General features: G+C 42.9%; 5 protein-coding genes and 1 pseudogene across 11 annotated transcripts in view; 3 read left to right on the top strand and 3 right to left on the bottom strand.

Moving 5' to 3' along the window:
- The window catches only part of ADCK1 (aarF domain containing kinase 1), a 129728-nt gene extending 121489 nt beyond the window's left edge, over positions 1-8239 (bottom strand). The window contains exon 1 of the mRNA XM_025393027.1: positions 8158-8239. The gene's annotated coding sequence lies outside the window, so the exon portion shown is untranslated. The remainder of the gene's footprint in view (positions 1-8157) is intronic.
- Positions 8240-37863: 29624 nt separating this feature from the next.
- Positions 37864-47235, bottom strand: C7BH14orf178 (chromosome 7b C14orf178 homolog). Its single transcript, XM_025391654.1, has 2 exons — positions 47093-47235; positions 37864-38192 (listed from the first exon to the last, which is right to left on the bottom strand). The coding sequence occupies exon 2, from the start codon at positions 38188-38190 to the stop codon at positions 37864-37866; it is 327 nt and encodes a 108-aa protein (XP_025247439.1). The 5' UTR covers positions 38191-38192; positions 47093-47235.
- Positions 47009-91700, top strand: SNW1 (SNW domain containing 1). 3 transcript variants are annotated; one of them, XM_025391648.1, is made up of 14 exons: positions 47009-47095; positions 52874-53005; positions 57525-57686; positions 69583-69678; positions 69760-69866; positions 71577-71681; positions 72626-72695; positions 73645-73710; positions 76102-76218; positions 77575-77716; positions 85651-85747; positions 88050-88167; positions 90773-90936; positions 91017-91700. In XM_025391648.1, exons 3-14 carry the CDS (start codon positions 57582-57584, stop codon positions 91213-91215), a joined length of 1386 nt encoding a protein of 461 aa, XP_025247433.1. In that variant the 5' UTR covers positions 47009-47095; positions 52874-53005; positions 57525-57581; the 3' UTR covers positions 91216-91700. The 3 variants fall into 3 exon arrangements, with proteins under 3 accessions (XP_025247433.1, XP_025247432.1, XP_025247431.1); XM_025391647.1 differs by having other exon boundaries at positions 47029-47095; positions 52852-53005; XM_025391646.1 differs by having other exon boundaries at positions 47029-47095; positions 52852-53005; positions 90773-91700.
- On the bottom strand, positions 47504-100546 carry SLIRP (SRA stem-loop interacting RNA binding protein). Of its 5 annotated transcripts, XR_003120454.1 has the most exons (5): positions 100403-100528; positions 97705-97763; positions 93021-93128; positions 74631-74738; positions 47504-47523 (listed from the first exon to the last, which is right to left on the bottom strand). XR_003120454.1 is itself a non-coding variant. In XM_025391653.1 (4 exons), the coding sequence occupies exons 1-4, from the start codon at positions 100497-100499 to the stop codon at positions 88333-88335; spliced, it is 297 nt and encodes a 98-aa protein (XP_025247438.1). In that variant the 5' UTR covers positions 100500-100528; the 3' UTR covers positions 87773-88332. The 5 variants fall into 5 exon arrangements, 4 of the variants coding, with proteins under 4 accessions (XP_025247438.1, XP_025247434.1, XP_025247436.1 ...); XM_025391653.1 differs by lacking the exons at positions 47504-47523; positions 74631-74738 and adding an exon at positions 87773-88365; XM_025391649.1 differs by lacking the exons at positions 47504-47523; positions 74631-74738 and adding an exon at positions 91701-91803 and having other exon boundaries at positions 100403-100546.
- Positions 100547-100588: 42 nt separating this feature from the next.
- ALKBH1 (alkB homolog 1, histone H2A dioxygenase) lies at positions 100589-134435 on the top strand. The gene is made up of 6 exons (XM_025392033.1): positions 100589-100789; positions 104134-104242; positions 113645-113807; positions 128923-129013; positions 130736-130929; positions 132619-134435. The coding sequence occupies exons 1-6, from the start codon at positions 100607-100609 to the stop codon at positions 133046-133048; spliced, it is 1170 nt and encodes a 389-aa protein (XP_025247818.1). The 5' UTR covers positions 100589-100606; the 3' UTR covers positions 133049-134435.
- Positions 124866-125663, top strand: LOC112628788 (annotated as a pseudogene).
- Positions 134436-143268: the final 8833 nt, after the last annotated feature.

The following is a 143268-nucleotide window of genomic DNA, read 5'->3' as shown; positions in this document are numbered from 1 at the left end:
ACGCTGTATCTGCTAAAAATGCAAAAATTAGCCGGGTGTGGTGGTGGGCGTCTGTAATCCCAGCTACTTAGGAGGCTGAGGCAAGAGAATCACTCAAACCCAGGAGGCGGTAGTTGCAGTGAGCAGAGATCGCGCCACTGCACTCTAGCCTGGGCAACAAGAGCTAAACTCCATCTCAAAAAAAATCTTTTTAATTAAAAATAAAACATAAACAGGGGAAGTAGGCCATCATATTTTTTAATTAAAAAATAAAACATAAACAGGGGAAGTAGGCCAACTACTCAACCATTCCCCGTTCCAAACTTACTTCCCCACATCCCATCTAATCTTCACTCTGCCACTCAAATTATCATGGTCATCCTCAAGTGTATTTATACCATTACTATCACCTCTCCACCTACCACAAAGCCCAAACTCCTTGCAAGATACTCAAGGCCCACTAAATTCTTATCCCAACTTACCTTTCCAGCCTTTATCTCCCAAAATATACCTCCACACTCAGTCTCTCATTATACTTCCATGAAGTTTTTTGTGAGCCAATCACTCAGAATTCCTCATTCATTCCTCAGTAGTCTAATTATACACTGCATTTATGGATAATGATTGGGTCTTATATCTGCCCTCTCCACTAGATCCAAAAGGAAGAATCTGTTAACAAATAAATGAATAAATAATTGTAGTGGGCTGGGTGCAGTGGCTCATGCCTGTAATCCCAACACTTTGGGAGGCCAAGGCAGGTGGATTACCTGAGGTCAGGAGTTCAAGACAAGCCTGGCCAACATGGTGAAACTCCATCTCTACTAAAAATACAAAAATTAACGGTGGTGGGTGCCTGTAATCCCAGCTACTCAGGAGGCTTAGGCAGGAGAATCGCTTGAACCCGGGAGGCAGAGGTTGTAGTGAGCCAAGATCACACCATTGCACTCCAGCCTGGGCAACAAGAATGAAACCCTGTCTCAAAATAAATTAATAAATAAATGCAGTGAATGTCTATAATTTTATGTTGCCTTGGCATCCATTTGGAACATAGCTTTAACTTTCTAAGGCCAGAGGCATGTCAAACCCTTGACAGTTTCAGTTCTTTACCTCCTTCCAGTTCCTCAACGTGATTGATTCAGAAATCTGCCTTAGACAATGCCTCCTGGTGACCACCCCACTATGGGACAGCTACCTACAACCTACTTTAATCATCCCACTGACCTGCACACCCAGCATGGACTGTGCAGATATACCACAGTGATCACCCCTCAGTCACTGTGTGATTCCACAGAACTCACGCCTGCTTATTGTAAACCCACCAATTAGTATGCCCCATGAGAAATCTGCCTGGCTTAACACTGGATCACAAAAAAGGCTTTGGTGCACAGGTCTCCTCTCTTGATCTCTCTCTCCTCACTCCCACCCACCTGCTGGTTGAACTCCCTGCTGCCTCCAGGCTTCCCATCCGCCCTCGTGGGCACTCATTTCTCCAGTGGATCTGTCAGGGAAGGATTCTGTTATTTCGTGTGTTTTGTTGAGCTGCCTCTGTCTGCGTGTCACTTGACCAACACTCCTGAAGCCAATTTCTGTCTTGGTCAGGTCTCTCTTAGAGAGTGACTATCTTAGGCCAGGAGCAGTGGCTCATGTCTGTAATCCCAGCACTTTGAGAGGTTGAGGCGGGTGGATCACTTGAGGTCAGGAGTTCAAGATCAGCCTGACCAACATGGAGAAATCCCATCTCTACTAAAAATACAAAATTAGCCAGGCGTGGTGGTGCATGCCTGTAATCCCAGTTACTCGGGATGCTGAGGCAGGAGAACTGCCTGAACCCCAGAGGTGGAGGTTGCGGTGAGCCAAGATCACACCATCGCACTCCAGCCTGTGCAACAAGAGTGAAACTCCATCTCAAAAAATAAAAATAAAAATACAAAAATTAGCTGGACATGGTGGCGTATGGCTGTAATCCCAGCTCCTCAGGAGGCTGAGGCAGGAGAATCACTTGAACCCAGGAGGTGGAGGTTGCAGTGAGCCGAGATCACACCATTGTACTCCAACCTGGGGTGACAGAGCAAGACTCTGTCTCAAAAAAAAAAAAGAGAGACAGAGAGAGTGGCTATCTCAGGCTGGGTGCAGTGGCTCACGCCTGTAATCCCAACACTCTGGGAGGCTGAGACGGGTGGATCATTTGAGGTCAGGAGTTCGAGACCAGCCTGGACAACATGGTGAAACACCATCTCTACTAAAAATACAAAAATTAGCTGGGTGTGATGGCATGCACCTGTAGTCCCAGCTACTCAGGAGGCTGAGGCACGAGAATCGCTTGAACCCAGGAGGACGAGGTTGCAGTGACCTGAGACCATGACACTGCACTCCAGCCTGGGTGACAGTGAGACTCTGTCTAAAAAAAAAAAAAAAAAAAAAAAAAAGTGGCTATCTGGGTGGGAATAACCTGGACACAGGTCAGATGAGCCACAGGGCATCTGCCAGTTTAAACAAGTTTACTGTGGGAGAGACACCTAGGCATGAGTCAGACACAGGCATTAGGCTGTCCAGCAGGATAAAGAAGTACTCCACGAAAGGCACACTGTAAAAGTCCACGACCAAAGCCCTTGGATTCCAGGCAGGGCAGAGCTAGATCTCTCCGGAGAGAGACCTCAAGACCAAATTAAAAGCAAATACAACAATACTACCACTGATAATTGAAACCACCTTCACAAAATTATGAGAGTAAGAAAAACCTGCCGTAGTTGACTCCATCTTGCTTCTGACGTCCAACCTGTCCTTGCTCACTCCTGGGTGCAGACCAAGCTAACTTTGGGAGGAATCTAGTTTAGGAGTTAATTTGAAAGCAAGGATGATAACCATCCCTCCCTAAAACTAATCCCTCTTGCTCAGAGACCTAAAGCCACTTTTGTAAACCTCATGCGGCCAGGTGCAGTGAGTGGCTTACACCTGTAATCCCAACACTTTGGGAGGCTGATCACTTGAGCTCAGGACTTGAGACCAGCCTGGGCAACATAGTGAGACCTCATCTCTCAAACTCCTGATCTCAAGCAATCCGCCCACCTCAGCTTCCCAGAGTGCTAGGATTACAGATGTGAGCCACTGCACCCAGCAAAAAGACCTCATCCCTAAAAAAAAAAAAAAAAAAAAAAAAGCCATAGGAATAGGGTTATGGGAGGCACCAGAACTCTGCTTAAAATGTAGCATAGTTTCTATAATCCCTAACTGCTCAGGAGTCATATGATCAGAGGTCACAAGGTTTGTGACTTTCCTAATTGTTCCCATAGAATGTATAGATATCACTATTGTAGAACCTAAGATTGGGAGGTTTTTTGAGATTTTTTTCAGACTGAGCTCCCTGGACAAGGTCTTACATGGTCTAACTCTCAATTTCCTCTAGGGTCTCAGGCCCTGCCACTTTCCCCTTCATTCATTCCACTCCAAACACACTGGCCTCTGTGCCATTCCTCAAACATGCCAGGCGTATTCTGACCTCCCAGAGCTTTTGCACTTGCTGTTCCCTGTCTAGAACAGAGGATGACAAATATTTTTCTATAAAGAGCCATATAAGAATAATTTTGGGGCCAGGCACAGTGGCTCACGCCTGTAATCCCAGCACTTTGGGAGGTCAAGGCAGGTGGATCACTTGAGGTTAGGAGTTTGAGACCAGCCTGGCCAATGCGGTGAAGCTCTGTCTCTACTAAAAATACAAAAATTAGCCAAGCATGGTGGCGTGTGCCTGTAGTCCCAGCTACTCTGGAGGCTGAGGCAGGAGAATCACTTAAACCCAGGAGGCAGAGGTTGCGGTGAGCCGAGATCATGCCACTGCACTCCAGCCTGGGCAACAGGGCAAGACTCTGTCTCAAAAAAAAAAAAAGAGTCATTTTTGCCTTTGCATTTTTTTTTTTCGAGACAGAGTTTCGCTCTTGTTGCCCAGGCTGGAGTGGTGCAATACCCAGTGAGGCCTGAGGCCTGTGCAGAGCAAGGAACAATGCGGGTCCCCAGGTGAAAACCACATACCCTGGGCTGATAATTCACCACCAACACCCCATCCCACCCCAACACCACCTTCCAGCCCCTGCCTCCCCGAACCCCCTCTTCCTGTTACACCAACCTCCACACCTGTCCCCTGCATGCAACGAGGCCACCCCTACCCTTGAGACCACCTCTGGGTGGGAAGTAACAGCGAAGCAGACACAACGCTCAAAACCCTGTTTTTGTGCAAATGGCCTCAGTAATAAAAGAGATGGAAATTGAAATACATAAAATAGATGATACAGGAGCCAAATGGCATCTAAATAGACTGGAGCTTGAGTTTTCCATAAGGTGTCCCTGAGTCTTTAACATGCAAATGAGTTGCTTCCCTTGGGGTATTTTAAAAGACCCTGTCAGGTGTGAAATATGTCTGTCAATGAAAAACACCTTTTATTATTAAACCCTTTGTTAATGAATCACCTGCCCTGCTCTGCTTACTCGCCTTTTTGACTTTCACCTGAGTCACCTCTCCTAACAGTACATACCTTACAGGGGGTCTGAGGTCACCAAAACCCTTAAACCTAATCACTAGATAATAACACTAGCAATAACTAGCCTTTATATTAAAATAGAGCCCTTCACACTCAACTCATTTGATATTCCACACAATCCAGTGAGAAGAGACAAATACTATTACCATCCCCAGGTATAAATGAGGAAACCAAGGAGCAGAGAGGGCGAGTGATTTGTGCCAGGTGGCTCAGCTAGTAAAATGGCTAAGAGCTTAAGCAGAGCCTTCCCACTCATTCCAAGTATTCAGCCCTTCTCTTTATGACAGGTAACCTCTTTGATAGGAACACCTGGACCCCTGTTCACTAACGTTATTACTGCTGTTCTCAAGGAAATGCAATTGTTGCTGTGGGCAGAGACCATGATTTCTGACCCAGTGCCAGGCATGTAGGAGGTACTGTTTGGAGCCCCCAAAATCAAGATCAACCAATGCCTCCCACTAGAAACAAGCCATTTCAGTCTATCAAATGTTTAGGAGAGCTGCAAAGCTGACATGGCTATTTTATTGTCAAATCAATGACAACAATGGAATCCATCTCACTGGACCACAGGAAACACCCCAGTGGGTTATGAAATGAAGCAACAGGAGAGCCCGGGACGTACAAATGGGAAGTTGATGGTCACACGAAATGTTCATCCCCTCGACAGAACTAAATGGGAAACCAAGCACTTACTGTTCATTGGAGTCAATGAGTGGCTAGGCCTTTTCAGTTTCCATCCATTGGCAGCCCTCTCCCTATGCTACATTTCAGGACTAAAGGGCTGGAATCACCTCTCCCTGTTTGGTGCACAAATGAGAATTACCACAGAGAAAAGGCACTTAGGTCTCTAGTTCCATGAAAAGTGACCATGGCCTCCTTCCATTTCCTAGAGAGACTATTAGACCAAGTATTATTTCTTCTAGTCTGCCCCCAAACTGAAAAAAGACCCAAAAATACCCTTGGAGAGAGTGATCGGGTCTTCAGAAGAACCTGGTCCCTGATATGGATAGAAAGCACACAAAGTGGATGATACCATCATGCCTCAAGTCTGGAAAGACACCAAAGACACCAAGTCAATAGCAAGGGACTGTGTGAAGTTGACCTGAGCAGGTTTATAGTCTGCTCTCCCTAAGACAGTAATGTAGTCCAGTGCAGGAAACAAATTTTAATCAAACTCCCTTTCCTAGTATTTGATGCCCAAGCACTCAAGGTCCTTAAATCAATGTTGATTAAATAAAGGAATCCCGGGAGGCTGAGACAGGAGAATTGCTTGAACCCGGGAGGCGGAGGTTGCAGTGAGCCAAGATCATGCCGCTACACTCCAGCCTGGGTGACAGAGCAAGACTCTGTCTCAAAAAATAAAAATAAAATAAAATAAAGGAATCCCTGACTGATGCCAAGGTCCCAGAGTAGACAACGAAAATAAGTCTCACCCAGGCAAGGAATAGAATTTCTCCACTCAGTCCCTCCTAGGGAAGGCAGACTGAGGGAGAACAGAGCAAAGCCAGATGCAAAGAGCAAGCAGTAGGTAAGAGAAGAGAGCGAGCTTCCAACAGGAGAGCTACAGTGCCAAGCACTTATTAGCTCATGCAACTCACACAACTAGATTCCAAGATGCATGCTATTAGAGTTTCAATCTATGGATAAGGAAGTGGTGTTTTAGAAAAGGTAGAAAACTTGGCCAAGGAGCTGGTAAGTGATGGAGCCACAACTTGAATCCTGTATGACTATTCCCACCAAGAGAGCAAAAAGTACACAAGAACAAGCAGCTTGCTGGGCCCTGAAATAGGCCACTGGAGTCCCTGCAACATGGAAACCTTAACCCAGGAGGCGTATTTAGTGAGCTACCCTGGTAAAGAAATGGATGGCTGACCCAACTAATTTTTTTTTTTTGAGACGGAGTCTTGCTCAGTCGCCCAGGCTGGAATGCAGTGATGCGATCTCAGCTCACTGCAGCCTCTGTCTCCCGGGTTCAAGCTATTCTCCCCCTTGGCCTCCCAAATAGCTGGGACTACAGGCACACACCACTACGCCCAGCTAATTTTTTTGTATTTTTGGTAGAGATGGGGTTTCACCATGTTGGCCAGGCTGGTACTGAACTCCTGACCTCAAGTGATTCGCCCACCTCAGCCTCCCAAAATGCTGGGATTACAGGTGTGAGCCACCACGCCCGGCACCAGGCCCGGCCCCAACTAATATTCTTATAGGTCCTTTATCTGACAAGAAAATGACTGCATATCAGAAAGTAAGAATATGCACACTCTCCTAGTACAGATCAAATCGCACATCCCTGAGGCCGGTTGAGAAATGGCCAAGCAAAGAATGACCCAATAAGGTAGAATATGATGTAACCAGGAAAAATGACAAGTATAGACTACATTCAGATCTGTACATAAATTAATATGGAGGGAATTAACAGTGTAAAAGTAATATGCACATATTTACAATCACCAAAAAAGTAAAACTGGCAAATACAGAAAGACCCATAACCAGGTGTGAAGAGATAGTGCTTTAAGTTCACAGGATTTTTTCCCTATAAACCAGTGGTACACAATGTATGGTCCCCAGACCAACAGCAACTGCATCACTTAGGTACATGCTAGAAACACCAATTCTTGGTCCTCATACCAGACTTACAGAATCAGAAACTTTGGGGATGGGGTCCTGTATTGTGTGTTGTTACAAGCTCTCCAGGTGACTCTGGTGCATGTTAAAGTTTGAGAACCACTGTAGTAAGAAAATTATTTTATTTATTTTCCTTTTTTTAAAAAAAAAATACAGACAGGGGTCTCGCTATATTGCCCAGCCTAGTGTTGAACTCCTGGCCTCAAGCAATCCTCCCATCTTGGCCTCCCAAAGTGCTGTGATTACAGGCATCAGCCACCACATCCAGGCCCAATTATTAAATAAAACATATGAAGCCACAGATAAAGTCTAATTCACTTCAACTCTGCAAATATTTCTTGAGCACCCACTAAGTGCCAAGTATCATGGAGGTAGTTAATAAATACTTGTTGAATGACTTTCTTGTTAGGAGAAAGTAAAAGCCACTTAACCCTGGGAGAGGGCTGTTCTAGGTGTCCTATCTAAAGGTTGCTCTCCACACACACCGGCTGCTGTTAGCACATATCTACTGTGTGATCCGGAAGCCCAGGGCCCTGCAAGATGCTGGAGATAAGCAGCGGTCTGGGGCACGTCGCAAGGAGGGGTGGAGGGCCAGGATAAGTGCAATGCCCCCTGCTCTTCCCCAGACCACTCTCCAGCTCCAGCTGCTTCTGCCTCAGAACTCACAGGGCCACCAGGGGGTGAAGGCGTCTGGGTGAGCCACCTCCTGCCCTCCTCCAGCTCTGCCCACTCGGATGCCTGCAAGACTGAAGTGGACAGGCCACATGAAAGCCCACTGGTGTGCCAAGCTGGAGAAGTCACTGCAAGGGGGCGGGGCAGTGCGAGTCACGTGGCCGCGCGCCGGGCCCAGGTGACAAGGTCATGAGGCTGTCCCTCCCGGCGCCCAGGGCGGCTGCACAGCCGGAGCAGAGGCCCGTTCCCGGCGTGTCCACACCGGTTCCCTCGCGCTCCACGCGCGGTGCTGCCCTGCCAGCCTGATAGGCCCGAGCTTTGCGCCGGCCTCCGGCGAGCTGCCCCTACTCACCCCGAGGGAAGCAGAGCCGCGGCGCCCGGCTTCCCGCCGCAACCCGGTAGCTGGGAATTAGCTGGGAACCGTGCCGGGACAGCCACCTGACTGCGCTTGGTGAAGCCGAGGCGCGCGCGGCCTGCCGGGACTTGTAGTTCCTGGTTCCCCACGCCGCGATCCCGCGGCAGCGCTGTGGAGGCAGCCCAGGGGTCTCGGGCCCTTACTCCATCAGGTGGCCTTGTTGCTTTGCCAGGGCGACGGACTTGGAATCTTACTGAAATATTTTCTTCAAGACATTCTAACTAGGTCCTAGGTTCGTGTTTAATAAATGATGGAGTGGATTTGTAGATTTTTTTTTTTTTGAGACCAAGTCTCACTCTGTCGCCCAAGTAGTACAGCTAATTTTTGTATTTTTATTAGAAAGGGGGTTTCGCCATTTTGCCCAGGCTGGTCTTGAACTCCTGAACTCAGGCAATCCACTTGCCTCAGCCTCCCAAAGTGCTGGGATTACAGGCATGAGTCACCGCTCCCAGCCTTGTAGATTTTATTCATTCATTCATTCATTCATTCATTCATTTATTCAGAGACAGAGTCTTATTCTGTCGCCCAAGCTGGAGTGCAGTGGCGCCATCTCGCCTCACTGCAACCTCCGCCTCCCGGGTTCAAGTGATACTCCTGCCTCAGCCTCCTGAGTGGCTGGGATTACAGGCCTGCGCCACCACGCCCTGCTAATTTTTTGTATTTTTAGGAGAGAGGGCGTTTCGCCATTTTGCCCAGGCTGGTCTTGAACTCCTGAACTCAGGCAATCCACCTGCCCCAGCCTCCCAAAGTGCTGGGATTACAAGCCTGAGCCACCGCACCTGGCCGTAGATTTTAAGTAAAATATTTTAACTAGTAGGTGAAGAAGAAATTTACTGACAATTGATGAATGATAAGAATACGCTGGTCAGACGCGGTGGCTGACGCCTGTAATCCCAGCAGGCCAAAGCCAGAAGATCACCTGAGGTCGGGAGTTTGAGACCAACCTGACCAATATGGAGAAACCCCGTCTGTACCAATAATAACAAAAATTAGCCAGGCATAGTGGCACTTGCCTGTAATCACAGCTACTCGGGAGGCTGAGGCATTAGAATCGCTTGAACCGGGAGGCGGAAGTTGCTGTGAGCTGAGATCACGCCATTGCTCTCCAGCCTGGGCAACAGGAGCGAAACTCCGTCTCAAAAAAAATAATAATAATGCTGGCTGGGCACAGTGCGGTAGCTCACACCAGTAATCCCAGCACTTTGGGAGGCTGAGGCGGGCAGATCACTTGAGGTTAGGGGTTGGAGACCAGCCAGGCTAACGTAGTGAAACCCTGTTTCTACTAAAAATAGAAAAAGTAAGCCAGGGGCGGTGACTCATTCCTGTAATTCCAGCACTTTGGGAGGCCAAGGCGGTGGATCACTTGAGGCCGGAAGTTTGAGACCAGCCTGGCCAATGGTGAAACCTGTCTGTACTAAAATACAAAAAAAAAAAAAAAAATTAGCCTGGTGTGGTGGTGTACGTCTGGAATCCCAGCTACTCAGGAAGCTGAGGCAGGAGTATCGCTTGAACCCGGGAGGCGGAGGTTGCAGTGAGCCCAGATCACACCACTGCACTCCAGCCTGGGCAACAGAGTGAGTGTCTGTCTCAAGAAAAAAAAAAAAGAAAAAGAAAAATTAGCCAGGCACAGTGGCAGGCACCTGTTATCCCAACTACTACGCAGGCTGAGGCAGGAGAATTGCTTGAACCCAGGAGGCGGAGATTGCAGTGAGCTGAGTTTGGGCCACTGAACTCCAGCCTGGGTGACAGTGAGACTTCGTCTAAAAACAACAACAACAACAAACAACAACAAAACCCACCACTTTAGGGCAAAGAGTAGCCAAAACACTCTTGAAGAAGAAAAATGTGTTTTAAGGACTCACCCTTCCATATCAACATTTTTATAAAGCTATACAAATTAAGACCATGTGATACTGGAATAGGGAAAAGCAGAGGAGGAAACGGAACCACCTACAGAGCCCACAAACAGATGCAGGCATCTATGAAATAAGGTATGGCTGGAATGGTAGTTCAATGAGGGAAGATAGGGTATTCAGTTCATGATCTAGAACAACCACTTATCTGTTGGATCCCCTATCCAAAAACTAATTCAAGGTAGATTAAAGACTTATAGGGGAAATTAAAGCATTTTAAAATTACAACTTTTTTTCTTCTTACTATCATTCCCCAAAATTACAACTTTTAAAAGAAAACAGCCTTATGATATCAGCGTAGGGTTTATTAAGTGCCATAAGCACGAACTGTAAAGAAAACTTTGATACGTTTAAACTGCATTAAATTTAAGCATTTGTCTTTATTGAAAGGCAGCATAGGCTGAGCACAGTGTCTTATCCCTGTAACCACGACACTTTGGGAGGCCAAGGCAGAAGAATCACTTGAAGCCGGGAGTTAGAGACCAGCCTGAGCAACATAGCCAGACCCTATGAGACTACAAAAAATTTAAAAATTAGCTGGGCATGGTGGCACATGCCTGTAGTCCCAGCTACTCTGGAGACTAAGGGACGGAGGATCTCTTGAGCCCAGGAGTTCGAGGCTGCAGTGAGTTATGATGGATCTTACCACCGCACTCCAACCTGGGCAACAGAGAGAGAGCCAAACCCAGTCACTAAAAAAGAAAAAAAAAAAAAGATAATTGCAGCAGCACAGAGGTAGCAGTAGTATAGAGTTAAATAACAGCCCCCACCATCTAAAGTTTGCAATGTATAGGCATTAAGATAAGAAGATTAATAACTTCCAAATAATGTGAGAAGTGTTAAAATTGAGGTATGAACAAAGTAGCTTAGGAACAGAAAAACAGGGAGCATTAGGCCAAGTGCAGTGGCTCACGCCTGTAATCCCAGTACTCGTGGAGGCCAAGGCAGGCAGATCACCTGAGGTCAGGAATTCTAGCCCAGCCTGGCCAACATGGTGAAATCCCGTCTCTACTAAAAATACAAAACTTAGCTGGGCGTGGTGTCACGCCTATAGTCCCAGATGCTCGGGAGGCTGAGGCAGGATAATCACTTGAACTCAGGAGGCAGAGGTTGCAGTAAGCTGAGATCATGCCACTGCACTCCAGCCTGGGCGACAGAGCAAGACTCCATCTCAAAAAAATAATAATAAATTAAAAATAAAATAATAATAAGGGCCAGGCACAGTGGCTCATGTCTATAATCTCAGCCACTCAGGAGGCTCAGGTGGGAGGATAGCTTGAGCCCAGAAGGTCAAGGGTACAGTGAGCCATGATTGCATTACCACATTCCAGCCTGGGTGACAGAGAAAAACCCAGTCTTAAAAAAAAAATCGCCTGGAGAGCTTTAAAAGTCCTCCTGGGCCATATTGGGCACTGGTACCCCTTCAACTACTGGGAATGGGACTGAGTCATACTTTGTAGAGCTCCCTGTAGGATTTCAATGCGCAGCTGAGGTTAAAAACCCCTGATTTAGAATCAAAGAATCTTATTTGAACTGGGTGACTCACAGCAGGTTTTCTAATTTTGGCAGAGCTTTAGTTTCTGTCTTGATAAAATGGAGTTAATACTATTGTCAGTCCTACATACCTCAAAGGTGCTTGGGAGGATCAAGTGCGATGGTGTGAGTGCTTTGGAAGCTGAATGTTGCTGTTCAGAGGAGTGTCATGACACTGAGAAGAAAATCCAAACTCTTTGCCTGACCCTCCTGGCTCCATTCCCTCTCTCCAGCCTCATTTCCCACCCTTCTCTTCCCTGGCTCACTCCACTCCAACCACATCAGCTTCCTTTCTGTTCTCAGTCTGCCAAGCTGGCTGCTGTGTGGGCATCCATTACACTTGCTATTCCCCCATATCTTCAATGGTCTGCTCCATCCTGGTAGTTTGTTCTCTGTGCTAATGTTACCCTCCAAAGAGGCCATGCCCCATTACCCTTACCCCACCCACCCCCACATTCCCTGAGACACACTCTACCTCCTTACACTGTTTTATTTATTAAATTTACTTAAAATCACTTATTAATACTTGAAGTTTGCGGGGATGGGGCAGTTTGGTACAGATGTTCTTTATTTTGGTGGACCTTATGTCCGAATATAAATGATTAAAGCTCAGATCATTTCTTCTTCATGTCTTCGCATGTTACAACAGTGACACAGGCTCAATGTGAAGAGTCAAACTTGCTTTATTGTTGTTGTTTTTATTGCTTTTTGTTATCGTTGTTGTTGTTGAGACTAAGCCTCACTCTGTCATGCACACTGCAGTTCTATAGTGCCATCTCAGCTCACTGCAACCTCTGCCTCCCCGGTTCAAGCAATTCTCCTGCCTCAGCCGCCCAAGTAGCTGGGATTGCAGACACCTGCCATCATGCCCGGCTAATTTTTTGTATTTTTAGTAGAGACAGGGTTTCCCCATGTTGGCCAGGCTGGTCTCAAACTCCTGGCCTCAAATGATCCACCCTCCTTGGCCTCCCAAAGTGCTGGGATTACAGGCGTGAGCCACCACAGCCGGCTTATGATGTGAAAAGTCAGACTTGTATTTTCTTTTTTTTTTTTGGAGATGGAATCTCACTCTGTTGCCCAGGCTGCTGGAATGCATTGGCACAAACTTGGCTCACTGCAACTTCCGCCTCCCAAGTTCAAGTAATTCCTCTGCCTCAGCCTCCTGAGTAACTGGGATTACAGGCATGCACCACCATAGCTGGCTAATTTTTGTATTTTATTAGAGATGGGGTTTCACCATGTTGGCCAGGCTGGTCTCAAACTCCTGACCTCAGGTGATCCACCAGCCTCGGCCTCCCAAAGTGCTGGGATTACAGGTGTGAGCCACCGCGCCTGACCTGAGAACAAGGATTTATCTGCCTCTGACCGCTGAGGAATCCCAGAAAAGGTACATCACCTGGGCCCTTCAGAGTTCTTATCTGTCATGGGGAAAGGAAAAATTCCATGGGAAAAACAACTGATAAGGCCAGGAGCCATGGCTCATGCCTGTAATCCCAGCACTTTGGGAAGCAGAGGTGGAAGGTTAGCTTGAGCTTAGGAGTTTGAGACCAGCCTGGGCAACATAGGTGAGACCTTGTCTCTACTTAAAAAAAAAATTAAAAGAAAAAAAAGTTTAAAAGAACAGGGGATATATCTCAATAACGGTAAAAGGTATGGTTTGTTTGTTTGTTTGTTTTTTGAGACAGAGTCCTGTTGTATTGCCCAGGCTAAAATGCAGTGGTGCAATCATGTCACGCTCACTACAGCCTTGACCTCCCAGGTTCAAGTAATCCTCCCACCTCAGCCTCCCAAGTAGCTGGGACTACAGGTGTGGTGCATCATGCCCAGATAATTTTTGTATTTTTTGTGGAGACAGCATCTCCCTATGTTGCCTAGACTGATCTCGAACCCCTGAGCTCAAGCCATCCTCCCTACTCAGCCTCCTAAAGTGCAGGCATGAGCCACCACGCCTGACGCCAATCACAACCACGTGAATTCTTTTTTTTTTTTTTTAGATGGAGTCTCACTCTGTCACCCAGGCTGGAGTGCAGTGGCACAATCTCAGTTCACTGCAACCTCCACCTCCTAGGCTCAAGTGATTCTCCCACCTCAGCCTCCCAAGTAACTAGGACCACATACACACACCACAATGCCCAGCTAATTTTTTTATATATATATTTTTTTTGATAGAGATGGGATTTCATCAAGTTTCCCAGGCAGGTCTCAAACTCCTGAGCTGAAGCAATCCACCTGCCTTGGCCTCCCTAAGTGCTGGGATTACAGGCGTAAACCACCTTGCCCAGCCAACCACATGAATTTTTTTTTTTTTTTTTTGATGGAATCTCGCTTTGTCATCCAGGCTGGAGTGCAGTGTGCGATGTCAGCTCACTGCAATCTCCACCTCCCAGGTTCAAGTGTTTCTCCTGCCTCAGCCTCCCAAGTAGCTGGGACTACAGGCACGCACCACCATGCCTGGCTAGTTTTTGTACTTTTAGTGGAGACAGGGTTTCACCACGTTGGCCAGGCTGGTCTCAAACTCCTGACCTCAAGCGATCTGCCCACCTTGGCCTCCCAAAGTGCTGGGATTACAAGCATGAGCCACCACACCCAGCCAAACCACGTGAATTCTTAACCAGAATTCTAATTTGGGAGGGTAGAATATATATATACATACATGCATATATATGTATATATACACACATACATGCATATATAAACATACACACACACACATATTTGTTTACATCATATATATACACACATACCACATGTATACTATTATTTATCAAGCACTCGTTATTGGCAGATGCTAGTCTAAGTGCTTTAAATCTATTTTCTTGTATGATCCTCATGAAATATGAGATAGACATCATTATTATCCTCATTTTACAGTTGAGCAAAATAAGGCGGAGGGTTAAATAACTTGTCCAAGACCATTCTGTAAGGATAGGGCTGGGATTCAGCCCCATGAGCCTGACTCCAGAGCCCACACTGTGAAATTGGCAGCCCACTCTGATCATAGATACACTTAGAGAAAGTATCATTTGAGGCAAATGTCTGGGGCCAAAGTAAGCTATACCCTGAGGTCTTAACAGGAAATACGCCAAGTGGCTCAGCAGCAATCCTTTATTACCAACCATTAATTGACTACAGCTCAAAACTAAGAGGCAGTATGGACTGGAAGTTAGGCAAGCTGGCTTCCAGTCCTGCCCATGCCACGAATTAGCAACTGACCTTGGACCAGTCCTTTCCCCTTCCTGGGCCTCAGGATCCTCTTTATAAAGTAAAGGAATTTTACAGGTAGAGCTTTAAGGGCTCTTCCCACTCTCACATTCCATGATTATTTGAGCCTGTAAACAATGCCCCACTTCCTATAGAGTAAGTCTCTGCTCACCAAAAACATGACACTGGGGCCAGTTGTGGTGACTCAAACCTGTAACCTTAGCGCTTTAGGAGGCCGAGGAGGGTGGATCACTTGAGGCCAGGAGTTTGAGACCAGCCTAGGCAACATAGCAAAACCCCATCTCTACTAAAAATCCAAAAATTATCTGGGTGTGGTGGTGCACATATGTAGTCCCAGCTACTTGGGAGGCTGAGGCAGGAGAATTGCTTGAACCCGGGAGGCGAAGGTTTCAGTGAGCTGAGATTGCATCACTGCACTCCAGCCCAGGCGATAGAGAGAGACTCCATCTAAAAAAAAAAAAAAAAAAAAGACACTGCTGTGGAGGGCACAGGTGAGTCAGCCGCTGTGCTGAACACTCTTTGTGTCTTCCCAGGGGCTCTCTCCACCCTTCCTTCCTGCCCTGTGCCCCAGGAGGCTGACCTGCAAGAGCTGCATCTCTGGGCTCCCTTACTCTCTGTCTTCTAGCTGGGTTTGGCCAGTGGTAGCATGAGCAGGAGATGGGAAGGCAGAAGAGAGAGAGACCTAGATGTCTGTACATATACTCACACACTCACGCACCAGCTGCTGCTGCCCTTCCTGCTGGCGTTGGGGGCTGGGTTCCCCTCCTGTCACAGCTCCTGTCTGGATGCTTCTGCCATACCCCCAGCTCTCACTGGGCTTCAGGAACACCATTGTCACACCATGTCCCTTTAAACCTAGGGGTGGTGATGGCTTCCTGCTGCTGCTAGTCCCCGGTACCTTCCCCATTTCTTGTTGGTTCCCTTAACTGCCCATAACTCTGCTAAGCAGTCCATTCATTGAATGTTCTGTTCTTCATATAAGCCCTTGAATGTGCCATCTGTTTCCCATAGGATCCTTACTGCTACAGCCCCAGGAGGGATGGCTTTCCTCCTTGTCCTTGCTACTGTGACACTGGAAATTCCTTCGCGTGTCATGAGCCAAAACAGGAAACCTAGAGCTCCTTTAAGAGTCCTATAGGCATCCTTGCCAAGCCCTACCACTAGCAGAGGACCTAAAAATAAGCTCTTTTAGGGCAAGAGAGCGGGAGTCTCCAACACCAACGTTGTATCAGCCAGAAGTCTAGAAAAACTTTTGAGAGAGGAAAACATGGAGTCAGTCTGGGCACGGTAGCTGACAATCCCAGCATTTTCAGAGGGGATTACAAGTCTCAGCCACTGTGCCCAGACTGACTCCAGCAGGAGAACTGCTTGAGCCCAGAAGTTCAAGACCAGCCTGGGCAACATGGTGAGAGCCCGTCTCATCGAAAAATAAAACAAGATTAACACAAAGACCTAGGTTTGAATTCTGACTCAGCCACACACTGACTGAGACTTACTTCACCTTAGATTCTTCGTCTGTAAATTGGGAATATTTATATCTGCCTCTCAGGCTTGCTGCAAGGATTGAATAAGACAACCTACGTGAGCATTTAGCACAGTGCCTGGCACATACTAAATAGATGCCCAGTAAGGCCGGGCGCTGTGGCTCACGCCTGTAATCCCAGCACTTTGGGAGGCCGAGGCAGGTGGATTATCTGAGGTCAGGAGTTCAAGATGCCCAGTAAATGTTAATTCCCTTCCTATTAGGCAACTGGAAAGCCATGAGAGCAATTGGATGCGGTTAAGTGGCTTGCCCAGAAATGCCATACCGCCTCCTGCAGTTTTCCACCAGAAGAGCCAGGCACTGGTATGGCAGTGAACCAAGGCGGAAGAAAAGAACAACTCATCAGAAACCAGCCTTTTGTCAGAAAAAAAAAAAAAAAAAATACTCAAACCCAACTGCAGTGAGCAATTAGGGAACAATAGCTAAATGCTTTCTATAATTAGAGAGAGAGGAACCATCACAAGCGATCCAAGTGCCTTTGTCTGCACTGACCCTCTGCACCCAAAGAAGATCTTGGCCCACGTGAGACGGAGTCTGGGGATCTTGGCATCTTTTTTAGGTTTTTTTTTTTTTTTTTTTGAGAAATTAAATCTCACATCACCCTTCTGTTGCCAAGAAAGGAGATCAGGAAGCAGAGAGGACCCTCTCATCAGAAAAGAAAGGCAGTTGAAGATGTGACACGTGCCAAGGGTGAATTCAATCCTGAAAGAGGAGGGGTCTTGCAATCTGCCCCGAGAGCTACTAACATGATGATGGTGCAGGGAATGGGTTGGCATCTCTGTAGGAGGAAGAGGCAAATCGTCTTTGGCATCCACCTTTTTGTCAACATCTGAGGAGAATCAAATCCTTACTTTTTTTTTTTTTTAACTTTTTTTGGAGACAGAGTCTTACTCTGTCACCCAGGCTGAAAGTGCAGTGGCCTGATCTCGGCTCACTGCAACCTCCGCCTCCTGGGCTCAAGCGATTTCCTGCCTCAGCCTTCCAAGCTGGGATTACAGGCGCCCACCACCACATCCAGCTAATTTTTGCATTTTTAGTAGAGATGCGGGGGTTCACCATGTTGGCCAGGCTGGTCTGGAACTCCTGACCTCAAGTGATCTGCCCACCTCGGCTTCCCAAAGTGCTGGAATTACCAGTGTGAGCCACCGCGCCCAGCCAAAATCCTTACTTTTAACAATGGGTTTTCCAGACAAAAGCAAAGGAGAGGAAAGTCCCACAAACATTACTGCCAGAGAATTGCCGTCTTGGTCTTGACACCGGGAGCAAACTAGCTTCTTCGCCCCAAACCTTTATTCCTATCTGGGCTCCAGGTTCCCAAGTGGATCATCTTCTCTTTTCACTCTCCTCAATTCCTCATCACGAACTCAGCCTCTTGACACTTCTTTCCATATACCCTTCTCACCTTTCTTCTCCTCTCGGTTTCTACCATCACAAGCATTGTCAAGCTCCCCACACATTCCCAGCCTAGACTTTTCCGCAGACTTCCATCTGGTGCCCCTTCTTTCAGACTCCTCCCTTTCATAGACATTCCACAAAACACCATCAGACGGGTTTCCCAAAATGCTACATTCACTGTGCCGTTCTCTATACTAGAATTTTCTAAACTATCATACAAGTCCCACTGGTGGTACTCAAGATAATTTTAGGTGGTGTGGTACACACGATTGGTGTCCTGCCCAGGTGTCCGGGCCAATACACCCCATCACTTGGCTGCTGAGTGTTGCCTGCTAATAGCTCACAGCTGCCCCGTTCTCCAAAAAAATTGATGAGGCTGAAGGGAGCTGCCTCACCAGGAAATGCCTAGAAGGTTACACCCTGGCTCCTACAGCCAATGATGGACAAATGCCCCGTCACCTAGAGGTAGGATGCTTTTATGGCACTATTCATGATCAAGCTCCCTGCGGGAAAAGGTTTTCCTGAAACCATAGTGTTGCTTGGTTTCTTCTCTTTCACTGTCCTGTTTCCCCTACTTCCTCCTGCCAGCACCGGTAAGTCACTAGAGCAAGAATCCCTGTTTCAGCTGGGTGCGGTGGCTCATGTCTGTAATCCTAGCACTTTGGGAGGTCAAGGCGGGCAGATCACTTGAACTCAGAAGTTGGAGACCAGGCTGGGCAACATGGCAAAACCCCATCTCTACTAAAAATACAAAAACTGAGGTGGGAGGATCACCTGAGCCTAGGGAGGTCGAGGCTGCAGTGAGCCGTGATGGTGCCACTGCACTCCAGCTGAGGGCAATGGGGTGAGACCCCATCTCAAAAAAAAAAAGAATCCCTATTTCTAACACAGGTGGTAATGGCAAGTGGGTGAACTCTTTTTAATAGGTATTTAAATAAGCACTAGAAAAATTGTAATTAGCACATCTCACTCAAGATATCAGGTATACTATTTATTAGGCTGTGATTAAATTTGCTTAGGTAAAAAACTGAAAAGAAGGTTGGTTTAAAAAAAAATAGGCCAGCGCGGTGGCTGACGCCTATAATCCTAGCACTTTGGGAGGCCAAAGCGGGTGGATTGCTTGAGGCCAGGAGTCCGACACCAGCCTGGACAACATGGCAAAACCCCATCTCTACTAAAAATACAAAAATTAGCTGGGTGTGGTGGCACACACCAGTAATCCCAGCTACTCAGGAGGCTGAGGCAGGTGAATCACTTGAACCTGGGAGGTGGAGGTTGCAGTGAGCCAAGATCATGCCACGCACTCCAGCCTGGGTGACAGGGCAAGAGTCTGTCTCAAATAAATAAATAAATAAATAAATAAATAAATAAATAAATAAATGAAGGAGATAGCCAAGCAGGAGGGACCAAGATCTGGCAAAATTCATGAAGGTGATACCTGAATGACTAAACTTTGGAAAACATTGCCAAACTCAAATATGCTGTGAAGTCATACTCAAATAGGGTATCTTTGTCCCCCATGGGACCTTTGACAATGTCTGGAGACATTTGTGATTGTCATGACTTGGGAGATGCTACTGGTTTCTAGTGGGCAGAGGTCAAGAGTGTTGCTGGACATGTTACAATGCACAGAACTGGCCTTCACAACAAAAAACTGTCCAGCTCCAAATGTCGACAGTGTCACTGTGGAGAAACCCTGGTCAATCTATCAGGTGAATTCCAAACCCAGACTTGCCATGAACATGACTTCCTTCCAGCTGGCCCCTCACCTATTCCATGCTGTCTGCCTCCTTGCTCCTTTGCTGGCCCTCCCCGTCTCCCTTCCGTCTACTGCACACTCCAAATCTTGCCTAGCCTTTAAGGTCAACTTTGTGACTTTCTTCTAGCCACTCTAGCACACACTGATCTTGCATTGGTCAAAGCCTTTTTTTTTTTTTTTTTTGAGATGGAGTCTCGCTGTCTCCCAGGCTGGAATGCAGTGGCACCATTTTGGCCCACTGCAACCTCTGCCTCCCAGGTTCAAGCGATTATCCTGCCTCAGCCTCCCTAAGTGCTGAGATTACAGGTATGAGCCATCGTGCCCAGCCTACACTGCTGCTTTTTTAACTGTAAGTTCTTAGAGAAGGATTCTGTTGGGGTTTTGTTTGTTTATTTTTGGGTTTCTTTTTAGAAACAGAGTCTCACTGTTTCCCTGGCTGGAGTGCAGTGGCACAATCATGACTCACTGCAGCCTTGACCTTTCAGGTTCAAGAGGTCCTCCAGCCTCAGCCTCCCAAGTAACTGGTACTACAGGACAGCATCACCACACCCAGCTAATTTTCTTTGTGTAGAGATGGACTCTCCCAATGTTGTCCAGGCTGGTGTTGAACTCCTAGGCTCCAGCGATCCTCCCACCTCTGGAGTACTGATTATAGGCGTGAGTCACTGCGCCCAGCCAGTTCTGGTTGGTTGACCCCTTGGGGGCTTCCTAGGGATCATGAACTCCTCAGAATTATATTGTTTGTTTAGATGTATCTTTCTAAGCATGGAATCATAGCAGCCAAATAAATGTTCGAAGGGGTCAATGAATAGTAAAAATCAGTCCTGTATGTCAACAACTTTCACATTCATTTATTTTGCAGCTAGTACCTAGCACAGTGCTACCCACACGTGAAGTTGGTTCTACGAAAACAACCCTTTGGAAGAAAACACGCATGCATACGTAAATGAACACATCCAATAAGATGTTTCCTGGGAGAAAAAGAAGACAGTAAAAATCGGGAAATATTTCAGCTCCCCAATTCTCCTTCTGTACAGATTTATTTCCTTAGGAGTTTTCACATTTTTATAACTATGTATTTCATCACACTTTTCACTCTCATAAACCAAAGTAGTTGTATTGAAGCTGAAAAACGTATTTCTTCATTTTGATTGGTATTTACATTCCAAAAGACTGTCAATTAAATCCACCTTTATTCCTCCTGTATGCTTTTGTTTCAAACATTCAGAATCCAAGTAGTAGCTGTTTGTGAGGTTAAGAGAGAAAAGGAGACAGCCAGGCTTTTGTTTCTAAACCTGGTGAGCTTTATTGCAGCACGATGTGCTGGCTTTCCAATCCAAACCTGGAGGCGGGTCATCCCATTTATGTCAGGGGCCCTGTTGCTTAGATAAGGAGGTAAGATGCTGAGAGGTTTTGCTTTCTCCTGCACATTTCCACTAAGGCTTTCAGGAAGACATTCTGTTTCTTCTTTTTTTTCCTTCTTTTTCCAACCTGGATTTTAGTTTTAGGAGGTACATATTGCAGGTTTGTTACCTGGGTATACGGCATGACGCTGAGGTATGGGGTGGAATGATCCCATCACCCAGGTACCCAACAGTTTTTCAACCCTTGCCCCTCCCTCCTCCCCCACTCTAGTAGTCTCCCGTGGCTACCATTGTCATCCTAATGTCCATGAATATCTGATGTTTAGCTCCCACTTCTAAGTGAGAATATGTGGTATTCGGTTTTTTGTTCCTGCCCTAATTCGCTTAGGATATTCTATTTCTTGGACATTGGAGTGCTGCAAACTGTTTGTTGGGGAGAAAACTAGATCAGTTTTGAAGTCTAGGACACCTGCAGTTCAGTCCTGTGAGAGGCAATGGAGACTAGTTATTTTCACTCCATTGCCCCCTGCCCAGAAGGATCATTTATTGCGTATTTACTATGTTCCAGGTATTGAGCCACAGTTAAGCATCAGACTGTGTTTCAAGGATGCCAAATAAGATGATGTTCCTGCCCTACTGAGAAGCCCATAGTTCAGTAGTAGGCACATTAGTTTTTGTTGTAATTGTGAAATTAATTTAACAAGTGATGTGTAGTGTGACGCAAAGTTAATGGGAGGCCATCATTTGGACTAGCCTCCTGCACTGGGCCCCATCAGACCAGACCAAACCAGAATGGAGTCACATGTGCTAAGTGCCACACAAGGAAACTGAAACAGGCCTGTTTTCCTAAAAAACAAAACAAAATAGGAGGGTCCAGCTGGGCACAGTGCTTCACTTCTGTAATCCCAGCATTTTGGAAGGCCAAGGTTGGGGACTTGCTTGAGGTCAGGAGTTCCAGACCAGCCTGGCCAACAAGCAAGACTCCATCTCTCTTTTAAAACAAAACAAAACAAAACAGAAGATTCCAGTCAACCTGAGTCAGCATAATAAAGTAATCACCTCTGTTTTAACTCTTTAAGGAAAGTAACTTGAAAACAACCAATCTACATTTTGTTCTCTGTTTTTGCTTTCTCTTTTTTTTTTTTTTTTTTTTTTTTTTTTTTGTTTGAGACAGGGTCTCACTCTGTCACCCAGCCAGGAGTGCATTGGCACAATGTCAGCTCACTGCAACTTCCATCTCCCAGGTTCAGGCAGTTCTCCTGCCTCAGCCTCCTGAGTAGCTGGGACTACAGGCGTGCACCATCATGCCCAGCTAATTTATGTATTTTTGGTAGAGATGGGGTTTCGCCATGTTGGTCAGGTTGGTCTCGAGCTCCTGAACTCAAGAGATGTGCCCGCCCTGGCCTCCCAGAGTGCTGGGATTACAGGTGTGAGCCACCATGCCCAGCCCGTTTTTGCTTTCTTCAGCCCATTTCTACCTATGAAGCCAGACTCCCCTGCTCAGCTCATCAGAACACTCATTCTATTTTCTAGAATGAGGTATTGGCTGATTCTAGAATTGCAAATAAAAACCAATTAAATCTTTAAACTAAATTTGTTGTAATTTTGTCTTTTAACGGTAGACATGTGTGTAAAGTAATGTTAGGAGTGGGGGTAAGCCCCTCTGTTCCTGTTATAATAAAGCACAATGGAAGGCGGTGGCTCATACCTGTAATACCAGCACTTTGGGAGGCCAAGGTGGGAGGATCACTTGAGCCTGGGAGATGGAGGCTATCGTGAGCTGTGATCATGCCACTGTGCTACACAGTCTGGGCAACAGAGCCTTGTCTCAAAAATAAATAATTAATTTTTAAAATAAAAATGAAAAATACAATGAAGCACAATGAAACTCAGGATTCAGCAGCTGGGTTCCAGTGTGGACTCTCCCACTTGCTAGAGGAGAACCCCAGGCGAGTCCCTGATGGTGTCTGCTGCAAAAGGAGCAATTGCAATTCCTTTTAGAAGTCTAGAAGAATATACACCAACTTAAAATGAACATTGTCTCTGAGTGGTAGGATTACAGATTTTTTTTTTTTATTTTCTTTTGCCTGCTTCTTTTTTTTTTTTTTTTTTTTTTGAGACGGAGTCTCGCTCTGTCGCCCAGGCTGGAGTGCAGTGGCCGGATCTCAGTTCACTTCAAGCTCCGCCCCCCAGGTTTACGCCATTCTCCTGCCTCAGCCTCCCGAGTAGCTGGGACTACAGGCGCCTGCCACCTCGCCCGGCTAGTTTTTTGTATTTTTTAGTAGAGACGGGGTTTCACCGTGTTAGCCAGGATGTTCTCGATCTCCTGACCTCGTGATGCGCCCCTCTCAGCCTCCCAAAGTGCTGGGATTACAGGCTTGAGCCACCGCGCCCGGCCGCCTGCTTCTATTTTTAAAGTTTTCCATGGAAGAACAAAATCCTTTGAAATCAGAAAAAGAGAATGACTAATTTTTTTTTCCTTTGAGACAGAGTATCACTCTGTCGCCCAGGCTGGAGGGCAGTGGCGAGATCTCGGCTCACTGCAACCTGTGCCTCCCGGGTTCAAGCAATTCTCCTGCCTCAACCTCCCAAGTAGCTCAGATTAAAGGCACACGCCACCACACCCAGCTAATTCTTGTATTTTTCATAGAGACAGGGTTTTGCCATGTTGGCCAGGCTGGTCTCAAACTCCTGACCTCAAGTGATCCACCCTCCTGAGCCTCTGAATATGCTGGGATTACAGCCATGAGCTACTGGGACCGGCCGATAATCACTAAATTTTTAAAACATGGCTTAATTCTCAGAAATATGCTGCAAGACATACTCTTTATTTTTCTTTTTTCTTTTTCTTTTTTTTTTTTTTAATATATTTTTAATAGAGATTTCTCCATGTTGGCCAGGCTGGTCTAAACTCCTGGCCTCAAGTGATCCACCCGCCTCAGTCTCCCAAAGAGCCAGGATTACAGGCAGGAGCCACCACGCCCAGCCAAGGATACACTCTTTTAAAGCATTTTCCCTCCTCTTCCCCTATTCATTCTCTCTCTTTCTATCAGTCTATCTGGCAATGTTCTTCAAAGGTTAGTTTTTAGGACTACCTACCTCAATATCATCTGGAAAGCTTACTAAAATTCAAATTCCAAGCCCTACACCCAGATTCAAGTTGTCCGGAGTAGGACCCAGAAATCTGTTGTTTGTTTGTTGGTTGGTTGGTTTGTTTGAGACAGGGTTGCTCTGTCGCCCAGGCTGGAGTGTGGTGGTACCATCACAGCTCACCTAAGCCTGAACCCCCATCCTCAAGTGATCCTCCTACCTCAGTTTCCCAAGTAGCTGGGACCACAGGGGTGTGCCACCTAGCTAATTTTGTTTATTTTTTGTAAAGATGGGGGTCTCCCTGTGTTGTCCAGGCTGGTCTTGAACTCCTGATCTCAGGTGATCCTCCTGCCGTGGCCTCCCAAAGTGCTGGGATTACAGGCATGAGTCACCATTGCCCGGCCCAGAAACCTGTATTTTAATATGCTCCGTAAATGGTTCTTTTCTGCACCATAAGCCCTGAGCAAATGAAGCATTCTATTTACACTAATTTTCCAGAGAGCTAAGTCTTCCACATATGAAACTTCAAAAAATGTTTTACACATACCTCTAAAATAAGTTTGCTAAACAGAGTTTAAGGTTTTCTTGGGGACTAGGGCTCACATCCATGTGATGGTATGCTATGATATTAAGATGCAGTCATTCCTTCAGGGCCTGTTAAGTTGTGAGACTATCTCCCCCTCACTAATGGGGTCCTGGGCTGCAGCACCTTCATAGCTCTATCAGTTTTGTACTGTTATTCATTACCCAGTATCTGTTATTTCTTACTTTTAAAAATCATTCACTTACCACCTTATAGCATGGAAATTGCCCCACTAAAAGAAACCAGGGCCTCTTACAGAAATGAGTCATTCCAGATCTGGGGATGGAAATGTACAACATGATCCTGGAATACCTCTTTTTTTTTTTTTTTTTTTTTTTTTTTTTGAGACAGAGTTTCACTCTTGTTGGCCAGGCTGCAATGCAATGGTGCCATCTCAGCTCACTGCCACCTCCACCTCCTGGGTTCAAGCAATTCTCCTGCCTCAGCCTCCTGAGTAGCTGGGATTACAGCCTCCCACCACCATGCCCAGCTAATTTTTTGTATTTTTAGCAGGGACGGGGGTTTCACCATGTTGGCCGGGCTGGTCTCGAACTCCTGACCTCAGGTGATCCACCAGCCTCAGCCTCCCAAATTGCTGGGATTACAGGCATGAGTCATCGCACCCACCCTGGAATACCTTTTATACCAGAAAGCAGGGAAGCCATCAAAGATTACTGGGGTTGGTTAAAAAAGGACTCAGAAGCTAACATGGAGAACCTCCTACTTGCTAAAAGGAGGATAATTTGAGCATCAATAGGCTAAAAACATCAATGGATGAAAGTATATTAAGTGTATTTAACTCTGTGAGTTTATAATGTTACTAAAAAAAATTTTATCAGTCACCACTGAAGCATGCTAGGAAAGCACCTAATTATTTTTAAAAACTGATCATTAAAGAGAAAGAATCAGGTATTTATTTTCTTTTCCCTTTGTGATCTGTTCCAAAGGTACCTAAATAGTTGAAGGAAAAGTTCTCTTGGACTATGAAGTATTCTAACGACTAAATGGAAAAGAAATGGTAGAATGAGAACATCGCCGATTTGCAATCCATGATGATTTATGGGTGTGGCAATGATCATAAACAGTTGTTAACATCACAAGAAAGACCATCAGACACTGGATCCTTCAGATAGCAGTAAACACCACCCCCGAGAAGTTTCTTCGTCTCTTCTCCCACTGTACTGCACAGACAAAATAAAAAACTCCGAGTCTAATCAAGCCTCTAGGTCCAATGAAGAATTTACAGGAAACAGACGAGGGACGTGCTAAACAACATCATGAGCTGCAATAACAAAACCAAGGCTATGGCAAACTCACAGGCAAATGACCCGATTTCTTCAACAAAATATTACATGAAAAAAAAGAGATGGAGGGAGAGCCTGTAAGTAAAAGAGATAAAATATATAAAACACATAAAAACACAGGGCAATGTGAATATTATTTGGATATTTGATGATATTAAAGAATTAACTATTTTAAATTTAGGTATGATCATGGTACTGTGGTTGTGGTTTTAAAAAAAGGAGTCCTTGGCCAGGTGCAGTGGCTCATGCTTGTAATCCTAACACGGTGGGAGGTCGAGGCAGGAGGACTGCTTGAGCTCAGGAGTTTGAGACCAGCCTGGGCAACATAGCAAGATCCTATCTCAACAAAAAATTAAAAATTAGCCAGACGTAGTGGCATGACCCTGTAGTCCCAGCTACTGGAGAGGCCAAAGCAGGAGGATTACTTGAGCCCAGGAGCTCAAGGCTACGGTGAGCTATGATCACACCACTCCATTCTACCCTAAGCAACAGAGTGAAACCTGTCTCAAAAAAATAAATAAATAAAAAGGAGCCTTTACTGGTTAGAGAAACGTGCCAAAATATTTACAAATGAAATATGATGTTTGATATTTGCTTTAAAATAATGTGAGGGAGAAGGAATATGACAGGCAAGTCTGGCTTTGTGTTGACAATAATTAAAGCTGGGGCAAGTTCATCTCATTTTTCTGTTTTCTCTACCTTTGAAAATGTTTGAATTTTCTTTCCTTCTTTTTATCTTTTTTTTTTTTTTTTTTTTTTTTTTTTGAGAGCGTCTTGCTCTTTTGCCCAGGCTGGAGTGCAGTAGTGCAATCACAGCTCACAGCAGCCTTGACCTCCCAGGCTCAAGTGATCCTCCCACCTCAGCCTCCCAAGTAGCTGGAACTACAAGCATGGGCCACCACATCTGTCTATAACTTTTTTTATTTTTTGTTTTCTTTGTTTTTTAAAATTTCTTTTTCTTTTTTTGTAGAGACAGAGTCTTCCTCTGTTCCTCGGGCTGGTCTTGAACTCCTGGGCTCAAGCAATCCTCCCACCGTGGCCTCTGATATGGTTAGGCTTTGTGTCCCCAGCCAAATCTCACCTTGAATTGTAATCCCCATAATCCCCACACTCTCCATGTGTCAAGGGAGAAACCAGGTGAAAGTATTTGAATCATGGGGCTCAACAGACAAACAAAGAAAAAAATTAGCCAGGCATGGTGGAGTGCACCTGTAGTTCCAGCTACTTAGGAGGCTGAGGTAGGGGGTGGGAGGGTCGCTTGAGCCCAAGAGGTCAAGGCTGCAGTTAGCTGTGATCACACCACTGCACTCTAGCCTGGGTGACAGAGCAAGACCATGCCTCAAAAAAACAAAAACGAAAACAAAAAACAAAAATAAAACTTCCTGAAGAGTAAGGTTTTTGGGAAAAGAGGAATTCCACCTCACTACTGGTAGGAACAGAAGTGGATGTAGCCTTTCTGGAGAGCAGTTTGGTAGTACTAAACACCTGCAAATGTTTATATTCTTTTTAATAAGTAATTCTACTTTTAAAAGATTTTCAAGAATGTGTATAGCAACAAATTTTTAGTGAAAATAGAGCACTGATTAAGTAAATGTTAGAAACTAAAATACCATTGCAAACATTAATAATAATATTTTAGAATGTTTAATGACTAGAAAAAATATTATCTTTTTTTTTTTTTTTTGAGACGTAGTCTCGCTCAGTCTCCCAGGCTGGAGTGCAGTGACCAGATCTCGGCTCACTGCAAGCAAGCTCCGCTTCCCGGGTTTATGCCATTCTCCTGCCTCAGCCTCCGGAGTAGCTGGGACTACAGGCGCCCGCCACCTCGCCCGGCTAGTTTTTTGTATTTTTTTAGTAAAGATGGGGTTTCACCGTGTTAGCCAGGATGGTCTCGATCTCCTGACTTCGTGATCTACCCATCTCGGCCTCCCAAAGTGCTGGGAAAAAAAATATTATCTTAAGAAAGCAGGCCAGGCGCAGTGACTCACACCTGTAATCTCAGCACTTTGGGAGGCCAAAGTCAGCAGATCACTTGAAGTCAGGAGTTCGAGAGCAGCCTGGCCAACATTGTGAAACCTTGTCTCCACCAAAAATACAAACATTAGCCAAGTGTGGTGGTGGGCACCTATAATCCCAGCTTCTTGGGAGGCTGAGGCAGGAGAATCGCTTGAACCTAGGAGGTGGAGGCTGCAGTGAGCCAAGATTGAGCCACTGCACTCCAACCTGGGCAACAGAGAAACTCCATCTCAAAAAAAAAAAAAAAAAGGCAGATTACAAAACAATATTCCCAGCTGGATTTCTATTGTACATATTATTTAAAAGGCTCAAAGGATATACTATAAAATGATAATAGTGATTATCCCTGCAGAGTAGGATTATGGATAATTTAAATTTTCTTCTTGTACTTTTCTGAAAATTCCAACTGTCAGTTGAAAACTTGTAGAGCATTTTATTTATGAAAAAATTCAGACTGCATGTGGTGGCTCATGCCTGTAATCCCAGCACTTTGGGGGGCTGTATTACTCCGATTTCATGCTGCTATCAACAACTGCCTGAGCTGTTATAAATTACTGGGTAATTTATAAAGGAAAGAGGTTACATTGACTCGAAGTTCGGCATGGCGGGGGTGGCCTCAGGAAACTTACAATCATGGCAGAAGGCAAAGGGGAAGCCACGCACCTTCTTCATAAGGTGGCAGGAAGGAGAAGTGCCAAGTGAAGGGGGAAGAGCCCTTTATAAAACCATCAGATCTTGTGAGAACTCACTCACTATCATGAGAACAGCATGGAAGAAACGCTGTTTATAGAGATGGGGTCTCACTATGTTGACTAGGCTAGTCTTGAACTCCTGGGTTCAAACAAACCTCCTGCCTCAGTCTCCCAAAGTGCTGGGATTAAAGGCATGACCCACAATGCCTGTCTTGGAAGTTTTTGTTTTTGTCTTTGTTATTGTTTTTTTGAAACCACTCCCGGGCTGGAGTGCAGTGGCACTATCTCAGCTCATTGCAACCACCGCCTCCTGGGTTCAAGTGATTCTAGTGATTCAGCCTCCCAAGTAGCTGGGATTGCAGGCATGTGCCACCACAACTGGCTAATTTTTTATTTTTAGTACAGAGGGAGTTTCACCATGTTGGCCAGGCTGGTCTCAAACTTCTGACCTCAGGTGATCCACCCGCCTTGGCCTCCTAAGGTGTTGAGATTACAGGCACGAGCCACCACACCCGGCCTCCTGGAAGTTTTATGTTTGCTCTGTTTAATAATAAGGTAAGGCCAGGCACGGTGGCTCACACCTGTAATCCCAGCACTTTGGGAGGCCAAGGCGGGTGGATCACGAGGTCAGGAGATCGAGACCATCTTGGCTAACAGGGTGAAACCCCATCTCTACTAAAAATACAAAAAATTAGCCGGGCGTGGTGGTGGGCACCTGTAGTCCCAGCTACTTGGGAGACTGAGGCAGGAAAAGGTCGTGAACCCAGGAGGCAGAGCTTGCAGTGAGCCAAGATCGTGCCACTGCACTCCAGCTTGGGTGACAGAGCGAGACTCCATCTCAAATAATAATAATAAAAAGAAGAAGAAGAAGAAGTTAAAAGACCAATTGATAAGTGTGCTGGAGCCAGTCAAGGCTACCTTTGAATTCCGTTAACTGTGTGATACTGGGAGAGTTACTTAAGATCTGCGGACCTGTTTCCTCATCTCTAAAAAGAGTAACACTGGGAGATCATGGCCATTGAATAAGATCATTAATATAATGATATATTATCTGTAAATGCCTTAGCACAGGGACTGGCTTTGTAATTGTTATCTATAATTATCAACAACGCCATTATATTATTATATCATCCTGTAGAATAAAATTCATAGTTTTGTGACAGTTATTTTCCTTTTCATGAAGAGGACTTTTTACTTGCTTCTGCAGCCCAGCCAGTATTTAAGATATCTTATGGATAAGTTAGGATGCTTTCAGAGGTCGCAAATAACAGAAACCCGAAGTTAAACTGATATAGCTGCAGCACTTAGGAAGTAAGAGGGACTCAGACATTCTCTGACTCTGTTCTTAGTGATTCTCTTGGCTCTGCCCTTCTGAGTGTTGTTTTCTTTTTCTTTTTCTTTTCTTTCTTTCTTTTTTTTTTTTTTTGAGACGGAATTTCACTCTTGTTGCCCAGGCTGGAGTGCAATGGCACAATCTCAGCTCACTGCAACCTCCACCTCCCAGATTCAAGTGATTCTCCTGCCTTAGCCTCCCGAGTAGCTGGAATTACAGGCACCCACCACCACGCCCAGCTAATTTTTTGTATTTTTAGTAGAGACAGGATTTCACTATGTTGGCGAGGCTGGTCTCGAACTCCTGACCTCGTGATCTGCCCTCCTCGGCCTCCCAAAGTGCTGGGATTACAGGCGTGAGCCACCGCTCCTGGCCTTTATATGTGTGTGTGTGTGTGTGTGTGTGTGTGTGTGTGTGTGTGTGTGTGTGTGAGATGGAGTTTCACTCTTGTCACCCAGGCTGGAGTGCAATGGCCCGATCTCGGCTCACTGCAACCTCTGCCTCCCAGGTTCAAGTAATTCTCCTGCCTCAGCCTCCCAAGTGGCTGGGATTACAGGCGTTAGCCACTATGCCCGGCTAATTTTTGTATTTTTAGTAGAGACAGGGTTTCACCGTGTTTGTCAGGCTGGTCTCGAACTCCTGACCTCAGGCGATCCGCCCGCTTCAGCCTCCCAAAGTGCAGGGATTACAGGCATGAGCCCCTGCACCCAGCCATGAGTGTTGTTTTCAACCCTACACTAATGTGCCTAGAATAAGGCAGCTGTTGACAGCACCTAAATTTACATGCTTTTCATTCATGTCCAGGTGGAAAAAGAAATCTTGAGATTTCTACTGATTGGGAAAATAGTTTTGTTCCGTTTTAGGGTTTTCTTTGTTTCTTTGTTTGTTTCTTCATTTGTTTTTGGTGGAACTTAATTAGCTGATTCTAAAAAGGATCAGGACAAAACACTATTGAATAAGGAGAACAAGGTGGGAGGACTTACTGTAACAGGAACAAAAGAAAGAGCCCTCAAACATACCAATACATGACGTTTGCTGCCTAACACTTGCTACTTGACAGAGGTGGTCTGCAGATGAGTGAGGAAAGAACAGGCTTTTTAATAAATGGTGCTGATAAAATTGAGCATCTATGTAGAAAAAATTGAAATTGCACTCAGTCCTATATCAGATCATGCACAATATTCAATTCCAGGTGGAAATGACCTAAGTGGAAAGGAAAAACTGTAAAGCTTTTACAAGATAAGACCTCAGGACAGGGAAGAATTTCTTAAACAAGACACAAAGAGCACTAACTACATTGGAAAAGATTCATAAATTTGCTTACTTCTGAATTAAATTTTTTTGTTCATCCAAAGATACCACTGGGGCCGGGCACGATGGCTCACACCTGTAATCCCATCACTTTGGGAGGCCAAGATGGGTGGATCGTTTGAGGTCTGGAGTTCGAGACCAGCCTAGCCGACATGGTGAAACCCCATCTCTACTAAAAATACAAAAAATTTGTCAGGCATGGTGGCAGGCACCTGGAATCCCAGTTACTCGAGAGGCTGAGGCAGGAGAATCACTTGAACGTGGGAGGCAGAGGTTGCAGTGAACTGAGATAGCACCATTGCACTCCAGCCTGGACAACAAAAGCAAAACTCCATCTCAAAAATAAACAAAAACAAAAGATACCACTGGTAGAGTAGAAAGTCAAGCAGAGTAGTGAAAGATATTGAAATAGATAAAGAACAACTCAGTACCTAAACAATGTGAAGAATTCTCACAACGCAACAAGAAAAAGACGTATAACTCAGTAGTAAATGGACAAGAGGCTTGAACAGGAATGTCACAAGAAGGAAATCAAAGGTGCTCCTCCTTATCAGTAACCAGAAAAATGCAAATTAAAATTGATGCTGTCATTACATACCAGGGTAAAAGTTTAAAAGATGAGCATATCAAGTATTGGAGAGGTTCTTACTGGAGGTGGGAATGTAAACGGAATCATCCACTTTGGAAAATGGTTTGGCATATCTGTAAATATGCAGGTAAACATACCCTGTGCTTCAGCAATCCACTCCTAAGTGTGTACCCTAGAGAACGTGATGCACACATATTTCAAGCAGCATTATGCATTTGTAACCTCAAATTGGAAACAGCTCAATGTTCATCAAGGGCAGAACAGATAAAGCCTTGGACAGGTTAACCATTCTCAACTCTAATAAAAATAAATGAATAATAATAATATTAATAGCTAACACTTACATAGGGCACTTACTATGGGCTAAATACTATGCTAGGGGTTTAATATATGACTATTAATATGTATAACATATTAATGTATAAATAATTATTACAAATACTAACACAGGATTTACTATGTGCTAGGTACTGTTCTAAACATCGTTCATGTCTGTGGTCATTTTAGCTTTACTCTTAACCTATGAGGAAAGGACTGTTATTATCCCCATTTTTCAACTGAGGAAATTGAGGTCAAGAAATTAACTAGCCGGGCACGGTGGCTTACGCCTGTAATACCAGTACTTTGGGAGGCGGAGGTGGGCAGATCACCTGAGGTCAGGAATTCGAGACCAGCCTGCCCAACCTGGTGAAATCCCATCTCTACTAAAAATACAAAAATGAACCAGGCTCAGTGGCAGGTGCCTGTAATCCCAGCTTACTCTGGAGGCTGAGGCAGGAGAATCGCTTGAACCCAGGAGGCGAAGGTTGCAGTGAGCTGAGTTGTGCCACTGCACTCCAGCCTGGGCAACAGAACAAGACTCTGTCTCGGGGAGAAAAAAAAAAAGAAGTTAACTAGGCCATGAGGCCAGGCGCAATGGTTCACACTTGTAATCCCAGCACTTTAGGAAGCCAAAGTGGGAGAATCGCTTGAGCCCAGGAGTTCAAGACCAGCCTGGGCAACATAGTGAGACTCCATCTCTACTGGAAAAAAAAAAAAAAAACCCTAGTGATATGGTTTGGCTGTGTCCTCACCCAAATCTCATCTTGAATTGTAGCTCCCATAATTCCCACATGTCATGAGAGGGACCAGGTGGGAGGTAATTGAATCATGGGGGCGGGTCTTTCCTGTGCTCTTCTCGTGATGGTAAATAAGTTTCACAAGCACTGATGGTTTTATAAAGGGGAATCCCCCGGACACACTACCTTGCCTGCCGCCATGTAAGACGTGACTTTGTGCCTCATTCGCCTTCCACCATGATTGTGAGGTCTCACCAGCCATGTGGAATTGTGAGTCCATTAAACCACTTTCCTTTATAAATGAACCAGTCTCGGATATGTCTTTATTAGCAGCATGAGAACAGACTAATACACCTAGCTGGGCATGGTGGTACGTGCCTGTGGTCCCAGTTATCTAGAAGGCTGAGGTGGGAGGATCACTTGAGCCCACGAAATCGAGGCTGCAGTGAGTCATGATGGTGTCACTGAACTTTAGCCTGGGTGACACAGTGAGACCCTGTCTCTGAAAAAAAAAAAAAAGAAAAAAAAATTTTTTTTGGCCAGGCACTGTGGCTCATTCCTGTAATCCCAGCCCTTTGGGAGGCTGAGGCAGGCAGATCACTTGAGGACCGGAGTTCGAGACCAGCCTGGCCAACATGGTGAAACCCTGTCTCTATTAAAAACACAAAAATTAGCCGGGCATCAGGGTACACGCCTGTAATCCCAGCTACTCAGGAGGCTAAGGCATGAGAACCTCTTGAACCCAGGAGGCAGAGGTTGCAGTGAGCCAAGATCACACCATGCTGCTCCAGCCTGGCAACAGAGTGAGACTCTGTCTCAAATAATAATAATAATAATAATAATTTTATAAATAAATTAATTAACACACTATTAAACATTTTAAAGAAATTAAGTAAAGAGAGGCTCATGAATTTTTGTTGTTGTTTAGATAGGGTCCCGCTCTGTTGCCTGGGCTGGAGTACAGTGGTGCGATCTCGATTCACTGCAGCCTCTGCCTCCCAGGTTCAAGCAATTCTCCCACCTCAGCCTCCCGAGTACCTGGGATTACAGGCATAACACCACACATGGCTGAATATTTTTTTAAAATAGAGGAGAAAGAGGGAAAAGTCCATGGTGATTCCTGGTTATCTTAGGGGTAGTCGGAGGAAACCTGGAACAGATAGATATATATTTTTTTTTTTTTTTTTTTTTTTTTTTTTGAGACGGAGTCTCACTCTGTCACCCAGGCTGGAGTGCAGTGGCCGGATCTCAGCTCACTGCAAGCTCCGCCTCCCGGGTTTATGCCATTCTCCTGCCTCAGCCTCCCGAGTAGCTGGGACTACAGGCGCCCACCACCTCGCCCGGCTAGTTTTTTGTATTTTTTAGTAGAGACGGGGTTTCACTGTGTTAGCCAGGATGGTCTCGATCTCCTAACCTCGTGATCCGCCCGTCTCGTTCTCCCAAAGTGCTGGGATTACAGGCTTGAGCCACCGCGCCCGGCCCAGATAGATATATTTTTAAAAAACAGATTTTTTTTTTTTTTTTTTTTTTTTGAGACAGAGTTTTGCTCTTGTTGCTCAGGCTGGAGTGCAATGGCACGATATTGGCTCACTGCAACCTCCGCCTCCCGGGTTCAAGCAATTCTCCTGCCTTAGCCTCCCAAGTAGCTGGGATTACAGGCATGTGCCACCACGCCTGGCTAATTTTGCATTTTTAGTAGAGACAGGGTTTCTCCATGTTGATCAGGCTGGTCTCAAACTCCTGACCTCAGGTGATCTGTCTGCCTTGGCCTCCCAAAGTGCTGGGATTACAGGCATGAGCCACTGCGCCTGGCCAAAAAGCAGATGTACTAAGATATAATTCACATACCATAAAATTCACCCTTTCAATGTGTAAAATTCAGTGGTTTTTATGATTATTCACAGAGTTGTACAACCATCACCATTATATAATTTAAGAACCTTTCAATACTCCAAAAAGAAACTCCCATCCACTCACTGTTTGTTCACTTTCTCAGTCCCTGCTTCCTGCCCCACCTCACCGGCCCTATCCCCAGGCAACTGCTAATCTGCATTCTGATGGTTATGCCTATTGTGAACAATTCAAATAATGGAATTATATAATATCTGGTCTTTGTGACTGGCTTCCTTCACTTAGCATTATGTTTTCAAGGTTCATGTAAGCTGTATCCCATATCAGTACTTTATTTCTTCTTATTGCCAAGTAATATTTCAATGTATAGATACACCACCTTTTGTTTATCCATTCATCAATGTGTGGTACATTTGAGTTGCTTCCACATTTCAGCTATTATGAATAATGCTGCTGTGAGTATTTGTGTATAAGTTTTTGTATGAACATATGTTTTCATTTCTCTTGATAATATTAAGAGTAGAGGCTGGGAGCAGTGGCTCACACCTATAATCCCCCTCAGTACTTTGGGAGGCGGAGTTTGAAAGATTGCTTGAGTCCAAGAGTTTGAGACCAGTCCAGGAAACATAGGGAGATCCCATCTTTACCAAAAATTTACCAAAAATAAAAAAAAATAAAAGCCAGGCATGGGGGTGTGGGCCAACTACTCGGAAGGCCGAGGTGGGAGGATGGCTCCAGCCCAGGAGGTTGAGGCAGCAATGAGCTGTGATTGCATCACTGCACTCCAGCCTAGGTGACAAGAGTTAGACCCTGTCTGAAAAAAAAAAAAAAAAAAAGAATGGAATTGCTTGGTCATATGGTATATTAAGAAAAGAGGTTTAACTGATTCACAGTTCCGCAGGTTTAACAGGAAGCATGACTGGGAGGCTTCAGGAAACTTACAATCATGGCAGAAGGCAAAGGGGAAGCAAAGCACCTCTTCACGTGGTGGCAGAAGAAGGAGGGAGCAAAGGCGGAAGTGCCACACACTTTTAAACCATCAGATCTCACTCACTATCACAGGACATCAGAACTCACCATCATAGAACAGCAACGGGGAAATCCACCCCCGTCATCAAATCACCTCCCGCCAGGTCCCTCCCCCAACATTGGGAATTACAATTCAACATGAGATTTGGGTGGGGACACAGAGCCAACCCATATCATATTACGGTAACTCTCTGTTTAAAGTTTCGAGGACCTGTCAAACCGTTTTCCAAAGTGGCTGCACCATTTTACGTTCCCACCTACAATGTACAAGCATTCCAATTTCTCTACATCCTCACTAACTCTTGTTATTGTCTATTTGGTTATAGCTATCCTAGTGGGTAAGAAGTGGTATCTCATGGTTTGGAGCAGAGTTCATGACTGTAGATTGGATTTCTACCTTGAACTCCACAAATAAAGTCCCTTTCATCCTCAACCTTCACCCAGCCTCTGCCAAGTCTCTCAGATCCCGGGTGGGAATGGGCTTCTGTCTGTGAGCAAGGATAGGCTTAAGTCAGTTCCACCTGTCAGACCCAGGCCTGCTCTTTCCCCTGTGGGATATCCTCCAAAAAAAATCAGGGTGGGGGTCTTAGAATCTACCCATTATGAAGGAAATTATTTTTCCTATGAACTCAGCCTGGCCCTGCCCATTTAGATAGGTTTCTATCCTTGTGTTGGGAGGAACTAGATTCATTCTCCCTCAACTTTTCTGGATTCCCTCCAGAGAAACACTCTCACCTATGGCGGCTTCTCTTTATTGCCCTGGGAGGAATTTTTAATTGGTCTTTGTTATAAACAGGCATTTAAGGGTGGTTCATTTTGTACATGGGCTGTAAATTCCACCTGCCACACTGACTCTGACTTCTATTTTAAAACTAACATATTCTCAGCTCTTCATCTGAAGGAATAGCCCTGTGTTATCATTGGTACATAACTGGGTGATGGGTGTAAAAAGTCCTACTTTAGGAGCCTGTGTTGATGGCATTTTGAGGGGTGGTCCCCAAGGTACATGTATGTCTGGTGAGCCAAGAAGAGCCTAGAGATGTGAGTGCCACTAACATATGGAGGCTTGGCCATCAACTGGGTTCAGTTATCTTTCCTCTGCCAGTGATGAGATTGCCAGAGACACCATCCCCCTTGAAAAGGGGCCTGGGTAGGAAGTTCAAGGTCAGGTGAATAGATCAAAATCTCCCAACTTATTTTATATTTTATTTTATTTTTTTGAGACAGAGTCTCACTCTGTCACCCAGGCTGGAGTACAGTGGTACGATCTCAGCTCACTGCAACCTCCACCTCCTGGGTTCAAGCAATTCTCCTGCCTCAGCCTCCCACGTATCTGGGATTACAGGTGCCGCCCCCATGCCCGGCTAATTTTTGTAGTTTTAGTAGAGACGGGGTTTCACCATGTTGCCCACGCTGGTCTCGAACTACTGATCTCAAGTGATCCACTTGCCTTGGCCTCCCAAAGTGCTGGGATTAGAGGTGTGAGCCACCATGCCCGGCCAAAATCTCCCAACTTTTAAATGTCTGGAACTAATTCAAAAGTTTTAAAGCATGTGAAGGACAAACAGAATATGTATGGGGGTCAGATTCAACCCGCAAGCCCCAGCTCTACCAGCCCACTGGTTTTGGTTTTTTGTTTTTGTTTTTTGAGATGGAGAGTTTCACTCTTGTTGCCCAGGCTAGAATGTGATGGCATGATCTCGGCTCACTGCAACCTCTGCCTCCCAGGTTCAAGCGATTCTCCTACCTCAGCCTCAAAAGTAGCTGGGATTACAGGCACCCGCCACCATGCCCAGCTAATTTTTTGTATTTTTAGTAGAGATGGGGTTTCATACGTTGGCCAGCCTGGTCTCGATCTCCTGATCTCATGATCTGCCCACCTTGGCCTCCCAAAGCACTGGGATTACAGGTGTGAGGCACTGCACCCGGCCTAGTCCACTAGTTTTTAGGACAAGACTATACAGTCTTTAACTTTGAATTCCCCCAAATTAGTACAGGGTTTAGTACAGAGAAAGAACTTGATACATTTTTATACACTTTTGAAGAATAAATTGATATTTATTTAGTACTCACTGTCAGCCAAGCACTTAAACACTTTACATTCATTACCCCCATGGCATCCTCATAGCCTTCTGAGGTAGAAAGACTTACTGAAGGTTCAGTAAAGTGGGGAGGAAGGCACGACTTGAACTCAGGTCTGTCTGACTCCAGATTTCTTAGAAAGGTAGAATCTTTCACTTGGGAGACAGTATGGTTAAGATCATGTTCTCTGGGCTGGGCACAGTGGCTCACATCTGTAATCCCAGCACTTTGGGAGGCTGAGGCAGGAGGATTGCTTGAGCCCAGGAGTTCAAGACCAGCCTGGGCAAAATAGTGGGACTCCATCTCTGCAAAACATAAGAAAATTAGCTGGGAGTGGTCGGCCACACCTGTAGTCCCAGCTACTTGAGAGGCTGCGGCAGGAGGATATACTGAGCCCAGCAAGTCAAGGCTGCAAAAGAGTCATTATTGCACCCCTGCACCCCAACCTGGGTGATAGAGTGAGACCCTATCTCAAAAAAAGAAAGAAAGAAAGAAAAGAAAAGAAAAGAAAGAAAAAGAAAGAAAGAAAGAAAGAAAGAAAGAAAGAAAGAAAGAAAGAAAGAAAGAGAGAGAGAAAGAAAGAAAGAGAAAGAAAGAAAGAAAAAGAAAGAAAGAAAAAGAAAGAAAGATCATGTTCTCTGGGTTTAAGTTCCGGATTAGTCACTTTCTATGTGTCATCTTGGGCAACTTACATATCTAAGCCTCCATTTTCTTTTCTGTAAAATGTAGATAAAAAGAGTTAACTACTCACAAGGCTGTTACAAGGGATAAATGGGATAAATTGGCACAGAGGAGCTAATCAATAAATAATAACCATTATTATTATCCCAGTGTTTATCTCCTTAGGGTTATTAAATCACCACCTTAGCCTACAAACAGGCATATTCTAGTGGAATATCTTGTTACTAGAGAAGAGAGGGAAGAAATGTAGGCAGTCACTTCAGCTATCAGATGGCTGCCTTCTGGTCCAACAGCACGTTTGATAGGAACGAAAATGATCAAAACAAATGACAGGGCTCAGGGCAAGGGGCAAACTGTTCCCCTGCCAGGCTGTTTGATAGAAAAAGGAATGGTTATCTTGGTTCTAAAGCTTCAACCACACTGGATCCTTGTGTTTTCACAACCCTTAAGGTTAGAGCCAACTTTCAAAAAGAATAATTAAATCGGGAAAGAAATGGGGTCAGCAGGTTTCGTAGTGCTTTTAAACAGAAAGTCTCAGAACTCATGGAGGGAAGTAGCTGACAGCAAAACTGCTTTCCTACTCATCAACCCAAAGAACTGCTTAATTCCAGAAGACAGAGGAGCACGTCTCACCAAACACAAGTTGACCCTAACTCTTAAGCCATCTACAGCCAAAAAACTGATTCTGTACCTGGTTGATCATGCTTGTAAAAAATAAAAAATAAAAAAATTGATTCTGCCTATAAAATGACTGACATGTTTCAAAACATTTTCGGCTTGCTTAATAAAAATTACTGTTCTATTTAGTAATCACATAAAAACAGAGATTGCATTCATGATTTTAATAATGAAATGCCAAAATTAATATCCTGAAACATGTGTACAATCTACATAAAGACAACTTCAAAATGTTATTAAAAGATATGAAGGAAGATTTTAATAAGTTAAAATCTAAACAGTGTTCCCAGCCAAAAGCGGTGGCTCATGTCTGTAATCCCAACAGTTTGGGAGCCCAAGGCAGGCAGATCACTTGAGTTCAGGGGTTCAAAACCAGCCTGGCCAACATGGTGAAACCCCATGTCTACTAAAAATACAAAAATTAGCCAAGTGTGATGGTGCACGCCTGTTAATTCCAGCTACTTAGGAGGCTGAGGCAGGAGAATCGCTTGAACCCAGGAGGCAGAGGTTGTAGGGAGCCAAGATCATGCAACTGCACTCCAGCCCAGGCAACAGAGCAAGACTCCATTACACAAAAACAAAAACCAGTGTTCTTGAGAAGACATAAAATTGTAAAGATATTGGCTCTCTCAAAATTAATTTATGGACAATTCAATGCCAACCAAAATGCCTATAGATATTTTTCATAGAACGCAACAAAATAATTCTAAATTTCATGTGGAAAAAAAATGAAGAGATACTATATTATACTTTTTATTCACTTATTCATTTTATTACTTTTGCATTTTACTTAACTTTGCTTCTACAGCTTTATTGAAATGTAGTTCACACATCATAAAATCACCTTATTAAAGTATGCAGATTAGTGGTGTTTAGTATATTCAAAGTTGAACAACCATCACCACTAATTTTTCAACCCTCCCCCAAAAGAAACTCATACCCATTAACAATTATTCACCTTTCCTAACACCCCCACACCAGCCCTAGGTAAATACTTTTTGTCTCTATGGATTTGTTTATTCTAAACATTTTATATAAAGGTAATAATACAATATCTGGTCTTTTGTGACAGGCTTCTTTCATTTAGCATAATGTTTTTAAGGCTTCTGTAATAACAAATTTAACCTTGTCCAAAGAGAGATCTGGCTTTTGTTCTTAACTTCTTTTTTTTTTTTTTTTTTTTTTTGAGACGGGGTCTCTTTCTGTCACCCAGGCTGGAGTGCAGTGGCCGGATCTCAGCTCACTGCAAGCTCCGCCTCCTGGGTTCACGCCATTCTCCTGCCTCAGCCTCCCGAGTAGCTGGGACTACAGGCACCCGCCACCTCACCCGGCTAGTTTTTTGTATTTTTTTAGTAGAGACGGGGTTTCACCGGGTTCGCCAGGATGGTCTCGATCTCCTGACCTTGTGATCCGCCCGTCTCGGCCTCCCAAAGTGCTGGGATTACAGGCGTGAGCCACCGCGCCCGGCCGTGTCCTTAACTTCTTGGAAGTAATCTCTAAACTCCTGAAATGTCATGTCTAATAGGAATGTCTTTGTTTCCCTGAAGGTCTTGGGACTTTTCACTTTCTTGATGATGTCCTTTGAAGCACAAAATCTTAACTTTTTATTTAGTCCAATTTCTCTATGTTTTCCTTTGTTGCTCATGCTTTTGGTATCTTACCTAAGAATTCTTTGCCAAATCCAAGATCATGAAGATTGACCCCTGTGTTTTCTTCTAAGAGTTTTACAGTTTTAGTTTTCACATTTAGGTCTTTGAGTTATTTTGAGTTAATTTTTGTATAGGGCGTAAAGCAAGGGTCCAACTGCATTCTTTTGCATTTAGACATACAGTTTCCCAGCACCATTTGTTGAAAAAACAATTTCAATAATAGTTTTAGATGGTCTTGGTACCCTTGTTAAAAATCAGTTCACCATAAACATATGGGTTTATTTCAGGACTCTCAATTTTATTCCATTGATCTATGAGTCTATCCTTATGCCAGTACCACACTTGGATTACTATAGCTTTGTAGTAGGTTTTTGAAATTGAGAAATGTGAGTTCTACAACTTCGCTCTTCTTAAATTTTTATTACAAAAATTTTCAGGGCTGGGTGCAGTGGCTTATGTCACTTTGGGATGCCAGGCAGGAGGATCACTTCGGTCCAGGAGTTCAAGACCAGCCTGGGAAACATAGTGAGACCCTGTCTCTACAAAAAATAAAAAATTAGCCAGGCATGGTGGCACATGCCTATAGTCCTAGCTACTTGGGAGGCTGAGGTAGGAGGATCACTTGAGCCTGGGAGATTCAGGCTGTAGTGAACCGTGATCATACCACTGAACTTCAGCTTGAGCAACAGAGTGAGACCCTGCCTCAAAGAAAAAAAGAGTTAATTTTCATATATACATATAAAAGTTGAAACAATAGTTCAGTAAACACCTATACAGTCCATACTCCCTCATCTAGGCTTAAACAATTGTTAACATTCTGCTTTCCCTTTCATGCTCTCTCACACTCTCTCACTATAAATACACACACACACACACACACACATTTTTTGTTGTTGAGATAAACTATTTGAAAGTAAGTTGAGGCTGGGCATACTGGCTCATGCCTGCAATCCAAGCACTTTGGGAGGTCGGGTGGATGGAAGACCTGAGGTCAGTAGTTCGAGACCAGCCTGGCCAACATGGTAAAACTTTGTCTCTACTAAAAATGCAAAAATTAGCCAGTTATGGTGGCAGGCGCCTGTAATCCCAGCTACTCGGGAGGCTGAGGCAGGAGAATCACTTGAACCTGGGAGGCAGAGGTTGCAGTAAGCCAAGATTGCGCCACTGCACTCCAGCTTGGGTGACAAGAGCAAAATTCTGTCTCCAAACAAAAAACAAACAAAAAAGAAGAAAGTAAGTTGACACATTTCATCCCCAAACTCTCTGGCATGCATCTCCTAAGAATAAGGACGTTCTTCTACTTAACTACGATGTCATTAATACTCCTAAGATATGTAGCAAAAATTCCATAATGTAGTCTATCACCACTCTGTATGCAACTTTCTCCAAATGTTCCACGAATATTTTTTATAGTTTTCCCCAACTGAACCAGAATCCCATCAAGGTTTACTAATTTTATGTGGCATGTCTTTTCAATCTGTTTTCATCTATTCTATTGACATCCATTCCATGACATTGACATTTTGTAGAGTCTCAGCCAGTTGTCTTGTAGAATGTCTCACATTCTGGATTTTTCTGATTGTTTCCTCATGCTTTTAAACTTGTTACTCTATCCCCTGAATTTCTTGTGAACTGGAAGTTAGGTCTGGTTTGGTCAGAAAATTGGGGAACTTCCAGCCAGGGGCAGTGGCTCATGCCTGTAATCCCAGTACTTTGGGAGGCCAAGGTGGGCGATCACTTGAGGCCAGGAGTTCAAGACTAGCCTGGCCAACATGGTGAAACCTCATCTCTACTAAAAATACAAAAATTAGCCGGGCGTGCTTGCTCATGCCTGTAATCCCAGCTACTTGGAAGGCTGAGGCAGGAGAATCACTTGAACCAGGGAGGCAGAGGTTGCAGTAAGACGAAATCACACCACTGTACTCCACCCTGGGCAACAGAGGAAGACTCGGTCTCAAAAAAAAAAGAAAGAAAACTGGGGAACTTCCTATTAGAAGCACCTAGTGTCAGACTGTTCCACTGTTAGTGAAGCAAAAGTGATGGCAGCCAAATCTCTCCATCGTAAAGGTATGTTATTTCTTTCGCAGTTCCTAAGTAATCATTGACTCTAGCCTTTTTAACTATACTTTAATGCAAACCAATATCTTAATTTTAAAAAAGTGATTTTTTTTTTGAGACGGAGTCTGGCTGTGTTGCCCAGGCTGGAGTGCAGTGGCCGGATCTCAGCTCACTGCAAGCTCCGCCTCCTGGGTTTACGCCATTCTCCTGCCTCAGCCTCCCGAGTAGCTAGGACTACAGGCGCCCGCCGTCACGCCTGGCTAGTTTTTTGTATTTTTTTTAGTAAAGACGGGGTTTCACCGTGTTAGCCAGGATGGTCTCGATCTCCTGACTTCGTGATCCGCCCGTCTCGGCCTCCCAAAGTGCTGGGATTATAGGCTTGAGCCACCGCGCCTGGCCAAAAAAAAGTGTTTTAAACATTGAGAGGGCATGCAAAACACATCCAAAAAGTAAGAACAGTGAGGTGGGGCAGCTCTACTTTTTATCAGAGAATGATTATAATAATATAGCCATAATAACTAAAGCATAATGGCATCAGAGCATAAAGTACTGGCATTGAAATACATTTAAACATACATCCTATAGTAGAAAATGTTAGTTGGAGTGTACCCCAGAAATAAAATTGAGTTCAACTGCCTCACTTTGCAGATGCAAAACCTGAACCTTAATAAATTTTATTAAGGCCAATTCATTAAGGTCAGAAAGCATAAGTAATTTTTGAGTGCTTATTCTATGCTGGGCATTGTTCTAAGCACTTCACATGATTAACTCATTTAATCCTCCCAATAGTTTTATTGAGGATAGGTTATACTGATTCCACGCCCCCTTTTTTTTTTTTTTTTTGGCCAGTGAGAAAACTGAGATGGAAAGAAGTTAAGTGACTCATCCAGGATCCACAGCTCATAAATTAGGGAGCTGGGCTCAGAAGTCAGGAAAGCTGACTCTAGAATCTGTGCTTAACTGGTCCTCCCTATCACCTCACAAGCTATATTACTTGTGGCTGCATAGCCACACCTACTTAGGAATCAAATTAGGCCCTAGATTCTCCAAGAACAATTCTACTCTCTGTCCAGAATTCTAAGACTGGAGTGAATTGATTGCTTCTTGCAACCTGGCGCATTACTGATTCCAGCATGCACTGGGCTCTCTATATGAGTAGGCCGCTGCTAATTACCTACGATAATGAGGGATGGATAGGCACTGAAGATTCAGCATAGCTGAACACCAAACCCCCTCCCCCAAAAAAACAAAAAGAAAGCACTTGGCCTTTGGGTATAATATTGTATCACGTTTGTAGTAGATTTGCTTTCTTAATTATGTTTTGATAGGATTGCTATTAAAGTCAGTTTCTATTCTCTACACACCCCCAAAACAGCGAGGGACTATGACCGGTGGAAATGTCTTGCATGATATGCCTCTGTGGAAAATGAGAGTGGATTGCAAAAGCTCTTCTCCACCCTGTTCTTTTCATCCTGCATAGGTCTTGGTCTATGTCTTACTGATTTCCCATGTTAATTATTTTAACCTTGTCCTCAGTAGCCTCCTTTGTCTCTCATTGCCATAGAAACCCATTCTGCCTTAAGAATGTCTTTCTTGCCTATTCCTTTGACCCAGGCCCTCTACTTAAGTCCTTCTTCAGCTGCAAATCACCTGCTGAATTAAATCTAAGCTCCTTGATCTTGGCTTCCAGGACGTTCTATAATTTGCTTCTCTGTTTTTCTCCTTTTACAAATAATACATTCCTGGAGCAGAGGTTAAAGTAGATCACTGTCAACCAAAATATTAACTGTAATAACTAACATATTTACATAGAACTTAAGAATTAAGTAAAAACATATCCACCTACATTACCTCATTTAAGGCTCATACTCTGCTGTATTATATATAATTATTTTACATTTATATAAATATAGATAAAGCAGATAACATGATCAGCATTTTAAGTTCAATAAAACCGGGGCCCAAATAAATTAAATGACTTGCCCTATAAGAATTTATTGGTGCTATGGGTGCTGACGAGTTGGTGGGTGCAGCACACCAACATGGCACAAGTATACATATGTAACAAACCTGCACGTTATGCACATGTACCCTAAAACTTAAAGTATAATAATAATTAAAAAAATTAAAAAAAATTACAGCTACGAAAAAAAAGTATTGGTGCTGAAGCTACATCTTTCTTTCTTTCTTTTTTTTTTTTTTTTTGAGACAGCATTTTGCTCTTGTTGCCAAGGCTGGAGTGCAATGGTGCAATCTCAGCTCACCACAACTTCCGCCTCCTGAGTTCAAGCGATTCTCCTGCCTCTGCCTCCTGAGTACTGGGATTACAGGCATGCACCACTATGCCCGGCTAATTTTGTATTTTTAGTAGAGACAGAGTTTCTCCATGTTGGTCATGCTGGTCTCGAACTCCCGACCTCAGGTGATCTGCCCGCCTCCGCCTCCCAAAGTGCTGGGATTATGGGCACAAGCCACCATAACCGGCCAAAGCTACATCTTAAACTCTAATCTTCGGGCTCCCAGGCCATGCATGTTATATTACACAATGTGATGAATAATCCTGTATTTACCAAAAGTTTTTTTGGTTTACATGCTGTGGCAGGCAGAATTCCAGGATATCCTCCAAGATCTCCTCCTCACCCCACCCCCACAGTACATGACCTACATAACCCCTGGGGCCGTGACTATGAAGAGAGATCACTCCCCTGATTCTGTTATGCGGTGTGGCAGAGTTGATCTTTTTTTTTTTTTTGGAGACAGAATTTTACTGTCATGCAGGCTGGAGTGCAATGATGCCATCTCGGCTCACTGCAACCTCCACCTCCTGGGTTAAAGCAATTCTTGTATCTCAGCCTCCCTAGTAGCTGGGAAAACAGGAGCACACCACCACACCCAGCTTTTTTTTTTTTTTTTTTTTTTTTTTTTTTTTGAGACGGAGTCTCACTCTGTCGCCAGGCTGGAGTGCAGTGGTGTGATCTCGGCTCACTGCAACCTCCGTCTCCCGATTCACACGATTCTCCTGCCTCAGCCTCCCGAGTAGCTGGGACTACAGGAGCACACCACCACACCCAGATAATTTTTGTATTTTTAGTAGAGACAGAGTTTCACCATGTTGCCCAGGCTAGTGTGGAACTCCTGAGCTCAGACAATCCGACCGCCCCGGCTTCCCAAAGTGCTAGGATTACAGGTGTGAGCTACCGCGCCCGGCCAAGAGTTGATCTCAAAACAGGGAGATTATCCAGGTGAGCCTGATCTAATCACATGAGCCCTTTAAAAGCAGAGCATTTTTCTCCAACAGTGGCAGAAGAGGAGACAGAAAGATGTGCTTCAGCTGGCCCGGGAGCAAGCAAACATCCATGTTGTGAACTACCAATAAATAGGGTTCATGTGGGAAGGAGTTGAGAGTGACCCCTAGGAGCTGAGGGTGGCCACCACTAGCAGCACACAACAAAACAGGGAAGTCGATCCCACAACCGCCAGGAACTGATTTCTGCAAACAAGAATGAGTGAGGAGATGGATTTTTCTCCAGAGCCTCCTATGAGATTTCAGCCTTGTCATACCCTGGGCAGGGAACCCAGACGCTCGGTAAATTACCAAGGATTACAATATATCTCCCCAGGAGATTGTTTTGGGTGGTAGGAGGATACGGTTTAAAGAAAAGTTTTGAGTATGAATGTTTTCAGAGTCCAAGAACTCTCCATTAGCCAGTCTCACTATTATCTATCGTTTTAAACTCCCTATCACCCTTTCACTTACAGTAGCTGTCCCGGGGAAGCTTTTGTATTTTGTACCCTTTCTGGGGGAATGGGACTGAGTAAGGAACGTAATAAAGCGGCCTAAACAGCATCTCCCTCTATCTTTGATATTTTGCCTAGAGAACGCCCTATCATGTCGCATATAAGCGATCGAGTTATGTATTTGTTGCTAGCTGAAGAAATTATTCCTTGATAACCGCTTGGTCCGGTCAGAATAGAAACGAATGGTACTCCCGTTCAAAGAACTACAAATCCCAGAAGGCCTTTCGGCCAGAGCGCCTGCGCATCGCGCGCTCCTTCCTTTCCGCTCCTCATCATCTGGAAAGACCCGCCCCGCGGTGCTGTCGCTCGCGCCGGAAGAAGCGGAAGAAGATGGCGCTCACCAGGTGGGTTGTTGATTGGGGTCCTCGATACGGAAGGGTCTGGGAGTACCAATCTTTTTCATTTCTCTTCCCATACTCTTGGGGCGGTGACCTGACCCGGGGCACAGAATGACGTGGGCCAAAACTACGGCTACGTCCTCCCGCTGGCCGCCGCTACGACTAGGCCTAGTCGAAGCTGGGGTCTTTCAGCGGTTTCCCGGGTTTAGTTCACCCCTCACCAAGGCCGAAAGCCGCGGCGTGGCCTCAGATACTGAAGACTGCATTTTTCGCTTAAGCATCTTGAGGGGAGCGAACAACGCTCCCTCAGGTCCGCGGCTCGGGCGAACAAGAAGGGGTTGGGGACGGTAGTGGCTTATTTGGGCGGAGTGAAGCGCACGGGCTGCGACTGCGCGGCTTTCCGGCCGTTTGCCTGTGTCCCGAAACAAGGATTCCTGAAAAAAGGGACTCAGAGCTTGACAGAGATTTAAATGAGCCACAGTAGTGGCAGCTGTCTGCTGATATGCGCCACTGCTCCGCACTTTAACTTTGGAGCTTAGAATTTCTTCCGTAGATAGAACCACCTCAGAGTTTTGCTGTTTCCGGTTACCTTAGTAACTGTCTGTAAAGTGCTCCTTGCCTTTAAGAAAAAGATGCTTTTCAGTGGGAGAGTCCGAGAAGTTACGCTACCCCTGCTGGTCCCCAACCTTGCTGCCCCACCTTAAGTGGGAAAACTTTCCATGCGAACTGAACAGGAAAAGTCTAGTGTTCAGGAAGGTTGTAGAGAAAGTAGTCCTTTTAGGACATAAACTTGAGCCCTCCTAACACCCTTCATTCTCCTCACGCATGTTTTTTTTTTTGTTTGTTTGTTTTTTTCTGGGCGATGACAGTATGAATCCAAAAAATTACTTTGGGAATTACTGTTGGTGCTTTGCTCTGTCCTGGGGATTGTGTACACAGAAGAAAATCTGTCTTTGGCAACAGGGAAGATGGGGTACAAGGTATACAGACATAAAACAATCACAGAACACAAAATGCACATTTGTGTTATACTAACCTTAGTGCAAAAAGAATTAGATGGAATAAGTTGTGTGGGCTGCAGAGTTTTCTTTCCCCTCTCCTTTCTAAAAATTTTTTTGCCTTTTTTTTAAAAAACTATTTTTTTGAGATGGAGTCTCGCTGTGTTGGCCAGGTTGGTCTTTAACTCTTGGCCTCAAGCAGTCCTCCTGTTTCGGCCTCCAAAAGTGCCAGGCGTGAGCCACCATGCCCGGCATCTGAATTTTTTTTTTAATAAAAAGCTAGAAATGGGGTGTCACTGCGTTGGCCAGGGTGGTCTTCAACTCCTGGCCTCCATCAGTCTTCTCACCTAGGCTTCCCAAACTGCTGGGATTGCAGGCATGAGCTACCATGCCCAGCCAAGAGTTTTTTCTTTAGTAAATGTTACAGGCAGCAAACATTTGAGTACCCTCCAGGTGTGAGACACTGTGTCATAGACTAGTAAAATTATGAGGGGAGACTTCGTGGAAAAGGTGGAATTTGAAATGGACACACAGGAAAAATTTCTAGAGATGTGATGGGTATTTTTTTATTTTATTTTATTTTTTGATGCAGGGTCTCACTCTTGCCCAGGCTGAAGTGCAGTGACCCAATCACAGCCCACTGCATCTTCAACCTCCCAAGGCTCAGGTGATCCTCCTGCCTCAGAGTAACTGGGACTATAGACGCTTGCCTTGATGCCCAGTTAATTTTTGGTTTTTTAGTAGAGGTGGGGTTTTGCCATGTTGCCCAGCCTGTTCTTGAACTGGGCTTAACTGATCCACCCATCTCAGCCACCACATCGTGTGGCCTGTCATGGGTATTGTGTGCTTAAAATTGCAATGGCAGAATGCAGTATTCAAATGACCAGTCTTGGGGACTCCAGAGCTTTCCATACCTACCATCTGGGGTTCCTCAGTATTCTTTGTAACATCCTTTAAACCAGTAAACGCATTTCCCTGAGTTCTGTGAGCTACCCTAGCAAATTAGTTGAACCTGAGGATGAGGTCATGGGAACCCTGGTTTGTAGTCAGTTGGCCGGTGACCTGGACCTACTATTGGCATCTGAAGTAAGGGCAGTCTTGAGGGACTGAGCCCTCAACCTGTGACATCTGACACTATCTCCAGGTAGATAACATCAAAAATGAATTGAATTAGAGGACACTTGATTGGTGTCCAGTAAACAATTGATAGCTTGCTTGATACGTGGGGAAAAACCATCATGTATCTGGTATCAGAAGTGTTGTGTGTTGTTGATTGTTGAGTGAAATAATAGGAGAAACTGTTTTAATTTTATACTCTATCCACATGGAGCTTACATTCTACTGGGATAGAAAGACTATGAGTAAAATCATAATGCAATTTCAGGTAATACACGCTAGGAATAAAAGAGGGTTAGAGGGTGACTCAGAGTTTGGGGTGAAGTGGCTATTTTGGGTAAGATGGTCAGAAAACAGCTCTAGAGAGAGGTAACTGAGCAGAGACATGAGTGCTAAGATGCAAGCTGTTGAAAGATCTGGGGCTACTCTAGGCATACTGCCTATGGGATAGCCCTGCTCCTCAAGGAGCAGTCAAAAAAGAAGAGATCTGGAGAAGAGTTTTCTATAAAAGCATACGAAAGTTTGTTCTGTGTTTTCGTTTTTGTTTTTTTGGTTATGTTATGTTTGTTTTGTTTTTTGAGGCAGAGTCTCACTCTCACCCAGGCTGGAGTGCAGTGGAGCAATCTCAGCTCACTGCAAACTCCACCTCCCAGGTTCAAGTGATTTTCCTGCCTCAGCTGGGATTACAGGCATCCACCACCATGCCTGGCTAATTTTTGTATTTTTAGTAGAGACAGGGCTTCACTATGTTGGCATGGCTGGTCTTGAACTCCTGGCCTCAAGTAATCCACCTGCTTTGACCTCCCAAAGTGTTGGGATTACAGGTGTGAGCCACCTCGCCCAGCTGGAAAAATTGTAATTGATTGAGACAGACAGACAGATTTTATGGCAGAAGGAATAGCCAGTGTAAAGATCCTGAGATGGCTTAAGGAAAGATAAGAAGGCTATAGCGAAATGAAGATGGTGAGTGCCGGGGAAGACTGTATTTATTTCTCCTACAGCATTTAAGGAGCTCCAGCTGTGAGGTTAAAAGTCTTGGAGCATTAGGGATGAAAGAAGTATAAGGTGTGATTCCCGCAGAGCTGCTCACAGTCTTGTGAAAACAGAGTAGATAAATGAGTAGATGATTGCAGTACAGTAAGATAATGTTGTAGTAGTGGTATATAGAGGGTTGTCCCTACAAGAGACGGGCATGTAACCCAAACTGGAAGAGTCATGGTACAGCCCTAAAACTATCAAACATACGGAACCTGTATTGAAAGTGCCTAGATACTATGCCAACAGGTTCATGGATTTCTCTCATTTAATATTTATAAGAACCTTATGAAGTAGATACTCTTATGAACTATTATTACAGATGAGAAAACAGATTCAGAGAGGTAAGTAGCTTATCCAGGTTAGTAAGTGGCGTAGGTCAGATCTGAATTCTAAGCCTAGCCATCACTTACCGCCCCGGACTGGATTAGATCCCTATCATGTAGACTCATAGCATCTGTATCTTAACATCATAACTTAACATGTGTAATTATAGATTTGTGTGATTTTTTTTTTTGGTCTCTGTCTCTGCAAGACTAAGCTGTCTTTCTCCGTTTATAGTCTCATGCCTAGCATAGTGCTTGAACCCAAATAATAAATATTTTTGAATAATTAATAAGCTCTGCTACTTAGATATGCTTACTATCCAAGAATCACAAAGGAACTAAGGTTGTTTTCTCCATATTCAGCCATCAGGATCCTTTTGTAGTACTTTAGAGTATCACTATAATACTTTAACACTTAAAAGTTGTTAAGAACAGTTTAGTAGAAAGGTTACCTTGACTAAAGAATAAGCTGCATCTTCAGGGCTTCTGCTTTGATTCTTTGGTCTCTAAGTTTTTTTGTTGTTGTTTGTTTGTTTTAGAAGGAGTTTTGCTGTTGTTGCGCAGGCTAGAGTGCAATGACGCAATCTTGGCTCACTGTACCCTCCACCTACTGGGTTCAAGTGATTCTCCTGCCTCAGCCTCCCAAGTGGCTGGGATTACAGGCACGCACCATCACGCCCGGCTAATTTTGTATTTTTAGTAGAGACAGGGTTTCACCATGTTGGTCAGGCTGGTCTTGAACTCCTGACCTCAGGTGATCCACCCACCTTGGCCTCCCAAAGTGCTGGGATTACAGGTGTGAGCCACCATGGCTGGCCTGGCCTCTAAGTTTTAAATTTCATTCTAGATTCCCTTGGCACTTAAATATACAACTTGTGTTTATTTTATCTACCTCTTTGTTCTAATCCTAGTTCTTTTGTATTTACACTGAAGTAGTTTAAGGAGCATAAGGGTAAAAATGTTAAAAATAAGGAGTAGCCAGGCATGGTGGCTCATGCCAGTAATCCTAGTACTTTGGGAGGGTGAGGCTGATGGATCACTTGAGGTCAGGAGTTTGAGACCAGCCTGACCAACATGGGCCAACATGACAAAAACCTGTCTCTACTAAAAATACAAAAATTAGGGGTGTGGTGGCACGCACCTGTAATCCCAGCTCCTTGGGAGACTGAGGCATGAGAATCACATGAATCCAGAAGGCAGAGGTTTCAGTGAGCCGAGTTTGCTCCACTGCACTCGAGGCTGGGCAACAGCACGAGACTCTGTCTCAAAAAAAATAAAAGGAGTATAAGAATAGCAAGTATATACTGGACAGTTTATCCCTGGATTTTTAGGAATGTTTACTTGCTTGTTATAAGAAATATGGAAACAGGCTGAGTGTGGTGGCTCACACCTGTAATCCTAGCACTTTGGGAGGCCAAGGCAGGTAGGTCATCTGCGGTCAGGAGTTCGAGACCAACCTGGCCAACATGGTGAAACCCTGTCTCTACTGAAAATACAAAAATTAGCCGGGTGTGATGCCGCACATCTGTAATCCCAGCTACTTGGGAGGGTGAGGCAGGAAAATTACTTGAACCCGGGAGGTGGGGACTGCAGTGAGCCGAGATGGTGCCACTGCACTCCAGCCTGGGTGACACGGAGAGACTCTGTCTCAAAAAGAAAAAAAAAAAAGACAAATATGGAAGCGTGGCCAAATGTGGTGGCTCACGGCTGTAATTCCAGCACTTTGAGAGGCCGAAGTCAGCGGATTACTTGAGGTCAAGTTCAAGACCAGCCTGGCCAACATGGTGAAACCCCATCTCTACTAAAATTGCAAAAATTAGCGTGGTGTGGTGACACATCCCTGTCATCCCAGCTACTTGGGAGGCTGAGGCAGGAGAATCACTTGAACCCAGGAGGCAGAGGTTGCACAGAGTGGAGATGGTACCACTGTATTCCAGCCTGGGCAACAGAGTGAGACTCTTTCTCAAAAAAAAAAAAAATGGGAAATACGGAAGCATAAATGCTTAAGAGTTTGTCTATTATATGAAATATATGTTAATTTTTTATTCTGGACATCATTTGCTATTGTCCTAGTCAGATGTTTTTACTGTGTGTCTTTGAGTACTTCTGTTTTCCACATGTTATAAAATGACTAATATTGAGTACTACCATAAATCATTGAAAAATCGGCTGTTTCGCTGAAAAGTAAAAGCATTGTAGGAAAATTTGTCTCTGTGGCCAAGTTGCAGTGGTCAAATTAAACATAAGCGTTTTTTAAATTTCTGACTTTTATTATCTTTGCTTATAGCTTTTTACCTGCACCTACTCAGCTATCTCAGGACCAGCTTGAGGCTGAAGAAAAGGCAAGATCCCAAAGATCGCGGCAGACCTCACTGGTCTCCTCCCGAAGAGAGCCTCCCCCGTACGGATACCGGAAAGGCTGGATACCTCGGTTATTAGAGGTACATATGGATCTTAAGTTTAAATTTATTAAGTTGTACTGAAATTTATAGCACACTATAACATAAATTTAAATGTTAGGACCTCTGATTATGAATGTCAGTGTGATAGAAATTCTGGTTATGCGCTCTCAAGATGTATATTTTGCTCAGAAGATGTATCATTTTCTTTTTGCTTATTATCTGTCACTGCTTTGTGGTCACTAGAGAATTGTACTATTTGTCTATTCCTATATCAAACTATTAAATATTTACAAGAAAACTAACATTTTGTAAATCCAGGAATTACAGCATATGGAAAATAATGGGAAGGTTTTAAAAAGATAAGAGAGATGAAAGTGGATTTCATGTTTGGGCTCCTCCTCCTCCCGTCCAGTAATATCACATAACCCTGAAGAGAGAACTTTCCTTCAGGGAAAACTCCAGTAGCACTTCCTTTGCTAATTTCTTTCTCTTCACTTGTTTTCTTATCTTTAATTTGAGAATGTTAATATATATATGATATATAGGTTAAATATGTTTTTGTGGGTATAAGAGACAAAATTTGGTTGATTTGAAGGCAATGAGGGAGAAGGAACCATCTGGAATAGCCCTTTCTATTGCTAGCTTGTTGCCAAAGAACAAGCCTCCGGTCGGGCACAGTGGCTCACACCTGTAATCCCAGCACTTTGGGGGGCCGAGGCGGGCGGATCACCTGAGGTCAGGAGTTTGAGATCAGCCTGACCAATATGGAGCAACCCCATCTCTACTAAAAATACAAAATTAGCCAGGCGTGGTGGCTCGTGCCTGTAATCCCAGCTATTCCGGAAGCTGAGGCAGGAGAATTGCTTGAACCTGGGAGGCGGAGGTTACAGTGAGCCGAGATCGCACTGTTGCACTCCAGCCTGGACAACAACAGCAAAACTCTGTCTCAATAAAAAATAAAAATAAAAAGAGCAAGCTTCCTTGGCAGCACCTATTCTAATTACTCAGGATCCTTTACATTAATTAATTAGTTTTATTTTTGGGATGGAATCTCACTGCATTTCCCAGGCTGGGGTGCAGTGGTGTGATCTCAGCTCACTGCAACCTCCGCCTCCCAGGTTCAAGTGATTCTCCTGCCTCAGCCTCCCAAGTAGCCAGGATTTTACAGGCACAGGCCACCATGCCTAGCTAATTTTCTGTATTTTTAGTAAAGACAGGGTTTCACCATGTTGGCTAGGCTGGTTTTGAACTCCTGACTTCAGATGATCCACCTGCCTCGGCTTCCCGAAGTGCTGGGATTACAGGCCTGAGCCACCGCACCTGGCCTACATTAATTTAATACATATTCCTTTCCCTGATTCTAGGGCAGCCTTCCCATGCTTGACCACTGTCTTCACTAGGGAGAAAAGCAAACATTTGAGACACGTATTTCCTCCTCAGGACTCCCTCCACTTTAATCAAGCCTTTTCCTTCTCTCTCAGTATTCCTTCTGATTCCTGCATATTTTGCTTCTTCATGTCCCAACAAATATATCTGCCCTATTAAAAATCTGAAGTGCCTATATCATTCCCAGTTATTTTCGTTTTATCGCTTTTCTTTTTTTTTTTTTTTTTTTTTTTTATTTTAAAGACAAAAATCTCGCCCTGTCACCCAGGCTAGAGTATAGGGGTGCGATCTCAGCTCACTGCAACCTCTGCCTCAGCCTCCCAAGTAGCTGGGATTATAGGCGCGCATCACTATACCTGGCTAATTTTTGTGTTTTTAGTAGAGGCAGAGTTTTGCCATGTTGGCCAGGCTGGTCTTGAGCTCCTGACCTCAAGCAATCCACCTGCCTTGGCCTCCCAACGTGCTGAGATTACAGGTGTGAGCCACTAAGCCCAGCCATCACCCCATCACTTTTCTTTGTTCTGTCCTTACTGGTTATGATTTTTACTTCGCAAGTATGAAGGGCTCATGCCTTTTTTCACATGCCTTCAAGTAGTGATCGTAGTATCCACTGAATTGATAGTTGTAGCTTAGAGTCCTACCAGAAGCCATCTGTATTCTCAATCTCTTCCATATCTCAGTCCCCTGGCTACCAGACTTTTTTTTTTTTTTTTTTTTTTTTTTTTTTTGAGACGGAGTCTTGCTCTGTCACCAGACTGGAGTACAGTGGCACAATCTCAGCTCACTGCAACCTCGCCTCCCGGGTTCAAGCAGTTCTCTGCCTCAGCCTCCTGAATAGCTGGGATTACAGGCGTCCGCCACCTCGCCCGGCTAATTTTTTTGTATTTTTAGTAGAAACGGGATTTCACCATCTTTGCCAGGCTGGTCTTGAACTCCTGACCTCGCGATCCACCTGCCTCGGCCTCCCAAAGTGCTGGGATTACAGCTGTGAGCCACCGCACCCGGCCCATACTCTTTATTAGAGTTTATAAGAGGAACACCCAACTAGATCATATCTTGTCCTATGTATTCCAAAAAACCCACATGTAGGTTTTTTTGTTGTTTTTTTGTCAGCTTTCCTCTGGTCCTTATGAATGCTGGTGTCTGAAGGCCAGTCATATTGCAATTATTAAGGGATTTTTGTTGCTTTTGTTTTCTCTGATAGTGTAATTTGCGGGAGGCAGAGCAAGATGAAAGATTATCAAGGAGTCTTACCTGGGGAAAAAAAGTAGTGATTGGCGGTGTCATCTAATAGAGGAGTTGAGTGTCTCTGTTGAGGCATTATAAATATTGTTTGGTCTGTCAATAGGTTGCACCATGAGGGTGACAGGCATCACCTTACATAGAATGGAAATCTCATCCATGCATTTCAGCATTACGATACTTGGTTGCTATTAGGTTTTTAGATTCCTACTTGACTATTAGTGGTTTCATATATCCTGGTGGAACAGAACAGTTTATTTGAAAATCAAGTTGAAATGGCCAGCTAATCTGGAAATGCTATAGATGCTGCTTGAGGGGAGTGAATGTTCTGTGGAAGAAGGCATTTTATTCTAGTTTTCAAAATAAAAGCTATGATTTTCTGGCAATCTTAATGACCACATAATGCTACATCTACAGTTCTGAAGTGCTTATTATAGTTGAAAAACTCTAGCAAATCCAAGCATGTGTCAGATTGATGGCCTGGGTACGGGAAGCACTTTTCTTAGGAATGCTTTAACTCTTTCTCATTTACAAGAAAATGTCTCTCAGCGTTATTCTCTTGGTTTTCAAAAACTTCAAACATCTCTTTAGCAAATAAGCATATTGTACTTAGGAACTCATATATCTTAGATCTAATGGAGTATTACTTAAAGAGGTCTTGTAAAAGTGAATATTTTTTTTTTCTGTCAAACCCCCTCTAAATGATTAAATTTAATTTGTGTTTTCTATCATTTCTTAATAGTACTGGTTTGGCTGTTTTGAGCTAAAAGGTATTTCATAGTAGTAGAAAATACAAAGCTTTTCGGAGTTTCAAACGATCTGGTTCAGGTGCTGCATATAATACCTGCGAGATCTCAGGAAAACCGCTTAATTTTTCTAAACCTGAATGTTTCCATTAAAATACAATGATGTTAAAGAGTTACAAGGATTAAATGAGATAATACAAGTGTGAATCATGTTTAAAGTGTACTAAGCAAATACTGCTAAATTTTTTAACACTACTTAAAAATTATACTTGATCCTCATGTTTGCTTGATAAACCTTTTCAAAATACTACATTTCATCAGCAAACTTTATTTAGCTTGTTCTACTTTAGCAGTCTCAGTTCTCTCTCCTAAATAATTATGTATAATCACTAGTAGAAATGTAGTAAACTCATTTCTGGATCCTTCCTGTTGTATTCATTTGCTTCTCACATAACAATGAATAAATAATATGTTAATAAAATCTGATTCCAAGAAAAAATCTTTTATATTTCTGCCCCAAATGTAGCTTTACCTGTTCCTCACTAAAATATGTATATATATGCTAAAATATATGCACATATATTTTGCCTTGTCCTAGCCATTTTGCTTAGTTTTGTCCTGCATATATGAAATCCACATTGTCTTGCTATATTCTGTAAGTCCCTTCATGATCTGGTGTTTTTTACTCATATAACTTGTGCCTCAAGCTCTGCTGTCCTTATTAAGCTGTTAGCCCCACTGAATTCTCATTTCCTAAAATATGCCAAGCTCATTCTTGCAGCAGGGCCTTCACATTGGCTATTTGATCCGTCTAGAAAATGCTTCGTGTGTGTGTGTGTGTGTGTGTTTACACACACATCTTCCCATGACTGCTTTCTAATCATTCAGGCTTTAGCTCACATGTTACTTCTTCACAAAGGCTGTCCCCAACCACCCTATCAAAAGTAGCCCCTTTTCCCAGTCTTGATCTTTATGTTACCTTCTTGGTACTTATCACAAGCCAAAGAATGTTTTTTTTTCTATCTTTGCCTACTAGAATGTAAACTCCGCAAGAGACAGGGACCTCTGCTGTATCTCTAGCATCTAACATACTAAGGACTCAACAATTACTTGTTGAATGAATGAATATATCTTGAATGTCAAATGATGATTAACTATTTTATTTAACTACTTCTAATGTGTAGGATTTTGGAGATGGAGGTGCCTTCCCAGAGATCCATGTGGCCCAGTATCCTCTGGATATGGGACGAAAGAAAAAAATGTCGAATGCACTGGCCATTCAGGTGGATTCTGAAGGAAAAATTAAATATGATGCAATCGCTCGACAAGGACAGTCAAAAGACAAGGTAATCCTCTCATGTTTTCCCTCAATGATATTTTAGGAAACATTTTAAATTTTGTGGACATGATGAATCTCTTGCTGTTTGAATTATGTTAAAAGTAGCAATGGCTGGACCTGGTGGTTTGTACCTATATTCCCAGCTACTTGGGCGGCAGAGGTAGGAGGTTTGATTGAGCCCAAGAGTTTGAGGATACAGCGAGCCACTGCACTCTTGCTTGGGTGGCAATACCTTGTTTTAAAAGGGGGAAAAAAGTACATTTTAAAACAGTTACTTTATATTACTAGCATTCTAAAACTGCCAGTAAATTTTTTAAAATCTGCAATCCCAGAGCCTTACCATCAACTTTTAATTTCTCCTGTAGTTTCTTCTAGTTTTTTCCTGTAGTCTTTACTGATTTCCTCCATGTACTTAGAGTACTTAGGTATTTAATAGTTCATTTGAGTATAATAAATTACACAAACTTCCTTTGCCCTAAATTAAATACAAAACTAGCATTTGCTATCCAGATTTAGGATGGCCCTGCTACGAAGTAATCCATAGGCCAAAAATAAAATTTGCTTAAAATAATCTCATCACAGAACAGCTACACTCAGGGCCAAGGAACTATTTTTAAGAAGACCTAGTTGTTTTTTTTTTTCCTTGTAAATAAATACTCAAGATAGAAGTGAAAGATTTCTTTAGAACTGATGATGTTTGGAAAAATACTTGAGAGCTTTCAGTACCTATCATTTGCCTCTCTGTCCCCCGCAAACTTTTTCAATTTACCCTCTAAAATAACACTAACAACCCATCCTTTTCTTCTGCATCATGGCTGCTGAGCTTTGGGGGAAGACAATTATGCAGTCATGCAGATTTATATCTCCTGTTTCAGCTCAGCTCCCTTGGTACTCCTGCCAAACTTTAATTCCTACTCCTCTCATCCCATCTCATTCTTAGCAGGTGACTCCCCCATCTATTTGGATATAAAGACTATTGGAAGAAAATTGTCAATTTTCTTCATCCTGCACTGTGTTTTTTCTTTGACTTTTACTTTTGTTTTTGCATGAAATGCCTTCTTCTGTCTAAGCCTAATCTTTTTTTTATTTTTATTTTTTGTTTTTTTGAGACAGGGTCTTCTTCAGTTGCCCAGGCTGGAGTGCAGTGATCATGATCATGGCTCACTGAAGCCTCAACTTCCTGGGCTCAAGCAGTCCTCCCACCTCAGCCTCTCAAGTGGCTGAGACCCCAGGTGTGCACCACCATGCCCGGCTAATTTATTATTTTTTTGTAGAGGTGGGATATCCCTATGTTGCTCAAGCTGGTGTTGAAGTTTTGGGCTCAAGCAATCCTCCTGCCTCCACCACCCAAAGTGCTGGGATCACAGGCGTGAGCCACTGCACCTGGATCTACACCTAATCTTGCCATATGTGTTCTGGATCTCAATCCCTTCCCTCTTTCTTTAGGAACCTTACCTAGTAGTTAATCTCAACAGTTCTTCACCTCTCCTCTTCTAATGGCTCTTTCCTGTTAGCATTTGAATGTGCTTGTTTTTCTTGTCATTTGTTTGTTTATTCTTTTTTAGATTGTAGTACCATGGCACCCTCATAGCTCATTGCAACCTTGAACTCTTGGGCTCAGGCGATCATCCTACCTCAGCCTCCTGAGTAGCTGGGACTACAGGCACACACCACCATGCCCAGCTAATTTTTTTATTTTTAATGGAGAAGAGGGCTCACTATTTTGCCCAGGCTGGTCGTGAACTCCTGGGCTGAAACAATCCTCCCTCCTTAGCCTCCCAAAGCACTGGGATTATAGGTGTGAGCCACCATACCTGGCCTTTGTTTTCTGCTTTATTTTTGCTTCATAACAACCACCTCAGTAAAGCCATAACTTTGCTAAACAAATGATCATGGCTTTAATTTAATTTTATTTTTTTGAGATTGGATCTTCCTCTGTCTCCCAAGCTAGAGTACAGTGGTGTGATCATGGCTCACTGCAGCCTTGACTTCCAGGGCTCAAGTGATCCTCTCACCTCTGCCTCCCAAGTAACCGGGACTACAAGCACACACCACCACACCTGGCTACTTTTTTTTTTGTTTTGGAGACAGAGTCTTGCTCTGTATCCCAAGTAGCTGGTACTATAGGCGCCCACCACCATGCCCAGCTAATTTTTTGTATTTTTAGTAGAGATGGGGTTTCACTGTTAGCCAGGATGGTCTCAATCTCCTGACCTTGTGATCCGCCCACCTTGGCCTCCCAAAGTGCTGAGATTATAGGCGTGAGGCTGCCTGGCCTTTCTTACCTTTTGAAAGATAGGCTTTTGGCCGGGCGCGGTGGCTCAAGCCTGTAATCCCAGCACTTTGGGAGGCCAAGACGGGCGGATCACGAGGTCAGGAGATCGAGACCATCCTGGCTGACACGGTGAAACCCCGTCTCTACTAAAAAATACGAAAACTTAGCCGGGCGAGGTGGCGGGCGCCTGTAGTCCCAGCTACTCGGGAGGCTGAGGCAGGAGAATGGCGTAAACCCGGGAGGTGGAGCTTGCAGTGAGCTGAGATCCGGCCACTGCACTCCAGGCTGGGTGACAGAGCGAGACTCCGTCTCAAAAAAAAAAAAAAAAAAAAAAAAAGAAAGATAGGCTTTTCCCTGAGTACCTACTCTCAGTGTTCCCTCTAGCTACCACCTAATTTTCTTCACTTTTTTCAGACTTCTTTCAGGAGTTGTTTTTGCCCTATTCTTCACTTTCCTTTCACTCTTCAATTCACTACAAAATGGCCTCACCTAAACCAGTTTGATGAGGTGCTCCCTGGCAAAGGTCTCTTAACACATTTTTTTACAGCCCATTCTCTTTATATATATATTTTTTCTTTTAATCATTCTGTGACTCTAACCAAAAAACACAGCACATTCTCTTTAACTAATGTAATTTGTTTGCCACTCATATGCTGATAGACTGTTCAATACTGTCCAGCCCAGTATTCTCTGCTGGGCTGTAGGTCCTTATATCTTACTGTCTACAAGGGCAAGTGTATCTGCATTTCCCTAAAGTGCTACTTAATCAAATCCAAACTTAAATACATAATTTTCCATTTAATCTACCTGCTATTTCTCTAACTCAGTAAATGATAGTGGTATTTTCGTAATTGTTTATGCTGAAAGCCCGGGAGTCATTTTTTCTTACTATCATATTGATTTAAAAAAATTATACAAATAGGCCAGATGCAGTGACTCACGCCTATAACCCCAGCACTTTGGGAGGCTGAGGCGGGTGGATCACCAGGTCAGGAGATCGAGACCATCCTGGCTAACACGGCGAAACCCAGTCTCTACTAAAAATACAAAAAATTAGCCAGGCGTGGTGGCAGGCACCTGTAGTCCCAGGTACTTGGGAGGCTGAGGCAGGAGAATGGCATGAACCCAGGAGGCAGAGCTTGCAGTGAGCTGAGATGGAACAACTGCACTCCAGCCTGGGTGACAGAGCGAGACTCTGTCTCAAAAAAAAAAAATTATGCAAATAATATATTATGATAAAAGATACCATAAGTATATGTCACAAGTATATGCAGTCCTGCCCACTTTTCTCCTATTTTACTTCCCAGAGGTAACTGCTGTTAACTACAGTGATGCATATAAGTCCACATTTTTGTTATGGATTTAGATATTTATATCCTCATTTTACATATACATACACACTTAGAAACTTTTGTTTACATGAATGGGATTCTAATGCCCATAACTTTCTTTGACTTGGTTTGTTTTGTTTTGTTTTGTTTTGTTTTTTTGCTTAACATATTTGACAATTTTTATTAGTACATATAGGTCTACTTCATTTTTTTTTTTTTTATTAATCTGTATAGGATTCCATCATGTGGTTATCTGCTAGTTTTGTTAAGCATTGGTGGTTTTTAGTTTTACAGACAAATATATTCAAGATCCACATACATCTTGTCGAACATGATTATTTGTTTAAAATAAATTCTTAGATGTGGACTTACTGGCTCAAAGGCTATTCAGATTTCACATGTGACACATACTGCCCATATGTTCTCTCTGCTTAGCAATCATTCTGGTTCTTGTTTCCCTCAGACCTTCCATCTATTTAGTCTCTGTAAACTATCGTATTTTCTTAACACTTCTCAAGTATATTCCCCCCTCTACTACTTAGTTCAGGCCGTTTTCATTTCTTGCTTGATTTACTGCAGCCTGGAACCATCTCGTTGCCATTTGTCTTGCTGGCGTGAACAAACAAATTCATCCATGTCTGTTTCTTTCTCTCTCATCATGTATATACACATACACGCAAGTGTGCACAATTAAAATCTTTCTATGGCTTCCATGGGTAAGGACTAAGCTGCTGTGGCATGCTTGACCCCTTACTCACTTTTCTGGCCTAGCTTCAACTCTCATCAGAATACTGAAATCCAGAAATAAACAGTTCAGTTTTAGCCATTCTGTTTGTTTTCACTATAAAATAAATACTATTATACGTGTTCTTGTTTGTTTTCGAGACACAGTCTTGCTCTGTCACCCAGGCTGGAGTGCAGTGGCGCAATAACGGCTCACTGCAGCCTTGAACTCCTGAGCTCAAGTGATCCTTCCACCCAAGCCTTCTGAGTAGTTGGAACTACAGGTGCACACCACCACACCTGGCTAATTTTTGTATTTTTTGTAGTGACAGGGTTTCACCTTGTTGCCCAGGCTGGTCTCAAACTCCTGAGCTCAAATGATCTGCCTGCTTTGGCCTCCCACAGTGTTGGGATTACAGTTGTGCACCACTGCACCCAGCCAAGGTGGTTAAGAAGAAAAAAACTTTTTTTCTGAGACCGAATCTCGCTTTGTCACCCAGACTGGCGTACAGTAGGGCAATCTCAGCCCACTGCGACCTCAGCCTGTCCGGCTCAAGCAGTTCTTCTGCCTCAGCCTTCTGAGTAGCTGGGATTACAGGCACTTGCCACCAGGCCCAGCTCATTTTTGTATTTTTAGTAGAGATGGGTTTCGCCATGTTGGTTAGGCTGGTCTTGAACTCCTGACCTCAAGCAATCCACCTGCCTCAGCCTCCCAAAGTGCTGGGATTACAGGCGTGAGACACTATGCCCAACCAAGAAGAAAAAATGTTCAGGCATTCCCTGTAAATATTTGCCATGAGGAACTACTTGTAGCTCCCATAATATGACACATTCTCTCTTGAGACTTCCCATGGATATTCTTTTTCCTAGAAAATTCTACCCTTATTCATTCTCTGACTTAATTCTATTGCTTTCCCTTCTCAACTCATTCTTCAGTATTCCAGGGTGTTGTCTTGGACTTTCCCTGGCTAGACTGAGTGTCCCTCTTCTCTACTCCCAATGTTTATCATAGCAGTCATCACCTTTTGTTGTAATTGTATGTTCACTCATAATCTATATCATTTGACTATAATGGTTTTAAGGGTAGGGATTATATATTTATATTTCCCTCTTTGGTGCCTTACTGCCTGAAAGTTTGACACGTAAGGCATCCACCAGTGTTGGTTCAGCGAATAATAGTGGTTTTCATTGTATAACACAAAACCATTTCTCCTGAAGCCAGTGAGGAAGTGTAGTCCACTCCTGCAAAAGGAAAATTAGGCCCCTATACGTGGAGAACATATACTGGAAATGTACCCTATATCATGGAGGCCTTCACTTCACTTCAGTTGCCTTTGTTTTGGTGCATCTCTCCTTGGGGGTAATCACTCTTCTTTATTGGTATGTGCTACCTCTCCAGTCCCATTTGGTAGCAAAAAGCAACATCTAAGGGCAACAATTTGGCATTGGCAGGTTGTGTTATTTTCAGTGAAATACAGCTTTGGTCCATTTTGCATTATATTTCAAGGCTAGAAACCAAGAGTTTTATCTGATTTCTAGGGAATGATGTTTAAATCACTGTCTGTATTGGTGATTATTTTGTATTCGAAATAGAGTAGAACTGTTCAGACTGAACTGTTTATTTTTGGAGTTTAGTGTCTTGGCCAAATAAGGTCTCCAAAGCATTGTTCCTTTTTTTTTTTTTTTCTTTCTTTTTTTTTTTTTAATTTATTTGTTTGTTTGTTTGTTTGTTTGTTTTGAGATGGAGTCTTGCTGTGTTGCCCAGGCTGGAGTGCAATGGTGCAATCTTGGCTCACTGCAACCTCTGCCTCCCAGGTTTAAGTGATTCTCCTGCCTCACCATCCCACATAGCTGGGATTACAGGCGCATACCACCACGCCCAGCAAATTTTTTTGTATTTTTAGTAGAGACAGGGTTTCACCATGTTGGCTGGGCTGGTCTTGAACTCTTAACCTCAGGTGATCCACTCACCTTGGCCTCCCAAAATGTTGGAATTACAGGCATGAGCCACTGTGCCCGGCCAGATCATTCCTTTTGTCTATAATGCAGCCACTAGAACGCCAAACTGGGACCACTTTCAGGTTTATATCTTTTTGTTTGTTTGTTTTCTAGAAGTGGATAGATTCATGCATGAAGTTTGGAATGCATTGAATAATTCAACATTAATTGAGTAATTATTACATGCCATTGGCATTGGGGGAGCACTTCTTTTTTTTTTTTTTTCTTTTTTTTGAGGCGGGGTCTCGCGCTGTGTCACCCAGGCTGGAGTGCAGTGGCGCGATCTCGGCTCACTGCAAGCTCCGCCTCCCAGGTTCACGCCATTCTCCTGCCTCAGCCTCCGAGTAGCTGGGACTACAGGTGCCCGCCACCACGCCTGGCTAGTTTTTTGTATTTTTAGTAGAGACGGGGTTTCACCATGTTAGCCAGGATGGTCTCGATCTCCTGACCTCGTGATCCACCCGCCTCGGCCTCCCAAAGTGCTGGGATTACAGGCTTGAGCCACCGCGCCCGGCCTAGGGGGAGCACTTCTTGATTGTTTGGGACTGTCTTTAGCATTGTACAGTGTTTAGCATAAGTGGCACTACCTATAAATCCTAGTGGTGTCCCCATCCTACCCCCATTGTCTTAACTAGAAACACCTCACACATTTACAAAGGCACTGGGAGAGAGGAGTTAGAGGTGGCAGTGATGCCCTGTTTGACAATCACTGATTTTCCTGTTTTAGAAGAAATAGAAATGGGCTGCATAATATATAAAATAGGATTTTAAAAATTTGTTATTCCTGAGACTGAACAGATTATTGGATTTCTGAATTTGGACCAAGATTTCTGATTTACTTCCAAGAGGTCTGCTATTCTTTAGAAACCAGGGAGTTCTCACTGAAATATTAACAGTGAATGAGAAAGAATGGAAAATGCTAGGTGGTAGGTATACGAGGTGAGAAGAATCAGTGAGGATTCTAAGACATAATATTCTAGGACAAGTCTAAGGCAATTGATCTCTCTACATGGGAAATGAGTACTGTGTATACGACTTATTAGTAATGCAAAATTGGGAATGAAAAAGTTTTTTTAGTGTAAAGCTTGATACAACCAAATGTTTTTTTTCCTAATTATGATTTGAGTGATAAATCTTTTTTTTTTTTGAAATGGAGTTTTGCTCTTGTTGCCCAGGCTGGGGTGCAATGGCCTGATCTCGGCTCACCACAACCTCCACCTCCTGGGTTCAAGCGATTCTCCTGCCTCAGCCTCCCGAGTAGCTGGGATTACAGGCTTGCACCACTACGCCTGACTAATTTTGTATTTTTGGTAGAGACAGGGTTTCTCCATGTTGGTCAGGCTGGTCTCCAATTCCCGACCTCAGGTGATCCGCCCACCTTGGCCTCCCAGAGTGCTGGGATTACAGGTGTGAGCCACCGCACCCGGCCAAGTGATAAATCTTGAAATAAAGGGCTTGGTGTATGTATTTTTCCTTCTGAAATAGTTATGTAAGAAATATTACATACGGGACAAGTGCATTGGCTCATGCCTGTAATCCCTGGACTTTGGGAAGCTCGAGGTGGGAGGATCATTTGAGGCCAGGAGTTTGAGACTAGCCTGGGCAATATAATGAAACCTTGTCTCTTAAAGAAAAGAAATGTTACATACTATACCCAAAAGAATGCCTTCAACGTATTACCCCTAAAAAACTAACAACTTTAAACTGACCACATGATAAATTACATGTTGTTTGTATGATTTCACACAGTAGCTAAGCTAGATAGCGTTTTCTTTCTACCTCACATAGTGAATGTTTTGACAGGCTTATCCTTTTAGTCTAGTTATTTGCCTGTTTTCTGTAATATCTGTTTTACAGATGAGTTACTACTTTATCTTGTTCACAAAGCTTATTTGTGCTTCTGATACCTTCAAGAGTATATTGAATTTTTCAGATAATGCTCCCCAGCCCATTTGCCTCCTGGAATGTACTCAGTTTCCTCAGCACATTTAATTCTCAGACTATAAAATTTGGGGTTTCGGCCAGGTGCCGTGGCTCACGCCTGTAATCCCAGCACTTTGGGAGGCTGAGGCCGGTGGATCGCCTGAGGTCAGGAGTTCGAGACCAGCCTGGCCAATATGGCGAAACCCCATCTCTACTAAAAATACAAAAATTAGCCGGACATGGTGGCATGCGCCTGTAATCCCAGCAACTTGGTAGGCTGAAGCAAGAGAATGGCTTTAATCCGGGAGGCGGAGGTTGCAGTGAGCCGAGGTCACGCCATTGCACTCCAGCCTGGGCAACAAAAGCAAGACTTTGTCTCAAAAGAAAAAAAAAATTGAGGCCGGGCGCAGTGGCTCAAGCCTGTAATCCCAGCACTTTGAGAGGCCGAGACGGACAGATCACGAGGTCAGGAGATCGAGACCATCCTGGCTAACCCGGTGAAACCCTGTCTCTACTAAAAAATACAAAAAATTAGCTGGGCAAGGTGGTGGGCGCCTGTAGTCCCAGCTAGTCGGGAGGCTGAGGCAGGAGAATGGCGTAAACTCGGGAGGCAGAGCTTGCAGCGAGCTGAGATCCAGCCACTGCACTCCAGGCTGGGCTGAACAAGACTCTGTCTCAAAAAAAAAACAAAAGAAAAAAATTGGGGGTGGGTTTTATAATTAATTACTATGGAGGAACCTTGCTCTTCAGATGTCCTTCACTGAGCCTTGTGAGATGCTAGAATCTTACTGCTGTTCATTTGAAGGGTTATTAACTTTGGAATGCCCAAATAAGGAGCAGCAAATGACTCTTGTATGCTAAATTAGTATTGACACTTTATGTTGAACACACATGACTAGCAGGGAGCCATTTACTTAGAATCCTTTGCTTATAACGATTGCTGTGGAGAAGTGATAAACTCTTCATGATTAACTCTTCATAGAATTGGTATTTTTTTCTAGTATTGTTATGTAATTTTCAGCTTATGGTTGTATAGGTTTTTCCATGCTGAGAGGAAATAAGACTTTTCAGGCAGTTAGTAGCTGTATGATCTTAATGTACTGAACCTCACTGTTTTCAGTAGAGTGAGCTTTTATGGTCCCTTCCAAAATCAACACTCTTAGAGTATGGTGACACTAATAACTCACGTATCAGTAGTACATGTTTTTTGCTAAATCATCTTAGGCTTTCTTACCTGATCCCTCTTCTCATTCCTGAGAAAAACAAGCTGGAGATTTTAGTGTATAGCCATGAGATAGTTTTTTCTGGGAAATCAGTAGCTTATAGAAAGTTCTGTAGGGCCTAAAATATAAACTTATTTATTTATTCATTCATCTATCCATTCTTTAAAATAGAGTTGGATCTTGCCGTGTTGCCCTGGCTGGTCTCAAATTCCTGGGCTCAAGCTATCCTCCAACCTTGGCCTTCCAAAATGCTGTGATTCACTGTTCCCGGGCGTGAGTCACTGTTCCCAGCCTATAAACACCTTTAGCGTGTAACAGAATATCTCTAAAATTCATTTATTTATTCACTTGTACAAAAAATATTGATCAAATATCTCCTGTGGACCAGTCATTATTATAAGCACAGGAGAGACTTTTTTTTTTTTTTGAGACAGAGTTTTGCTCTTGTTGCTCAGGCTGGAGTGCAATGGCATGATCTCGGCTCACCGCAACCTCCGCCTCCTGGGTTCAAGCGATTCTCCTGCCTCAGCCTCCCATGTAACTGGGATTACAGGCACCCACCACCATGCCCAGCTAATTTTGCCATTTTTAGGAGAGACAGAGTTTCACCATGTTGTTCAGGCTGGTCTTGAAATCCTGACCTCAGGTAATCCACCCGCTTTGGCTTCCCAAAGTGCTGGGATTACAGGCGTGAGCCCCCGCTCCCAGCCCTGTTTTTATTGTTTCAATAGGGTAATAAACAAGTAGATAATTTCATGCTGTGAACGGTCTTGATCACAGTAAACAGTGCTATGGAGCAAATGGTTGGGTCGGGAGGGATTGCTACCAAGGCAATCAGAAGAAGCCTCGGTAAAGGGGGACCTTCTTTGATCTGAGACGGACAGATTGAGAGCTTACTTGAAGAATGATAAACAGAACTCTGTAAAGGCCTGGAATTGGGGAAAAGTATGTTATATTCAAGAAACAGAAGGTGAGCTAGTGTGACTGAAGCATAATTAGTGAGAAAGTGAGAGTTGTAAGGGGAGATTGAAGGCATAGGCAAAGTCAGGTCAAGTTGCATAAACCATAAAGTGGCTCACACTTTTTTGCTCTGTTGTTTGGAGTAGAAAATTAGAAATAGCATGCATTTCCTTTAAATTGTTTTAAAGAATGATGTATGATAGACTTATTAATGTAAGACTTTGGCAGTGGTAAACAATTCTACAAAAAATAATTTGTTGAAAATCTCAAGTGCCTATTAATTTCATTTTCTTTGATATTCATAAGTTGTCCTTTCTTTTTATGTACCTCAAAGAATTTCTGATGAAAGCATTAAAGGTAGAATGCCTATTATTTATTGAATTTTCTGTATCTCTCTTTTTTTTTTTTTTTTTTTTTTTTTGAGGCGGTTTCTTCCCCTGTCACCTAGGCTGGAGTGCAGTGGTACACTCTTGGCTTACTGCAAGCTCCACCTCCCGGGTTAAAGCCATTCTCCTGCCTCAGCCTCCCGAGTAGCTGGGACTACAGGCACCCGCCACCACGCCTGGCTAATTTTTTGTATTTTTAGTAGAGACCCGGCTTCACCATGTTAGCTAGGATGGTTTCGATCTCCTGACCTCATGATCCACCTGCCTCAGCCTCCCAAAGTGTTGGGATTACAGGCATGAGCCACCGCATCGGCTCCTCTGTATCTCTTTTTTACTTTAAAATATGCCATGTAACTTTTTATGAAAATGTTTAAGAAGTATAGATGGACCTGAAAGTAACCAATATTCTATTTGTTAAGAGCCTGCCACATCAGTGTCAGCCTAATAGAAACAATGTTGGGCCTAGTAGAAGTCATGTAACAGGCCTCAATTTGGATAATGGATATAAAATAAGTTGTATATATAGAATATATTTTTCTTTTACTTTTTTTTTCTTTTTTCATGGAAGAAAGCGTTCTGGGTTTTTTAACTATGGCACTTGTTTATTTTCTTAGTCTATAAATAGAGTTGATGGCAAAAAAGAGAAGCATTATAAGTAGGATGAGGTCAATAAAATTTTCCAGGCCCAGTGAATTTGGAAATTATTTGGTAACCTGACTTAAATTCTGATGAGTGTGTAATCCAAGATAATGGTGCTATAGGTAATTTATATTATCATTAATTTCAAGTTCTAGTGATCATCGATGCACGATTTTGTTGGCATGGTTTATTTGGATACTGACTTGATTAGAAGATCTCAAATAATTTAAATGGATGAGGTCAAGGGAAAATTATTGACTTACAGCCAAGGTAGCAATTTGTGTATATATTTTAAACTTCCTTGGTTTTAAAATCTAAAAGATAATATCTGAGTGTCCTAAATTTTTAAGTGTGCTGAGAGAACATGTTGACATCTGAAATGGCTAATGAGGTTTCTTTTCATTGTTTTGCTTTTCTTAAGCCTGCTTGTGTTTGAACATTTTAGGTCATTTATAGCAAATATACTGACCTGGTTCCAAAGGAGGTTATGAATGCAGATGATCCAGACCTGCAAAGGCCCGATGAAGAAGCTATTAAAGAGGTAACTGGGAATTGATATATTCGATGACTGTTTACATCCTGATTAACTTCCAGACTCTCAATGTGACATTTCCTATTTCAGATAACAGAAAAGACAAGAGTAGCCTTAGAAAAATCTGTATCACAGAAGGTCGCCGCAGCCATGCCAGTTCGGGCAGCTGACAAACTGGCTCCTGCTCAGTATATCCGGTATGAATCATGCCTAGAAGACTTAGTTTCATTTTGAACTTGATTCAGCTTGGGGGTTCATGGTATTCTTTCACTAACCCACTTAGCAACCATTATGAATGCATTGTTTTGAATAATGACTTGAAGCCTGTGTACTCTCTTTGCAGACAGTTGAAAGCAGAATTTTTTAAGGTGTCCACTTTGGTTTTTGTTTGTTTTCTGAGATAAGGTCTCTCCGTTGCCCAGGCTGGAGTACAGTGACACCAACATGGCTCACTGCAGCCCCCACCTCCTGGGCTCAAGTGATCCTCCTGCCTTGATGCCACCATGCCTGGCTAATATTTTAATTTTTTGTGGAGACAGGGTCTTGCTGTGATGCTCAGACTGTTCTTGAACTCCTGGGCTCAAGCAGTCCTCCTGCCTTATCATCCCAAAGGGCTGAGATTACAGACTTGAGCCACTACACTTGGCCTCTTTCTATGCTTTTTTTTTTTTTTTGAGACAGAGTCTTGCTCTGTTGCCCCAGCTGGAGTGCAGTGGTGTGATCTTGGCTCACTGTAACCTCTGCTTCCCAAGAGAGTCTTCTGCCTCAGCCTCCCGAGTAGCTGAGATTACAGGTGCCCACCACCATACCTGGCTAATTTTTGTATTTTTTTTAGTAGAGACAGGGTTTCACCACGTTGGCCAGGCTGGTCTCGAACTTCTGACCTCAAATAATCCATCCTCCTCAACCTCCCAAAGTGCCGAGATTATAGGCGTGAGCCACTGTGCCCAGCCTATGCTCTTTTCTTTCTTTCTTTCTTTTTTTTTTTTTTTTGAGATGGAGTTTCGCTCTGTCACGCAGTCTCACTCTTTCATGCAGGCTAGAATGCAATGGCACGATCTTGGTTCACTGCAACCTCTGCTTCCTGGGTTCAAGCGATTCTCCTGCCTCAGCCTCCTGAGTAGCTGGGATTACAGGCTTGCACCACCATGCTCAGCTAATTTTTGTATTTTTAGTAGAGACAGGGTTTCACCACGTTGGCCAGGCTGGTCTCAAACTCCTGACCTCAGATGATCTGCCCACCTCACCCTCGCAAAGTGCTGGGATTGCAGGCATGAGCCACCCGGCCTGGCCCTATGCTATTTTCAAATTATATTTTTTATTTTTAGAAATTAACAATTACTTGTGGTATATGACCTAAATCACAAATTATTATTTATAGGTAATAGATATCTTTATAATACTTCTAAATTTTGAGACGTTTCACTTGACTAAATCTGCATAGAGAGATGAATTACATACAGATATTAAGGGAAAATTCAGAGTTGGTAGGGCTTCTGTCATTGTTTTTTCTCTGTTTTATAACCTATGATTAATCAAAAACTACTAACTGTAAGTTGCCTACTGGGATTATTATGAGTATTTTTTCCTCAGATGCAGGCATACCAAATAGGTACTATTTTCTAGACTGCTTGTCTGTGAAACTGAACTCTGCACCTTCCATGTTGGAAAACATATGAGGATGGGTTATTTGCAAACTAATACCACTCAAGTTTTTTACTGTAACTCGTAATTTATGTTCTTTTATCCCTCTTGCTGTCTGCTTTGTCTAAATATTGTGTTAATTTTCTATTAATACTTTGCTAAAGGAATTGAAAATGTAGTCTAGCTTAAGATTGTAATAGAAGGAAAATACCTACTGAAAGCTTGAACTAATTACACCTTTAGTTTTTATCTGCTTTCTTCAGATATACACCATCTCAGCAAGGAGTGGCATTCAACTCTGGAGCTAAACAGAGGGTTATTCGGATGGTAGAAATGCAGAAAGATCCAATGGAGCCTCCAAGGTTCAAGTAAGTAAAAAGAAATAGGCTACTAATACACACAATAACATGGATGAATCTCAAAACGATTATGCTGAGTGAAAGAAGCCAGACGAAAACAAGTACATACAGTATGATTCCATTTATATAAAACTCCAGGAAATGCAAACTAACCTGTAGTTACAGAAGGATCAGTGGTTGCCTCTGGGGAAGGAGGTAGGGACAGAGAGGAGATGAGAGGGACAAGAGGAATAGGCAAGGGGCAAGCAGAAACTTTTGGGGATGATAGACATGTTCACTATCTTGCTTGTGATGATGATTTCACAGGTGCATATTTGTGTCAAAATTTAATCAAATTATATACTTTAAATATGTATAGCTAATAAATGTCAATTATCTCAATAAACCTGCCTTTTTTTTTTTTTTTGAGACAGAGTCTTACTCTGTCACCCAGGCTAGAGTGCAGTGGCGCCATGTCAGCTCACTGCAAGCTCCGCCTCCTGGGTTCATGCCATTCTCCTGCCTTGGCCTCCCAAATAGCTGGGACTACAGGCGCCTGTCACCACGCCCTGCTAATTTTTTGTATTTTTAGTAGAGATGGGGTTTCACCGTGTTAGCCAGGATGGTCTTGATCTCCTGACCTCAGGCGATCTGCCCACCTCGGCCTCCCTAAGTGCTGTAATTACAGGTGTGAGCCACCGCACCCAGCCTCAAGCTGCTTTTTAAAATGGAAAAAAGGTATATTACTCTGCAAAATGACAGTAATGTTGTGGAGGTGGGGTGAGTAACGATTTCAAAGTTGGCCAAGTTTTATTCATTGTAGAAGTGGAGTGGTAAGTGTATATCATTATACAATCTCTGTTTTTGTCTATGTTTGAAACTTTTATGCAAGAAAAAGGAGGGGAGACTTGGTATGATGACTAAAAGGGAGGAAACTATATCACTGTGTGGTTGTGTTTTGATTTATACTTCAGGATTAATAAGAAAATTCCCCGGGGACCACCTTCTCCTCCTGCACCTGTCATGCATTCTCCTAGCCGAAAGGTATTCTTTGCTGTAGTCCAAAATCTTTTTTTCTACTTATGGTTATTAATTTTATAGATAACTTCCCTATGCCTGTACAGGTGCATGTCACCACATTGACTTGTAGTTTCTTTTTTTATTTTTCAAGATGAAGTTTCAAGAATGCTTATGAGAATGTATATAACATGTTAGCTGTACGTTTTGTTATTAGTAACCCAAACCCTACTTTTAATGGAATGGACAGGGTCTGCTGTTTCAGTTAAAGGATGTTATTGGAAATGAATATATGGGTTTATTAGGTCCCTGATAATTTGAGTGACTTTTTAAGATATATTTTGTTAATCAAAAGAACAATTTTTCATCCAAAAGAAGTCACATTGGCCAGGCATGGTGGCTCACGCCTGTAATCCCAGCACTTTGGGAGGCCGAGGCGGACGGATCACCTGAGGTCAGGAGCTCAAGACCAGCCTGACCAACATGGAGAAACCCCGTCTCTACTTAAAAAAAAAAAAAAAAAGTTAGCCGGGCGTGGTGGCGCATGCCTATAATCCCAGCTACTTGGGAGGCTGAGGCAGGAGAATCACTTGAACCCAGGAGGTGGAGGTTGTGGTGAGCTGAGATCGCACCATTGCACTCCAGCCTGGGCAACAAAAGCGAAACTCCGTCTCAATAAAATAAAAAAAAAAAAAAGAAAAAAGTCGCATCGCTTTAAATATGGAAAAATACTAGCCAACATTTGTAACTATCAAGAATAATTTCTAGATTATTTTCCATTTTTCCCAGTAGTTCAAAGTTATTACTAGAATTATATGGTAAACTAGTGCTAGCAAACAAATGGACTGTTGGCCTTTTACTATGTCTGTGCATATATCAGTGTATATGGAGCTATCTTTGAAGATAAAGATTATACTTAAGATTTACTTTGTAGGCTATAAATCTAAACCTGTCTCTTCTTTCACTCTTCTCTCAGATGACTGTAAAGGAACAACAAGAGTGGAAGATTCCTCCTTGTATTTCTAACTGGAAAAATGCAAAGGTAATTAAGTTGTCAAATCAGTCTCTGTTAGTATTATAACCTACTGGAAAATACCAATAAAACAACTACAGCCTGCGTAACTGTAGTTGAAACAACACATGGCCTAACTGAGTATTTTCAAAAAGGAATGCCCAATTTGGTGACTTTTTTAATGTAATAGAAATGTTAGTATGCCAGGCACATGAATACCGTGTCAGTTCTTTTTTTTTTTTTTTTTTTTTTTTTTTTTTTTTGAGATGGAGTCTCACTTTGTCACTAGGCTGGAGTACAGTGGCATGATCTCAGCTCACTGCAACCTCCGCCTCCCAGGTTGCAGCGATTGCCTTGCCCCAGCCTCCTGAGTAACTGGGACTACAGGCGCATGCCACCACGCCCGGCTAATTTTTTGTATTTTAGTAGAAATAGAGTTTCACCCTGTTGGCCAGATGGTCTTGATCTCCTGACCTTGTGATCCACTGGCCTTGGCCAACCAAAGGGCTGGGATTGCAGGTGTGAGCCACCGCATCTGGCCCCATATCAGTTCTTTTAGTGAATTGTAGCTAGCAGAAACACATAGAGAAGGAATAAGTATAATAAAGTGCCATATAAATACAAGATGGTATTTAGAAAACTCAAATTTATGTCTAAAAATGGTTTCCAAAAGAAAGTAAACTGGTGTAAAAGATTATATGACAAGAACAGAGTAAATGTTTGGATACTTTAAGTGCTTTTATATTCAACTACTTGGCTCTGTAGTAGTGAAGGCTTAAGCTATATGTCTCTAATAATCGCCAAAGTTTCTAGGAGTTGTTAAGAATCTGTTGATTGTGGGATAGATTCCCTAATTACTCTTTCCTCTTCCCTGAATCATAGTTCATGGTTTTACTTCTGATGGATAAAGAAGGCCATTTCAGGTTTCTTAAGAGAATTTATGTACTCACCCTAAACAAAGAGGTTGTTGACTGGTCTGATTCGAGTTCATGAATATTATGTAACTGGATGGTATCTTGAGCTGGTTCTGTAACGCTTCATTTTTATGAAACCATGGACTTAAAGGTCAACATTTGAGAGACTAGTTAGGTATCTGGAAAATAAAACTAAGCCTGAAAATTACATAGATATTCAAGTATAGTTCTTGAGTTATTGAAATGGGATGCAAAGTTTTAGAATGTAGAATGTCAGTGGTTTAGCAAACGGTTTTTTTCTTTTTTCTTTTTCTTTTCTTTTCTTTTTTTTTTTTTTTTTTTTTTTTTTTGAGACAGGGTCTCGTTCTACTGCCCAGGCTGGAGTACAGTGGTATGATCATGGCTCACTGCAGCCTAAACCTCCCACGCTCAGGCATTCCTCCCACCTCAGCCTCCCAAGTAGTTGGGACCACAAGTGTGCCCCACCGTACCTGGCTACTTTTTTGTATTTTTGGTAGAGACAGGGTTTCACCATGTTGCCAGGCTGGTCTTGAACTCCTGGGCTAAAGCAGTCTACCTGCCTTGGCCTCCCAAAATGTTGGGATTACAGGCTTGAGCTACTGCACCCAGCCTTTTTTTTTCTATTTACTAAAACTTCAGGGTTTTAAGAATATAACAGATCATTAAGAGGGTACAGCAGATTTAACTTCCTATAGATGCTAAGATTATAGTGATTTATTCTGCCTTTGTTTGACTGTTACATTTATTTGAGGAGCAACTGTTGAACTGTTTGACACTGATTTCCTTTTATTAAAATCCACAATTATCAGCACAAGTATCTATTTTTCCAGAGGTTGGGTTCTGAAATCCTACTGTCTGAGTTTAAATCCTAGTCGTCCACTTATTTTAACGGTATGACCTTGGGGATGTTACCAAAGCATCAGTGAAATGGACACAATAATGTTAGAAGCTTTATAGAGTTATTATGAAGGTTAAATGAGACCATAGATGTGTTTGATCTTCTGCATAAAGCACTCATTGATAGCTGCTGTTATTTTGCGTCGTTGTGAACAAAGATATAAGGAAAAAGAACCCCAGTTAAGTTTAAGTGGGTCTTAAAATGTGGGCATATTTTAATTTAATTTTAGCCAGGCTTGATGGCTCGTGCCTGTAATCCCAGCACTTTGGGAGACCGAGGGTGGATCACCTGAGGTCAGGAATTCAAAACCACCCTGGCCAACATGGTGAAACTCCGTCTCTACTAAAAATACAAAAACTAGCTGAGTGTAGTGGCGCACGCCTATAGTCCCAGCTAGTTGGGAGGCTGAGGTAGGAGACTCACTTGAACCCAGGAGACAGAAGTTGCAGTGAGCCAAGATGGCACCCCTGCACTCCAGCCAGGGTGACAGAGCCAAGACTCCAGCTCGAAAAAAATTAAATTAATTTAACTTCAAATAATTAATTGAAGCACTTCTGTGACTGGGTTTTCTGTCTGCTTTCATCCTAGGGTTATACAATTCCATTAGACAAACGTCTGGCTGCTGATGGAAGAGGACTACAGACAGTACACATAAATGAAAATTTCGCCAAACTGGCAGAAGCCCTCTACATTGCTGATCGGAAGGTTGGTTGGTTATAATTTGTTTAATGCTCTTGTTACTTTTAAAATCCATTCTTGGTTACCTAAGGTACTGATAATTTAACTATAGTACCAAGCACCCAGAGAGAGTCTCACCCATGGTACGTGTGTCAGAAATGGCAGCTGCTAGTTGGCAGCTCTCTGCATGCTCCTAGCCTTTGTAGATGTGTACATACACCCCACAATGGTGATCCGGCTCCCTCACAACATGCCAGAATAATGATTTGCTGGGGATGATCCCATTTTGTGAAGAGTGCTAGGTTTCGTAATTCTTGATTTCAAATTTTCCTGTATTTTAGATGTAGCTGTCCCACAAAAAGGCAGTTGCAGGCAAAGACAGATAAACATTCTGATGAATTGAATGCTACATAAAATGGCGTTCATAGCATTGGCCATCTATTAATATTGCATAATGTATTAAATATTATGAAATTAGGCCAGGCACAATGGCTTATCCGTATAATCCCAGCACTTTGGGAGGCCAAGGCTGGTGGATTCCTTGAGATCGAGAGTTCAAGACCAGCCTGGCCAATGTGGTGACACTCCATCTCTACTAAAAATATAAACATTAGCTGGCGGGCACCTGTAATCCCAGCTACTTGGGAGGCTGAGGCAGGAAAATCTCTTGAACCCAGGAGGCGGAAGTTGCAGTAAGCCAAGATCGCACCACTGCACTCCAGGCTGGGCAGCAGAGTAAGACATTTCATCTCAAAAAATATATATAAATATAAATATTATGGAATTAATAAATGATATTGAAGTTCACATGCATCATAGCATGTGTTTAGAACATAAAAAAAAGTCTTCTGTATCACAGTGAGTACCCTTATAAAAATTATCTAGCAGATGTAAGTTAAGATTTTATCTTGAGTTGACTTGATTCATTTTGAAAATGTAACCAGTCCCTTTTTTTTTATTGATTTATTTTGAGATGTATCTCACTATGTTGCCTAGGCTGGTCCCAAGCTCCGGAGCTCAAGCAGTCCTTCCACCCTGGCTTCCCATAGTGCTAGGATTACAGGAGAGAGCCACTATGCCTGGCTTTACTTTTGTTTTTTAGATTGTTTCTGAGAAAGCATTAGTGAAACACTTGATTTACAAGAAATTAATTGGGGTCACTATAGTTTCAATCACTAAAATATTCCCAGAGAAGAAAGCTGACCTTGCAGTGTCTTCCAGGCAGGATATCTTTTAGTGGACAAGATTCTTTGTTTTAATTAGCAGTAACAAATCTGAATTCTGTATGATTGCTCTTACCAGCCAGATTTTAGGGAGCTGGATGACAGCCATAAATATTTATCCCATGATAGTGTCTTGTTTAACATGTGACTTTACTAACAGGCTCGTGAAGCTGTGGAAATGCGTGCCCAAGTAGAGAGAAAAATGGCTCAGAAAGAAAAGGAAAAACACGAAGAGAAACTTAGGGAAATGGCTCAGAAAGCCAGGGAGAGAAGAGCTGGGATCAAAACTCATGTGGAAAAAGGTATGACATTCTCATTACTGAATTGAATTTTACTTGGTGAACAAAATACATCTATTTTAGAAAATCTTTTTTTTCCTACTGCATATAAAGTTAGGTACATCTAAACAAAATTTAGATACTTCAGATATAGTGTAGAAATGGAGACTAATCTCTGCCTTAGTAAACTGAAGCAACAGGAGATAATAAAAAAGTGGGTCTTCAGTTTGGGACTGTACCAGAAGTTTTTAAACTTCTGAGCAATGTACTTTTAAAAATTGCATTATTACTCAAATGATAGTCTTGATTTTCTCTTATTTTAATCTCAAAACTTAAGAGAAGTTAGGTATCTAACTGAATAATTCCACTCCCTCATATGGTGAAATAATCCGGAGTTTTTCTACCTTGTAGGCTCTAATGCATTTCTCATCATTAAATCTGCCAGTATTTTCTCTCTGACTTTACTTAGTGGTCTACATTGGTGTATTAATTCAATTAGAGTGGGAAGTCGAGTCCTAATTATAATTCAAGAAATTCTGTGAGGGTGGTTTTTTTCATTACTGAATTCTTACCTGGTACATTTATTCATTCTTTCATCTATTTAGTTCATATTGAGCATCTGCTGTGTGCAAGGTTCTCTTTTAGACACAAGGTGTTTTTGCTAGACAGTGGGTAGGGGGATGGGATATAACAGTCAACATTCTAGTGAGTGTAGACAGACAAAAGTTAATGATGTAGTATAGTAAAAGGTAATAATTGATATGGAAGAAAAATAATACAGGGAAGGAGGATATAAAATTGCCGGAAGGTGAGAGTGGTCAAATAGCCCTCACTTCTGAGATGGTACTGTTAGCAGAAATACTTGAAGGAAGTAAGGAAGCAAACCATGTGGATTTCTGGGGGAAGAGCATCCCACACAGAAGGGCCAGCAGGTACACGACTGAGATGGAAGTATGCCTAGTGTGGCTCAAGGAAGAGCAGGCAGGCCAATGTGACTGGATTGTATGAGAAAGAAGGGGATAAGCAGGAGATGAGGTGTCAGAATATTTAGGGCAGATGGGAAGAGTAGTGGCCAGATCATGTATGGCCTTTTAACCTAAAGATAAAGCTTTTACGACAAGTGAAAAGGGAAGCAATTGCAGGGTTTTGAGCATAGTGATGTGACCTGACATATTGTTTTCCAGCCTTATTGTGGTATAATTGACAAAAATTGTATAAAATATACAACATGATGTTTTAATATACACTGTGAAATATTCACCACTGTCAAGCTAATTAACTTATCAGTCATCTCTTATAGTTACTTTTTAAATGTTTTGGTGAGAACATTTAAGATCTACTCTCTTAGCAAATTTCAAATATACAATGCAGTACTGTTAACTGTAGTTACCATACAGCATTTTAGATCTCCAGAAGTTACTCATCCTGCGTAAATGAGATTTCGTACCATGTGACCATTTCCCCAACATATATTTTTAAAAGACCTCCCTGGCTGCTGTGTTAAAAACAGAATACTGTGGAGTGGGCATGGGCTAATGCCTTCCAAATAAACTGTAAGAGAGATGATAACAAGAGGTAGCAAAAACATGGTCCCATATTGGACGTATTTCGGTGGTAGAGTTGACAAAATTTGCTTGTGGATTAGGTGGAGATACAAAAAAGAAGTAGGAGTTAAGGATGACTCCAGAACTTTTATCCTAAGCAGTTGGGAGGGATTAAATTGCCAACTTCTCAGGATAAAAGTAAATATTACTTTTATTTACTAATATTGGGAAGACTGCAGGAGGAACATGTTTGGGAGGGAAAGATGAAGAATTTAATACAGTTAAGGATATGTTAAGTTTAAGATGGAGGTGCCAGATAATTGGTTACAGGAGTCTAGAGTTCAACCATAGGGAAATAACCAGAGTTTTAAGTAGTGAGCTACTTCCCTCAGTTATATATGAATGACTTAATAAGGTGAGATATAAATACCTGCCTGGTTGTATACCTAACCATAGAATATAATTAGAAGTAAAACTTACTGCATCTGAGTTCTCTAATAAGAAAACAACAACAGAATGGTTCTCAAGAAATTAAAAATTTTAATGAATCTCTTGCCAGATAGTAGTAAAAACTAACATTTATCAGGTGCTTATTATGGTGGGCACCACTCTGAGTACTTTATTTGTATTATCTCTTAATCCCTGGGGTGACCCTATGTAGCGGTACTATTATTGTGACTGTTTTACAGAGCAGGAAACTGCAGGAAACTAAGGCTCATAGTGATTAAGTAATCTGCCCAGGTCACATGGTTAATTGGCTATAGAACCAGGATTTGAATCTAGACAGGCTTGCTCCAAATCTTATGCTGTTAACTGTACTCCATTCCCTCAGACAGACGAGGGTAGAAAAAAATGAAGATAGATATAAACGCAGTGGAAATCAAGATCCAGCCAGCCCCTAAGGGAAATAAGCAGACAGTTCTTTATTCAATAGAATCTTTGAAAATATAAGGGAAACATTATGCATAATTCTTTTTTTCTGATTTTTAAAGTATTATTATTATTATTTTGAGACAGAGTTTCGCTCATGTTGCCCAGGCTGAAGTGCAATGATGCAACCTCAGCTCACTGCAACCTCCGCTTCCCGGGTTCAAGCGATTCTCCTGCCTAAGCCTTCCAAGTAGCTGGGATTAAAGGTGCCCATCACCATGCCCAGCTAATTTTTTCTGTTATTAGTAGAGATGGGGTTTCACCATATTGGCCAGGCTGGTCTCAAACTCCTGACCTCAGGTGATCCACCTGCCTCAGTCTCTCAAAGTGCTGGGATTATAGGCATGAGCCACCGTACCCAGCCTTTCCTGACATTTTATTATGAAAATTTTCAAACATACAGAAAAGCTGAAAGAATTATATGATGAACACCCATATCTCCTGCCATCTAGATTATACACTTAATTTTTTTTTTTAAACAATTAACATTGCTCCCATGAAAGAAAAGCTTTAGGACTTGACAACTTCACTGCTGAATTCTTCCAAACATTTAGAGAACTAAATACCAGTTCTACTCAAGCTATTCCAAAAAATTGAAGAGAAGGGAATGCTTCCAAATCCATTCTACAAGGTCATTATTATCCTGACACCAAAACTAGACAAATATACAACAAAAAAGAAAACCACAGGCTAACATCCCTGATAGTCATAGATGCAAAAATCCTTAACAAAATTCTAACAAATAGAACACATTTAAAAAGATTTAACAACACATTAAAAAAGATCATTCTTCATAATCAGCTGAACTATCCTTCATCCCAAGGATGCAAGGATGGTTCAGTATATGCAAATCAGTAAGTGTGATACATCACAATAATAGAACCAAAAATAAGAACCATAGCATCATTTCAATAGAAACTGAAAAAGCATTTGAAAAAAGTCCACATCCCTTCACGATAAAAACTCTCAACAAAGTGAGCTTAGAAGGAACATAACTAAAAATATTTAAGGCTATATATGACAAACCCACAGCTGACATTATACTGAATGGAGAAACATTGAAAGTCTTTACTCGGAGATCTGGAACAAGGCAAGGATGCCCGTTTTCACCACTGTAATTCAACATGGGACTGGAAGTCCTTGCTGGAGGAATTTAGGCAAGAGAAAGAAATAAAGGGCATCCAGATTGGAAAGGAAGGTTGGGCACAGTGGCTCACACCTGTAATCCCAGCACTTTGGGAGGCTGAGATGGGCAAATCACTTGAGGTCAGGAGTTCCAGACCAGCCTGGGCAACATGGTAAAACCCTGTCTCTACTAAAAATACAAAAATTAGCTGGGTATGGTAGCGTTCACCTGTAATCCCAGCTACTCTGGACGCTGAGTCACAAGAATTGCTTGAGCCCGGGAGGCAGAGGTTACAGCGAGCTGAGATCACGCCACTGTACTCCAGCCTGGGCAACAAAGCAAGACTCCATCTCAAACCAAAAAAAAAAAAAAACAAAACAAGGAAGACATCAAATTATACTTGATCAGAGACAGTATGAATCCTATATTTAGAAAAACCTAATGACACCACCAGAAAACTTAAAACCAATAAACGAATTCAGTAACATTACAAGATACAAAAGCAACATACAAAAATCTGTAGCATTTCTATATACAAATAGCATACCCAAGCTGAAAAACAAGAAGACAGTCCCATTTATAGTAGCTACAAAAAAACTACCTAGGAATAAATTTTTTGTTTGTTTGTTTTTTTGAGATGGAGTCTCACTCTGTCGCCCAGGCTGGAATGCAGTGGCGTGATCTCAGCACATTGCAACCTCCGCTCCCCGGGCCTAACCAATCCTTGTATTTCTGCCTCCCGAGTAGTTGGGACAACAGGCGCACACCACCACGCCTGGCTAATATTTTTCTTATTTTTAGTAGAGATGGGGTTTCACCATGTTGGCCAGGCTGGTCTCAGACCTCAGGTGGTCTGCCTGCCTCGGCCTCCCAAAGTGCTGGTATTACAGGCCTGAGTCACTGCATGTGGCCTCCTAGGAATAAACTTAACCAAAGAAGTGAAAGATCACCACAAAGAAAATTATAAAAGACTGATGAAAGTAACTGAAGAGGAGGCTGAGCATGGTGGCTCACACCTGTAATCCCAACACTTTGGGAGGCCAAGGCAGAAGGATTACTTGAGGTCAGGGGTTCAAGACCACCCTGGGCAACATAGTGAGATCCTATCTCTTTTTTAGAAAAATAAAATTAAATGTTAAGAACAGAAATTGTAGAAGACACACAAAAAATGGAAAGATAGCCCATGCTCATGAATTGGAAAAATTAGTATTGTTAAAGTGTTCATACTACCCAAAGCTAGCTATAGACACAATGCAATCCCTGTCAAAATACCAATGACATTCTTCACAGAAATAGAAAAAACAATACTAAAATTTGTATGGAACCACAAAAAAACCCAAATAACCAAAGAAAACTGGAGGCATCACACTGCCTGGCTTCAAAGTGTACTACAAGGTTATAGTAACCAAAGCAGCATGGTACTGCCATAAAAACAGACACATAGACCAGTGGAACAGAATAGAGAACCCAGAAATAAATGGATTGGCTGTAAATGCATAGAATTTTTGATTGTTTGGAGACAAGGTCTCACTCTGACATCCAGCCTGGAGTGCAGTGGTGTAATCTTAGCTCACTGCAACCTCTGCCTCTCAGGCTCAAGCTATCCTCCCGCCTTGGCCTCCCAAGTAACTGGGTCTAAGGCATGCACCACCACGCCTGGCTAATTTTTGTATTATTTGTAGAGACAGGGTTTTGCCATTACACCCAGGGTGGTCTCAACCTCCTGGCCTCAAGTGATCCACTCGTCTCGGCCTCCCAAAGTGCATTACAGGCATGAACCACCACCATGCCCAGCCAATGCGTGGATTTTTAATACTGATGCCCAAAGCGTACATTGGGGAAAGGATAGTCTCTTCAATAAATAGTGCTGTAAAAACCGAATAGTCACATGCAAAAGAATGAAAATAGACCTCTATTTCTTACCACATACAAGAATCAAATCAAAATGCATTAAAGACTTAAATATAAGGCCTGAACTATGAAACTACTAGATGAAAACATTGGGGACATGCTTCAGGACATTGGTCTGGGCAAAGATTTTTTGGGTAAAATCTCAAAAGCATAGACAGCAAAAGCAAATATAGACAAATGGGATTGCGTCAAGCTGAAAAGCTTCTGCACAGCAAACAGTCAGAAGAGGCCACCTACAGAATGGGAGAAAATGGTTGCAAACTATGCATTTTAGAAAGAATTAATAACCAGAATGTACAAGAACTCAATAGCAAAGAAACCAGATAATCTGATTTTAAAATGGGCAAATGATCTGAATAGACAGTCTCAAAAGAAGACATACTTATGGCCAACAGGTGTATGAAAAAATGTTCAGCATCACCAATCATCAGGGAACTTCAAGTCAAAACCACGGTGAGATACTATGTCACCCCAGTTAAAATGGCTATCACCAAAAAGACAATAACAGATGCTGGTGAGGATACAGAAGCGGGGGGAACTTCCACTAGTACATTGTTAGTAAGAATGTAAATTAGTACAGCCACTGTGGAAAACAATATGGCAGTTCTTCAAAAAACTGAAAATAGAACCACTACACAATCCAACAATCCACTGCTGGGTATATATCCAAAAGAAAATCAGTATATCAAATCAAAAAGGGATATCTGCACTCCATGTTCATTGCAGTGCTCTTTACAATAACCAAGATACACAGAATATGTCCAGTGGGTGAGTGGATGAAGAAAATGTGGTCTATATACACAATGGGATGTTACTCTGCCTTAAAAAAGAATGAAATGTAATTTGCAACAATATGGATGGAACTGAAGGTTATTAAGTGAATAAGCCTGGCACAGAAAGACAAATACTGAATCTTCCCACTTGTATGTGGGAGCTAAAAAAGTTGGTCTCAGGAAGGTAGAGAGTAGAATGGTGGTTACCAGTGGTTGGGAAGGATGTTAGGGATAGGGAGTGAAGAGAGATTGGTTGATGGTACAAAAACACAGAAAGAGTAAGTTCTAATGTTCCTAGTACAATGGGGAGAATAGTTAATGATAATTTATTGTATATTGCAAAATAGCTAGAAGATTTATGTTTCCAACTCAAATAAATGTTTGAGGTGATGGATATCCTAATTACCCTGATTTGATTATTACACATTTTATTGATGTATCAAATATATATACCCCATAAATATGTATAATTATATATCAAATAAAAATAAATTTTAAAAGCAATTAACGTTGATAAATTTGCTTTATCACATATTTGCCCATCTGTCCGTCTATCCATCTGATTTACTGCATTGCATTTCAAAGTAAGTTGAAGATGGCAGTACGTTTTGCCTTAAGTATTTTAGCTGCATGCTTGATTCTAGAATTCACATTCAAAAATTAATATTATTTATTAGACTTAAATTAATTGCAAGTAAGGTTTAAAAGGCTGAATGTGACTACAAAGAAGTTTGGAATATTCTCTTTTTCAAAATATTGGCTGGGCGCGGCGGATCACTTGAGGTCAGGAGTTCGAGACTACCTTGGTGAAACTCCATCTCTACTAAAAATAAAAAATTAGCCTGCATGGTGGTGCGCGCATATAATCCCAGCTACTTGGGAGGTTGAGGCAGCTGAGAAGCAGAGGTTGCAGTGAGCTGAGATCACTCCACTGCACTCCAGCCTGGGCAACAGAGTGAGACTCCTTCTCACAAAAAAAAAAAAAAAAAAAAACCAAACAGGCTGGGCGCAGTGGCTCACGCTTGTAATCCTAGCACTTTGGGAGGCTGAGGCGGGCACATCACCTGAGGTTGGGAGTTTGAGACCAGCCTGACCAACATGGAGAAACCCCGTCTCTACTAAAAATACAAAATTAGCTGGGCGTGGTGGCGCATGCCTGTAATCCCAGCTACTTGGGAGGCTGAGGCAGGAGAATCACTTGAACCCAGGAGGCAGAGGTTGCAGTGAGCTGAGACCGCACCATTGCGCTCCAGCCTGGGCAACAAGAGCGAAAGTCCGTCTCAAAAAGAAAAAAAAAAATTAATGGGGCTGAGTGCAGTGGCTCACACCTGTGACTCCAGCACTTTGGGAGGCCTAGGTGGGAAGTTCACTAGAGCCTGGAGTTTGAGACCAGCATCGACAACATAGAGGGACCTCATCTTTACAAAACATTAAAAAATTAGCCAGGCATGGTGGCACACACCTGTGGTCCCAGGTACTTGGGAGGATGAGGCAGGAGGATCACTTGAATCCAGGAGGTAGAGGCTGCAGTGAACCATGTTCATGCTACTGCACTCCAGCCTGGGTGACAGAGTGAGACCCTGTCTGTTTTTAAAAAATTATATACACACATGTACACATATGCACACATATAATAGATATTACAGTGAAGTACTTTTCAACTGTTCACAACAGAGGATGGGGAGGCACGTGAGAGGGATGAAATCCGGCATGACAGGCGAAAAGAGAGACAGCATGACCGGAATCTTTCCAGGGCAGCTCCTGATAAGAGGTAGGTGTTATTTAAGATACGTACCAATCATGGAGGCTGGGCGCGGTGGCTCACCCCTGTAATCCCAGCACTTTGGGAGGCCGATGTGGGCAGGAGATCGAGACCATCCAGGCTAACATGGTGAAACCCCGTGTCTACTAAAAGTACAAAAAATTAGCCGGGCGTGGTCATGGTGGGTGCCTGTAGTCCCAGCTGCTCGGGAGACTGAGGCAGAAGAATGGTGTGAACCTGGGAGGCGGAGCTTGCAGTGAGCTGAGATGGCGCCACTGCACTCCAGCCTGGGCAGAGTGAGACTCCGTCTCACACAAAAAAAGATAGGTACCAATCATGAAGAGTGGCCTTTTTGTACCTTTTAGAGCAGAGTTTCTAGTCCACTAAGATCAGTTTTGCTTCTCTCCCTTTCTTCTTCAGTTTGATAACTTAATACATTAGCACTTAATTTTCTTATACTTAACTTTGTCTTAGCTCTAGTTGACTGTCTTTGGAATTAATCTTTTCTTCCATCACTTAAGTCAGAATTGAGAATGATGGGAATATGGAAAATAGAATTGAGATCAGATTTTTGAAAAGGATGTAGTAGTAAATTTGGACTGTTATAGTCGGTTCTTTTCCTACCTTAAATGGTGAGACAAATGGATTATGTGCCTCTTTAGACAGGAAATAAGCTGTCATGCTTTTACTGAGATCATTTTATATGCATAGTACTTTATATGCATCTAGTGCAATTGAGAAGAGCAGTTTTGAAAGAAGTGAAAATCAGCTCATTCTTAACAGAAGTTTAACTTACAGTTCAGAAAGACAGAGCTATCCATAAAATAATTTGAGAAAATTTGCAAAGCACTTTTAGTAAATATAAATGTGTGGAACAAACTAAATACATATACGAGGGCATAAAGTACAGATTGGGGAAGTTTATGGCTCACCAAAGGCTGAGGACTTAAAGTTCTGAAAAGTAGAGGAAATGCTGCAATACAAAGGTAGAATTCTGAGTGAGGGTTAAATGCAAATATAAAATATTTTCTTCCCAAAGGAACAGTTTTCTATGCTCTGATCATCCCATGAGCCTAATACATTTTTCAAGTCATATTTTAAACACAAAAAAGAGGCTGGGCACGGTGGCTCACACCTATAATCCCAGCACTTTGGCAAGCCAAGACGGGCGAATCACTTGAGGTCAGGAGTTCATCCAGCCTGGCCAACATGGTGAAACCCCCATCTCTACTAAAAATACAAAAATTAGCTGGGTGTGGTGGCACATGCCTGTAGTCCCAGCTACTCGAGAGGCTGAAGTGGGAGAATCATTTGAACCCTGGAGGCGGAGGATTCAGTGAGCCAAGATCGTGCCACTATACTCCAGCCTGGGTGAGAGCGAGACTGTATCTCAAAAATAAAAATAAATAAGCATTAAAAAGATTCCTGCTGGTGTTAATTGGCATATTTCATCTCCCTGGATAAATGACGTCATAGAGAAGCAGAGACTCTTACTCTTGAGTTGAGGGTAACGTACATGTAGAAGGAGGAGCAAAGTGTGAAAGTGTTTAATTAATGACAGTCTTGGTTAGTAATTCCTAAGTTGTAAAAGTTACAATGGCTCTGTGGATAAATTGGGCCCTCAAAACCAGTAAAGTGGCTATCAGAATTGACAACATAGAAAAGCTGTAAAATTGTAACTGGATGAAAATCAAATAGCCTGTAGAAATCATTTTGTGACCTGAGTTTTTAGTAAAATAAGTAATGACAGTTACCATGGTTTCATTGGGATATAGATTGCATGTATAATGAAACAGCCAGGAAACCAAATTAATTTGAATGTCAAAAATCATACTAACTATTTCAGTCATTGACATGTTTTCCTCAAAATTCTAATGAGATAAAATTACTAAATGTAGTTAGATAAAAGAGCTGTTTCTAGCTTATTTAAAATGATTCCTGTGCTACATCTAAATTGTATCCACTTCCCCAACCCCCAAACCATCATATGATAGTAAATATAGACCATAGCAATTTTATATCTCAGTATGGTTGTAAGGTGATTGCTTATATTAAAGAATTCCACGTCAACGAATCTGTTAGATGTTCTTTTGAGCTAACAGGATGTCCTAATTGTAAAACTCTTCCCTCTAATCTGAAATGCTTTATAAGGGCTGCCAACTTGATTATGTATTATCAAGGAATATACGTTCACAAGATGTGAATGTGACATATTCATGTCCTTTGCTTCTGAGATTGGTTGTATTTCTATTGAACATACTCAGTTTGTCTATAAAGAGTTTTCAGTTAGTGATGTCGTATTTCAAAATAGGTCGAAACTTCAGAGAAATGAAAATCGGGATATCAGTGAAGTCATTGCTCTCGGTGTTCCTAATCCTCGGACTTCCAATGAAGTTCAGTATGACCAAAGGCTCTTCAACCAATCCAAGGTACAAGTTTAGGAACAGCATATTGTTGTGTTGATGTGAATACCTATCCTCAGGGAAATGAAAATTACCATACTTCATATTTGGATGTAAATGCCAGCATGATGACAAAAAAATTGGAAGTTGTATGTTGAAACTTGAGACAAGAAAGATGAAACAGTTCTGATTTTAACTTCTTACAGTGGACTGAAATTTGAGACACTAGGAGAAGAAAGAAATTAGGTGATTAAAAACTTGGTGCTGTACTCGGGAGGCTGAGGCAGGAGAATGGCGTGAACCCGGGGGGCGGAGCTTGCAGTGAGCCGAGATTGAGCCACTGCGCTCCAGCCTGGGCAACAGAGCGAGACTCTGTGTCTCAAAAAAAAAAAAAAAAAAAAAAAACTTGGTGCTGTGGTATGTCAATCTTTTGTTTTTAAAATAGAACCAGGGAGGCCAGGCACGGTGGCTTTTGCCTATAATCCCAACACATTTGGAGGCCGAAGCAGGCAGATCACCTGAGGTCAGGAGTTTGAGACCAACCTGGCCAATGTGGTGAAACCCCAGCTCTACTAAAAATACGAAAATTAGCCAGGTGTGGTGGTGCATGCCTGTAATCCTTACTACTTGGGAGGCTGAGGCACGAGAATTGCTTCAGCTTGTGGTGAGCCAAGATTGTGCCACTGTACTCTAGCCTGGGTGACTGAGACTCTATCTCAAAAAAATAAAACAGAGCCAGTGTCCTACAAAAGTGCCTCTTGGGTTTTTTGTTGTTGTTGATTTTTGGGTTTTTTTTTTTTAATGCTATAGAAATATGTCAATTTGGGAATCTTTTAAAAATGAAGCTGTAAAACTGGATTAAAGTACTAGGCTGGCTGTCAGGAAATCTGATTTCTAGTACCAATTGCCATTAGCTAACTAGGACACTTTAAGCCTGGGAAAACACAAGGCGGGTGCGTGCGCGCACACACACACACACGGTAAGAATACAAAGGTGTAAGTTCTACTGGAAAGTGGAGTGGGAAACTTTATGACTTGGAGGTTTTAAGTAAGCTCTTCTAAGTGAAAATTTATTAGGTGCATTTTATATTCTTGGCATTGTTCTAAGTCTTGTTATTATCTCAATTCTTACAAAAATCCTTTGAAATAATACTATTCTCTCTTATGTTATAGATGAGGAAATTGAAACACAGGTTTACCTTGTGACTGATGGAATTAAGATTCAAGTCTTGATTTCAAAGCTTTATTTATTTATTTTTTTTGAGATGGAGTCTCACTCTGTCACCCAGGCTGGAGTACTGTGGCGCCATCTTGGTTCACTGCAACCTCCACCTCCCAGGTTCAAGAGATTCTCCTGCCTCAGCCTCCTGAGTTGCTGGGATTATCACAGGCACATGCCACCACGCCCGGCTATCTTTAGTAGAGAGAGGGTTTCATCATGTTGGGTCAGGCTGGTCTCAAACTCCTGATCTTGTGATCCTCCTGCCTTGGCCTCCCGAAGTGCTGGGATTACAGGTGTGGGCCACTGCGCCCAGCGCATTTCAAAGCTTTCTTAACCACTATACAATGGCAGCTTACCAGCTGAGCAAAGGGATCTAGGGGTGAAATTTCACGTAAGTAAAATATTTTCAAGGTAATCACCCGTTAGAAGCTTAAGCTTAAAACATTTAAAAATTGTGATGAAAATATTTCTGGCTGGGCACTGTGGCTCACACCTGTAATCCTAGCACTTTGTGAGACCTAGGCAGGCAGATTGCTTGAACCCAGTTTAAGACCAGCCTGGGCAATATGGCAAAACCCTGTGTACAAAAAATTAGCTGGACATGTTGGCACACACCTGTACTCCTAGCTACTTGGGAGGCTGAGGTGGGAGGAACACTTGAGCACAGGGAGGTTGCAGCTCCAGTGAGCTTATATAGTGTTTTGTGAGACCAAGGCAGGCAACCACCTGAGGTCAGGAGTTCAGGACCATCCTGGCCAACATGGTAAAACCTTGTCTCTCCTAAAAATACCCCAGCACTTTGGGAGGCCGAGGCGGGTGGATCACGAGGTCAGGAGATCGAGACTATCCTGGCTAACATGGTGAAACCCCGTCTCTACTAAAAATACAAAAAAAAACTAGCCGGGCGTGGTGGCGGGCGCCTGTAGTCTCAGCTACTTGGGAGGCTGAGGCGGGAGAATGGCGTGAACCCGGGAGGCGGAGCTTGCAGTGAGCCGAGATCACGCCACTGCACTCCAGCCTGGGAGCACAGCAAGACTCCGTTTCAAAAAAAAAAAAAAAATACAAAAATTAGCCGGGTGTGGTGGCACGTGCCTGGAATCCCAGCCACCTGGGAGGCTGAGGCAGGAGAATCGTTGGAACTGGGAGGCAGTGGCTGCAGTGAGCCAAGATCACGCTACCGCAGTCCAACCTGGGTGACAAAGCAAGACTCCGTCTGAAGAAAAAAAAAAAAAAGAATCCAAAGTTATGAAGTTTATGTGCTAGCAGTTTTTTAATGAAGACCTTTAATTTGCAGTTCAGATTGTTGAAAATGTGAGCTACAAATTAGCAAGGGTTTACTGTAAACATGTTATGATTCAGCTTTTGATAAAGTGTTTACACTTTTATTTAATGTCATGCATTTTTCCACAGGGTATGGACAGTGGATTTGCAGGTGGAGAAGATGAAATTTATAATGTTTATGATCAAGCCTGGAGAGGTGGTAAAGATATGGCCCAGAGTATTTATAGGCCCAGTAAAAATCTGGACAAGGACATGTATGGTGATGATCTAGAAGCCAGAATAAAGACCAACAGGTACCAATCCATACAACTCAATTTCAGTGTTTACACTGGTGAAAGCAAAGTAGTTCATAGTCTTTTCTCTTTTTCCCTAGATTTGTTCCCGACAAGGAGTTTTCTGGTTCAGACCGTAGACAGAGAGGCCGAGAAGGACCAGTTCAGTTTGAAGAAGATCCTTTTGGTTTGGACAAGTTTTTGGAAGAAGCCAAACAGCATGGTGGCTCTAAAAGACCCTCAGATAGCAGCCGCCCCAAGGAACATGAGCATGAAGGCAAGAAGAGGAGGAAGGAGTAGACACAGGTCTCTTCATAGTGAATGAACTATTACCCATTACCCTAATGATGCAAGTCACATGGGGGAACACTTTGTAAATGGTCAGGATAAAAAACAAATCTGGGTGTCGGATCCCAGCACTACTTTTTATTACTGGAGAATGGCGGGGGATAGAAAATTCTACTTTGAATTATTTAGTTTTTTTAAAGAGTGGGTTGTGTTTGTGCTTTTCCCACCTTTCAGCATTTATAGAACATGCTGCCCCACATACAAAGTCAAGACCACTTCCTTTTGTGTGACACTAGTAGTTTGGGGTTAATATTTTGTGTAAGAACAGCTGCATATGAGTAAAGTTACCCCAACCACAGTGAGGAGGATGTTCACATACTGGAACTGTCCTGCCAAATAAATTTTGCCCCTGTTGTGCTCTGTTTTAATTTGGAGTGGGCAAAGTAACCTCTTGCTTGGTGCAACTATTTGTTTCAAATAAAAACATTTAGACAAAATTCTCAGTTATGTTAACTTTATTAATAGGCTGCGGTCTCAAAGATCTTTCTCTTCATCATCAGATGTCAGCAGAACTTTCGGCTTTTGAGCTTGAACCTGGACCTGAAAAAAATAAGCACTGTAAGGAAGGAAAGGCAATGTTTGCAAAAACATTCAAACTGAAAATCACTTTTTTATTAGGGAATCAGTATGAATAACTCAGGCAGTTTTTATTTGTACCTTGTTCTTTTGTTTTCTCCTCAAATTCCTTTTACCATCTTTCTTGATACTATGACTCCCTAACCCTCAATTAAAAATTGTAAATCAGGCCAGGAGCAGTGGCTCAGGCCTGTAATCCCAGCATTTTGGCAGGCTGAGGCAAGAGGATTGCTTGAGGCCAGGAGTTCAAGACCACCCTGCAACATAGCAAGGCCCTGTCTCATTAAAAATAAATTTAAAAATAAAATAGTAGATCAATTTGGCCCAAGATCACATGGTGGGAAAGCCAAGATTTCAGCCCCAGCTTGCCTGACTTGAAAGGTAGACTGCTGGCTGGGTGCGGTGGCTCATTCCTGTAATCCCAGTGCTTTGGGAGGCCGAGGCGGGTGGATCGCCTGAGGTCACGAATTCGAGACCAGCCTGACCAACATGGTGAAACCCAATCTCTACTAAAAATACAAAAAAAATTAGCTGTGCGTGGTGGCACATGCCTATAATCCCAGCTACTCAGGAGGCTGAGGCAGGAGAATCACTTGAACCCAGGAGGCGGAGGTTGCAGTGAGCCGAGATCACACCACTGCACTCTAGCCTGGGCAACAAGAGCGAGACTGTCTCAAACAAACAAAAAGAAAAAAGTAGACTGCTATGTCCACTGTGTTATATAAACTGGTTACTCTACCACCCCCCATTCTTTTTCTTTTTTTTTTTTTTTTGAGATGGATTTCGCTCATTGCCCAAGCTGGAGTGCAATGGCGCGATCTGTCTCCCGGGTTCTTCTGCCTCAGCGTCCTGAGGAGCTGGGACTACAAGCATGTGCTGCCACCATGCCCGGCTAATTTTTTTTGTATTTTTAGTAGAGACGGGGTTTCTCCATGTTGGTCAGGCTGGTGTCAAACTCCTGACCTCTAGTGATCCCCCCACCTCAGCCTCCCAAAGTGCTGGGATTACAGGCGTGAACTACCGCACCTGGCCTACCACCCCATCATTCTAACAAGCATTAAGGTAGCTTCAGTTACAAATATCTCAAAGTCCCCATCATTCCACATTTATGATCTATTTGATACATAATTAAATAGTACCTACATGTATATCATACATATGTCTGGTATAGAAAAATTTACCTTCACTCCATCTATAATATGATATTCCTGTTGTAGTGCATTCTGAAGTTCTTCTTCTGAAGAAAACTGAACCCAACCCAAACCTCTGTGAAAGCCAGTCCCCTTGTCCTAAAAATTCAAAATATAGGAAAAGATTAATCATGAACTTGAGAAAGTTTCCATGAGCTCCAAATCAAACTACCAACTTTTTCATCTGCCAAAAATCAGATTTTTTTTTTTTTTGAGGCAGGGTCTTGCTCTGTCACCCAGGCTGGAGTGCAGTGGTATGAGCCGGACTCACTGCAGCCTCAACTTCCTGGGTTCAAGCAATCCTCCCACCTCAGCCTCTTCAGTAGCTGGGATCACAGGTACATACCACCATGTCTGGCTCATTTTTTATATTTTTTGTAGAGACAAGGTCTTGCCATCTTACCCAGGCCGGTCTCAAACTCCTGGGCTCAAGCAGTCTTCCCATCTGGGCCTCCCAAAGTGCTGGAATTACAGGCATAAGCCAGCATGCTCAGCCAAAAATCGATCAGACATAGGTGTCAGTAACCTTGCTTTACACCCTTCCTGATTACCCAAAGCTAAATCCTTGTTGTTAAACTTCCTGTTTTCCTTGCTGCCATTAGAGAAGATATGGGTCATGAGCTTTCTGTATCATTCTAGATGCAAACCATACTAACAGTAATAGCTAAGGGAAATTTTGATCAGTACTTTTGTTCTAAGCCTCGTTTCTGGAAACTAGAAAATTAAGCCTCAAAGGCTTGTTGCACTTATTTCTGAATCCAGTCACCCTCATCACCACCATGACTATCATATGTTCCTAATGAAAAACAAGAAAAGATAATATTTAGCCCTTACTTAACCTAGTTATAGACTTCGGGTTAATTTAAACAATTTTGCTACTTTCCCTTGTGCAAAAGTTTAAACCTATACATCACATACGGAAAACAGATTCTAGAGTGCTTGGATGTACCCTGCCCCTCCAGCCCTTCAACAGAAAACAAGTATTAAGATGTCTAGTCCCGTAGATGACAAACTGGTCCTCGTTAGTCTCATTCAAGTTATGCTGTGCTTTGCCAAAGAAAATCAAAATCTTACAATTGCTCCTATACTTCAAGGATAACTTTATAAGGAATAACCTAGAATACAAGAGAAGTTTCTGGTGATGTCCCAATGATCCATTCATTGTAGATAAGACAATTTCTAAAGCATTCCTTTACTGTCATGTGACCACTTCCACAGTCAAAGGCATTAAGAAATTTGTTTATATTAAAACAGGCCAGGTGCAGTGGCTCAATCCCAACACTTTGGGAGGCTGGGGTGGGTGGATGGCTTGAAGTCAGGAGTTCGACACCAGCCTGGCCAACATGGTGCAACTCCCATCTCTACTAAAAATACAGAAATTAGCCAGGTGTGGTGGCACATGCCTGTAGTCCCAGCTACCTGGGTGACTGAGGAAGGAGGATCACTTGAACCCGGGAGGCAGAGATTGCAGTGAGCTGAAATAGCACCTCTGCACTCCAGCCTGGGCGACAGAGCAAGGCTGTCTCAAAAAAAAAAAAAAAAAAAAAAAAAAACTCAGTCCAGGTGCAGTGGCTCATGCCTCTAATTACAGCACTTTCGGAGCTAAGGTGGGTAGACTGCCTGAGTCCAGGAGTTGCAATATGGTGAAGCCCAATTTCTACAAGGAATACAAAAAACTAGCCGGGTGTGGTGGCACATGACTGTAAGTCCCAGCTACTCAGGAGGCAGAGGCAGGAAGGATCCCTTGAACCCAGGAGGTCAAGGCTGCAGTGAACGTGATTGTGCCACTGCACTCCAGCCTGATGACAGAGTGAGACCCTGTCTCAAAATAAGGAACCAGGATTTCCAACTTGAGTACAATGAATTTAACAAAAAATTATTTTTTTGTCATATTTTATTTTGTTTTATCAACATCAAAGCTGCCTTTTATTTAAATCTAAGATCTATTCTTTCCAGGTCCTATTTTATTTATGGACCAAGAAAAACCTATTAATTTTTTTTGCAAGGAACTTTTAAATGCTCTTGAAAAAACTGAAGTTTTCATGCTTATAGAAAACATTTCATGTCCATAATACATGTGCCCAACTTTTCTATTCAACTATATAAAATTCCATTGCATCAGTGACTTAATATCTAATCAATCCCAGTGATGAACGTTTAGGTTTTTTCTTCTTACTTGACATTAAGCAATGCTGCTTTGGAATATTCTTGACCACACATTTCTGTAGGATAAATTCTTAGACAAGTAACTGCTAGATCAAAGCAAATATAAATTCTTAACTTTGGTATTTTGTCAACTACACATCAGAACTGAAGGTACCAGCTGAACTTCTCAACAACTTGAGTGCCAGATTCCCTACACCTTCACTGGTACTATATATAATTAATCTGTTAGTCTTTGGGAGTCAAGTAACATTAAACCAAGAATTAAGAATTTAAGTTCCTTTATGTTTTTATTTTACTACAGCCCTTATAGTGCTACAAGGAAAAAAAGGTTTCAGTCAAGTGTGTGTAAACTATATACTCACATCACACCCTAAAAAAGCCCACAGAAAAATACAGTCTAGGATAAATTTATAGGCTGATTTCTAGACCCTCCCAAGAAAGCAAAGGAAATGTAATTAATATAAAAATACTGTTTTATTAGTTATAAATCTAAAAAAGAAAATGGTACTCAATGAAGATAAAACTTAAAATATCCTCTGCCAATTATTAGAAATCTCAAATCCTTATTAGAATACTGTAGTAGGCAGAATTCTAAGATAGGCCCTATGATCTCCATGCATTCCCCATGTCACACCCTATATAATTCCCTCCCCTTGAGTGTAGGCAAGACCTGACTTGCTTCTAACCAAAAGAACACAGCGAAAGTAATGGGATGTCACTCCTGTGATTACGTTCAATGTAAGATGCCATCTTAGCATACTGGAGAAGCCCTTCTGACTTTAAAGAAGCAAGCTGCAATGTTGTAAGACAGCCTACAGATAAACCAGGTAACAAGGAACTGCAGGGAGTTCCTAGGTGAGAGCAGCTCCCAACTCAGAGCCAAAGGTCAGCAAGAAAACAGACCTCAGTCCTACAGTTAAAGATGAATACTGGCCGGGGGCAATGGCTCACACCTGTAATGCCAGCATTTTGGGAAGCCCAGTGGGCGGGTCACTTGAGGTCAGGAGTTCAAGACCAGCCTGGCCAACAGAGGGAAACTCCATCTCTACTAAAAATACAAAAATTAGCTGGGTGTGGTAGCGCGTGCCTGTAGTCCCAGCTACTCAGGAGGCTGAGGCAGGAGAATGGCTTGAACCCAGGCAGCAGAGGTTGCAGTAAGCCGAGATTGCACTACTGCACTCCAGCTTGGGCAACAGAGCAAGACTCCATCTCAAAAAAAAAAAAAAAAAAATTTGTCAACCACATGAGGGAGCTTGGAAGTCAGTCTTTTTCCCCAGTAGACCCTTTGATGAGATGCACTACAGCCCCAGCTGACACGTGGAATATATAGCTATGTAAGACCCTAAGTAGAGGACCCAGCTAAACTGTGCTCAGCTGTGAGATATGTGCTGTTTTGAGCCATTATGCTTGTGGTATTTTGTTACACAACAATAAAAAAACACAAATACCTATGATAAAGCCTTTTCACTTTTTAATCGGTATCACTCAAAATGTTATCAATGGACTGTAGGCCAGGCATAGGCCTGTAATCCCAGCACTTTGGGAGGCCAACGCAGAAGGATTGCCTGAAGCCAGGAGTTCAAGATCAGCCTGGGCAACATGGCAAGACCCCCATCTCCATAAAAATAAGCCAGTACAGTGGCTCGCACCTGTAATCTGAACACTTCGGGAGGCCGAGGTGGGCAGATAGCTTGAGCCCAGGAGTTTGACGAGACCAGCATAAGCAACAAGGCCAAACCCCATCTCTACAAAAAATACAAAAATTACCCAGGTGTGGTGGCACATGCCTGTAGTCCCAGCTACTCAGGAGGCTGAGGTGGGAGGATCACCTGAGCCTGGAAGGCAGCGGTTGCAGTGAGCCATGATCGCATCACTGCACTCCACCTGGGGTGATAGAGCAAGACCCTGTCTCTTAAAAAAAAGAAAATGAAAAAATTTTCCAGCCTGGGCAGTATGGCAAAACCCTGTCTCCATTAATACCAAAAAAGTTAACTGGGCATGGTGGCACATGTCTGTAGTCCCAGCTACTCAGGGGGCTGAGGTGGGAGGATCACTTAAGCCTGGGAGGCAGAGGCTGCAGTGAGATCAGGCCACTGCACTCCTGCAGGGGTACAGAGCAAGACCCTGTCACAAGATAGATAAATAAGAGTTTTTTAAAACACTTTAAGCTTTTTTTTTTTAACAATTTTTGTGAGTGTATAGTAGGTGTATATATTTACAGAGCACATGAGATATTTTGATATAGGCATGCAATATAAAATAAGCACATCATGGAGAATGTGGTATCTATCCCCTCAAGCATTTACCATTTGACTTATGGGGTATCCAAACCCTCAGGCATTTATCCTGAGTTACAAATAATCCAATTACACTCTTTGAATTATTTTAAAATGTAAAATTATTATTGACTATAGTCACCCTGTTCTGCTATCAAACAGGTCTTATTCATTCTATTTTCTTGGTACCCATTAGCCATTCCCACCTCCCCCTACTTTTTCTTAATACTTACAAAAGGTACAATACACCTTTTTACATGGCCAAACTGTGCAAAGTATTCTTTCAGCTGACCTGTGTGGCAGAAGAAAACGTATTAAAAGCAGTTACTATATTTTGGATTCTCTTAGATTGTAGAAAGAAACTAAAAGTGATCCCACGGTCACCAGACTTCTTGTGGACAGGAACTACTTTGCATTTCCCTAAAGGCTTAAGATTTAGGAAGCAGCTATGGTACTGACTATAAAGTCACAATGTACCAGACTTGGTGGTGAGGAGGGGAGATGGACAGACAAGTTGTTGAATTGGCTGCAGTCTCCATCCTCAGCAAACATCAAGTGTTTTCATCATATCAGTTACTGTGCTATGTGGACTATGATCCCTGTGAGCAGATCACAAAGAAGAAAAAGACCAATTACAGTCCAGTGTGTTTCCAGGTATACTGAAGATTTCCAAATAAAATCCCAACTTACTGGTCCTTCACAATTTAGTAAAATGAGTTGACCTCACCTACTCTTCCTGCCTTATTTCCCACTGCTGGTCCCTAGTTACTCTCTAGTACAACAAATTGAATTATCTGTATCTGTCCTGCGGATTACCCTCTGCATATGTTGTTCTCTCCCCTCTGTATGCTGGTAATCCTATCTCCCCCTGCCTAACTTACAACTATAACTATTCTTCAAGACCCAAACCAAATACATCCACTGAGTTTTATTTTATTGGGCTCCTATCACAATACAAGACAATGTACTAGCCCTGTAGGACTTCAAAGATTTGGAGTATATAAAGACTAAAAACTACACGATCTGTTTCTCTTGTGAACTACAGTGCCTGTACTTCACTGAATTACTTTTTATAATATCTATTTAGTTCTCCTAGTTCACCAAAACCTCACTGGTTCAACAACTGCCTATATTTGTTCTAAGTCTCTTCATCCCCACCACTACTACACTGTAAGCTCCCTCAGCATATAAACCACCATGTTTACCGTGACCAATAAACAGTAGGGCCTCAATATTGGCTAAATGAGTAAGTAAATGTCCACTAATCCTTCCAACAATCCACAGAGACTAAATTTTTAAGGGATCTAATGTTTAAGTCAAACCAACTGGCAAGATCAAGGTCTCACAGAATATGATACTGGAGAACAAAATAATGTTAAACATATGTTTTACACCAGATAATTAAAGTCCTAGAAGACACTGATTTCAAAACAAACCAGCTCTGGAAGGTAACCCTCTTCCTAAATTGCCTAAAATGTTGAAGGAAAAACAGCTGTAAGCACCAATAAGAATGCCTACCACAGAATAGATACTCAAATAAGTATTTGCTGAATCAATGTAACAACCAAGAGAAACTGTTTCGAGGTTGTACATAATGCTCACTCTTTTTAAGGGTTTTAAACTCGCCCTTTATTGTCTGGAAACTTGCATCCTCAAGATGCTAATGAAACTCCTCAGCCTTTCCATAAAGTTTCACAGGGCCTACGGGAGACTTTACTGGGCTTGGTCTTCACCAACCACATGTTTAAAAGATGGGGCACAAACCAACCTATTTCCCATTCTACTACTTACATCTGAGCCACAAAAACTAAAAAGAAACTAAATCTTGCTCCATTTTGTTTAAAGGGGCTGACCTGAAACATGAATATCTACAAAAAAAGTGACCACGAATGTTTATATGTTGGTAAGCAAATATAAAAACCTCATCTCAAAACTGCAACTGACAAAAATTGAAGGTGGTGAAAGATTTCAGAACTAATTATTCCAACCTTTATCTCAAGACTAGGCCTCTCCTCTAAGTTTCAATTTTAGCTATCGTGAAAATAACTATCATTTGCTGAGTACTTACACTGTATCTAACGCAAGTCTAAGAAGTTTGCATATAAACTCAATCCTCTCAACAATCCTATGAGCTGGGTATTATTGACTACATTTTATCAATGAGTAAACTGAGGCCCAGTTGTGAGTCATTTTCCCATACTAACTTCAGTTATTCAGGTGATACAACGATTAAATGGCCAAGCTGGAATTCTAACCTCAACAGTCTAGTTTCGGAGTCCACTTCTCAGCCACAATGATACACAACCTCTGTTCAATTGCCTGACAGAAACTTCACAAGTTTCTCAAACTCAACACATTCAAACTTTACTCACCTTCTCTTGGCCTGCTCCTAGCTTCTAAACGATCAATTCACCAATGCTAAAAACCCAGAAATCATTCCTCCCTTTCCTTTATTCCGTACACTTTCCCATTTAAGCCATCACGAAACGGCATCTAATTTGCTTTTAAAACATGAATGGATCTGACCACCATCCTTCTACCATCGCCCTAATTCAGGTCCTCACCTTTTAAGTAAATTAATGATACTGCTTTTTAGCTCCTCTCCAAGCCTACAATCTTGCCACCTTGAATCCATCCTCCACACTACAGTCAAAATTATCCCTTCTAAATTGTAAATCTTGGTTACCAAGTAATAAGTCTTTACACCAAATCACTCCTAAAGGCAAGAGCTGGTGCATTCGTGACCCCAAAAGCTCAAGGGACATCCCTAAACGGTTAACTGCAAACAAAATTTCTTTCTGCTCACTTGCATGCTCAGGAGCAGTCTCCTAATTCAGCCACCACGCTGACTTAAGTACCCTGCAAAAAGCAGAAGCTTTGAGGATCGCTTGGACCTAAAAATTCCGCTACTCCCACATCTCCCTCACTCACTCGACGCCGCAGTCCAAGGAATTTTTCTCACAAAAGCAACCGGCCGATCGATATTTCTACGCAGCGCCACAGCACCTCTCGCTACTGAGGCCGCCATCTTTAGACTAAAGGACCTCCTTGAAGCGAGGCCGCGGCCCCGGAAAAATTTTCCGGATCCGGAACACGAGAGAATCTGCTTCCGGATCAGAGGGTACAGACCGCGAAATGGGGAAGATGGCAGCGGCCGTGGGATCTGTAGCGACTCTGGCGACTGAGCCCGGGGAGGATGCCTTTCGGAAACTTTTCCGCTTCTACCGTCAGAGCCGGCCCGGGACCGCAGACCTGGAAGGGGTCATCGACTTCTCGGTGGCCCATGCAGCCCGTGGCACGGGTCCTGGTGCCCAAAAGGTACAGAGAGAGGAGCGGCACGCGTCTCTCCATCGCTTTGCGCCGCTTCTTGGAGGGACTTCCGTGTCTTCCTCGCTTCTTTTCACCTCCAGACCGGTTGTTGTTGAACGATTCCTGTCCTCCTTTGGCGGCAGAGTCGAACTCCCCGCTGTCACACTAGCAGTAACGCGTTGAGATGCTCGTTTCTTTAGGCGGCCATTCCTGGCAGGGGGGCTCGGTCAGAAGAGCCTGGGAATCCGTGTTTATTTCTTACTGTAACTGTCTCCTCACATTTCTGTTTGGGTTTTTGTAAAACCCCATAGAAAGTCTTCGTAGACGGTAGGGTAGCGTTCTGCTGCTTGAAAAAATGACTCCCGAGGAATCCCAGAACTGACAGATGTGGCGCTGTTTGTTAAGCCGCTGTGGGTAAAACTAGTCCCTGTCTTCTCCCCTGGGCCTTTTAGAAGGAGGTCATTGAAGGATTCTGATAATCCCTCCGTGTTGAAAATAAATGGCAAACAAGTATATATGGAATACAGGCATCGTTATTTCTCTCTACTTTTCCCCCATGGAGATTAAGAAAGGGAACACAGGCCGGGAGCGGTGTCTCATGCCTGTAATCCCAGCACTTTGGAGGCCATGGCGGGTGGATCGCTTGAACCCAGGGGTTCGAGACCAGCCTGGGCAACATGGCAAAACCCCGGCTCCACCAAAAATACAAAAAATTAACCAGTCTCATAACCTGGTCTCAAGTAAATAGATTTTTTAAAAAAATTTTTTTTAAGGGAACATAATAGACAAGAGGGAAAACTGGGAACCAAAACTGTAGTTCAGTATACATTTTCTTTCTTTACAATCCACTTTAACGTTGAGGATATGCAGCCCCTTAATTTGCTCTTGGTGTTGTCCACAGATGTCTAGATGAGGCATCCTTTCCAAGCTTCCTAACAGCTCTGATAAAATTGGGATGCTACAGTATTAAGTATTAATGATTGCATACTTGAGCTCAGCTTTTCAGCACCTTCATTTGTTAGGAAAACAATGGTCTTAGAGTTGTCAAAATACAGAAAGTCCACACCCCAAGAATAATATACTTTTTCTTTCCAGAGCCCTTCAGACTCTCATTCAGCTCCTTTTACTCGCATTTTACCATAATATGTACATGCTTTTTAGAATGTCAGCCATCAGAGAATGAGCCATTATGTGTCTAGTACAGGACCTAAAACAGTACTGAGTAAGTACAGTATGTGTTGAGTACATGAAAGCTTGGGTGTTTTGTTCCCCAGCTCAAAGCACATTAAAGTAGTAATTAAGAGAAGTTAACTATTACAAGCCAGCTGATGAGACTAGTGGGAAAGTGGTGGTTAACAGTCTGGCAAGGGAGGAAGCAGAAAACTTTTTATGAAAACCTTATATAAAAAGCGATGTGATTCAGTTTAGCGTATGATAGAATAGGTCCACTAACATCACCTCCAAGAGTGTGTTAAATTATAGTGCAGTATTAAGTATGGCCTATTTAAGAAATCAAGACAAAATGCTTGAAAGTGTTTTATCAGCCCCTAGGTACCTGGAAAACTCAGCTGATCAGTACTCTCAGAGGGTTTGAGATAGCCCTTTTATTATAGAGACATGAGCCAACTTTTGGTATTTTGTCCAGGAATCTCCACACTTGGAGAAGTTGATAAAATATCATTCTCTTTGAAAGAGAATGTTTCATATTCTATATATATATATATATATGTGTGTGTGTGTGTATATGAGATATATACATTTTTTTTTTTTGAGACAGTGTTTCACTGTGTCATCCAGGCTGAAGTGCAGTGGCACGATCTCGGCTCACTGCGACCTCCGTCTCCTAGGTTCAAGCAATTCTTCTGCCTCAGCCTCCCAAGTAGCTGGGACTACAGGCACGCGCCACCATGCCTGGCTAATTTTTGTATTTTTAGTAGAGATGGGGTTTCGCCGTGTTGGCCAGACTGGCCCCAAACTCCTGACCTCAGGTGATCTACCTGCTTTGGTCTCCCAAAGTGTTGGAATTACAGGCTTGAGCCACCGCACCCAGCCTGTTTCATGTTTTAAGGCAAGGCAGATCCTAGGTTTATTATTGAGGGAAGAATAAAGGTTTTTTCCGTTAATGTTTTGACGTCAGTGACTGCATAGTGGGTCTCTTAACCAATGTAATGAGCCATCCATTAGCCACTCATGTACAAAGAGAACTTCAGCCCCTGAAATACTAAATTCATTTCTAAGTAATTTACAGAAGCAGAAGTTGTAGTGTCAGTTGGACATTTCATCTAGAAGAGGGCAAACAGGATTTTTTAGCTTTTACTTTTAGCAAACAGGATTCCCAGTGTCTCATTGAAACATTTTTTCTTTCTGTTTACAGCACTCTTATTCTCTCTCTCTTTTTTTTTTTTTTTTTTGAGACAGAGTCTTGCTCTGTTCCCAGCCTGGAGTGCAGTGGCGCAATCTCAGCTCACTGCAACCTCCACCTCCTGGATTCAAACAATTCTGGTGCCCTAGCCTCTCAAGTAACTGGAATTTCAGGCACCCGCCACCACACCCAGCTGATTTTTGTATTTTTAGTAGAGACGGAGTTTCACCATGTTGGCCAGGCTGGTCTCAAACTCCTGACCTCATGATCCGCCTGCCTTAGCTTCCCAAAATGCTGGGATTACAGGCATGAGCCACTGCGACTGGCCTTCTCTTTTCATTCTCTCACCCTGCCCAGCTTGGTGTTCCTTATAGCTCCGTTTAAATACCAGCTCTATACAAGTGTCTCAGAAGCATTACTGTTAGCCCTAACTGAAGTAAATAGCTTTGTGACTCAGGATATTTCAGTACACCAAGCACCTTTCATGATGCAGTCCCATAAGAAGTTGCAAAGGTATGATATCATAGGAAAAAGTAGTTCTGAAAGCCAAAATTAGCCTGCTTAAATTTTCTTATTACCATTTTGCCTCAATTTTGGGTAACTCTACTATTACTATATAGATGAGAAACTGAGGCTCTAAGACATTAAGTTACTCATCTAAAATGCCTAGATCAAGTAAGCAGTACAACTAAGATTAACCCCAGACTTAATACTCTTTGCTTTGGCCAGGCACAGTGGCTTATACCTATAATCCCATTGCTTTGGGAGGCCAACACAGGAGGATCACTTGAGCTCAGGAGCTTGAGGCTGCAGTGAACTATGATCATGCCACTGCACTCTAGCCTGAGCAATAGAGCAAGGTTCTGTATCTTTAAAAAACGCAAGAATCCTAACTTTGCCTTATACAAGAAATATCTTTGGAGGTTTGAGGTTCCCAGAGTTGACCTGCAAAATAGATTTAGCCCTTTAACTTCTGTTTCCTTCCTTTCAGGTGGTCAAATCTCAGCTAAATGTGTCTTCTGTCAGTGAGCACAATGCATATAGAGCAGGCCTTCAGCCTGTCAGCAAGTGGCAAGCCTATGGACTCAAAGGCTATCCTGGTGAGTGTAACTGACCTCAGAGAAGGCAATATCACTCAATCATTTGTGTTTTCATATCTTCAAAGAAGGTACTGTGAGCAAGTAAATAGACAAAGGATACACATAATAAACAGATAAGTGTTTCATTTCCAAACCGATTCTATACTGTACCTTGTCTAAGATGTCCGTTTCCAAAGGATAGAACAGGAGTCAGCAGTGCCTGCAGATGTGGCTGAAAGTGGCATGACCATTGAAAAAATAAGGACATTGCCTCTGGGCTCCCTGCCACAACTCTGAACATCTGATTTGGCAGAAATGCTGTAAAGAATAATTTATCATTATCATTGTAATAAATGTCATATAATAGTTATGAATAATTCATAGTTGTCCCTCTAGTCACATTCTCAAATGGCATAACAACTTAAAACTTGTTGCTATCAAGGCTGAACATATTTAATAAAGAATTACAATTAATGACATCAGAAGTCCTCGCTGAGTACGGTGGCTCACACCTGTAATCCCAGCACTTTGGGATGCTAAGGTGAGTGGATCACCTGAGGTCAGGAGGTCAAGACCAGCCTGACCAACATGTTGAAATCCCATCTCTACTAAAAATACAAAAAATTGGCCGGGCGTGGTGGCTCAAGTCTGTAATCCCAGCACTTTGGGAGGCCGAGACGGGTGGATCACGAGGTCAGGAGATCGAGACCATCCTGGCTAACACGGTGAAACCCCGTCTCTACTAAGAAATACAAAAAAACTAGCCGGGCGAGGTGGCGGGCGCCTGTAGTCCCAGCTACTCGGGAGGCTGAGGCCGGAGAATGGCGTGAACCCGGGAGGCGGAGCTTGCAGTGAGCTGAGATCCGGCCACTGCACTCCAGCCTGGGCGACAGAGCGAGACTCCGTCTCAAAAAAAAAAAAAAAAAAAAAAATACAAAAATTAGCCAGGCGTGGTGATGCATGCCTGTAATCTCAGCTACTTGGGAGACTGAGACAGGAGAATCGCTTGAACTGGGGAGGCGGAGGTTGCAGTAAGCCGAGATCGCGCCATTGCACTCCAGCCTAGGCAATAAGAGGGAAACTCTATCTCAAAAAGAAAAAAAGGCTGGGCGCAGTGGCTCACACCTGTAATCCCAACACTTTGGGAGGCCTAGGCGGGCGGATCACAAGGTCAGGAGATTGAGACCATCCTAGCTAACAAGGTGAAACCCCGTCTCTACTGAAAATACAAAAACAAAATTAGCCAGGCATGGTGGTGGGCCCCTGTAGTCCCAGCTACTCAGTAGGCTGAGGCGGGAGAATGGCATGAACCTGGGAGGCAGAGCTTGTTGAGCCGAGATGGTGCCACTGTACTCCAGCCTGGGCGACAGAGTGAGACTCCGTCTCAAAAAAAAAAAAAAAGAAAGTCCTAATAGGGGACAGGTGAGGTGGCTCACACCTATAATCCCAACACTTTAGAAGGCCAAGGTGGGAGGATCACTTGAGCCCAGGAATTTGTGACCAGCCTGGGTAACATAGTAAGACCCTGTCTCTACCAAAAAAAAAAAAAAATTTTCCCAGACAGAGTCTCACTCTGTCACCCAGGCTGGAGTACAGTGGCACAATCTCAGCTCACTGCAACCTCCACCTCCCAGGTTCAAGTGATTCTCCTGCCTCCCAAGTAGCTGAGACTACAGGTGTACACCACCACACCCAGCTAATTTTTGTATTTTTAGTAGAGACACGGTTTCATGCTGGCCAACCTGGTTTCGAATTGCTGACATCATGTGATCCGCCCGCCTTAGTCTCCCAAAGTGCTGGGATTACAGGCGTGAGACACCTCACCTGGCCAAAAAAAATGTTTTTAATTAGCCAAGTGTGGTGGCATGCCTCTGTAGTCTCAGCTACTCAGGAGACTGAGGTAGGAGGATTGCTTGGGGTGCAGTGAGCCGAGATCATGCCACTGCACCCCAGCCTGGGTGACAAAATGAGACCCGTCTCAAGCAATTCTAATAGACTTGTCTGCAATTTTTAATTTAGTAATGTTGGATAGCTGGTTTTACAGAGAATGAAATTCAGAAAATAATGAAGAATATTTTCTAGGCTCCTGGGGCCATTGTAAAAGTTAACATTGCACTTGTGATTTCAAATATGGGTTAAAAGTAAGAGAAATCTTTAAAAAGAAATGTTAGTTTTCATTGTGCCAATGGCCAGGACTCTATGGCTCTGTGGTACAGCTCTGAAGATATAACAGCCTGGCTCCTCTTGAGCTTGGGTAAATGTAGAGCATGCGTCACCAATAGTCTTGTTCTTGGAGGCCACTCTTCACCTTTCAGCTCTAGCACCTTTTTTTTTTTTTTTTTTTTTGAGACAGTCTTGCTCTGTCGCCTAGGCTGGAGTACAGTGGTGCGATCTCTGCTCACTGCGGCCTCCGTATCCCAGGTTCAAACAATTCTTCTGTCTCAGCCTCCCACGTAGCTGGGACTACAGCTGCCTGCCTGTGTTTTTAGAGACAGTGTTTCACCATGTTGGTCAGCCTGGTCTCAAACTCCTAACCTCAGGTGATCCACCTGCCTTGACCTCCCAGAGTACTGGGATTACAGGCATGAGCCACCATGCCCAGCCTCTAGTACCTATTTTTAAGGCCATGATTCTCTGTTACTCTAGGCTTTCTCCCCTTAACAGATTGTTCATGCCACAAACTTAACCCCACTTGAGTTTTAAATTGTCTAAAGTGCTGTACTTACTGTCTGAGGCTTTCTAGGATTTACTGCTTAATTAAGCCACATCTTTTGGGTGGATGTCTCATATCCTTGGAGAGTTTATTCTGTCTCTTCTGCCATTATAAGCTGTGTTTGTTTATTCATTTATTTATTTATTTTTTACTTACTTTCTCCCATAAGCTGTATTTAATAGAAATATAATGTCCAAAATATGGGAGAGAACAGTCTCTTCTTACTCTGAGTTGATCAAAAGGATTTTGTTTATTTCTGGATCTGACTTAATCTGAAGGAAGCTGAGTATACTACAACCTGTCCTCACACTCTGGTGTGAGGACACATGATCCTCTTGAACAAGAGAATAATAGGCCTGGAAACCAGAAGCAGAATCTAGGGAAGAAAAGACTTATGGGGGAACATCACAGCATTAAACATTGAAAAATTATCCTGCACAAGAAGTGGTGGGAAGCAGTGCACACGAGTGGTTAAGGCATAGGTTCTGGTGCCAGGCTACCTGGGTTGATATCCTGGCTCTGCCATCTACTAACTGTAAGACTTTGGGCAAGTTTTTTAATTCTTTTGCCCTCAGTTTCATCATATGTAAAATGTATATAAAAATAGTACCTACTTCATAAGGTTCTTATGAGGATTAAATGTTAATGTATATGTTAACTGCTTAGGTCAGTGCATTTATCAAGCACTTAAAAATGATTTGGGGTTGCTCTAGTTGTCAGAACCCAAGACCAGTGACTGAAAATTACGGAGAGGCAGGGTTTTTTTGGGTTTTTTTTGTTTGTTTTTTGTTTTTTGTTTTTTTTTAAACCTGGAAAACATGCAGATGCAAGATAGGCAGATTTTGGTTTTGTTTGTTTTCTTGAGACAGGGTCTCATTCTGTCACCCAGTGGGGTGCAGTAGCACAATCACAGTTCACTGCAGCCTTGGCCTCCCAAGCTCAAACGTTCCTCCCACCTCAGCCTGCCTCGTAGCTGGGACCATTGGCTTGCACCACCGTGCCCAGGTAATTTTTTTTTTTTAATTTTTTGTAGAGATGGGGGTCTCACTATGTTGCTCAGGCTAGTCGGGAACTCCTGGACTCAAGTGATCCCCCTGCCTCGGCCTCCCAAAGTGCTGGAATGACAGACCTGACCCACTGTGCCTGGCTGGGAGGCAGATTTTAACCCAATAAAAAGAAGACAACCGTTGTCTGAAATGGACTGCCTAAAGAGATACTAAATTTCCTGTCACCATTCAAGCTTGGACTACACCAGAAGTATTATTCCTTTAGTCTGATATGTTTGGGAGTATTATAATACTATTTATTTCATGAAATTGTGATGATAGCAGATGGTAGGTTGTGGAGGGGAGGGTTCCTATCTTTTTCCAAAATGTTGATGATCCTATCATTCTCCCAAATTATTTGGAGAATTATACAGATAAATGAAACACAAAATCCAAATGTATTTTGGAGCTACTTTAGAGGACATGAAAAATCAGATTACTGGTAAAAATCTTTGTCTGTATGAGGTTTCCTTGATGCCAAAAGCCCATTGACTTTGATCATTAGGTTTAGTTTTGAGTATATGCTATTGATAATATTAAATGGTGGAACAGGATTAATCAACAATAATGAGGAACCTGTCCACATTGAATATCTCTAAGCTGTCTAGTTTTTTTTCTATATCTGCAAGAATCTAGACAGAATTTTAAGTGCTTTTAGTAAGATTTAGTATGGTAGAGGAATCTTCAGGTTATTTTCTATGTATTTCTATGACGGCATAACCTCCTTTCAACTGAACCACATGTGGTTTTAAATCTCTTTGAAATTCTGATAGTGGACCATTGATGATATTGTTCAGGGATTCATTGGTTAGAGCCTAGTATTTATAATGCAAAGAGCATAGGTTTGTTGCTTGGATGGGCTTACTGGTTTTGCTTGTTCCATGGCCACAAATCCAGCTTTGTTTGTTGTACCCCAGATTGTTCGTTTGTCTTATCCCAAATGTGTGCTAGCCTTGTGATGAGCCAGGAGAGAGGGATGAATCAGTGAAGTCATGTTACCCCTCTGAACTTCTGTTCTCTGACCTGCAAAACTGGATTATTAATTTCCTTATGGAGTTACTGAAGATTAATGAGATGGCATAAGGTTGCTAGCACAGTGTCTGACACTTGTAGGCATCTAGCTGTTTTTAGCAGCTACTATAATTAATGACTTAGGAATAAACTTATTTATTGTTAATTGCTGTTATTAAACTTTATCATTATTCTATGTCTAAATTATATGCCAAAGAGAAAAGAGGAAGACTAGTTAAGTAATAACAAAGTTGTTTCTGTTTTAGGCTCTCAGCCCAGTGTCTTTACTGTCTGCTTTCATAGTAATTCTCCCTAAGGATATTTTCATAAAATGTGTCGTTATTGTTAATAGTCCACACCAGGAATTGGCAAACTAGTTTTATTATAAACACAGTTTATTGGAATACAGCCACACCTTTTCCTTTACTTACTGTGTATGGCTACTTTCTGGCTACAGTGACAGAATTGAGTGCTAAAGAGACCAAATAAGGGCTCACGCCTGTAATCCCAGCACTTTGGGAGGCCAAGGCAGGCAGATCACTTGAGGCCAGGAGTTCAAGAGCAGCCTGGCCAACATGGCGAAACGGTGTCTCTACTAAAAAATAAAAAATAAATTAAAATACAAAAATTAGCCAGGTGTTGTAGTCCAAGCCTGTAATCTCAGCTACTCAGGAGGCTGAGGCAGAAGAATCACTTGAACCTGGGAGGTGGAGGTTGCAGTGAGCCTAGATTGTGCTTGGGAGACAGTGAGACTCTGTCCCAAAAAAATAAAAAATAAAATAAATAAAGAGACCAAATAATCGTCATAGCCTAAAGTCTTTACTGTCTAGTTCTTGACAGAAAACGTTTGCTGACCTATGATATAGACTAGATCTGGAGTTCAACCAGGAACTGAAGACCTTCAAATTATTGCCAGCATTTAATTCAGAAGTCCTTAAGTTTTAGTCTGTTCATCTGTTTTTAAAATCCTTTTGCAAGGGGAAGATTACACTAATATATGATGCTTGGCTTTTATATCATTGCTTGGATTCCTTCTTGTTCCTCAGGACTTGTCCAACCATGCTTACTCTTGCTGAGATGACCTTGCTATTTATGTTATTGGGAAAACAGCCCTTCAGGCACAAACCCTTTCAGCCTTCAATGGCCCCCACACTTATAAGCAAATATTCTCATTTCTACCATCCAGTCGTAGAGAAGGAGGAGTACTTTTAGTTCAAAGCCAGTCTCTACCTTCTTGATCCATCTCACCTTCTTAAACCTCTTCCAGCTTTCAAGACCTTGCTCTATTTCTTTCCTCTCTTTTGTTTCCAACTGGCTCTTCCCTGTTGACTCTTTCTTCACAATCTGTAAGCATACTTAGGTCTTGCCAGTCCTTAAAAACCAAAAACTGCCCTCTTAACTCTTTGTTTTTCTATGACTGTGCCTAAGCTTTTATTTTCTTTCATAGCTGGTCTTACAAAAAGGAGTTTAACTTGTCTTTATTGCCCCCTCTCCAGACAAGGTTTTTTATCTCTTTATCTCTAATTCTTTTTTTTTTTTCTTTTGAGACAGTCTGTTTTTGTCACCCAGGCTGGAGTATAGTGGTGCAACCTCAGCTCACTGCAACCTATGCCTCCTGGGTTCAAGCGATTCTCCCACCTTAGCCTCCCAAGTAGCTGGACTACCTGTGTGTGCCACCACGCCTGGCTAATTTTTGTATTTTTTCTAGAGACAGGGTTTTGTTGTGCTGCCCAGGCTGGTCTCAAACTCCTGAGCTCAAGTGATCTGCCTGCCTCAGCCTTTCAAGTGCTAGGATTACAGGCGTCAGCCAAGCTACTATGCCCGGGTTCTAATTCTTTTTTTTTTTTTTTTTTATTACAGCAAATGATTTTATTTGTAATTTCTACCCCTCTCAGTGCCTCCTCCCAAAAAACCTGCACATGAATTTACAAACATATTAACATATAAATAATGAGAAACATCCTAACCAGGGTCTCCTGGTTGTCTCTGCTGGAGATTAAGACTGGAGAGGGCGCTATCTTCACACAGACTTCCAGTGACATTGAGAGTCTCTTGGTGGCTGTTTTGGGCCCACAGCTGGCTTTTTCAACACCTCCAGGTTCAACCACCAGTCTGTGTGCTGTGCCCAAGGTAGAGCCCAGGGACTGCGAGCATGTGCAGCTCCATTGCCCATCATTGTTCCAGCTGAGCTCATGCTAGAAGGGATGCTTCCTCTCCTGACAGAGCTTCATGGTGGCCAGCCCGCTCCTGCTGGCACTCAGAGCCTCAGTACCGGGCCACCTGGCAGCACCCACAGATGTTGAACTCCTGGAGCTACTTCTCAATCACTGTGCAGGAAGGGTAATGCTACTATAGTAGGTGTAAGAATTCAACTCTTCCCCACATCTCCATTGGTGTTATAGTACCAGGTCACAGTTAGGACAGGTCACTGCTCTTCTTTGGGGTCCATGGTAAGCTGCTGAATTGCAAGCCAGTGCAAGCTTTGCTCTCTCTTCTGGAGGTTTCTTTGGCTTTGGACCACCAGCCCTACAGCACCAGCTACAGGTTGTCTGGGTAATTGTCCTCAGTGAGGGCATTGAGATGTACCACCTGGATCCCAGGGGTCATGCTGCTTCTGTGCTACCACAGCAACTCATGAAGAAGTCTTCCCAATCCTCTTCCTCAGTGCTTGTCAAAAGCATTCCTGAATATCTTAGTACCATTTCCATCTGCATCTACTTCCATTTGGGCCTCAGAGGAGTACCTCTCCACCAGCAGGATATCTTTGCGCATCTGTCAGTGTATTCAGTCTTTATCTGACTGCATACTGCCTCCACTACTCTCTCCTACCAGAAGCTACAGCCACTGGTGACAGGAACAGAGCTCTCATCGAGGGTAAGGTCCCTGGCTGCTGCAGCTACACAAGGGGCTCCCTCCCAGCCACTGAGCTGAGCTGTGTGATGTCCAATTTGAAGTCAGTCATGGCCAGGCCTATGCTCTCAGCCAGCAGTGCCACTCCCATGGGAGACGGGTGCTGGGGAAAGGCCAGGGCTAGGGTCAGGCCAGGCAGGCCCTCGGTAGGACAAGACTGGGCCCAGCTTACCTTGTGTCTGCCAGACCTGCCATGCACTGACCTCTAATTCTCAAGAAAGTGCCTGGTACAGACCAGCCTGGCCAAAATGGTGAAACCACGTCTCTACTGAAAATTTTAAAATTAGCTGGGTACAGTGGCAGGCACCTGTAATCACAGCTACTTGGGAGACTGAGGCAGGAGAATCCCTTGAACCCGGGAGGCAGAGGTTGCAGAGAACCAAGATCACACTACTGTTCTCCAGCCTGAGCAACAGGGTGAGACCCCCATCTCAAAAAGAAAAAAACAGGAAAGAAAGTGCCAGGTACATATTGTGTGTTTGATGAATGAATGAATCTTTGCCATGAATAGGATTCCGGTTAAATATTATTATTAATCTTTTGTTTTTGAGATGGAGCCTGGCTCTGTCGCCGAGGCTGGAGTGCAGTGGCGTGATCTTGGCTCACTGCAACCTCCGTCTCCTAGGTTCAAGTGATTCTCCAGCCTAAGCCTCCTAAGTAGCTGGGATTACAGGTGCCTGCCACCGTGCCTGGCTAATTTTTGTATTTTAGTAGAGATGGTTTCACCATGTTGGCCAGACTGGTCTCAAACTCCTGACCTTATGTGATTCTCCTGCCTCGGCCTCCCAAAGTGCTGGGATTACAGGTGTGAGCCACCACGCCTGGCCTGTTATTAATCTTTTACCGAGAAAAATGAAGTTAGATTGCTGTCAAGGTCACAAAGATCTTTAACACACATGCTGTAGTTGTTTACAAACACAGATATTACAGAGACACTAACTGCAGGAATTTGCAAACACTGAGATATTACAGAGATAGTAACTGCAGGAAGCAACTATCACCCCTACAGCTGGGAGGAAGAACAAAAGAGCTTGGGATTACTATGTTGAGAAGCTTGGAAAAGGGACTACATGGAACCTGGCGCTTAGACTTCTGAGGAGAGGACATAATGAGGCTGATTCTAGTGATGTGGAAAAACTACATTAGAACCAACTTCTGCCCTCCAGTCTTCCATTAGTGACCCTTATAGGCACAGGTTAGCAGAGAGGCAGCTGGCAAATAAGAAATGTAGTTGGCAGGGTCTCAGCCCCATATTATGAAGCTAAGTATAGAAGAGTGGATTTGAAACTGAGAGAAAATAGACCAATAATCAGCACGCCATTCATTAGATGATGACTTTCAAATCTATGTTTTAGCTAAAATTCATTATAAGATTTCATATAATCATGCCTGTAATAAAGGAAATAGGGAGGTAAAGAAGTCTTGGATGACTCTAAGTAACAAGAGCTGATAAGAATTAGAGGTGTACTTTTGCCACTTTCAATTCTAAAGTTTGCTTTGGGATAACACAGTTAACCTTGTGGAATATGTGTTTCTCTTGAGAATACCCAGAAAACCAGACGCATTTGCATAGTGGTAGATGTCAAATGTTCATCAAAACCTACCTGTTCGTTAACTTGAAGCATGACCAAAAACATAAGGGGAGTAAGTAACAAAATAGTGAGTATAAAGATGTCAAAATTATTTGAATAACTGATGGAGAATTTCCCCCTCTTCTTTTTTTCCCACCCATCTTTTGTATAGGGTTTATTTTTATCCCAAACCCCTTCCTCCCAGGTTACCAGTGGCACTGGGTGAAACAGTGCCTTAAGTTATATTCCCAGAAACCTAATGTATGTAACCTGGACAAACACATGACTAAAGAAGAAACCCAAGATCTGTGGGAACAGAGCAAAGAGTTCCTGAGGTAAGTCTTGTCAATCAGAATGAAGTGTTAATACTTAGCTCAGATCATCACAAGTCTTTGCAGGAACTGTTCTGTAACAACGCAGTAAAAGTGACTGGCTGGGTTTTTTTTCCCCCTCATTGTTTCCAAGCAAAAACAGCACAATTGTATTCTTTCCCCAGGAACATTTGGACAGATGCTTTGACAGTTACAGTAAATTGAGATCCATTTTAAAGACTTGCTTATCATAGCTTAGATAATTGAGTTCATCCTCATTAATCATCGCATGATCCATTTCCATTAGCTTCAGCCATTGTTTTCTACTTAAAGTGAGTTCCCTTGAAGGCTTGTGGTATCCTAGGAAAAGTTAACATTGAAAGCTCTTTGCTTCTACCCTCCTAGATGGGTTCAGTGGTGCTAGCCGTTTTGTGATAGGTCAGTTGTTCCTCATGAGAAGAACTAATATTTTCACCTTCATGCTTCAACATTCATTCATTCATTCCACAAATATTTAGTGAGGGTCAGTAGTGTGTCAGGCATGATGCTAGGCATTGGACATACAAAGATAAAGGCACCCTCCCTGCACTCAACAGTACATAGTCTCTGGCAAGAATGTGTTACCTGTGGGAATAATTATTGTAGAGCTCAGAAAGTGTTATGATGGGGTTTGGAAAAATACTGTGGGAGCATAGAGGAGGAAATAATTATTCCAGACATGGTAGAAGTGTGAAAGAAGAAAGAATGATTTTTTATTTGTTTGTTTTTGTTCTTTGAGACAGTCTCACTCTGTCGCCCAGGCTGGAGTGCAGTGGCGTGATCTCAGTTCACTGCAACCTCTGCCTCCTGGATTAAAACGATTCTCCTGCCTCAGTCTCCCAAGTAGCTGGGATTACAGGCACCCGCCCCACCACTTTTTGTATTTTTAGTAGAGATGGGGTTTCGCCATGTTGGCCAAGCTGGTCTCAAACTCCTGACCTCAAGTGATCCCCCAGCCTCGGACTCCCAGAGTGCTGGACTACAGGCGTGACCCACCAAGCCCAGCCTGAAAAAGTGATTTTGTAATGGGTTATCCTCTTTTCACTGTCCATTTGAACTGATCTTCAAAAATGAGTAGGGGTTTACCAGTCAGAAAAGTAAGAAGTCTCTACTGAGTAGAGAAAGCAGCCTGAGGAAAGATACAATATTTAAGACAGAATAAATTGTCCTGTGAGACAAGAGCATAGGATGCGTACTTTCTTATGTTTATTCAATAGGTATCTATTGAGTTTCTGCTATGTGTCAGACACTGTGCTTGAGTGTTAAGAGATTCAAAGGCAGATTAAAAAACAGTTCCTGTCTTCAAGAAATTTGTACTTTAGTTATGGACAAAAACATAGAAACAGATAATTAGATACAATTTGGGTCTGGGCTTGTTGGCTCATGCCTGTAATCTCAACACTTTGGGAGGACAAGGTGAGAAGATCACTTGAGGCCTGGAGTTACCAGCCTGGGCAACATAGCAAGACCCCACCTCTATGGGAAAAAAAATTTTTTTTTTTTGAGACGGAGTTTCACTCTTGTTGCCCAGGCTGGAGTGCAATGGCATGATCTTGGCTCACTGCAACCTCCACCTCCCAGGTTCAAGCGATTCTCCTGCCTCAGCCTCCAGAGTAGCTGGGATTACAGGTATGCACCACCACACCCGGCTAATTTTGTATTTTTAGTAGAGGTAGGGGTTTCTCCATGTTGGTCAAACTGGTCTCAAACTCCCGACCTCAGGTGATCTGCCCGCCTCAGCATACCAAAGTGCTGGGATTACAGGTGTGAGGCACTGCGCCTGGCCCAAAAAAATTTTTTTTAATTAGCTGGGCATAGTGGTGTGCACCTGTAGTCCTAGCTACCCTGCCGGCTGAGGAGCGACTGTCTCTAAAATACATACATACATACATACATACATACATACATACAATTTGGTAGATGCGGGGATAGACATTTTAGGATGTAATGGGAATGGTCACTTAAGTAGCTAGGTTGGAGGTAGATTATAGAAAATGCTTCCTGGAAGCCATGGGTAGACAGAATTGGTAAAATATGAAGGAGGAGAGGTGGATTTGGGCCAGATGGTAAAGGGTTTAGTGATGTAGAGCAGGGGCCAACAGACCCAACCACGTGACCCAACAGTGCCCAACCACAAGGCCGCAGACCTAGACAGCCGAGCATTACTGCCTGAGCTTCGCCTCCTGTCAGATCAGCAGCAGCATTAGATTCTCATAGGAGCGCGAACCCTGTTGTGAATTGTACATGCAAGGGGTCTAGGTTGCACACTCCTTACTGAGAATCTAATGCCTGATGATCTGAGATGGAACAGTTTCATCGCCAAACCACCCCCCATCCCCACTCCATCCGTGGACAAATTGTCTTCCATGAAACTGGTCCCTGGTGCCAAAAAGGTTGGGAACCACTAATGTAGAGCACCAGTTCTGGAGTCAGACTGTGTTCAGATCCCAACTCTACCACTTAATAGCTGTGTAACCTTGAGCAAGTTCCTTCACCTTTCTGTGTCTCATGACAGTCCTTATTGAATAGTATGAGAATTAAACAAGATAATACGTGAGAAGTCCTTTAAAGTGCCTGTTAAAACCATTTTACCAACTTTATGTCCTGTTTGATGTTATGTGGCCTCATGTTGTAGTTTTCAGAAACTGTCATGCCGATTCTAACAGAGTAAAGAGAAGATTTTCTTAAGGGGAAAGAAGTAAAATTCTGTGGTTTTTCTTTAAACCTTGGTCTGTAGGTTATGGTATTGACAGGAGCAGTGAGGAAAACTCTGTCCATAAGCTTTTAGTAGTGTCTTCTTCACAACTGAGAGCAAGGGAAAGGAAGATCATGGTTGAGTGAAATTAGTCCAAGAGAACCTACTGCTATTAAACCAGCCTGTGTTTTCAAGTAATTGATTTTTTTCTTTCTGATATATGACTCTGCAGAAATCACAGCTGTCTTTTAAGATAGCTCAGATGAATCTCCGTAATAAATCATCCTGTAAACAATGGTGAGATACCTTTTTTTGTCTAATAAATTAGCAAAAATAAAATATTTGATGGTCATACCTTATGTTGTCAAGGGTTGGAAGAAATTGATATGCTCAGACATTGTACTGGCAGTATTGAAAATCGATTAAGGCTAAGTTTTCATTGTGTCACTATGTGATATGTGCTTCAGTTTCCTCATGTGAGAAATGAAGGTATTGGACTGGATAAGCCATTCAAGGTAATTGAATCATGGGCAGTCAGGGTCATGTGGACAGTACATGGCAGCTCTCCCAAATTTGCCAGTCTCTCAGAATGGGAGAGAGTCTGTTATTCAAAAGAGATCCCCTGGAGGTTTTGATTAGGTTTCATAACATCCTCTGACATTGAGAACCACTGAAGTAAAGGACCTCTAAGATCCTTTTGGTTTTAATTTTCCAGAATTCTGTGGTCAGGGAAGAAAAAACTTTAAATAGAAAATGAAGAAGAAATACTTGAACTTAAGCAAAAGCAAAAATTATTTTAAAAAATACTTGAACTTAAGAACTGTTCAAAAACTTAGGGTACCTCAATTCTATGGTTTTTTCTTTTTTTTTTTTTTTGAGACGGAGTCTTGCTCTGTGGCCCAGGCTGGAGTGAGCGGCGCCATCTTGGCTCACTGCAAGCTCCGCCCCCCGGGTTCCCGCCATTCTCCTGCCTCAGCCTCCCGAGTAGCTGGGGTTACAGGCGCCGCCACCTCGCCCGGCTAATTTTTGTATTTTTAGTAGAGACGGGGTTTCACCATGTTAGCCAGGATGGTCTCGATCTTCTGACCTCGTGATCCGCCCGTCTCGGCCTCCCAAAGTGCTGGGATTACAGGCTTGAGCCACCGCGCCCGGCCGAATTCTATGGTTTTTTCAAAGTGAATAGTGTAGCTAGAGATTGTTGTACAAGTGTACAAGAGTTATGTGCAGGCTGGGCATGGTGGCTCATGCCTGTAATCCCAGCACTTTGGGAGGCCGAATCGGGCAGATCACCTGAGGTCAGGAGTTCGAGACCAGCCTGACCAACATGGTGAAACCCCATCTCTACTAAAAATACAAAATTAGCTGGGCATGGTGGTGCATGCCTATAATCCCAGCTACTCAGTAGACTGAGGCTGGAGAATCACTTGAACCCAGGAGGCGGAGGTTGCGGTGAGCCGAGATCACACCATTGCACTCCAGCCTGGGCAACAAGAGTGAAACTCGGTCTCAAAAAAAAAAAGTTATGTGTAAACATCTTCCTTGTGACATTGTTTATAACAGAAAAAAAAATTGTGAAGCAGCCTAAGAGTTCATCAGCAGGAGACCAGATAAATCTAACGTGACATAAGTCTAACATGACATATCCCAGACATAGAATGCAGCCACTGTGCAAGGATTAAAAAAACTTTAAATGCAACCCTCTAGTATATATCCCAGACTTCAAAGCCAGAATAAATTCAGTCATTTCTCACCATCTCCATCACAAGTGCCTTGGTCTAAGCTGCCATCATCTCTTATCTAGAGCACTGCAGTAGCCTAACTAGCCTCCCTTCTTAGCACAAACTCAAGTGTGGTTCCAAGGGCCCACCTTGATTAACAGTGACACTTTTATCACTCAGGAAATTTCAAGGATTTAGAATCTCCCTAGCAGGAGCCAGGGACAAAAACCAGTCAAATTCTTTGTTACATAACATCATCACATTTAGAAAAAATCCAGAATTCTTAACCATGGCTGTAAGGCCGAGAAGACCTGGCCCCCAGCTACCTCTCTACTCTCATTTCCTACCATTCCTACCTCATTTCCTTTTCATTTGTTCTTTCCCACCATGTTGACTTCCATTGCTACCCTTAAACACATTAGGCATGCTCAGATTTTTTTTTTGTACAGGCTGTTCTACCTAGGAAGCGCTTCCTTTAGATCAACAGTGTCTTGCTTCCTTTAAGTCTTTGTTCTAATATCATCTTAGAAGAAAGTCTTCCCTTATTATTCAGTCAACAAGAATCTCCTACTTCCCATCATTCTTTATCCTCTTGCTTTGGTTTGTTTGTTTGTTTATTGCTACTTTTTTTAGAGATGGCATCTTGCTATGTTGCCCAGGCTGCCTTGAACTTCTGGGCTCAAGCAGTTCTCCCACCTCAATTTTCTGTCTTATTTTTTGTTTTCTAAATTATTTTGCTTGATTTTTTTTTTAATTCAGTGCAACATAGTTGCCAAATAACAACTTAGCTTTATTTGTTCTGTAAATTAGCTTATGAAATACTCTATTTTTATGTATATGAAAGGTTTTTTCCCACTGATAACCTCATTGTGGAAGCAGAATTAATCCTCTCCTCTTTCTACTTCTTTAAGACTGTTTATAATGCTAGTATAGCATTTATTCTAGTGAATTGAGTCATCTATCCCTCTCTCCTTCCATTGCCTTCCTCTCCCATCTTGAAAATTTTGTAGCCTTTATTCTTACCACAGTTCTTTGTATATATTAGAAGGTGCTCAGTAAATATTATTTCAATTAAATTCATATTCCCTCTTTATTAGTCTAGTAAGAACAATGCTAAATTTGAGAAGGATCATTTAAAGACTATATAGTTTTCTTATTTTCACTAATTTATTAAATAATGTACATTTGTGGCTTAGAAAATATGTGATGCTAGGATAGCTATGAAGAAGAATAAAAGCCAGTGAGGGAGGGACTGTTAAAGGAGGAACCCAGGTACTTAAATAAGGAATTTACAATACCAAAGCATGTATACTTGAATAGAAGTTGCAGGGTGCTTTGGGGGAACAATATAGGAACTGGCTAGGAGAAAGACTTCCGAGAAGAAGTGAGTGTAAACTGTGTATGAAAAAACAAATTGGAAAAATCTGCTAGGCTGAGAGTGGAGTAGAGCATTTCAGTAGAAAAAACTGTATAGTCAGAGGCACGGCCATGAAAAACGGGGAGAATAGCATACCTTATGGGAAATGCTTGGAGATGAGACTAGAAAGGTTAGTTAGAGCCAGAATATAAATGGCTCTGCATGCCATATAAGAGTGTGGACTTTGTCCTATTAACAGTGGGTATTTATCAGGATTAATAACAGATTATTCACTTCAGAAAAATAACTCTGTGGTAGTGGAGGAAATGGACTGAAAATACAGTGGTTGCAAAAAGCACAATTAAGAATTTAGGCCAGGTGCGGTGGTTCACGCCTGTAATTCCAGCACTTTGGGAGGTCGAGGCGGGGGGGATCACCTGAGGTCAGGAGTTCAAGACCAGCCTAGCCAACATGGTGAAACCCCATCTCTACTAAAAATATAAAAAATAGCCAGGCATGGTGGCAGACGCCTGTAATCCCAGCTACTAGGGAAGCTGAGGTGAGAGAATCGCTTGAACCCGGCAGGTGGAGGTTGCAGTGAGCCAAGATCGTACCGCTGCACTCCAGCCTGGGCAACAGAATGAGACTCCGTCTCCAAAAAAAAGAATTAGGCTGGGTGCTGTGGCTCACACCTGTAATCCCAGCACTCTGGAAGGCTGAGGTGGACGGATCACGAGGTCAAGAGATCAAGACCATCCTGGCCAACATGGTGAAACTCTGTCTCTACTAAAACTACAAAAATTATCCAGACATGGCGGCATGCACCTGTAGTCCTAGCTACTCAGGAGGCTGAGGCAGGAGAATCCCTTGAACCTGGGAGGCAGAGGTTGCAATGAACTGAGATCACGCCACTGCACTCTAGTCTGGCGACAGGGCAAGACTCTGTCTCAAAAAGGAAAAAAAAAAATTTAATCCATGCAAAAGATGGTAAAGGCCTCAAAAAGATGTTGTCTACAGAGCTTAGTTACCAAGCAATTATAAAAAGTGAGAGAAAAGAAAAAGTTAAAAATTATCTACAGATTTCTACATGGCAGTGAGGGTAATACTAAGGCTTGTAATGGAAATAAGTATTGAAAGAAGAGAAGAATGAGCAGAGACTATCCTTAGTGTAGTTGGGGCCATACTGTTTTTGAAATGCCTATAGGGTATCCAGGTGGAGATGTCCAGCATGATTTTGGAAATACAGAACTGAGCTTAGGAGTAACGTAAGGGTGAGAGGGATGCGGAGAGAAAGAGATGAGATGAGGGAGTTACACATGAAGGCCATAGTGAAGCGCTGAAAATAGATGTGATTTTCTTTCTTCCTTTCTTTTCACTTTTCTTTCTCATCTATAGAAAAGACGGCTGTTGGCCCCAGGAAGCATCAGCACAGGGTGAAGAAAATAGAGCAGGAAAAGACACCAAGCAGCCAGAAGGATATGAGGAAAAACAGAAGAAATGCTGTTAGAGGCTAAGACAGGAAAATGTTTCAGGAAGAGAAGGGCCAGCCATGTCAAATAGGTCTAGGATTTGACAGTTAATTGGTGTAATGAAACTGAAAAACTAGATTCAGTAGTGGTATAAACAAAATTCAGATTACGGTGAGGGGGGAGAGTGAGGAAGGCAAATGTTCAATTATTTAAAAGTTTAATTATAAAGGGAAGGAAAGATGGATAAGGGGTAGAAGGAGATGAGGTATAAGCAAGGTAGCTTGCATAAATGACAGAGAAAATGTTTTTGTTGTTTGTTCTATAAGTATGTAGGAATATTAAACATGTTTGAAGGCCAAGAGGAAAAAAACAAGTTCGGAAGAGGACTTGAAAGTATGAGAAGAAACATTCTATTAATGGAGAAAGGCCTTAGAAGCTGTATCAGGGAAATAGGATATAGTATAGGTAGAGAATTAGCTTTGGAAGAAAGAAGTAGGACCACTTCTGAAACCAGGAGGAAGGATCAGGTGAAAATTTAGAGAAGTTTAGTGGTGTGGGAGAGGAAAGTTGAAATTGTTCACTGGATCATTTGAGCAGGCTTCTGTTTTCTCACTGACGTAGAAGGAAATAAAAACAAAACTAAGGACTTGAGATGAATGGTGAAGGTTTAGAACAGAAGATGGTTAGATAAGACAGTTTAGAGGGTTAGAGAATACTGAATATTTGCAAGATAGCAAAAGGATGTTAGCAGTTATGGTGGCGTTGGATGTCCATTTGCAATGAGTGACTGGGAGTGTCAGGTTGAGAAGGGAGAGAAAACTGAAAGCACTCAAACCCTGAAAGAGTGGAGTGGCAGGGCATAGTGGCTTACGCCTGTAATCCCACCACTTTGGGAGGCCAAGGCAGGTGGATCACAAGGTCAAGAAATCGAGACCGTCCTGGCCAACATGATGAAACCCCATCTCTACTAAAAACACAAAAATTAGCTGGGCGTGGAAGCACGCACTTGTAGTCCCAGCTACTAGAGAGGCCCAGGCAGGAGAATCACCTGAACCCAGGAGGTGGAGGTTGCAGTGAGCCAAGATCACAAACACTGCACTCCAACCTGGCGATAAAACGAGACTCCGTCTCAAAAAAGAAAAAACGATTGCTAAGAAAAGTGCCAACACTTACACAAGGCGCTTACCCGTGACAGAAACCAAGCAAACTGCTGTATGAGCACATTCACCAGGGGAGAAGGTGGCCAGCCCACCCATCCATCATCCTTCTGCTAGTGCCTGGAGAAGGCAGCAGGGAGCATAGCATGTTTCTTTTTTAGTGAGACCCAATAATTAGGGTAATGGTTGCTTGAAAACATTCTTTTGGATAATTGGATAAAGATGTATTAGGTGCCAGCATATTTCCGGCATTCTTCAAGGTGAGAGTTGTATTGGTACTGATCCTTCTTGACCTCCTTTTGGATAAGTCAGGTTTAAAAAGAGAACAATCCACTCCCTTCAGTGATTCTCTCAGTATTTTATGCTTAAAAATGATCCGGAAGCATGTTAAATGGTGTTGGCCTTACTGTTCACAGTGTTCAAGAACAAATCTTTGAATTTTCATTACCCAAGAGGCCCATGGTTAACCAGAGAGGTCCCTAAATAGTACTAAGACAAGAAATGTTTAGTGCTGGCCAGTCCTGCTCTCACGTATTGAAGGCAGATATTAACAGTTGTTGCTACTTTCCTTTCAGAAAATACAAAGGCAAGAATTGAAACCAAGTTTTCAAAAGAGGATATAAAATGAGGGTCTAATGCACTTACATGGGTCTAATACTTTACAAAAATATTTATGTCATTCCCCCCAAAATGGCATAGACACTCAAAGATCAGAATTTTTCTTGCAGTAAGCAAGTTTTTAAGCTATTCTTTTTTTCTTTTTGTTATGAGGACTGAACTTAATGCTTTTCAAGGTAAGACTCAACTCTGCCTTATTTTACATCCTTGAACCAGTCCTCCTCTATAATATAACTCAAAAACTTAAAGCCCTTTTTTTTTTTTCTTCTGAGACAGGGTCTCACTCTATGCCCAGGCTGGAGTGCAGTGGCACAATCTTGGCCTACTGCAACCTTCTCTTCCCAGGCTGCTGCCTCAGCCTCCCAAGTAGCTGGGACTATAGGCGTGCACCACCATGCCTGGCTAATTTTTTGTGTTTTTAGTAGAGATGAGGTTTCACCATATTGCCCAGGCTGGTCTCCAACTCCTGAGCTCAGGCAGTTCACCCACTTCAGCCTCCCAAAGTGCTAGTGTTACAAGCGTGAGCCACCATCCCCAGCCCAAAGCCTTTCTTGTAATCACACAGTTAGAGTCCTTTGGTTTTTTTAAGATGGAGTCTCACTCTGTCACCCAGGCCGGAGTACAGTGGCATGATCTTGGCCCACTGCAACCTCCTGGGTTCAAGCAATTCTCATACCTCAGCTTCCTGAGTAGCTGGGATTACAGGCACCCACCACCATACCTGGCTAGTTTTTGGTTTTTTAGTAGATACAGGGTGTCACCATGTTGGCCAGGCTGGTATTGAACTCCTAACCTTAAGTGATCCGCCCACCTCAGCCTCCCAAAGTGCTGGGATTACAGGCGTGAGCCACCGTGCCCAGTGAGAGATGTTATTTTGGCTTCTTAGAAAAGGAACTAAATTAGAAAAGGTGTATTACAGGATGATTCTGTTCATGCTGTCACTATAATTTTGATAATTTTTATTGTTAATAACATAAACCTGTGTTAATTATAATAATTATTATATTACTCTGTTCTTGAATATTAGACTAAATCTTTTGGTGGAAAAGCAGTTTGCTGCGGCCATATCAGATGTCTAAAATACTGTCACCTTTTGAATTATTTCCAAAGCTGCGTTATTGTTACGTTTATTGTTTCAGATCAGTCTGACATTGATATGATAATATGGATTCTTCATAAAATGAGGCTGGGCACGGTGGCTCATGTCTGTAATCCCGATACTTTGGGAGGCCAACGCCAAAGGACTGATTGAAACTAGAAGTTCAAGACCAGCCTGGGCAACATAGAGAGACCCCGTCTCTACAAAAAAATTAAAAATTAGCTGGGCATGGTAGCACACACCTGTAGTTCTAGCTACTTAGTAGGCTGAGGTGGGGAGGATTGCATGAGCCTGCAGCAAGCTATGACTGTTAGGAGGCCGAGGTGAGTGGATCACCTGAGGTCAAGGGTTCAAAACCAACCTGGCCAATATGGTGAAACCCCATCTCTACTAAAAATACAGGTGGTGCATGCCTGTATTCCCAGCTCCTTGGGAGGCTGAGGCAGAAGAATCACATGAACCTGGGAGGCGGAGGTTGCAGTGAGCTGAGATCGCGCCATTGCACTCCAGCTTGGGCAACAAAAGCAAAACTCCGTCTCAAAAAAAAAAAAAAAGAAAAAGAATAAAACAATCTGTTATTGAGCTAGAAAGAAATGGAAGGTATTGTGTTTTGTTTTTTAGTTTGGGCTAGAATAGTGTTTTTCAAAGTGTAGTTCCTGGACCAGCAGCATAAGTATCATTTGGGAACTTATTAGAAATGCAGTTCTCAGGCCCCACCCCAGACCTGCTGAATAAGAATTTGTAGGCCTGGACCCAGCCATGTGAGTTTCAACAAGCCTTCTAGATGATTCTGATGTACATTAAAGTTTGAAAAACACTGGGCAAAAATTAAGTGGGATACAGACAGTTTCTGTCAAAGGCTTTCTGTAGAGCTCTTAAGACTCTTTGCGCCTTTCAGCTGGAACTGCCATCTTCCAGTCATTTGCCAAAATGACAAACACAAAGGGAAAGAAGAAAGGTACCTGACTGATGTTTTCTAGGCCTTTTAGAAAACAGAGTTGTTCTTTTGGCCATGTATATGCATATCTATAAGAAAGATGATATTGTCGGCTGGGCGCAGTGGCTCATGCCTATAATCCCAGCACTTTGGGAGGCTGAGGCGGTTGGATCACCTGAGGTCAGGAGTTCAAGACCAGCCTGGGCAACATGGTGAAACCCTGTCTCTACTAAAAATACAAAAATTAGCTGGGTGTGATGGTGCATACCTGTAATCTCAGCTACTCGGGAGGCTGAGGCAGGAAAATCGCTGGAACTTGGGAGGTGGAGGCTGCGGTGAGCCGAGATTGCACCACTGCACTCCAGCCTAGGCAACAGAGCAAGACTCCATCTCAAAGAAAAAAAAAAAGAGGAGGATGATATTGTCGACATTAAGGGAATGGAAATGGGTACTGTTCAAAAAGGAATGCCCCGCAAGTGTTGCCATGGCAAAACTGGAAGAGTCTACGGTGTTCCCCAGCATGCTGTTTGCATTGTTGTGAACAAGTAAGTTGAGGGCAAGATTCTTGCCAAGAGAATTAATGTGCGTATTGAGCACATTAAGCACTCTAAGAGCTGAGATAGCTTCCTGAAGCATGTGAAGGAAAATGATAAGAAAAGGAAGCCAAAGAGAAAGGTACCTGGGTTCAACTGAAGTGCCAGCCTGCTCCACCCAGAGAAGCACACTTTGTGAGAACCAATGGGAAGGAGCCTGAGCTGCTGGAACCTAGTTTCTATGGATTCATAGCATAATAGGTGTTAAAATAAAATACCCCTGGACTGTTTTTTTTTTTTTTTTAAAAAAAAAAAAAAAAAGACTGCAGCTTGGTGTGGTGGCTCACTTGGCACCCTGGGAGGTCAGGGCAGAAGGATTGCTTGAGGTAAGGAGTTCAAGATCATCCTGGATAACATAGTGAGACCACATCTCTCTATTTTTCTTTTTTGTTTTAATTAAACAATAAAAATAGGCCAGGCGCAGTGGCTCACACCTGGAATCCCAGCACTTTGGGAGGCTGAGGCGGGTGAATCACCTGAGGTCAGGAGTTCGAGACGAGTCTGGCCAACAAGGTGAAACCCCGTCTCTACTAAAAATACAAAAATTAGCTAGGTGTGGTAGTGCATGCCTGTAATCACAGCTACTTGGGTGGCTTAGGTAGGAGAATCACTTCAATCTGGGAGGTGGAGGTTGCAGTGAGCCAAGATCATGCCACTGCCCTTCAACCTGGGTAACAAAGCAAGAAGCTGTCTCCAAAAAATAAAATTTTTGAAAAGACTCTTTGCCATTTAGATACTCAGGGTGCCATCTATTTTGAGTTCTGGATTCCAGTCTCAGATGACCAACTTCTTTCATCTTTTTCTACCACTTCTACCATCTATCTCTCTTTTTCCCCTTCCTCAAAAACACATAGATTCAATATTCATATGATCATCATCATCCTTTTCTTCAACATCATTTTCTTGTATCCTAGAGATTACCTTAAAATAAGGAATTGGCTACAAAGTAATATATTTGAAAGAGAAATAGAATGGATCACCTCTGTAGGGTGCTTATGTAACTCTGGAACTACATCTATATTGCCATTAACCACAAAGTCCACATGAGTCATACTTATTTTTCTGTCTCAGGCTACTAAAATAGAACATGTTCTCTAGAGGAGAACATCAGGAAATTCTTTGATTTGTACCTTTAGCTGAATAAACATTGGTAGACCTCAAGTTGTGTTAATAACTACATTACATTTTTTCATTTTTCAGTTTTTATGCACAAATATTAAATAATATGTGATTGTTATCCATATTGTAATTGTTCAAATCAGCTAGTTGCCGTCAGTGGCCAAGCCTTGTGTTTTTCCCTAAATTATTAGTTGTCTGTCTCCTGTTGTGTCAGGGAGTCCCCAAAACCACACCCAAATCTGATGGTTTGTCAGGAGGACTCAAACAGGACTCAGCATACGGTCATACTCACAGATGAGATTCATCACAGTGAAAGCATACAAAGCAAGATCAGCAAAGGGAAAGGGGCCTAGAGCAAAGTCCAGGAAAAGCCAGGTGTGTGCATCCAAAAGTCCTCTCCCAAGGAAGTCACACAGGATATGACAATGGATTGTAACAAAATCTGTGAAATGTCTACCAAAGAAGCTCAGTGCCTAGGTTTTTACTAGGAGCTTGTCATGTAGGCAGCCTCTGCCTGACACATGCCAAAGTCACAAACTCCCAGAAGCAAAGCAGGTGTTGACCATGAGCCATATTGTTTGCACAGGTTAGGTGCAATAAGCCACTCTTAACAGTTCCAGAGAATTGTGTGAACCTTGCCAAGGACCATCTTTGTAAGCAGACCATCAGTCAAGTCTGCTATGTCTCTTTTCTGCACACCTGTCCTAAATAAATCAGTGTTCGTCCATTCCTTTTTATCTGCTGGTCTTGATGTATGTATGTGTCATGATGTCCTTCTTAGAATGTAAACTCTGTGAGGACAGATAGCTTCTATTACTCTTTGTCAAACATCAAGATGAGTGCCACTTAACAGTGTGGGCCTCAGTAAATCCTTTGCTTTTGCTTGTGCTGTGTGCCTATATTGCCTATTGCATCACTCCCTGTTTAAATGCTGCCCGTTCTTCAGTGCCGTGCTCAACTCCCCTCTGCCAAGAAGCTGCAACTGATTTGACAGCTGACTTTGAGCTCTCCTCTGTCTTAATTTCGTGCCCCTCAAAGTCTGCTATTTACTTTAGTACTAGATTTTATACTGCATTCAGTTTCCCTCTAATTTCTCCTTAGACTTTCTATTCTTATATTTGTCATTTCCTGTCACAATCAGATTCCTTTAAGAAATATGATATTTTCCTTTTCTAAACAGCCATAGTTTTTGGACAAAAAAAAATTTGATTGATCAATGATCTAAATAACAGAGAAAAATTAAATCATTAGACCTACCATTCTCATATTTTTAGATATTTGGAGGTGAGCCAAACAAGCTTCCTCTTTAGAAAAGGAGTAGTGGGCCGAGCACAGTGGCTTACACCTGTAATCCCAGCACTTTGGGAGGCCAAGGCAGGCGGATCACCTGAGGTCAGGAGTTTGAGACCAGCCTCACATGGAGAAACCCCGTCTCTACTAAAAATACAAAATTAGCCGGGTGTGGTGGTGCATGCCTGTAATCCCAGCTACTCAGGAGGCTGAGGCAGGAGAATTGCTTGAACCTGGGAGGCAGAGGTTGTGGTGAGCCGAGATCGCACCATTGCACTCCAACCTGGGCAACAAGAGCGAAATTCCATCTCTAAAAAAAAAAAAAGAAGAAGAAGAAAAAAAGAGTAGTTAATCACATAGATTCGATCAGACAAGATGTAATTGCAGAAAGAGCACCTCTCATTTTTACAGAAACCTCCTGTGGTTTGAACAAGGGTATGTCAGAAACCCAATCAGTTACAGTGTTGCCTTAATTGTTAGCTAAGCCTCGGTTATCTAAGCTATGTTACACAGAGTTAAAGAAGTCATGTTAAACCAGTTATTTTTTATTGTACTATACACTATATTTTGCTAAACTTTTTTTTCCCAACCTGCAATTCTGGGACGCCACCATCATTATAGAAACATAGAAATCATTGTGATTAACCATACCCTACTTTTAGCAAACCAAACTGAAAATGTTCTGTAAGTCATATTTTTGGTTGCCCATAGTGCTCTTGGTACCATTTCGCATGGACTGGTAAAGACATTTCTCTTGTCATTGTTGTCATTCTTTCTTTATCGTTACCGAGATGCTGGAGACTTGTGATTTAAAGTTGACCCCATTCAGCAGCGGATTTAGAACGAAGAAGTATAAATTGGAAGTGCTAACATGTTTTTCTCTGTTAATGTATTTGTGGTCTACTGATTTATCTCTTCTAAATTCTCCTACTGAGTCTTGGCTAACAGCTTATACCATGTAATACTAAATTTAACTCCAGAGTCTATACAAACGGCTATTGCTGCAATTTTACATGAATAAATGCTCTTCTGTCACCAATCTTTGCAGGTATAAAGAAGTGACCAAACGGAGACCCCGAAGTTTACTGGAGAAACTGCGTTGGGTGACCCTAGGCTACCATTATAACTGGGACAGTAAGGTATTCAGGTTTTCTTAAATCTTTTGTTTTCTGTTTATAGGCTTCTTTAGCCCACATAGTTGTATTTCTTCCTGGCCACGCTTAAGATATCAAGATTAGGCCGGGCGCGGTGGCTCAAGCCTGTAATCCCAGCACTTTGGGAGGCCGAGACCGGCGGATCACGAGGTCAGGAGATCGAGACCATCCTGGCTAACACGGTGAAACCCCGTCTCTACTAAAAAATACAAAAAACTAGCCGGGCGAAGTGGCGGGCGCCTGTGGTCCCAGCTACTCGGGAGGCTGAGGCAGGAGAATGGCGTGAACCCGGGAGGCGGAGCTTGCAGTGAGCTGAGATCCGGCCACCGCACTCCAGCCTGGGCGACAGAGCCAGACTCAGTCTCAAAAAAAAAAAAAAAAAGATATCAAGATTATACATTTGTGGGAGGATCTCTTTCTTTTATTTCCTTAAAAAAAGTCTCAACTGGGCCAGGTGCCATGGCTCACATCTGTAATGCCAGCACTTTGGGAAGCTGAGGTGGGCGGATCACTTAAGGTCAGGAGTTTGCTGCCAGCCTGGGCAACGTGGCACAACCCTGTCTCTGCAAAAAATACAAAAGTTTGCCGGGCCTAGTGGCACACACCTACAGTCCCAGCTACTTAAGAGGCTGAAGTGGGAGGATTACTTGGTCCCAGGAGGTGGAGGTTGCAATGAGCCAAGATCACACCACTGCACTCCAGCCTGGGCAACAGAGCAAGACTCTGTCTCAAAAAAGAAAAAAAAATCTCTCTTTAAGTATCTCAAGAGGAATGAATTTTATTATCCCATCAGATTGACCAGTCAAATTGCCACTAAGCCATGTTGCAAGCTGAGAGGTCCAAAACCAAACTGCCTATAGTATTTGAGTTGCCTTTTTATAAATTAACTTTTTAGTTTAGGATAGTTTTAGATTTTACCTTTGTCTCAAATAGTTAACCAATAGTAATACATTACTGTAATAGCAGCATTTGTACTTCATTTAGATTTCCTTAGTTTTTAGCTAATATCTTTGTTCTTATATCTAATTTTCTAATATCCAGGATCTTACCCAGGATACTACATTATATTTAGTCATTGTGTTTCCATGGGCACCTCTTGGCAGTGACAGTTTTGAGTTGCCTTTTTACCCTAACAGAACTATCTCATTTACAGATAGAGTATACTATACTAACTAGAGGGTGGTAGAGTAATTGCTTCATGTATAGACTCAATGCCGTATATAGCACAGTGCCTGTTATATAACAGTGCTTGGGTTTTTGGATGATTCATTATTAGATCATTGGATACCTCAAGAATGGATGGTGGCTTATGTCTGTAATCACAATGCTTTGGGAGACTGAGGCAGGAGGATCGTTTGAGACCAGTCTAGGCAACATAGGGAGACCCCGCCTCTGCCAAAAAAAAAAAAAATTAGCCAGGCATGGTGTCACGCACCTGTGGTCCTACCTACTTGGGAGACTGAGGTAGGAGGATCACTGAGCCCAGGAGGTCTAGGCTACAGTGAGCCATGATCACACCACTGGACTTTAGCCTGGGCAACAGAATGAGACCCTGTCTTTAAAAAAAAAAAAAGATGGATAGATAATGCTGTGTTAATATGTTAATGTGACTTTGTAAGATTAAAGTGGTAATTAATCTTATGCCACAGTTTCCTATATTCCTGAGATCATTGTTTATTTTTCTTATTCTCTCTACATTTACCAAAGAAATACTCAGCAGATCATTACACACCTTTCCCTTCTGACCTGGCTTTCCTCTCAGAGCAAGTAGCCGCTGCCTGTGGATTTCAGGGTTTCCGACCCGAAGCAGGGATCCTGAATTACTACCGCCTGGACTCCACACTGGGAATCCACGTAGACAGATCTGAGCTAGATCACTCCAAACCCTTGCTGTCATTCAGGTGAGTTAGTTCCAGGGATTTGGGATTACTTTTTATCATTTAATTCTTTTTTCTAAGGCATTTTACTCTAAACTTTTTAAAAAATGGCTGGACTATAATCTTCCACTTCTGGGAATTTTAACAAATTATAGTTACTATCTCTGTTTAAGACACATGGAACTGCCGGGCGCGGTGGCTCACGCCTGTAATCCCAGCACTTTGGGAGGCCGAGACGGGCGGATCACGAGGTCAGGAGATCGAGACCATCCTGGCTAACACGGTGAAACCCCGTCTCTACTAAAAAATACAAAAAATTAGCCGGGCAAGGTGGCAGGGGCCTGTAGTCCCAGCTACTCGGGAGGCTGAGGCAGGAGAATGGCGTGAACCCGGAAGGCGGAGCTTGCAGTGAGCTGAGATCCGGCCACTGCACTCCAGCCTGGGCAACAGAGCAAGACTCTGTCACAAAAAAAAAAAAAAAAAAGACATATGGAACCTACCTTTTGTTTTATTTTTATTTTTTATTATTTTTTTTTTGAGACGGAGTCTCGTTCTGTCACCCAGGCTGGAGTACAATGGCGTGGTCTCGGCTCACTGCAACCTCCACCTCCCGGGTTCAAGCAATTCTCCTGCCTCAGCCTCCTGAGTAGCTGGGACTATAGGTGCACACCACCATGTCCAGCTTATTTTTTTTTTTTTGTATTTTAGTAGAGATGGGGTTTCACCATGTTGCCCAGGCTGGTCGTGAACTCCTGAATCCGCCCACTTTGGCCTCCCAAAGTGCCGAGATTACAGGTGTGAGCCACCGCACCTGGCCATAGCCTACTTTTTATAATGAAAGGTATTGTCAGTGCTCTGTGGAATAGACAAGTGGAAGGCCATAAAAGCAAAGTGAGTGACCTTTGGAATAGAAGAGCAAAATATAGAGCAAAGCACAAAAGCCTGAGTGGTTTATTCTCCTTGTCTCCCTAAAAGTAAGTTTAAATTTGTGCCAAGTTTTGCACCTGTATCTCAGCAAAGTGCCTTTTATTAATTGCCTTATCTTTAAAATGAAGAATGGTAAACATAGTAAAGAACTCAAATGATTTTATTGAAAGACTCAAAGACACATCAATAGGCTGGGCATGGTGGCTCATGCCTGTAATCCCAGTACTTTGGGAGGCCGAGGCCAGTGGATCACTTGAGGTCAGGAGTTTGAGACCAGCCTGGCCAACATGGTAAAACCCTGTCTCTACTAAAATACAAAAATTAGGCGTGGTGGCACATGCCTGTAATCCCAGCTACTCCAGAGGCTGAGGCACGAGAATCACTTGAACCCAGGAGGCTGAGGTTGCAGTGAGCCGAGATCGCACCACTGCACTCCAGCCACTCCAGCCTGGGTGACGAAATAAGGCTCTGTCTTTAAAAAAAAGCATCAATAAAGCTTAAATGGATAATGTTAAAGCTAAGTTCTTCATTTGCTTTTTTAACTGCATCAGATTTTATTTTGCAGCAGTTCTGTGGGCTGTTGTAAGTATAGGTAGAAGGTCATGAGTTGGTCACTTATATACACAAGCCAGAAGAGAAGGATCTTAGCACAATTTTAAAAGGAGGATTTGGGAGCAATAAATATCAAGTTGAAATTAGAAAATAACACAGTTGGCAGTAACTTTCCCAGTCATAGTTAATAAACAAAACTTACTCTTGCGTGTTGTTTTTACTTATTTTTTGTAGCTTTGGACAGTCTGCCATCTTTCTCCTGGGTGGTCTTCAAAGGGATGAGGCCCCCACGGCCATGTTTATGCACAGTGGTGACATCATGATAATGTCGGGTTTCAGCCGCCTGTTGAACCACGCAGTCCCTCGTGTCCTTCCAAATCCAGACGGGGAAGGCCTGCCTCACTGCCTAGAGGCACCTCTCCCTGCTGTCCTCCCCAGAGATTCAATGATAGAGCCCTGTTCTATGGAGGACTGGCAGGTGTGTGCCAGCTACTTGAAGACTGCTCGTGTTAACATGACTGTCCGACAGGTCCTGGCCACAGACCAGAATTTCCCTCTAGAACCCATCGAGGATAAAAAAAGAGACATCAGTACAGAAGGTTTCTGCCATCTGGATGACCAGAATAGCCAAGTAAAACGGGCCAGGATAAACCCTGACAGCTGAGACTTGGAGATCCCATTCTTTTACTCAGGCACCTGCTTACCATAAATGACCATGTTATTGCATATTGCCATGGACTTCAGCACCCAGACAAGCCAAAAACAGAGACAGGGAAGAACTCATTGATGATCACACTGTTGCCTTGGAACCCATGCAGAAGTAAACTCATTAGCCACTTTGCTCAGAGAAGTGTGTGACATGGTCTGATCCTAGTTACATGTTGGCTGTAATGTTGAGAAGTCAGTCCAAGGGGGTATGTTCTTCCACGACAGCCTTCTCAGCCTCTGCCATTGCCTTTGAGGAAGGTAGAAGCGAATTTGTATGTCTGCAGAGTCTTTAAATACCTCAGATTTTATTAATGGGAAATACAGTACCTCTCCCTCCACTGCATCTGGTAATTTATGGTAAAATTGTGGTTCCGTGAACCAGCTATTAGTCTCATCTTCTTAACTCCCTCCCATCATCAAATTCTTTGGTCTTCTCTGGCTCTCACAGAAGAATCTTTTACACATGAAAACAATGGAACTGGAAAATCTTGTCTCTTAGAAAAGAAATTAATCACAACTATCTCTCTTGCCTAAAAGATAAATGTATGTAAACCCAAGGAAAGGGGAATTTAGTTTCTCCACATGTCATTTCGGTCTCCAAACTCCCTGTTGGCTTTTTAATGCAATTTTAATTGTTGAAATAAAAAAGTCCCAAGGGTGTTTTGTTACTGTTTTCTCCATGAATAAACTCACTTGATTTTAAATTAAAGATCTATATCTGTCTTTGGGGTTTAGTGTATCTGGGATTAGGGTTTTTTTTCTGTTTTTCTTTGCTGTATTGTTCATGCTATTGAAGCCCTCTAACTGTTTCTGCCCTACACCACCCTGCTCTGCCCTAAGTATTCTTTGTGGCTGTCTCACAGAAGAGAGAACATTTCTTGATATTCCAGTCACTGCTGTTTTGTCTGAGGGTAGGCGGCTTGGAAAATGTAGGCAACGCCAAGTTTTAATCTTTGTATCCCCAACAATTTGACTCACTATATTGTGGTCCAGGTTACTTTACAGTTCTCTGGACCTCGGTTTCCTCATTCACAAAATGAAGATATTATTGACTACCATCTTCAAGCTAAAGGGATATTGGTATTTAAAAGAGAATTAAGTGCTCCTTTCTAGAAACATGATATGCCAAAATTTTTTTATTATATGGGCTCTTTGAAACATCCTAACTTCCTTGTGCCGAAGACTGGCTGGAAGCCAGTTTGGTACCTACTGTTTGCAATGCGTATTATTAAATTTACATGTCTCCTCTGTCCTGCCCCCTTTTTAAATTACTGGCATTGAATATTGAGTTCATATGGTAATAGAGTTTTTTAAATGAGTGAAAATTATGGATTGATCTCTTATGTGTAAGCTAGGTTCTTTTTTTTTTCAGACAGAGTTTCACTCTTGTTGCCCAGGCTGGAGTGCAGTGCAATGGCACAATCTCAGCTCACTGCAACCTCCACCTTCCGGGTTCAAGCGATTCTCCTGCCTCAGCCTTCTGAGAAGCTGGGATTACAGGCATGCACCGCCACACCTGGCTAATTTTGTATTTTTGGTAAATATGGGGGTTCTCCATGTTGGTCAGGCTGGTCTTGAACTCCTGACCTCAGGTGATCTGCCCGCCTTGGCCTCCCAAAGTGCTGGGATTACAGGCATGAGCCACTGTGCCCAGCCTAGGTTCTAAATTTAATGTATAATAGAAATCTTACATAATTAAAAAATACCACTGGGTAAGATTACCACTGTTAACCTTAAATTTTCTACAATGTATGTTAAATGTGACCTACAGAAACCAACATACTGTCATTTAGTAAATCCAACAGACAGTCTAGCATTAAGACAAATTATTCTTTCTTCAGTTGCTTGTCAGATAAAGGCATTGGTCTGTGTATAGGAACCATGTTGTGCAAAAAACACATATCCAAATTGTAAACTCACACTCGATGAAGTGAGACGTTTATGCTATGAGAAGCAGGTAGAAACAGGCCAGCCAAGAGAATAACACATTCCTGTCTCCTGGGATGGTGAACAGATCATTCGCACAATTAAATATTCACGCTCTCTCTCCTACCTCATCTCTCTCCTCCCTCGAGCCGTCCCCACTTCCTCTGGCTCGCTCTCTACTTTTATTTGCGTCTTTTTATGAAGCACATGATTGAAGATGTATATAATGTAACTCAGTCTCTGGCAGTAAACAGAAAATTACGTAATCCGGTAAAAAGGAAAAATTGGTTGTTTTTTTACAGGAGCGTGATTGCCTAGGGTTAATTGTCTAAAATACATTTTCTAAGTTAGAGGTCATCAAACTATGACCCACCTCCCATTTTTGTAGTGCCCATGGGCTAAGAATAGTTTTTACACTTCTGAACTGTTGTGGAGAAATCAAAAGGATATTTTGTGACACATGAAAATCATAAAATTTAAATTTCAGTGCCGATAAATAAATTTTATTAGAACACCGCTGCATTAATTGATTTCCATATCTCTGGCTATTTTCATGCTGTATTTTAATAGCAGAGCTGAGTAGTTGCAACGAGACGTATAGCCCACAAAGCCTAAAGACATCATCTAGCCCTTTATGGAAAAAGGCTGTGGGCACCTAGAAAGGAACCTAGACCCCTAGAAAGGACTCTAGAAAAGAACCTGAAGCCAAGAACTGGGACCAAGGGAAAGATTTTCTTCCCTCTGTCCCACCCCTGTTGAGACGGGGTTTCACTCTGTCACCCAGGCTGGAGTGCAGTGGCGCAATCACAGCTCACTGTAGCCTTGACCTGGGCTCAAACGATCCTCCCACCTCAGCCTCATGAGTAGCAGCTGGGACTACAGGCGAGCACCACTATGCTGACCTTGGCCTCCCAAAATGTTGGAATTACAGGCATAAGCGTAAGCCACTCTGCACCCAGCCTTTTTCTTTTTCTTTTTTTTTTTTTTTTTTTTTGAGACGATGTTGCTCTGTCACCCAGGCTGTAGTGCAGTGGCATGATCATGGCTCACTGCAACCTCTGCCTCCCAGGCTCAAGCAGTCTTCCTGCCTCAGCCTCCCAAGGATCTGGGACTACAGGCGTGCACCACACACACAGCTAAGTTTTGTATTTTTTGTAGAGATGGGGTTTTACCACGTTGCCCAGGCTTGTCTCAAACTCCTGAACTTGAGCGATCCACCCACCTCAGCCTCCCAACATTTTGGATTACAGGCACGAGCTACTGTGCCAGGCCTTATTATTTTATACTAAAGGAAGAAAAAATGTTAGGTTTGATCTAGGACGTATATATATATAGCGTCAAGAGTAGGCCAGGCTTGCCCGGGCGCGGTGGCTCACACCTGTAATCCCAGCACTTTGCGAGGCCAAGGCGGGCAGATCACAAGGTCAGGCGATCAAGACCATCCTGGCTAACACGGTGAAACCCCGTCTCCACTGAAAAATAACAAAAAAATTAGCTGGGCGTGGTGGCGGGCACCTGTCGTCCCAGCTACTTGGGAGTCTGAGGCAGGAGAATGGCATGAACCTGGAAGCCGAAGCTTGCAGTGAGCTGAGATCGTGCCACTGCACTCCAGCCTGGGCGACAGAGCAAGACTCTGTCTCAAAAAAAAAAAAAAAAAAAAAGAGTAGGCCAGGCGCAGTGGCTCATGCTTATAATCCCAGCACTTTAGGAGGCTAAGACGGGAGGATCACTTGGGCCCAGAAGTTCAAGGTTACAGTGAGGTACGATTGTGCTACTGCACTCCAGCCTGGGCAACAGCAAAAACCTGCCTCTAAAAACAGGGCTGGGCGCTGTGACTCATGCCTGTAATCGCAGCACTTTAGGAGGCAAAGGCGGGTGGATCACCTGAGGTCACGAGTTCGAGACTGACCTCACCAACATGGCAAAACCCAGTCTCTACTAAAAATACAAAATTGGCCAGGCGTGGTGGCTCACACCTGTCATCCCAGCACTTTGGGAGGCCGAGGCTGGCGGATCACTTGAGGTCAGGAGTTTGAGACCAGTCTGGCCAACATGGTGAAACTCCATCTCTACTAAAAATACAAAAATTAGCCAGGCATGGTGGCCGGCGCCTGCAATCCCAGTTACTCAGGAGGCTGGTGCAGGAGAATCGCTTGAAACTGGGAGGCAGAGGTTGCAGTGAACTGAAATTGTGCCATTGCACTTCAGCCTGGGTGACAACAGCAAGACTCCATCTCAAAAAAAAAAAAAAAAGCATAATTATAATTAGCTGGGCGTGGTGGTGGGCACCTGTAGTCCCTGCTACTTGGGAGGCTGAGGCAGGAGAATCACTTGAACCTGAGAGCCGGAGGTTGCAGTGAGCCAAGTCGCACCATTGCACTCCAGCCTGTGCAACGAGCAAAACTCCATCTCAAAAAAAAAAAAGTAAAGTCACAGATATTAGGCCCAGAGAAAGGGGTTCTCTAATACTCTGTTAGTAGGGATGTAAATTGCGATAGTCCCTAAGGCACAATTTGGCATCATGTAATGTGTGACTTTTTATCCTACTTTGACCAGAGTAGTCCTGGATCTCCTTTTCCACTCAGAAGTGGTCTCTCGTTCAATGATAATTTCTGTGGTCATCCTAATAATGTTTTCAAATGTGTACCCTTTGTCCCAGTAAATTTCACTTCTAGGAATTGAGTCTGTGGAAAGTAATCAGAGCTGTCCAGAAATCTTTTTGTGTGAGAATATTTATAATAGAGAAAATTTGAAATATGCTCAATATCCAGCAACAGGGAGTTAGTTAAATTCATGTACTTTTTCAGCACATGGCTACTAAGCACTGTTCTTTAGCTGCACAAGCACTTGCCTTTGTGGAGCTTGTATACTGGATATGCCATAACCCTATGTAGCCTTTAAAGGCCATGTTTTAGTTAGAATAGTTAGAGATAAGGGGAAATGTTTATACTGTATTTAGGTGAGAAATCCAATTATAAAACTGTCCTTAGTAACCTAATTTTGTATAGAATGTTGATATTTTTATTTTATATTTTTTTGCTCAGACCTCTCAGGGGTGAAATGTTTACATTTTTTTAAAAACTGGAATCATGTGAATACCAAAACATGAATGATGGTGGAATTACAGTTGATACTTATTTGTGCTTTTCTGTATTTCTGATTTTTAATTTTTTTTCTCTTTCTGCATGCCCCCCTCCCCCACCCCATCTACTGGGCACCAGAGTTATTTGATTTTTTTGTTTTGTTTTTTTGAGACAGGATCTGACTCTGTTGCCCAGGCTGGAGTACAGTGTACAACCACGCCAGCCTCAATCTCCTGGGCTCAAACAACCCTCCCACCTCAGCCTCCCAAGTAGCTGGGACTACCGGCACCACCAGGCCTGCCTGGCTAACTTTTCTGATTTTTTTTGTAACGACAGGATTTCACCATGTTTCCCAGGCTGGTCTTGAACTCCTGAGCTCAAGTGATCCACCTGCCTGAGCCTCCCAAAGCTCTGCGATTACAGGCATGAGCCACCGTGCCCGGCTTGTCTGATATTTTTGACATTGAAAATCTTTTTATGGCCGGGCGCAGTGGCTCAAGCCTGTAATCCCAGCACTTTGGGAGGCCGAGACCGGCGGATCACGAGGTCAGGAGATCGAGACCATCTTGGCTAACACGGTGAAACCCCGTCTCTACTAAAAAATACAAAAAACTAGCCGGGCGAGGTGGCGGGCGCCTCTAGTCCCAGCTACTCGGGAGGCTGAGGCAGGAGAATGGCGTAAACCCGGGAGGCGGAGCTTGCGGTGAGCTGAGATCCGGCCACTGCACTCCAGCCTGGGCGGCAGAAGGAGACTCCGTCTCAAAAAAAAAAAAAAAAAAAATCTTTTTAAAACATTTTTTTAAGGTTGGGCACAGTGGCTCGTACCTATAAACCTAGCACTTTGGGAGGCCGAGGCAGGCGGATTGCCTGAGCTCAGGAGTTCAAGACCAGCCTGGCCAATATGGTGAAACCCCATCTCTACTAGAATACAAAATAATTAGCCAGGCATCCTGGGACGTGCCTGTAATCCCAGGTACTCGGGAGGCTGAGGCAGGAGAATCGCTTGAACCTGGGAGGTGGAGGTTGCAGTGAGCAGAGACCACGCCACTGCACTCTATTCCAGCTTGGGTGACAGAGTGAGGCTACGTCTCAAAAAAAAAACCAAAAACCTGGTTGTTTTTGAGACAAGAGTTTTGCTCTTATCGCCCAGGCTGAAGTGCAATGGCACAGTCTCAGCTCACTGCATCCTCCACCTCCCGGGTTCAAGCGATTCTCCTGCCTCAGCCTCCCAAGTAGCTGGGATTACAGGCACCTGCCACCACACCTGGCTAATTTTTGTATATTTAGTAGAGACAGGGTTTCACCATGTTGACCAGGCTGGTCTTAAACTCCTGACCTTGTGATCCGCCCACGTCGGCCTCTCAAAGTGCTGGAATTACAGGTGTGAGCCACTGCATCCAGCCAAAAAAAAAAAATTATTATTTTTATTTTTTTTTTGAGATGAAGTGTCGCTCTTGTTGTCCAGGCTGGAGTGCAGTGGCACGATCTTGGCTCACTGCAACCTCCGCTTCCTGGGTTCAAGTGATTCTCCTGCCTCAGCCTCCTGAGTAGCTGGGATTACAGGCATGTGCCATGACGCCTGGCTGATTATTCTGTATTCTAGTAGAGATGGGATTTCACCATGTTGGCCAGGCTGGAAGAAGTTTCTCTGCATTTCCTCTTATTTTAAAATATGTCTGGTTAAGGTGGATCCACTCACTACTCTCTACTTATTATTTCGGTAGAGCCTCTTGCCTGTTGCCCATTTTTTGCACCCCATGTCTGGTTTTTCCTAGAAGGGTGCCAGGGCCTCAGACATAGATGTCCTGCCGGACAGGACAGACTCAACGAGACTTGGCTTTCCAGTGTGTCTCAGTTCTTTGGTCACTAAGATAAGCTGGTCTTACCCCATTTCTCTTTTCCCTTAATGTAAAATCTTGGTTTATTAGAGTAAAAAAAAAAAAAAAAAAAAGCTACCCTAGGTGGATCCAGTAAGGCAGATTAGAATGGTAATGAGGCAGAAGGGAGCCCTTGGGGTGACTTGATCTCAACATGATTGACAGGAGGACCTAGACGGAAAGACACCTCACCTGTTTTCTCCTGTTTCCAAGGTCACAGGAGAAACGATGCAAATCTAATGCCGTAGCCTGAATGGTAAATTTCTACTGATTTTCCTTTTGATCAGCTACCTATAGAAATTTGAGCCCTCCTGGAGATGGGTTTGTTGGCTCTAATTTTATTGGTAAGACAGATTTCTGGCCGGGTGCAGTGGCTCATGCTGTAATCTCAGCACTTTGGGACTTCAAAGCAGGTGGATCATGAGGTCAGGAGTTCAAGACCAGTGTGGCCAAGATGGTGAAACCCCGTCTCTACTGAAAATACAAAAATTAGCCGGGCATGGTGGCTGGTGCCTGTAATCCCAGTTATTCAGGAAGCTGAGGCAGGAGAATCGCTTGAACCTGGGAGGCAGAGGTTGCAGTGAGCCAAGATCGGGCCACTGCACTCCAGCCTGGGCAACAAGAGTGAAACTCCATCTTAAAAAAAAAAAAAAAAAGACTTCTGATTAAGATAAGATGGTACAGTAGATGGAAAGTAACATTGAGTGGTTACCAGAAAAGCTAATTCCAGTAAAAATTCCAACACTTAGCTGTGTGACCTTGACTAAATCTTCAGCTGAGCCTCAGTGAACCTTTTTGAGCCCCAGTGATCTCATCCAGAAGGAGCTTGCCAAGTAATTCTTCTGTTACCTACCACCTCTGCAATGCTGTATTTCTAAAATGAGAAGTTAATCTCACAGAGGTTGGATAAACAGCAAACAAAAGTTACCCTATGAGCAGCAAGATTTTTGGTAAGGAAATGAAGTGTTTTTTTGTGTTTTTTTGTTTGTTTGTTTTGTTTTTTGAGACGGGGTCTCGCGCTCTCACCCAGTCTGGAGTGCAGGGACCGGATCTCAGCTCACTGCAAACTCCGCCTCCCGGGTTTATGCCATTCTCCTGCCTCAGCCTCCTGAGTAGATGGGACTACAGTCGCCCGCTACCACGTCCGGCTGGTTTTTTGTATTTTTTAATAGAGACGGGGTTTCACCGTGTTAGCCAGGATGGTCTCTTGATCTCCTGACCTCGTGATCCGCCGGTCTCAGCCTCCCAAAGTGCTGGGATTACAGGCTTGAGCCACCGCGCCCGGCCGGAAATGAAGTGTTAACCAGGTAAAACTAAAGGAGAACTAAGCAAAACTGGAAGTTTTCTGAAGAAAACAATACAAATAGCCAATAACCATCTAAAAAGATGCTAACCTCACTAGCAGATAGAAATGCAAATTAAAGCAATAGATGTACACTTGTTCCCATTTATTTGGCAAAATTAATTACATTATCTCTTGACTCTCTTTCACTCACATTCTACTTCTTTTTTTTTTTTTTTTTTTTTTTTTTTTTTTGACTCTCGCTCTGTCACCCAGGCTGGAGTGCAGTGGTGCTATCTCTGGTCACTGCATCCTCTGCCTTCCGAGTTCGAGCAGTTCTCCTGCCTCCACCTCAAGTAGCTGGGATTACAGGCGTGCGCCACCACACCAAGCTAATTTTTGTATTTTTAGTAGAGATGGGGTTTCACCATGATGGCAAGGCTGGTCTTGAACTCCTGACCTCAAGTGACCCACCTACCTCGGCCTCCCAAAGTGCTGGGATTACAGGCGTGACCCACTGCACCCAGCCCACTCACATCCTACTTCTAATCCCACAGGAAATGTTGGCTCTACCTTTCGAGTATCCAGAGTCTAACCACTTGTGTTTACCTCACTGTTACTGGCCCAAGCCACTATCATCTCTCAACTGGGTTATTACAATAGCGTCCTAATAGCTCCTCCTTCCATGCTCGGCCCCCCTTTCTTCCCCCATATTTTATCATCAACATAGCAGCCAGAGTGAGGCTATTAACACCTGAGACAGATCATGTCACTCTTGTGCTCAAAACTCTTATGTTGCTCCTCACTCTAAGTACAAGCCAAAGTTCTGTCAATTGCCTACAAACCCCTACCCATCTGGTCCCCCATTTTCCTCTTGGTCCTCTCACCCACTCTGTCTCAACCACAGAGTGAAACTCTGTCTTGTTTCACTTCTGAAGATGCCAAGCACATCCCTACCTTGAGACTTTCACACTGAACTCTTTCCTTTGCCTGGAATGCTCTTCTCCCAGAGATCTGCACCCTCACTGCCTTCCAGTCTTTGCTCAAATATCACCTTGGTGAGACCTTCCTTGACTACCCTCATTGAAAGTTTCAATTCCGCTGCCATTCCTAGTTTTCTTTACAGAGTATGGTAAATACTCTGTTTTTTCATAGCATTTCTGATAGAACAGTCTACATAATTTACTAAATAAGGAAATAATCCTTTTAAGGAAATAATGATAATTATTGTCCCCTTCCACTAGACTGTAAGTGCCACAAGGGAGAGACGTGCCCTGGTGTGTACTACAGTACCTGGCACATAGTAGTTACTCAGTATATGTTGAATGAATGGATATTCACTGTAGGTGTGGATGTGTGGAAATGGGCACTCATGTACTACCGTGGGAATGTAAATTGGTAAAGCTCTTTGGAGGCTAATTATCAGTGTTCACATGAATTTTGACCTAGCAATTCTACTTTCTTAGTAACTTCCCTCTAGAAATACATGGACACAATATGTGTAAAAAGATATTTATCACAGTGTTGTTCATAACAGTGAAAAACTGGAAACAACCCAAATGTTAATCAGTACTAAAAAGATTAAATTATGGTTCATACACACTATGAAATATTATGAATATGTATTCCTTCACAAGAATGTACTGACAGACATCAACAAGACTCCCGGATATTTTGGTTGGTAAAAACAAGTTGCAAAATAATAAATACAGTGTAAAAACATGTAAAACTATTATATATGTAAATATATATACAAACTAATATGTAAAAACTAAACAAGTCTTTTTTTTTTTTGAGATGGAGTTTCACGCGTATCGCCCAGGCTGGAGTGCAATGGCACAGTCTCGGCTCACTGCAACCTCCACCTCCCAGGTTCAAGCGATTCTCCTGCCTCAGCCTCCCAAGTGGCTGGGATTACAGGCACCGGCCACCATGCCCAGCTAATTTTTGTGTTTTTAGTAGAGACAGGGTTTCACCATGTTGGCCAGATTGGTCTCGAACTCCTGAC

This window comes from Theropithecus gelada, chromosome 7b, assembly GCF_003255815.1.
Source record: "Theropithecus gelada isolate Dixy chromosome 7b, Tgel_1.0, whole genome shotgun sequence".
Lineage (NCBI taxonomy): Eukaryota > Metazoa > Chordata > Mammalia > Primates > Cercopithecidae > Theropithecus > Theropithecus gelada.
This window is presented reverse-complemented; position numbering and strand designations above follow the sequence as displayed.

Excerpts from the sequence above, each read along its gene's own strand:
- SNW1 (XM_025391646.1), top strand. Across the intron at positions 72,696-73,644 it reads TGCATTCTCCTAGCCGAAAG|ATGACTGTAAAGGAACAACA; the intron begins GTATTCTTTGCT and ends CTCTTCTCTCAG. Across the intron at positions 77,717-85,650 it reads CAAAACTCATGTGGAAAAAG|AGGATGGGGAGGCACGTGAG; the intron begins GTATGACATTCT and ends TGTTCACAACAG.
- SLIRP (XM_025391649.1), bottom strand. The coding sequence starts at position 100,499 with ATGGCGGCCTCAGTAGCGAGAGGTGCTGTGGCGCTGCGTAGAAATATC. Across the intron at positions 97,764-100,402 it reads TCCTTGGACTGCGGCGTCGA|GTCAGCTGAAAGAATACTTT; the intron begins GTGAGTGAGGGA and ends TCTGCCACACAG. Across the intron at positions 91,804-93,020 it reads ATATTATAGATGGAGTGAAG|GTCCAGGTTCAAGCTCAAAA; the intron begins GTAAATTTTTCT and ends TATTTTTTTCAG.
- C7BH14orf178 (XM_025391654.1), bottom strand. The coding sequence starts at position 38,190 with ATGGAGTCCCACTATTTTGCCCAGGCTGGTCTTGAACTCCTGGGCTCA.
- ALKBH1 (XM_025392033.1), top strand. The coding sequence starts at position 100,607 with ATGGGGAAGATGGCAGCGGCCGTGGGATCTGTAGCGACTCTGGCGACT. Across the intron at positions 113,808-128,922 it reads CAGAGCAAAGAGTTCCTGAG|GTATAAAGAAGTGACCAAAC; the intron begins GTAAGTCTTGTC and ends CAATCTTTGCAG. Across the intron at positions 129,014-130,735 it reads ATTATAACTGGGACAGTAAG|AAATACTCAGCAGATCATTA; the intron begins GTATTCAGGTTT and ends CATTTACCAAAG.